The sequence below is a fragment of the Myodes glareolus genome, chromosome 25 (genome assembly GCF_982192425.1).
Source record: "Myodes glareolus chromosome 25, mMyoGla1.1, whole genome shotgun sequence".
NCBI lineage: Eukaryota > Metazoa > Chordata > Mammalia > Rodentia > Cricetidae > Myodes > Myodes glareolus.
In genome coordinates, this window is record NC_142050.1 from 6,574,960 (window position 1) to 6,701,173 (window position 126,214).

Genomic DNA, 126,214 nt, shown 5'->3' on the forward strand with positions numbered 1-126,214 from the left:
CTCTACTCTGCAGACTATGGAGGTTTTAACAGCTAAAAATGAACTTAGAAATCACTTTGTCTAACTCATTTACTGATGCAATAATTGTCTCTTAGATTAAAAAATCACATCATTTCCGTATATGCATCTTTATATTGAGTATCTTTGTATTTGCTACTCAGTACTTTCTGCAAAGGGGCCAAAATACAGTAGAAAATTGACATATTTGATGAAAAATACTGTTTCAAAATCATCAGTCAATCCATTTTTAATAATTATAGTTGTTGATAAAAACTATCATTTACAGTAATGTGCTACACTCTTTGCAAATATACTTCAGCTCAGCCCTTCAGCAGTTAAGAACTATGAGTTTCAGAAAGTGGAGAAGCGGAGTCAGTAATGAGAAACACATCTTCTCTCACACCATTATATATCAGCTTGAGTTATGGTGGAATTTTAAAACCACTTCAGATAACGTGAGGGCTTCCCATACTATATGATATGTGCTATTTATATCTGAAAAGATATATACATGTGCAGATAATATTGGCAAAAATAGACATAAACAGGCCACAAAGGGGCTGATGTGTTAGGGCTGAGCACCCGGCTGTCACTAGAGCCATCACGGTGGCTGATTAGAAGTCTGCCTTCACAGTGATGGGACAATAATATTGAGGTTGTATTTTGTTCCTGGATTCTTGGTTGTCAAGAGGCCAACAGTCCTGCTCTACGTTGCTTTCCTGCCACGATGCATTGACTCACTTCAGGCCCAGAAAACAGACCCAGCCTTCTTTGAAATGGAATCTCTGTAAGCAGGATCCAAAATAAATCATTCACCCCTTACATTTTTTTTTTGGTCAGGTCACTATTTCTCCATGGAAACAGGATATCTAAACAAAACACATTTTGCTGATTTAGCTATCATATTCTGGACCCTTAGGTTATTTCCACATTTCAGCTTTTATGAATACTGTTGCTGTGAACATTCATGTACAGACATATTATCTTGACCCCGCTTTTTCTTTTAAAAGCTTATCTCAAAAAAGAACTAGAGGATTGTATGACGCTGTGTTCTGAATGTTTCAGTCCCCAGCTGGCAATATTCTTTTAGCACGAAGTAGAAACTAAAAAGTAGATCCTCGCTGGAAGACGTACATCACTGGGCACAGTTCCCTTCTCGTCTCTGGGCCTGGTGCACCATGGTCTGAGCTCTCCACCAGGCCCTCCCCCTGTCAACTACGATGGGCTGAGTCCTCTGAAAACTTGAGCTGTAAGAACTGTTTCCTTCTTTAACGTGTTATTTCAGGTAACTTGTCACAGGAAACACAAAGGTAATGACATATTTGATAAATCCTGTGTTTAGCTTTTAGAGAATGCATTCATCTCCGTACTGCCTGCACACTGTATGCTCCTACTAGTGATATACAAGTGTTCCGACTTCTCTGCATCCTTGTTAAAACTTGGTATTTTCTGTAGTTTCCTCTTATAACTACTTGGTAAGTGGGAAGTAGTACCTCCCTTTTGTCTTTGATGTATGCCACATTATAATTTATAAAAGCACAGGAGAAAGTGCAATATCCCCCTCCTGTGCTTCTCATCCGTCTTTCTCCTTTGGAGAGTGGTCTGGTCTCGTCCCTTGCCCACTGTTTGCTCAGGCTGTTCATATTATAAATGTTGGGTTAAGTTTATCAGTGCTTTGGTGATGGTTTTCCCTTCATTATCCATAAAGGGCACTTGTATTTGTAATCTCTTTTTAGGCTTTATTAGAAGTTCATTGTGTTACATTAGGTTGAATTTTTGCTGGTCTACATTCTGTGGGTTTGGAGAAATGATATGTACTCCCTTTATAGAATCATAACGTTCTGCCCCCAAACCCCTATCTTCGACTTATTTATGCCACCTTCCTTTCAAACTTCCAGCAACTGTTGGTCACTTTGCATAGTTTTTCCTTTTCTAGAAAACCATCTGGTTGGAAGCATGTAGCTTTTTCAGATTTTTTTTCCTTAATATGCATGTAAGATTCCAGTGTATCTTTTAGTATCTTGACACCTTATTTTCTTATAGTGTGGAATAATATCTGTACTACTCACTTTTCTTCTTACTCTGACCAAGTGCCCAATAGGAAGAATCTAAAGAAGGAAACACAGGAGGCTCATGGCTCCAGAGAAATTTCAGTCTACTGTGTGTGTGTCGGGGGTTGGGGGGATGACAGAATGCATCTGTGGGAATGAGATTATATAGTGGGGACTTCTCACAAGGCCATAGATGATAAAACACAGAAAATGTAGAATGGTCAAAACCAGAGTGGCCATAACCTTCAAAGGCCCACCCCTTGGAATTTACTTGTATCAGTAGGCCCCAGCTCCTAATGGTTACACAGCTTTCAAAATAGCAATAGAAGCTGGAAACTGAGCGCTCAAATGCTTGCAGAGATATTTCAGATTTAATCATGAAGTATTTCATTGTCTAAATTCGATAGTTTATCCAGTATTATCTATTACTGCATTAATCCATTAGGTTATTGTAACAAAATATCAGGGACTAGGTGACTTATAGAGTTATAGAAGCCAGAGGTCCTGTTCAGTGTTCTCTGCCTGGTTTGTAGACAGTCACCTTCTTCTAATAGATGGGAGGGAGGAGGGACAAGGGGAGGGAGGGCCTAAGGATGGGAAGAAGAAGGAAGTAGTGGGGAGAGGCAGGGGAGAACACTGTCTCTTCATCTCTCCCTCTTCTTATAGTATCACCAGCTCTGTTAGACTGGATCCTTCCCCTAGGACCGTTCGGCCTTTGCTGCTTCCCCGCAGGCTCTCTGTCCAGCCACACTGGAAGTTAGGACTGTAGCGCATGGATTTGGGACGGGGCTGCTCATTCAGCTCACAGCACCGCAGTCAGGTTCAGACAGACTCTTGGATTTGAGAACCAAGTCTGTTTTACTCCTCCTGGAACCTGGCAAATGCTGTCAACATCAGCTGGATTGGCACCGCTTGAAGACTTTGACTCCTCGTGTGGTTGTAGCAGCATGGCCAGGCTGCGGCTTCACCACTGTTGCCTAAGACTCACGGCCACAGAGCTGTCCTGTGGAGGAGATCATGAGGAGGGATGGCAAAACCAGCAGGAAACATCCTTCACACTGTCAAGTGCCTGTTCCTTGTGTTAGTGCCTAGCTGGATGCTGTAAGTCTCAACGTCTTTCCATGGCTCTCACAAAATTGCTTTAACAGCTGCGGGGTTCTGATGTTCCTACAGGACAAGGACCTGAGCTCCCTCCTCTGCTGTTCGGCTGCCTTTGAGCTTCCAGGCTCTTCCCAAGCCTCCTGTTGCCCCTTAGACCAACGGTTTGGTTTCCACTTCTCGTTTCTCATGCATTAAGAATAACTACCTACACCTCACCTAAATGACGTGATTACATATATTTTCATTTTTATGAAAAATTTGTGTAACTTTTTTTTTACTTATTTATATTTTTGAGGGAGGATATTCAGGTATAATCCAGGCTGGTTTCCAATTCTCTGTCTTCCTGCTTTAGCCTTCCAACTGCTCTGAATACAAGTGGGAATCACTCACTGTGCCTGGCAAATACATGTGGGAGAGTGGAAAATTATCTAGTCACATTAATTTAACAAGAACAAACAAATTTTGAAATATATGCTTGCAAGAGAAATGCAAGTAAGAAGAAAGTCTTGTTTACAGACATGATTGTGGGACCCAACTTGTATGTAAGATTTAGAGAGGACGAGGAATGGGATGTTCCTTAACTGGAGGTAGAGAAGCCCTAAAAGATGCCTGCTGCGGGGCTGGGCAAATGGCTCTGTGGGTGAAAGTGCTTCCTGATGAGCAGGAGACATGGTGAAAGCAGAGAAAATTCTTGCAGGTTGTCCTCTGACGCCCACGTATGTGGCTTGACACATGCATATCACAGGTGCAATCAGATACACGTGATAAAAAGTTCCCTTCTTTATGAACTCCCTCTTTATATCTAAGAACACAAAAGAAAAATCATTTTCCCATGCTATACATTAAAATTTGTGAGACTATGTTTCAGTAGGAGTATGAATATTTATAAACGACCGACTCCTTCAGGGCTTCAAAACAAGCTTCAGCTATTCCGCTTACAACGCTCACCGCTTTTGGTGAGCCACCAGAGGAAGACTGTGATTCTCACACCAGGAAGTTAGAGAACACAGAGGAAAGTCCAGGAGCCTGACCCGATGAGCTGCAGACACTGTCGAGAGGACACCAGTTCCTGGTATAGCGTGGCAGCCTGTTTTCACGCTGATACATGAGTCATGCTGAGTCCACTTCCCTTGAGGTTAAAAGTATTTCCTAGACTTTCTTTATCTCCTGCCCTGCTCTGCTCTTCACGTTTCGCCCTTCCTCAGTCAGTCAGTTCAGAAAGTGCGCTAGTCTTCTTTTCCCAGTGTGCTTTTTATTGATTTTTTATTGAGCTCTACTTTTTTCTCTGCTCCCCTCCTTTCCCTCCCCTCCCCTTCAACCCTTCCCCAAGGTTCTGATGCTCCCAATTTACTCAGGAGATCTTGTCTTTTTCTACTTCCCATGTAGATTAGTTCTATGTATGTTTCTCTTAGGGTACTCATTGTTGTCTAGGCTCTCTGGGATTGTGAATTGTAGGCTAGTTTTCTTGTTTTATGTTTAAAGACCACCTATGAGTGAGTACATGTGGCAATTGTCTTTCTGTGTCTGGGTTATCTCACTCAAAAACATAGTTCTAATTTGCATGATGAAATCTCAGGCCCTCCCACTCCATTCGGGCAAGGACTAAGCCCGCAGTCTAGCACATCACAACTATGCACACCACTCACTCAGTACACACGTCACAGCTATCTCCTCTGCCGGCTCACCATCGCACACACTGCTCACACTCATGGAACCCTCTTCAGCTCACCATCGCACACTCTGCTCACGCTCATGGATCCCTCTTTTCATTATTTAATAGTGGCCTCACAGTGAGAGGATGGTGATGCTAACACTATGGCTGCAGCAAAGAGAAGCCAGAATGTGCTTTCTTTAAATGAAAGGCTTGAAAGTTCCTAATAAGAAAAGAGAATTATATACTGGGGTTTCTAAGGTACCACAGGATTGTAGAAGGGAGACAAGCTTTTTATAGTGTACTATTATAATTATTCTATTTTATTACCTATTATTTATCTACTACTGTGCCTACTTTATAAATTAAAATTTATCATAGCTATTTCTGTGTGGAAGAAATATAGGGCTTGGTACTGGGTGCCCCTTCTGTTAAGCACTGAAGGTTTTGAAACCTATTCCACATGGATAAAGGGGAGCAACTGCAGGACAGAGCCAGGGAGACCTGAGAATTGCAAGAGCAGTACTTGCACTGTGCATTAAGGTCCAGTTGACTCATTCTGATGCAGTAACTTCTTACCCAAGCTGAAACCCCACCACCTTAACCTTTTGTGTTTCGAAAGGAAATAGAAAATAGAACTCTGAGAAGGAAAACAGATTGAGTTAGAGTTTGGCCAGAGCCAGGGAAAGGAAAAGTTGGTAGATTCTCTCCACCTTTCCTGAGACAGCTCCAGTCGCAGACTCATGAACAGAAGCCAGGGCGCTGGCATCTACTTGTTCACCTCTGAGCTGTGCCCTCGGAGCCTCCGGAGGTCTCCCTGGAGGGAGGTTCTCTCTCTGGCACCAGAGCAAGCATGGGACTCTGGGGGAATGTGAACCATTCGGGTCCGTTGATTTCAGGTCCCTGGTCTATATTGTCACAGCACCACAGAACTGAGGACTCTGAGTGACCGCATCAGCTCTACTCCTGTGCATGACAGCCCTCCTCCCTGAAAGAGAAGAAAACATAGTCTACTACTTATTTTCTTGTTGTTTGCTGCAACTTCAGACCATTATTGGTTAAATGTTTGTTTGTGACAAGGAATATTTAAGCACCACTGTGCTGCAAAGAGGGGCAGACACAGAACCCAGTTACAAATTAATTCTTGAAAAGAAAAAGCAGCTAGTCATAATTATGTATTCTTTTTAAAGCACAATAAATTTTTAACAGGCTAATAAAATGAGATCTGTCACATAATAAGCTACCATCCTGCCACACAATTAAATTCAACCTGTTTGCTATGAATAATACCGATATTTTACAAACATATATGAATCAGTAAGTAAAATGTTTCCTCTTTAGGAAAAATTCACCATGATATTCATACACATAATATTTAATGATTATTTTTTAAAGCAAACTTCATCAATCTAACTTTAAAAAAAAGATTTATTTATTTCATATGTTTGTTTGCTTGTCTGTATGTGTAGCATATGCACTTGGTGCCTGGGGAGGCAGGAAGAACTGTAGTTACTGACAGTTGTGAACTGCCAGATGTGGGTGCTGGGAGTGCAGCTCTGGTCCTCTGGAAGAGCAGTATGTGAGGGCCTGCTCTTAACTGCTGAGCCATCTTTCCAGTCCTTCGTCACTGCATCCTAATGAGAAGAAGGCTGTTACTTTCCAGTTACACAGTCCCTTAAAATTTCATGAGCTGTCTCTCCACACGGACTGAGATTATTGTCCCCAGTGAAAAGCTAGGGAAATTGAGATTTAGAAGGGTTAGATTACTCGGGTAATCAGGCCTAGATTCTAAGCTTCAGGGACTGTGTATTCTATTTTCCATGCAATATACAGTCTATATTTAAGACTGTCAATATCAGATCTCATCGAGAATCTGTGAGAGCTATTCTATGACATATATTCTATTTTCAATTGATTTCAATGAGTTCTTTGTAAAAACTTTATACAACATTGATTTCAAAGTTCAATGTAGTGAGGGGCTGCGGGCAGGCCTGCTTTTCGCCTCACCCGGCTCCCGCACGGCTAGCTTAGTCCCAGAAATAACAACACACAAATTGTATTCATTAAAACACTGCCTGGCCCATCATCTCTAGAGAGTTAGTTACTGACTAACTCTCATATCTTGATATTAACTCATTTCTAATAATCTGTGTAGCACCACGAGGTGGTGGCTTACCGGAAAAGATTCAGCATGTCTGACCTGGTGGCTGGCTCCATGGCTTCTGCCTCATAGTCCTCTTCCCAGCATTCTGTTCTGTTTTCTCCGCCTACCTAATTTTCTGTCCTATCAAGGGGCCAAGGCAGTCTCTTTATTGACCAATGAAAATAACAAAATAGACAGATAACCCTCCTCCATCAGTTCAAAAATAATATCAGCACTGTATATAACTTATTACGTTATGGCAGATCATCCAACAGTCTATCATAGTCATTCAACAATTAGTCATCAAACAACAAATGATTACACTCTTGTTCATTGCCAGGATTGCTCTAGACTCTACTATACCCAGCTCTTATGTACCTATTGTTCTGTAACAAGTCATACCAATTTAGTGAGGTAAGACAATTATTTAAACAGGGATTATCCCAGCTTCGGTGGGGCAGAAATTGGGGAACAATTTAGTTGAGTGATTCTGGCTCAAAATCCCTTTGGTGGCTACAGTTAAGATGTTGGCTAGGAGTCAGGCAGTGGTGGCGCATGCCTTTAATCCCAGCACTTGGGAGGCAGAGGCAAATGGATCTCTGTGAATTGGGGAACAGCCTGATCTACAAGAGTTAGTTGTAGGACAGGCTATAAAGCTACAGAGAAACCTGGTCTCCAAAAACCACTAAAGAAAAAAAGATAGATGTTGGTTAGGAATCCATTCATCCAGTCTTGAAAAACCATGAAAGAAAGAAAGAGAGAGAGAGAGAAAGAAAGAAAGACAGATGTTGGCTAGGAATCCATCCTTTCAGCCATCTGAGGATTAACTGGGACTGGTGGATATGCTTTGAAGATTATTTGCATGGTGGTTGACTGGAAGCCTTAACTATTTAATTACTTATTGAAGTGTCCTCTCAGTAAAGTTGCCACCGAAGTTTTGAAACTATGATGCCATGCTGTGATAGTTTCTTTCCCCAGCAAGTGATTCAAGGAAGAGAACAAGAAGAAAGTTGGAATACATTTTACAAACTCTCAGAATAGTCAGCCATGTTATTTCAGCCTCTTTTTAGGCATCAACACAAGCCATTAAGTGCACCTGTGAAAGAAGCATTACAGAATTTGTGGGTGTATTTTACAGTTTCCATTTGAGTGGAGATAAGTAACTTGAAACATTAACTTAAATATTGTAAAATCATTTGTTAATCTATTTATCTGGGTTTTTTGTGATTTTTCTTTTTAGAGAAGGTCTTACTATGTAGATCAGTCTGGCCTCATATTCACAGAGATCCACCTGCCTTTGCCTCCTGAGTGCTGGGATTACGTGTGTGGGCTCTCATACCAGGCCAGGTTAGAGTATATCTAATAAAGCAAATCTGCAGAGAATGTCCTACTATTTATATATCTAATAAAGCAAATCTACAGAGAATGTCCTACTATTTATTGTTTGTCTGCATAGTATGTCTCTATTTTCATCTCACAACTCTGTGCTAAAGTCTCTATATAGTAATGAATGAATGATGACCTATCTTATTATATCAATTAGGAATTGCATTCAATGTTTATTAACACAAACCCAACTTACAAAATCTATAACAGGAGAGATTTGTTTTTCTTTGTGTAACAACAGTCTACAAGGATCCAGGCCAGACCTGGAAAGGTGACTCTCCAAAGCAAGCAGGAGCCCAGTACCTTCTTCCACGTCCCACACTAATCATAGTGTTTGCAGCTTTTATTAATACACGATCCAACTTTGCGTTGTCTGCAACACTTGCTTTTCTGGTCACCGTGACATAATACGTGGCATCAACAGCGTAAAGGAGGAAATACTGCTTTGGTTTACCACTTTAGAGAGTTCAGTCCAAGGTTGTGTGGCCTCATGTGCCTCACCACGATGCCCTAATAGTATGAGTCTATCAAGGGATCAGAACCATCAGTATCTAATGGCCTAAGGAAATGAGACCCAGGAGTGTGTTCAGTAATCTCCTAGGTGTTCTTTAATCCTGAGGTTTGTTTTATATTCAGAACACTTTGACTTCCAGGTGGATCTTTTCCGTTTATGACTAGTAAAATGCTCTTGTGGAAACTGTGTGAAGGGAGTGTTAGGGCTGAGCAGGAGGAAGAAAAGGGAGGGACCGTGCTAAAGATGTTTGGGAGAGAAGCTGGAAGAGCGTGGATCAGAGAAAGATTACTTCCCTGGATGTCAAGACACACACCCTGCCCTTCTCTTCTGGCCTGGGCCTATCTATCACTCTGCCCTCATTTTTTCATCTGAAAAAGAGACCTTTGGGTTAAAATCATTAACTGCTTCAAGTTTTAAACGTCCTTTGGAAGTTGTTGTTTTTTTTTTTTTTGTATTTTTTTTTTTGTATAGCAAATGGCACTAAAGCTGAATCCAAGTAAATTAGAGGCACATTAGCAGCAATAGCCAACATACTTATTCCTATCAAACACACTGTTCAGTAACCTCCAAAAATTACACAATGAATGGGCCATTAACTAGAACCCAGCCCGCTTTGGTTTGAATGTGGCTTCTCCTTTCCACGACAAAAGTTTAAATTTAATCCCCATTATTATATATTAGCAGGTGAGGCTAAGTAAACACGCGCTGATTAGGACTCTGCCCTGAGGAATGGTTCAGTCCACTCTTGTGACTAATGGATTAATGAATAAATGAGTTACCCAGAGATAGCCATAAAAGCCAGTTTGGCTAGGTCTCTTTTAAGCTCTCTGTTCCTGCCATGATATCCTGCTGCTTCCGTTCAGGACTTGACAAGTGAAAATGTCACCACGCGTGGCTCCTTGATCTTTGTCTACAAACAGCCAAAATATACCGGTCTTTATAACTTAGCATCGTTAGTATTAGAGGCAGAAAAAGGACTCAGATAAAGTTCAGTGTCTTATTTCAAAACCCTCAGTTTTATTAGCTCTGTCGTTGGTGTGCTCAGAACTGCCTAAATTGAGCATCTACCAAAACGGACATAACCTTTCCATTCCGGGGCCTGGCGTTGTCGGTATTGGGTCAGCAAAGTCGCTAGATCTTAACTTCCACGCCCCGCTGCCTCAACAGGTGGCAGCCCACTTCCTTTGTCGGAAAGATAGCTTCCTGGTTCACAGCACCTTGGTCAATGAAGGGCAGACGAGCTTTGCAAAGCTCTCTAAAGAACTTGCCCATTGCAGGGCAGATGTAAAGCGCCACACATGCGTTCTTTCAGGAGGCTTTTCCGTTACCATTATCGGGGATCTCTGCTCTTCTGGGGTATACGTCTGGTCACATAGCCCCCTCCTGCATACTTCCTTATGCCACACTTAGGACAGAGAGATACTGTGAGAGGACAAGGGAAAAAAGAATGAAGGGGCTGCTGGGTTAGAGGTCAGCGCGGCGTTAGGGTTTGTTCCGCAGATGACAGTTCCTAAGTCCCCTCTACTCGCAGTTCCTGCTAAAGTCGCGTCCCCTGAGAGAGGAAGCTAGGGCTGGACCCACCAACCAAGCTCCCCAGAATGGTGCCAAACCTAAACCCTCGCTGCTTGCAAGCCGGGACTTCCCAGCCCCCTCCGCACGAGGGCGGGGCGAGCGCCGGACAGCCAATCCCCGCGTCCTCACGTCGCCGTGTCCCCGCCCACGCCGCCAGGGCCCCGCCCTTCCCTGGGGCTGGTGCGGCGGCCGAGACGTCAGCCCTCGCAGACCCCTGGGTGGTGACTGCGCCGTGGGCGGGCCGTGGTCAGGCCGCGCGGCGGGGAGGGGCGGAGCGAACGGCGGGAGCGAGCGGCGGGAGCGCGCGCCGGGCCCGCCTCGGCCGCCGCCGCCGGGGGATGATCTGGGCGGCCGCGGGCGGCCCTGGCTAGCGGCCCGTGCCCGTGCTGCGGCCGGCCGGGGCAGCGAAGGTCGAGGGTCGCGTCGTCCTCCTCCCCGCCTCCGGGAGGGGCGAGAGGGAGCCGCGGCTGATGTCAGGTAGGGCGGGCGGAGGCGCCCGAGGGCTGCGGGTCCCGGGGCTCGGCTGCCCGCAGCGGGGCGACTGAGGGGGACGGGAGCGCGGCCAAACAGGTGTCTCGGCGGTGGGCGAGCGGCCGCCCTTGCGCTCTCCTCCGCCCGGCGGGTCCGGCGGGAGGTGCTCGGGGCGGGCCAGCGCCTAGCGGTCCTGCCCGCCGCCCCGCCCCGGCCTCCGCGCGCCCAGCGGCCGCCAGCCCTGCACTCAGGTGCGAGCACCTCCCGGCTGCTCGGGTCCCGAGTGCCAGCCTGTCTCCCGCCAGCCGGCCGGTCGGTCGGTCAGCTTTGTCTGGGGCTGCCTCATCACGGTTGGAAGTTTCCCTGCGGCTGACTGAGCAAACTAGCCAGGTGTGTTGGGGGCTTGCTGCGCGCACAAGGATTTAAATTTTTTTCCCCTCCCCTCTGGTAACAAAGTCTGATGGGATTTCTAGATGGTGGCTAGTTAAACAAACTGCTTTGAATTTGCATAGCCTCAAGCATGAGTTGACTGTAACTCGGGATTGAGAATTGGTTTTTTTTGTTTATTTTTTTTTTAAATTTTTATCTCCCTTCCACTCTTAGTGCTTAAAAAAACAAGCGGCGGGAATATTCCTTTAGGATATTTACATTCTGGAAAAAAATATTTTTCTAGTCCAGTTTTTTTGTATTCAAAAGGCCACGATACTGCCTTTTAGGTCATAACGACTAAAAACGTATTCTGAATTAAAAAGTTACGCAGTGAGAACTTTTATGCATCAAACTGAGTAATTAGGCATCGTGCAAGGAACAGAAATATGGTAATTTACTGGAAGTTGAGCGTAGACCATAGATAGCTCTGCCTGGATGCCAAGAAAAAGTGCTGTGCACGTTACAAGTTGTTTGGTTCTGGTTTAAGTTTGGAAGTGGAAATCTGAGTTTTTAGAGAGTATTTAGAGGACAGTTTTCCAGGCTCTTAGCAGATACATGTCAGATGAGCGTTACACACATGATTGTGCATCCTGAGCACGTATATCTTAACTTTTATTTTCTGCCACCTTGCTGTATATTTTTGTACAGTTTAAGTGAATGTAAACTTTCAAGTTACCAGACAGTTAACTTTATTCATGATATGTTAAGTAAAAGAGCAATTTAGGAAGGCAAGTATGAGTCACTTAAATTCAGGACTGGTAGAGAACTAGTCAGTGTCTCAGATTTACTTGAAATGTATGTTTTCCTGTTTCCCTTACTGAGGACTCAGCATTTTACAAATACTTTGTGGTTACTGGCCACTTAAAGTTTTTTTCCCCAATTATGTAGCCTATAATTGTGAATAAATTTAATATTAAGAAAACTTTAGAATTTTATAAGCAGTTTCTTTAAGAGTACATAGAATGAGTTAATGTTTAGTTGGTCGTCTGTAGAGGTGCTCCACTGCGCATATGTTAGCTGTGTACTGTTTCTATGTTGATGTTGCTGAAATAAAAATTGTGTTATACAGCTTGGCTTTATAATTCATGGTAATGTAAAGCCAGATCTTGTGAAATTATTGGTTGGAATTTTTTTGTGTGGATTTGTAAATAAAATGTAAATAGGAATTGCTACCTTAATGGCTACTATTTACCTATTACACTCTAAAGTTTTGGTTTTTCAGTACAATATTTTTAAAATATTGAGATTTTTAGTAAAACAGCTAGTTGAGAATCTTATCAAGGTTAAAAGAAAGATCGACGTTTTTAATGCTAAATCTGGTGGGAATAAGGTTTTTTAAAAATTAAAAATTTAGCCGGGCAGTGGTGGTGCATCCCTTTAGTTCCAGCACTTGGGAGGCAGAGATAGGCGGATCTCAGTGAGTTCAAGGCCGGCATGGTCTACAAAGCGAGTTTGAGGACAGGCAGGAAGGACTGTTACATAGAGAAACCCTATCTCAAAACCAAAAAAAAAAAAAAAGTTAACATGCAGGATGAGATCCATATACTTATGGATTATATATGTCATTGTACATTGCTTTTATTTTTTTAAATGAAGAAAGGAAAGACTTGCCCCATAAAATATAAAGTTAATATTTTATCTATGAATCTGGCAAGAAACAAATGTCAAAGTATACTTAAGTTTTGGCACCTAATTCAAATGCGTCCCCCGAAGGGCTAGGATACTAGACTCCATGCCAGTGTCTGTTATGTGTGAAAAAAGGAAGCTGTTCTTTATGAACCAGGGAATCCCATTAGAAGGTGGCAGTGGCAGAAGCCAAGGAGAAACTTGGAAGAAATTACTTGCACCTGCAGTGTGAAGTGCATTCAGGGCCTAGGGAGGCAATATTGGGAGAGTCTGAGTTTGGAAACCAGATTATTTTACAATGAAAGCTGAATACTGAATTGAAATTATATCCAGCTCCATGTAGCCATCTGCATTCTTGTTGCTGTAGTGTTCTGAGGCTACCAAAACAAAGCACCATACACTGGGCCATTTCAAATGTTTGCAAGGCTATTCTCTAGAGAATCTGCTGTGTTCCTCTAGGCTTCTGTGTCTTAGGTTGTCCTTGACGTTCTGCTATACCGCTCCAGCCTGTGCCTCTGTTACCACAGGGCATTGTCCCCATGTGGCTCTGCAACCTTGCTTATAGAAGTGGGGTGCCTAGGCTCATACCATCAAGTTCATAGGAACTCGTTCAAAAGGCAGATTTTCAAAGTTCACTGCAGATTTCTTGATTTGGAAACTTTAACTAGGCTTCCAGATCGGCTAACTGGTCAGATACCTTGTTTCTAGATATAAACAAGGTGAGTGAAAGACGCTGAAAGCTAAGATGTGCCCAGGGAAGACCCCTGAGAAGGACAGAGCTCAAGTAGCTGGAGAGTAAAGCAGGAGTGTCTGAGAGAGAGGGTGGTGTGCAGCGTGAAGACCCTGCAACACGTGGTTAAGGAACAAAGCAAGGACTCCAAGCTACAACACACTGGGGAAACAGTATTGGGCAGTATTGGATAAAGGTCATTTTAAGGTTTTGACTTTTTTTAAATGAAGTTAGGAAAGTGGTAGAGGCTTTTGAGGAATTGGGCGATGGAGTCTGATTTCATCTGATAGGATCACTGTGGCATGCAAGCAGAAATGGACTGAAGAAAGAAGGGAGGAAGAGAAGTATTGGCTAGAAAGCTGTTGGAATAATTGAAAGACAAAAGTTCAGCCCAGGGTGGAGGCAGTAGAGGCTGAAGCTAACCTGAAGAGGTATAAGACAGAGTGAATGTGAAGAGTAAGCTTTCCCCTCTTCTAGTTTCCTTAGTAACCCTGCTCCCTAAAGATGATCAGTGTTGCAATTAGTTTTGATATATTCTTTCTGAAGTGTTTTATGTATATATGAGAAGCCGCTCCAGCAGGTTAGTGCAGGGCCGTGTGAGTGCATACCTGTGCCAGTGTGGGTCACAGTCAGGGCTCTTTCTCAGTTGCTTTGCTCCAGATTTTTTGAGACAGGATCTCTCCCAGAACCTGGAGCTCACCAATTCTTTAAGAATAGCTGGTCAGCCAGTCCCTGTGGAGGGTGGAGATGGGGTGGCATTGCTTCCCCAGGCCTGGGTTTGCAGAGTCAGGTGCCGTTGCACCTTGCTTTTTTACATGGGCTCTGGAGGATTGAACCCAGGTTCTCACTGAGCCCTTGCGTCTTCCTAGTGGAGTGGTTCTTGATTGAAGCTGATTTATTGCTCAGGAGAAAGCTGGTTCTTGTGCAGATAGGCTTTTGGTTGTCACTACTAGTTGACATGCTATTGGCATCTAGTAAACAGAGGAGGGGAAGCTTCTGAACATCTGTGCATTAATAGGACAGCCCCCACAACAGCGCCACTAGCTGCCTCATGCTACTACTTAGTACCAGGATTCAGAAAATGTGACTTAATTTCGCTGAGGTGAGAATATAGGGAGTGGAAGGACGAGGGCATTTTAGTCAGGTAATCAGGTAACACGGGAGGAATAGTGGAGCTAGTGGGGTGGTTAAGAATCTGTTAACAGTCAAGCTCATTGAATGGTTTAGTGGAGAGATGAAGTGGAAATGTGGACAGAGGTTTAAGCGTCATGCTAATTAAAGATGGCTCGTTGCACACTTGTAGCTGTAGACGTCTGTGATGATTACTGGAGCGGCAGGGCCACTGTCTGAGTAAAGTAGGAGTGAGTTGCAGAGGAGTAGCACATATGGGGGGAGACAGGTTCATAGTGGCTTCCAAGTGAGAGCAGAGTGAAAGGAGACAGTGGGTAAACAGGAGAGGTGGGTGAGAAAAGCAAAGTTGGCAGCACTTGGTGCTTGGGTGTGGATGGGAGTAAGTGGAGCATTAAGAGTGTGCCTGTGGTGTCTCTGGTACAGTTGACTGCTCGGCATGTAAGGCCAGGGCTTGACACCCAACACCCCTGCATACACATAATTTCCCTCCCTAGCTTCTAGTTTCAGTAATCAGATTCTGAGTGAAAGAGGGATAGATTGCTGGGTAGCTAAGATAATTACCAGTATTTAAGGTAAGATGAACAGATTAAGTGATGAAGTTATCTGCTTTTAGTTTTTTGTTTGTTTGTTTTTTGGCTTTGGTCTTGTTGTCTGTCGTCAAGGTGGAAGTGCGTTTTTGAGTCCATATGATTGTGAATCTTAGAGAATTCTGAAAAGGATCAAGAGGTTTAATGGGCGATTAATACATTTTCATTTTCACTCTCTAGATAAACTATTCTATTAGGGTTTCTATTTCTTTGACGAATCACCATGACCAAAAAGCAAGTTGGGGAGGAAAGGGTTTATCTTGGACTACACTTGGGCATTGCTGTCCATCACTGAAGGAAGTCAGGTCAGGAGTTCAAATGGGGCAGGAGCTGATGTAGATGCATGGAGGGGAGCTGCTTACTGACATACTTCCCGTGGCTTTCTCAGTCCACTCTCTTGTAGAAGCCAGAACCAGCAGCCCATGGATAGCACCACCCACCATTGGCTGGGGGTGGAGGGAGTGCTCTACCATCGGTCACTAATTGTGAAAATTCCTTACAGCTGGATCTCATGGAGACTTTTCCTCAACTGAGGCTCCTTCCTCCCTGATGACTCTAACTTGTGTCAAGTTGACTCACAAAACCAGCCAGTACAACTACTTTTATTTATTTTTTGCCAGGAAAGTAAAATTTATTTTTTTTGTTTTACATATACAGAAATTGTATCTGTGTGTATGCATTAACTATTTTAAAAAATACAATGAAATTGTACTATGTTAGCTTCAGTACTTTGTTTAAAAAAATGTCTTTTCTACAGTTAAAATGAGGTTGTATTGAGGAAAATGCATGATAGTGATGAATTGGAGAGCAGTGAATTTCTTTACTGTAAATGTTAGTACTACTGTAGGGGTGACATTAAGGGACCAGGAGTTACAGGCGTTGTGTTGGTTTTGTCTTTTCTGAGACCAGGCCTTGTGGGGCTGGACAACCTTGAACTTCTGATCCTTCTACCTCTGCCTTCCAAATGCTGGGATTACAGGTGTGAACCAACATGCTGCTATTTTTGTGGGGGGTGGGAGAGATAATGGCGGGCAAGGTTTTATACAGACTTGGGGGGGGGGCTAGGTTAGAGTTAAAAATAAAACCTAATGCTCCCTCTGTCCTTTGAAAGGTCCCCCCCCTTTCATTCTCCTCTACTTTTACAAAATGTACTTTTACTAATGAAAATATTAGCCACAGGTGCAAATATTTTCCTCATCAACACATGTAGGTCATTGTTTTTAACGGTTGCGGAGTTTAATACTCTGTGAACCAACATCTGAGCATATGACTGTCACAAATATCTATAGAGGCTTTAAATTTCTGATCTTGAAGTGATTGTTCAAGGTATATTCAGTTAAGCATCTAAGATAATTACCTAGTATTCTTTGAAAAGACAGTAAAAGTGTGTGTAAGAGTATGTAGTTCCAGTTAGTAAATGCTGTATGTTAACAAACTGTAGAAGTTCTGGCAGTGTGCCAGCTTAGAAAGACCCTCTTCATTGTGACCTTTTTTCCTTAATCGTTGGTGAAATTGATAGCCTTGCTAACTGTATTTTCCTGAGTCTTTTGTACTTTTATGTTGTTAATCATCTGTCTTTATGTTGTGCACTCATTTTAAAGCATGCTATAAAGAAACAGCCCTTTGAGCCAGCCGCTTTGCCTCCAGGACTTGCCCACTGAGTAAACTGGTTTTCTATAGGCCCAGCTTCTGAGTTAAAGAAGCTCTTAGTTCATTGGATAACTGTGCAGAAAGATGTTTTCTCCCAGTCTGTTTTTAAAATATTGAAATCTTAGAAGCATTTGGAATCGTTAATTATTAGAAAAGGTCCTGGCTGGTTGCTTTTGTCTTTTCCAAAGAACTAATTATTTTCATACTATGCCTTGCATAAGCCACCCCTTCCTTGATGTCAGATGCTGTGTGGATTATGTATTCCATTTTGACGTGTATTTGTTTTGTTTTGTTTGCTTATTTTTCCACACCATTTCAACCTGATGAAATCCTTCTGATAAAGACTACCTGGATGTCTGTCTAGGGTGAACAAGAGGAGGTGATTCGTTAGCAGTCGCGAAGGAGTTGGTCCAGCTGCCAAAGAGCAGTTCTCACTGAGGAAGACCAGTGCTGTATGGGTAGGGTTTGGAGGAGGGTGGTGTTGAGGCAAAATTCTAGTGTCATGATGCTTAGTAATTTTAGAAACACATCGAGACTGGGTGTGGAAAAGGTTGGTAAACATCTGGCATGGTGTGTGGAGACCATGGAGGTAAGATAATTGTGGGATGTTCTGTGTGTACACCCTTCCCTGAAGCCCCACGTTGGAAATTGAGGTTGCTTCAGATGCAGAATCATCAGTCAGTCATGCACGAAGTGGAGGATCGGTCTCACTGATGGCATTTCAAGCGCTGTGGTTTCCGGCAGTCTGTAGAGTTGTATAGCAAATCTGTTGTTAATTGATATGCTTTTACAGACATGCCAGTCTCAACATCTAATTGTTAGTTCTTTCTCTTCATCTCTGGTTTGTTTACTTATGAGAAAGAACATATGCAGATGTGTGTTGGAGACAAGGTAGCCCAGAGTGGCCCTAGGCTGGCCTTTAAGTCCTACATCCCTTTGCCTTCATCTTCCAAGTGCCGAGATTATTTGTGTGTGCCACCATGCCTAAGTGTAAGCATATTTTAAAATGCAGTATGCATTGTGTGTTTTCTGCCACCCATTCCTTGGCTCGCCATGGTGCCACAGGTCTTTAATTCCAGCACTTGTGAGACAGACAGGCAGATCTCTGGGTTCCAGGACAGCCAGGGCTATGTAGTGATGTGATCTTAAAAATAAATACAGAAATAAATAAAAATTAAATATCTGTGCTCTCATTTCCCCAAAGTTTTACAATGTTTTGTAGAGTTCTTTAACTTTTAAAACTCTTTGTGTTTTGGCTAGATCCCATTTCATACACAGATTGATCTGTAGGAAACTGACATCTTTAGCATTTTTTATTGTGATAAAATACACCTAAAATGCTAATCCTTGTGGGACCCTGTCCTCCCTGATCCTTGAGACCAAAATACTGGATGCAAATAATGTTTATGCTAACCAGCTAAGCTTCCTGCTAGTTCCGTCCTTGGTTCTGCTACAGCCTGGTACATTAGCCTGAGGGATCTATTTTACTTTAAAATGGTAATTTCTCAACCTGCCTCAAAGAAGCTCAGGCACCAAGGCCCATCTAACCTGACATTGCCTTGAACCCTCGACCACCTGCCTGGGGAAAAACTCCCACAGAGGCCAGTTTCCCCAGCCCCCTCTGGGTGGGAGGAGTTTTCCTTTACTGGGGCCTTTATTCTCCTTCCTGCTTTTGTTGGGAGGAGGCCTTGCCCTTTTGATCCCGGTTGCCCACTGGTATAAATACCCGACTTGAGTTTGATAAAGTTGCCATTTACTCTTTTTTGTGTGTGTCTGTTTTAAACCCTCAGGCCAGTCGTCCATTCTTGTGGGCCCGAGTTTGGGAAGGCAAGGCACACGCCTGAATCGGGTGTGGGTATCCACTGGAAGGCGGGGTCTAACAATCCTAGTCATTTTTAATTGTACAATTCCACTGTTTGATTTACACTGCGACGAACCCATTATTGTTGTCCTACTCTAGAACTCTGCATTCTGTGAAGCTGAAACTCAGTACCATTTAAACCCTGAGTCCCATTCAACCCCCAAACCCTGGCAACCGAAGTTCTGCCCTGGGACTGAGTTTTACTGAAAGTACTAAGGAAAACCATACACTGTCTTATGATTGCTTTGTTTCACTTAACAGAATGTCCTCCTTTTATCTGTTTGTAACATTGGAATTCTCATTTTGTAAGATTGATCAGTAGTCCCTTGCATATTTACTAAATCCTTTATCAGTTAGTAGATAGTGTGAGTCACCCCCACCGCACGCCCCATTTTAGTTTGTGTGTGTGTGTGTGTGTGTGTGTGTGTGGTTTTTTGTTTGTTTGCTTGCTTGTTTGTTTTGTGTTTTTCGTGGCAGTTGTTTTTCTGTAACAGCCCTGGCTGTCCTGGAACTATCACTCGTAGACCAGGCTGGCCTTGAACTCACAGAGATCCACCTGCCTGTGCCTCACAAGTGCTGGGATTAAAGGTGTGCCGCTACCACCCAGCTTCATTTTAGTTATTTTTAATACTGCTGTGGGGAAAAAAATATCTCTGTGGGATTCTGCTTTGAAGGCCTTAGGGTATATATTCCAAAGTGGAATTATTGGATCATGTGATAATTACCCCCCTCCTTTTGGAGACAGAGTCTTAACTCTGTGAGTCAGGCTGGCTTGGAACTCACTGTGTAGACCAGACTGACCTGAGCTTTCAGAAATCTTCCTGCCTCTTCCTCCAGAGTGTTGGCAGTACGGTCAAGCACCACCACACCCAGTGATAATTAGCTTTAATTTTGAGGACCTGCTGTACTGAGCTGCTGCCCACAGCCGCAGTACTAGTTTACATTTCTGCTGCCATACACAGAGATTCCAATTTCTTTATTTGCTTGCCAACGCTTGTCCTCTGATTGTTGGTAGTCGCCTGCATTGTGAATATGAACTGGCATTTCATAAATGGTAGACATATAAGGGATTGTTTTACTTGCTTATTGATTGTGTATCTTTTGGAGAACTATTCAAGCCCCATGTTCATTTTGAGTTGAACTGATTTTGTTGTAGCTGAGTTTTAGTTCATCACATAACATAAGCCCCATAAATCTCAAATTATATATATGATTTGGGTTTTACTCATTTTATGCCTTGATTTTTTTTTAACTTGATAAAGTCTTTAGATGCAAAAGGTTTTATGTTGTTTGTTTTTGCTGCTAATAAGTTCATTATTGTTTTTACTTTTTAGGGCCTCTTGATTCCATATAAATTTTAATTTTTATAAATTATAGTTTTTCTATTTTGGAAAATATTGTTGGGATTTTATTAAAGATTTCATTGAATTTATAGAACATTTTGTTAATTATACTGACTGTACATCAACACTGTATTTTCACAGTGTTAAGTTTTATGATTCATGATCATGAAATATATTTGTACTTATTTTTTGCTTCATATGTTTTAGTGGTCTGTTATTAGACACACATAATTGACTTGTCTTCTGTCCTCTTGATTACTGTCTGTCTGTAGTGTCTCTTCTGTACTTTACTTTCAACTATGTGTCTTTGGATGGGAAGTGTATTGGATCATGTTTATCCATTCTGCCTATGTCTGTCTCTCGGTTAGAGCTTAATCCATTTTCATTAAAAGTAGTTACAAACCAGGAGGGACTCCCCAGTTGTTTCCTAGTCCCCCTTTACTGCATTACTATCTCATTTCCTTTGAGTATGTTGTTTAAGCTGTGTTCTTTGTGTATCAAGGGAACTCTGCTTTAGAGTCCATACCCATTTAACCTCAGTAGTCTTCAGAAATGTCTTTCTTTTAGAACTCCACACATCTTTATGCATTGTGTGTCAAAACTATCTTAATGCCTGCCTGTTAAATTATATGGGAACCAAGTGTAGAGCTAAAAATCTAAGTTATAATAGTAAGAGGTTTTCTGTTTCCCTGTGTTTAATTTTTAATTTTTATTTTTTATGGTCTACTGTACTTTTACAGGACTCTACATTTCCTGCAGAGCAGGTCTCTATTAATGAACAGCTTTTGGTGGTGTTTACACAAGAATGTCTTAAGTTCCCTTTCACTTTTAAGGGAAAATTTTGTCAGATGTAGGATTCGTGGTTGATTTTTTTTTTCTTCTTAACACTTTAAATATATCAGCCTACTACCTTCTGTCCTCCAAAGTTTCTGATGAGAAATATGATAATCTTCTGACAGTCACTTGTAGGCCATGAATCACTTCTTCGTGCTTTCAAAATTGTCTCTGGCCTAAGGTTTGATTTAAATGGATGTTGATTTAAATCTTTGCAATCATCCTCCCTGAAGTCTGACCAGCCTGTTGGGTGCTAATATTGAAATCTTATATTGAATCTGGGGCTTGTTAGTGGTTGTTTCTCTGAATAGTCTTTCCTGCTCAGAAATTCCACGGTGAGTCTGCTGGGCTCCTTCCTTCATGGTGTCCACAGACCTGTAAGCTCTTAGATTCCTCTTTGTTATTCTCCTTGAACTCTGGTGTTTCAATTGTTCTGTCCTCAGGCTTGCTCTTTGTTTCTTTTCCTGCCTGCTCAAATTTGTTCCTCCCTCCCTCCCTCCCTTTCTTTTCTTCTAGTAGATTTTTGAATTTAGTTAATAATGCTCAATGCTTTTAAGCTTCAGATTTTTTATTTGGTTTCCTTTTTAGGTTTTCTGTTTCTTCAGAATCATTATCTAGTAGATGACCTTCAGGTCTGTCTTAGCAACAGTTGTTGGGTTTCGCTTCCTCATTGCTATACATGAATCATATTTTCTCCCTTGTTTTCTTTGTGTTATTTGAAAAAAGAAAACTTGTTTCCAATTAATAATGTGATCATGAAATCAGATTGTCGCTTTTGCTGGTGTTTGGTGTTTTGGTTTTGTCTGCTAAGGATCAGTATAAACAAGGTATTTCTGAGGTTTTCCATTCTGGCTTTGTAATTGCCCTTGTGCATGCAGTTGCTCCTTTGGGTGTCTGGTGGAGGAGAAAAAAATAAAAAGGGATGGGGAAGGTATCATCAGCCTTTCAAATCCCCTAGAAGTCACTTTATCCAGAGGAGAGGGACTTCCAAGGGCAGATGAGGTGTGTCGGCAGTGACTGCCCGTCTGTGTCTAGATCTGTGATCAGAAGCAGCAGTCAGCAGTGCATAGGATTCCGAAGACAGATTTTTATTGCCCACCTTTATCCCCATAACCTTCTAACAACTGCCCCACAAATATGTACTCTACAAATAGCTACCTACCAAGCAGACTAGTAGAGGGAAAGATGATAGTTACTTCTAAGAGGTGAAATTAACTGAAATCGCTTACAATTTACCTTACTTTCCAAGTCTTTCACAGGACATTTTGAGCCATTGATAGTTTATCTTAGAGTTCTAAAATAGTTAACATAATACCATATAATGTCTGGATGGGAAAACTGTTTCCTAATACTAGCCTACCCTTTCCCCAGAATCTATTGATTGTTCATAGATCAAAAATGTGTCTTGCTTTCAATTCATTACCCTTGAGTGGAATTGTAGTTCCCTTTATGTGAATCGTGTGCTTTTAACATGATAGTTATTCTTTGTTACTTACAGCTTTTCTTGCTTTCTTTTACAATTATTTTCTGCATAATTACTTATAATCTGTATATAAAAGTGTGATTCACTTTACAAATAGCCACATTTAAATGACTTTTTAAAAGTGTTTCCAACTCTTCAGACGGTCAGATTATCATTTAACTGTTATTTTTTTGTCCAAATATATGTATACCTGTTATTTTTATTATTTACTTTTTTATACACTTGCACTGGTGTGTGCCTCTGGTGCAGTACTGTGGCATCAATAATGTTGGTAATAACTTACACCTTTATCTTAAACTAATATTTAATTTAGTAGGGGAACATATAAGGACACTGATGCGTTCATCATAATTAGTAAAGTTAACCTAGGCTCTCAAGTTTAGTGTCTCAGTTAGTAGATACTGTGACTGCAGAAAGGGAGGAAGTGTCCATAGATATGGCAATTTATTAGTCTCAGAAGGCAGATGTCTTGGTAATTAGTGCCAGTAAAGGGTGCTTTGTTCTCATGAAGATAGAGATAAGGAAAAAGAGAAACCATTCCAAAGTAATCTACTAAGTCTTCAAGGCCGTGCCCTGGATTGGGTTTCAGGCTGCTGGTGGCACAGAACTGATGGAGTTTAGAGAATATTAGCTATTCCTGGGAGGCTTCCAGTATGTTAAATCATGGCCAGTGCTTCCTGTTGGCTGAAATGGAAGAAGAGACTCTGCCACTTGTTCTTACTGATGTGATGTTTTGCTCAACTACACTGGGCCAAGCAAGTATGGACTGAATCTGTTGAAAGTGTAAATCAAAATAAAATTTTCCTCCTTTCTGCTGTTTATATGAAGCATTTTGCCACAGTGACCATAAAAATAACAAATATAGAATGCTCATAGTTTACTGGTAAGAGAGGTGCATAGCCTTCTGATAGTGCATGAATGTCGGAGAGGAACAGGGAAGGGCTGCATGGGAAAGTAGTTAATTTACTTAAGATGGTTGAGCCATGGGTGTCAGAATACCAAAGCTAATCTGTCCATAAGATAAAATGTGATAGGTTATTCAGGGTGGAAAAAAAAATGCAAGAGTCAGAGCCATCCTTATAAAAGTTCATGGCAAACTTTAAGAATGGGCTTAACGTGTTCAGGTTGATATCCCTGGGAGGCCTGCTCTTTTCTGACGAGACATGGAGGAGAAGTGGATCTGGAGGAGAAACCACACTCGGGATGTAATATGTGTGAGAGAGAAAAGGGGCTTTATGAACAGTACAGATAAGCTGGAAGGCAGATGCACTAGGGCTTGTCTGCCAGGGTTAGCAGTTTGGTTTTCTCCTGGGCATTGGGAGGGCTTAGCCGTCTCAGCCGTCTCGGGTTTGTGCCGCACATGCTGGTTTTCAGCTCCACTGTCATAGTATCCAGTGCTTGTGTTTAGCCAGCCTTTGTTTCTATTAAATACTGGCTCCAAACTGTTAGAATGGTAACAGGGCCGTGTGGCATGCTAAAGAGAAGCCACCATATGCTCATTAAAAGTGAAAATTTTCAATTTCAGTTGAGAAATGGAGTGGGAATTCCAGTCGTCCTGATGACATGGTAAAGTATAGAGCTGTGCAGTTAAAGCTAGAGGTGTGACGTGTGGATGAATAGGTTTGCCCCTTGTGGTCACCCGAGCCAGGCAGTGCTTCAGGATATTGAAGCACTGTAGTCTGCTTCCTTTTGGCTGAAATTGAAGAACAGACTTACTATTGTCCTGAGAAAAGGCTCATTGTCAACAACTGTGGCAGACAAGAGGCTTTATTTTGCTTTCTGGAAGTTTTTACTGACAGGAGACAATTCGCCAGGATTCTATCCCCATGTTAGAACACGTGGCCTTTAACTGTTTGTCTATACGATGATCTTATCACAATCTAACCCCACGGGGAGTCAGTGCACATCAGGATTCTGTTTAATGATAATACAGGAATTTAAGAAAATCCCTGTTGTGTATGATGTGTGGGTATGGGTATGTACTTTCTGCAGTACATGTGTGGAGGTCCAGAGGGCGTATTTCAGAAGTTAGTTCTCCCTTCCATTGTGAGTTCTAGGATCGATCTTGGGTGGTCTGGCTTATGCAGCAAGCACTTGCTCACTGAACTATCTCAGCATCAGAGTTTTAAATCATTCAATGTGTTTTTCAATTTTTTATGATGTATTTATCAGGTTATTAAATAAATTTTCTCAGTACTCAAATAGTTTTACCAGTGAGGTTTTTGGGCGATAACTCCATAATAAGTTGAGCATCTGTCTTAGGGTTTGCTAGTTTAGCATCTAGTTAACGCTTCTGATGCTGTGATACAACATGACCAAAAGCAGTTTGGGGAGGAAAGGGTTTGTGTCACTTCCCTTTGTATCACAGTTTATCGTTGAAGGCATTGAGGGCAGGAACTTGAACAGGGCAGGAACCTGGTGACAGGAGCTGATGCAGAGGCCGTGGAGGGCTGCTGCTTACTGGCTTGTTCTTACTGTGAACTATAGACTTGAGATTCGTTAGTTATGTAGTGCTTTTCCTGAAAGGTCTGATAATTCTTAGCTGACTTCATAACTCACAGTGGTGCTAAAAATTAATTGTAATCTCTTGACATGTTCCTCAATAGTAAATTGATCTAATGTGAGTGCATCATTGGGCAACCCTATTGGAACTTCACAGTTCTAACAACTAGTTAGTTTTTAACTTTCCCTACATCAAAATCATGGTAGCAGATGAAGCCAGGGCTCTCTCTTTCCAAAGGCTAGTCAAGGTCTCACTTTGTCCTGCTCCTGGTGCTCATTCTCAACATCTAGCTCCCCGGTCTCTGTGGAATGTGGCTGCCTTACTATGTCTGAAGCTGCATTGCCAGTGTACATGCTGTAGAAGTTGCTAGAACATCAAGCAAGGATCAACCAGTTCTGCCTTGACGGATTGAGTTAAATGGCCTCCTTGTGACCTCACTTGGGACCTTTTGTTTAGCTTCCTCCCTCGTCTGTCTTCCTTCAAAGTTTTTCCAGAGAATATTTTGGTTGGCTCTTAGGAGAAACTGGGGTCCAAAATGGTGAAGAGTTTGTTTGGGTTCTTCCAAGTAGCAAATAAGATGACACAGATTGAAATGTGTTCCTAAGGCGTAGAAATTTCAAACAAGTATTAAAGACAAAATCCCAGATAGAGGAATTGCATCAGCTTTTTGCCAGAAGTTTCATGCTCACGGAAAAGCAGTGTCTTGTAAGAGAAGGGATTGGGTAATTTAAAGAAAATAAATAGTACAGTTCTCATTAAAGGAGGAAAGAAGAGAAAGAAAGAAAATCTTGGGTAGGCCTGATCCCTGCCTGTAGTCTCAGCACTTGGAAAGTGGAGATAGGATTCTCTAAAACTACACTGCATACCAAGTTGCCCTGCTTAAGACCCTGTTCCAAGCAACAGGAATTCTTAAGAAAGGAAAAGAGATAGATGTGAGATAACCCTGGCGGGTCTCTGTAAGGGTTCCCTCAGATGCAGCTTTAGATCTCACCAGTTAAACTCACCAGTTAAATGGAGCACACTGGATAAGACCCAAGTTTATTTGGGGAACGTGTTTTTTGGATTTTCTTAAAGTTTATTTGGGTATAGGTTGATTAAACTTGGTCTCTCGTGTCCTCTTGACCAAGTATTTTGAAACCCCTCAGTAAGATAAAGTTGTATCTCTAATTTTAAATTTTCCATTCTTTTCAGTAAATTATTTTGACTCAAGTGTCTCATCTTAGAGTTTGTGTCTAGGCAGCGTAACTTAAGATAACTGGCATGCCCCACACTCTCTGACTTAAGATAACTGGTGTGCGCCACACTCTCTGTATCTTAAGATAACCGGTGTGCGCCATACTCTCTTTGCTACTGTGATATTTTGGAGGTTGAACTGTATTTTTCTGTACAGTATAGTTTAGGTTTTTTCCTATTAATAAATCATGATGTTAAACTCTTAAAGAAAGAATTTGCTATATGATTTTTCTAGAATGAATACTTAAATAGTATAGAAGACTTTTTGAGAAATCAAAATATTTTATTCAAAAATTGGTCCTTTTGGCATCTGACTCTGGCAATGTATTTTATTACTTTATGATATTTAGATTTTATATCCTGGGTCAATTGTGGTAATTGCCTCTTTAGATAAATATGTATTTCACTTTGGTTTCATATTTAACATTGTCTTAGGGATTTCTAATGCTGTGAAAAGATACCACGACCACAGCCACTCTTATAAGAAAAACATTTAATTGTGGTGGCTTACTTACAGTTTCAAAGGTTCAGTCCATTATCACGACATGACGGAGAGCATGGTGGCATGCAGGCAGATGTGGTACTGAAGTAGTTGAAAGTCCTATATCTTGTAGGAAACAGGAAGTCAACTGAAAGTCATATTGAGGGAAGCTTGAGTCCGAAGAGCCTTCAAAGCCTGCCCCACAGTGACACACTTCTTCAACAAGGCTACAAGTACTAATAATAGTGCCACACCCTTGAGTGGCTGTATTCTTTCAAACCACCACATTTCCATTCCCTGGACCGCAAAGACTTATAGCCGTATAATAATGCAAAAAAAAAAAAAATGCATTCAGTCTAACTTCAAAAGTCCCCATAGTCTATATCAGTCTCAAACTTGTTTCAAAGTCTCTTCTGAGACACATAGCAATCTCTTACCTGTAATCCCCCTGTAAAAATCAAAAGCAAAAAGCAAGATCACATACTTCCAACATATAATGGCACAGGATATATATTACCATCCCAAAACACAGGGAAGGGAACATAGAAAGAAAATACTGGACAAAAATAAGACCCAGACTCTGCAGCTCCTTGTCTGATGTCAGAACGCTCTTCGGATCTCCAACTCTGATCAGCTGTGTTGACTGCAGCACACTTCTTTCTCTTGGGCTGATGCCACTCCCTGTTAGCAGCTGTCCTCAGCAGGTACCCCACAGCTCTGGCATTTCTAACATCTTGGGTTTCCCAAGACAAACCAGGCTTCAACTTCACAGCTTCATCCAATGGCTTGTTTAGTCAGCCTTCATCCAGGGACACCCTGGCTTGCCTTCAGTGGCTTTCTTTAGGTACAGAGACAAATTCCATAATCCATATCTTCTATCCTTAACTCTAAAGCCAGAACCACGTGGCCAAAGCTGCCAAATTCTGCTGCTTACTGGGGTTGGGGCATGGCTTCCTCATTCAATCACATCTTTACCAGCTTTTTGTCCTTCACTGCCTGAGCTTGGCTGTCCTGAAACTTGCTGTGTATACCAAGCTGGCTGCAAACTCAGAGATCTGACCAACTTCTGCTTCCCAGTGCTGGGATTAAAGGTGTGCCCACCACACCTGGCTCTAAATTTTTCTTTAATTCCATTTCACAAATTGGAAACTTAGCTGGGTGGGACCTTGCCCTGAGGCCACTGCTCCCTTTGTTTCATTTCTCAATCCATATATCTCCTTGAACACAGGCTTTACCTTCATTCCACTTCCTGGTGCTCTTTTTCTCCTCAGAAGTTACTTCTTGTAATTTACCATGCACAATTTACTCCTTTTCATTATAAATCTTCATTAGAGTTACCACTAATATCCATACAAGAGAGTCTAAACTAGGCTGTTTTGAGATTTCTTCTGCCAATACAGTTAATCCAAAACTGTTCACTTTAGTCTCAAGTAGACTCTTCAGACAAGGACAAAAGGCAGCCACTTTCTTCACCAAAATATCAAAAGAAGAATCTCTCTAGGCAGCATACTAAAATTCTCCTCTGAAATCTTTTGAGTGAGCCCCCAACATTTCAAATAACGCTTAGCTCCTCTGTTTTCCATGCTCCTACTAGTATGTCCCATTAAACTGTACTTAAAGCACTCCAAAGTTTTGAGTTTGCTTTCCTAACCCAAAGTACCAAAGTCCAAGTTCCTCCAAACAAAAACACGGTCAGGCCTATCACAGCAATACTCCAGTCCTTGGCACCAACTTCTATATTAGTTAGGGTTTTTATTGTTGTGAAGAGACACCATGAATATGGTAACTCTTGCAAGGAAAACATTTAATTGGGGCGTCTTGTTTCAGAGGTTCAGTCCCTTATGATCACGCAGGGAGCATGGTGGCATGCAAGCAGAGACATGGTGCTGGAGCTGAGAGTGCTACATCTTGCAGGTCACAGGAAGTCAGCGGACTCACTGGGTGGTATCCTGAGCATAGGACACTTCAAAGTTTGCCCCCCACAGTGACACACTTCTTTCAACAAGGTTATGCCTACTCTAACAAAGCACACCTCATAATAGTGCGACTCCCTATGAGATTATGGGGCCAATTACATTCAAACTACCACAAATATTGTTATAGAAAATACCCTATTTTTTAAATTGTCCATGAATGCCAATACAGTTCTGATTTGAACAAATCTGTTGTAAAGAGACATTTATAAAGGGCTTGCGTGATGGCTCTATTGATAAAGTGCCTGTGTCAGCAGTTTGGATTCCTAGTTAAAAAGCCAGGCGTGATTTGCACCTGTGTCCTAGCACTGGGGAGGCAGAATTGAATCACTGGGCTCAATAACCAGGTAATCTTGTTGAATCAGTAAGCCTTAGGTTCGGTGAGAAAACCTGCATCACAATCTAGTATAGACACTGTAGCACAGCTAATAAAAACCCCGAGAAAGATATTGGAATTCAACTTGAAGGTTAGAAAAGCAAAGCAGCCAGCCACTGGCTCTTACCTCTGCCTCAGACTGAGACTGAAAGCGAGACCTGTCTGCACCTCTTTAGTGCTGGGGTTAAAGGTGTACACCACCACTACCAGGCCTCTGTGGCCAACTAGTGCAGCTGCTAGGATTAAAGGTGTGTGCCATCACTGCCTGGCCTATATGACTGGCCTAGTGTGACTGCTGCACTGATCTTCAGGCAAGCTTTCTTTATTAAAACACAGATAATATATGTTTTAAATTAAATATAAGAGACACCAGGCAGCAATCTCTGAAGTTCACACATGTGAATGTGTACACACATTTCCACTTGACCATACATACATGCATGCAGCCTACAACATTAGAGCTAGTCTAGACACCTTGATTGTAGAAGACAGCAAGGGGAATTTGATTGCTGACTGAGTCAGAGTGTTATTGTTAGCCTTGATGGACATTTGATGATGGCATTTTATCTTATAAGAGCATGTCTGTGTTTCCAGAGAGACGTGTAGAGAATTTGATATGCAGGATTTACATTAGCATTGAAATTCAATAAATGAAGTAGATGTCAGGTTTTTTTTTTGATTTATTTATTTATTATGTATACAACATTCCTTCCATGTATGCTTGCATGCCAGAAGAGGGCACCAGATCTCATTATAGATGGCTGTGAGCCACCATGTGGTTGCTGGGAATTGAACTCAGGACCTCTGGAAGAGCAGTCAGTGCTCCTAACCTCTGAGCCATCTCTCCAGCCCAGTTGTTATTTTTTTTTAATTATAATACAGTCTAGTAGGAAGTCGGGCTTAGTTTAGCTCACAGTTTCATGGCGGAGAAGGGTTGGCAGCTTGACTCCCATGGCGGAGGGAGCTTGTTACATATCCCCAGGTTAGGAAGCAGAGAGTTCTGGCCTGTTCTCAGCTATAACTCTTTAGCTACTTTTCTTAGTCGTATATCTGCCAGGTAGGCCACAAATCCAAATAAATTTTAACACAGAGCCTGTACCACCATCTAAGAGTCACCTCAATTTTAAAAGGAAAGTATGAGAGAAAAATGGAGATGTATAATCACTTTCATGTGGTATGAAGAGAGAAGTATATTATGAATATGTAAATGTACCTCACAAATATATTAATCTGGAGCAAAATTTCAAATGCTAAGGTGAAACCTTTGCAAGATGTGACATTAAAGTACTTGACGACCAAAAGACAGTAGGGTCTTAGGGACTTTGTTGTAGACTCCAGAGGAATTCTAAAAGCCTGACAGCTGGGTGAGGAATTCCTCCCTCACTCCTGGTGTATGTGTGGGGGGGTGCTGTGACCTGATGGGCCTGAAAACTCAGCACAGCAGGAGAGACACATGGATAAGCACACCGCAGAGATATTGTGAGTTCCATTTCAGACGTATGCAATAAAGTAAATATCACAACATAAAATGAATCAAAACATTTTTGGTTTCTCAGGATATGTTACATTTACATAGTACAATAATTGAACAGTAACATTGTCTTTTAAAAGTATATGCAGTGATTAAACATAAAACACGTTATTGCTAGAAGACGTCCACGTCTCCAAGAGTGAGTCACACTCGAGTGGAAGGACTCATGCTGACTGCTGGAGAGAGGGTGATGTGACCATTTCTGAAAGCAAAATGATGTGAAGGAAGTGTGACACTTCCTTCTGTCACGTGGAAGCTGTGGGATAGAAACTGGTGATTATTGGACTTCCCTCAGAGTTGTACTGAGTTCTCTCATACCTCTGCCATGCTTTCTCAGCTGTCTTTATGAATGTTCTGAATCCTGTGTGGTCATTTGAGCAGTCTTCACTGTCTTCAGGGTTGATTTCCGTCTCTGGAAACTACTCTACCCTTTTGTAAGAATTAACTCCTCAATTATTAAAGTTTCACGATGAAATTCTAATCAGTCACATATTCGGACTTCTACTTCTAGCATGAGATGTCAGCATTCTCTGTCCACATCTCTAGTTCTCTTGCTATCCCTACCATACCTACAGTTGTTGCCTCCACTAGTCTTGAATTCCTTGGAATTACCAGAGGGTTCAAATCAGTTTCTTGTAAGATGCCTTCCACAAATCGCAGATGTTCCAGTTCGCATCAAGACTGTCGAATCCCTAATCCTTTCCAAGTAGTTTTCAGTTTCCTTAGGCCACATCCATCTACTGTCTAAAGCAGATGCACTCTTAAATAACTTTTGAAGCTCCTCATTGATTCACAGGCTTCAGAGTGGATGCAGTGTTAGCAAGTGTGAAAACAGCATGTTTTCATTGGTGTGGGAAGTTCTTCTGTACATGTGTTGTTTTTATTGGTAAATGAATAAAGAAGCTGCTTTCGGCCAATGGCTTAACAGAATAGAGCCAGGCTGGAGATATCTATATCTATTTCTATATCTATCTACACACACACACACACACACACACAGAGAGAGAGGGGGGGGGAGTAGGCGGAGTCAGCGAGATGCCATGTAGCCACCAGAGGCAAAAGCCACCATCTGGGAACCTTCCCTTCCTGGTAGGCCATAAGACTCATGATAAAATATAAAATAGTGGAAATGGGTTAGCCAGAAATACACTTAAGTTATTGGCCAAACGGTATAGCAAATAATATAGTTTCTGTATGATTATTTTGGTTCTGGGCGGCCGGGAATGAACAAGCAGCCTCCTACTACAATATATCTTCATCAGGTCCTGGTGGCTGGCCGCAGTGGCAGTGGATGGTAGTCTTCTGAAAAGGAGCCTTTTTCCTGAGAAGCAGGTCTCAGTACTATCACCCAGGCTTTGTTACTTCAGTCACACAATGCAGGAAGAGTAAATTTGGTATAATCCTAAAGAGAATCTGTAACGCTTTGAAGCCAGCATTGTCATCTCCTCTCTATCTGTGAAAGTCTCTTGTGACATCCTTTTTCAGTATAAGGCTGTTTCATCTACACTGAAAATGTTATGTAATGTAGCCCCCTTCGGCAGCCTCCACAGCTGGATCATCTGGATGACTTGCTGGAGTTTCTCCATCAGTATTTTCTGCTTCACCGTGCTTCTGTCTCTAGACCTGGGTCTAAACGCTGATCTTCATGATTTTGCAGCAAAGGGCTCTACTGTTAAACTGTTTCTCAAGGTTGACTTTTTAAATTTTGTTTTCTTGTCTGTAAAAAGAACATTGTGAGAATGAAAACTGAAATTATGTGTGGAGTACTTAGCATATGGTAAATGCTTGGCATTTTTAATTTTTTTTTCTTGGAAAATGGGAAATTCTATACTTAAGGCTACCCTCATTGGTTATTAACAAACTGTTGCAGTTACTTGGTTGTGAAGTAGTTTAGTGAGTATTCTTTGAGCCCCTGATGTTCTAGGCACTGTGCTAACTGGTGACATTCAGATGCTATGCAGGACTGTGTGAGCCAGTGTGTTCGCAGTGAGAGCTGAGCAGTCAGAGTCGGCATCCAGCAGTGCTGTGAAACAAGGATTTGGAGCAGGAGCATCAAACTTCTGTTCAGGGCTACGAAAAGCTTTGTTGGTGCCTGTTGCTTCTGTTGCAACTATCAACTCTGCTTGGAGTGGACGAATGGACATGAATGCAATTAGATACAACTTCATTCCGGAAGCAAGAGCCTGTGTCCCAGAACTTTGCTGTCTCTAACTCTAGCCCTTCCCTCGTCATTCCAGGCTGGGTGACTTTTACACCTTTTTAACTGCTGATAATCTATTATCTGTCAGTAGCACACAGACCAAGTATTAATTCCTCAGAGTTATGTTCTGTAGAAGTGGGCAATGACAGAGGCCATCCTATGGAGAACCGCATGCATTTAATTATCCTAATGTTTTAGATTTCTCATCTTACTTGTTTCTGCAAATGTTCGCTCTCCTTCATGGTGCTTGATCTCATCTTCGTGGTGTTTCTTCAAGACCACCAGTAGTTGTCCAGTCTTCTTCCAGAAGTGCTGCTGGTCCCTTCAGCCTTCTCTCCCCAAAGGCCGCCCTGGCTTCTCAGAGGGAGCAGGCTCTCCAACTCAGGAGACCTGGCTCTTCAGTTTTTTAAAGAACAAGATGAAAGAGACAGTATGTAGCTCACAAAGTGAAGGCGCTAGACTTGACAGTCGAGCGTGAAAGCTTGGCTCATGGCGGATCGGGTGAGAGGGCAATCCCAGGCTCTGTCCCAACAGCTTACAGTTGTTCACACAGGACTGTTAAAGCCACACACAGAGTCATAGATATCAACTGCCCATGAAAACTAAACCTCAGGATTTTTTTTTCTTGATAATGTACATCGCTTTATAATTTTATAACAGGATGCTAATTTTTAAATATTATTTCTTATTATTGTTATTATTCTTTTACAGAAATACACTCTCGGGAAATGGCCTCTAAATCTTGGCTGAATTTTTTAGTCTTCCTCTGTGGATCAGCAATAGGATTTTTTTTATGTTCTCAACTATTCAGTATTTTGTTGGGAGACCAGGGTGACACCCAGCCTAGTATGCTTCATAATGATCCTCATGCTAGACACTTAGATGACAGTGGACACAGTCACCTCAAGGGACAAGTGGACTTCAATGCAGACTCTAACCAACATAAAGGTAAAGTATGTATTGTAAGAAGTATTTGACTATTGAATGTACTGGGAAGTTACATAAATCTCATTGTATTGCTCTACAACTGTTGGTTGAAATGAACCTTATGTGTCAGATATTAAGGTGATTTTTGATTTATTTGTCTTGGGAGAAAAACCTAAGATTTATTTAAGAAGTTAATTATTTTAAATAGAAATGGTTCATAAACCATGATATAGAGAAAGATATGAGTTTTGGGAAATTTGTTTTAGGGTAGTTTTCTTATGGTTTATATAAACTGGGGTTTGTTACCCTAGAGAAACACATAAGATGTATATATTTTACACTTCTATCAGTGGTTAACTAATCATTTTTCTTTTTGAGGGTCAAAGAGGTATGAAGTAAGGATAGTAAGTAGATGTTACAGTGCCTTCATTTATCCTGGTTCTTATGCCTGGAACCAGACTTTCCTCAGAGGGGTCTTCTGTGGGGCCTTCTGTGTCTCTGTCCTTCAGCTCTGTCTGTCGGATGTCACCAGTTCTGCTGTTTCTTTACGGAGTTTATCTTCAGCCTCTCAAAAATGTATAAATTGAATTGTTAGTCCTCCCCACTCCCAGAATGGTATTCCCATGTTTTCTCCTTTATCTGGCACTGTTGGTGCAAGCTGGGAACTGTGAGACTGTGGAACAGTTCTTATTTTTTCATCTCAGTTGGTTTCAGCTATTACTGATTTCTAGCAATTCTACATTGCCATTTTCCAAAATCTCTTGCTCTTAGTCCAAGTAAGTTTTCTCCAAGACAGACTTCCAGCTACCTGAACACACCTATATTTGATTAAATTTCCCTCTGCCTCTTCTTGTCCTTTCTCTTAGTGAGCTCTTCCTGAAGACCCACGTTCTGCATTGTCTGTTCTGGAGCCACTTCATTTCTCCCTGTTTTGCCCACATGCTTAGATTCCTGCTCTCATTTAATAGTCCCCACACTTTCTTTTCTCTCAGCACTCATCTGTCCAACTGGATAGAGAGATGGCTCAGTGGTTAAGAGTACTGGTTGTTTTTTCCATAGGATCTGGATTTGATTTCCAGCACCCAAACTGGGGCCTACAATGGGGGCCCTCCATTTCCAGAAGGATCAGATTACCCTCTTCTGGCCTCCTTGGGCACTTCATGCCAGGTGGTTACAGATATGCATACAGGCAAAAATACCCATACTCTTAAATATATATTATTTAAAAAAAAGTCTTTCTACCACTGCATTTTTTACTATGCAACAATTACTGGTTTGCTTGTGAAGTTCCCTGCTAAGCTGTGAATTCTGTTCTGGCAAGAAATGTTTGTTATTCATATTTCCACTTCTGTTCTAGGATATAGTTGTTGTGTACAAAGAAACTAATAAATGAAGGAGTGAAAGGGTCTGCCAGATCCCAGTTGTGGGGATAAATCTCGTCCTCTATGCACCATTTTTGTTGTCCATTTTGGTGTATCTGTGTGACTAAGAGATTGATTTCTTAGTTCCATGAGCAGTGGAAGCTTTCTAACTACAGATTGCAGTCGCCTGCTCCTCTGGATTGAGTTCCAGTATTCCATGGCACGAGAATTCTTTCATGGCCACCTCACCTTTCCTTCTGTTCTCTTCTAGTCAGTTAACTAACAGTACCTCATTGTTAATCTTCTACAGGACCAAGGCTTCAACAGTGAATTGACCTGTACCCTTAAAAATGTTGAGATTTCTTAGGATTAACTGACATGTTCTTATCGAGTGTGACTTATAGATGCATACTGGTCTGTAACTAAACAAGTGTTGAAATCAGGAGTAAAGCAGGGATTCGTGAACTGATTTTGTCTAGATCTAAAAATAGGGGTGCAGGGCTTGCCCTGTACATATTCCAAAGCAGGGAGTTTTCTAATGATTAATTTTACCATGTTTATAGGCCTCTAACAATTGGAAATAAAGATTGCTACTTTACCACATCTCATTTTAAAAGCCCTGGTCTATGGCCACACACTTATGTACATATGCATGATACTAATTAAACTTGAGTTATTAATAATAATAAAAATACAAAGAGGACATGAAGTTGGGGGAAGAAGGGATGAGACACTGGAGATTTGGAAGGACATAGTGGTGGGTGACCAATATACACTGTATAAATGTATGCAACTTTCAAAGAAGAAAAATATATTTTGAAGGAGCCCTAGTCTAGATTTTCTAATTGAACCCTTCCTCTAGACCAGTGATGCTCATATTGTGGGCTGACAGATTGAGAATTGTTTACACCTAGGTTATGGATCAGTTTAAGTTTCTAAGCGCACTACTGTGTGCAGTAGGTATTTTTATCAAATCTCATTTGATGGTTATGATATTCTGCTATATATTCTGATGTGAGCCACCTATGTCTTTGCAAATGGTAGCTTACAGAGACATTGCTCTAGATAATTTCAGAACTCTAACCTCTGCCCATTGCTCTATTCTGTTTCCAACTGCTGAGTTTGCATTTTGGAATGAAGCGCACTTAGTATTACCTGAGCAATCTCAACCCTACATTAACTCCTATGCTTTCAGCTGATGTTATCATGAAAGTCTTCAAGAACACCTAGGGGACTTGTTGACATTTGTAACAATTGACTCATAACCTTCAAATGAACTGACTTCAGCTGCATGTTTGTTTTTTTTATTCTGTCTTTTAGAAACCCATTCACAGCAATGAGAAATTCCCAGAAATGTTCTGTTACTTTCTTTGTAGTGTTAAGTAGCGAGAGTATGTGAGATGGTCTTTGAATATAGATTGCTGGGTTTGCAATGGAGTATGCTACACTACTGCACTTCCAACCAACTTCCCAGAGGGTGTATTTTAGGTTGTATTTTCTCAAGGTCATTAATAACAGATGGGTAAATAGAGCCTTGGAAATAATTTTTGAAAAGTTTCTTGGGTATGATTTATTAGGATTTTATATCTGTAAAAATGTAACTCTTAAAAATGTTTGTTTGATAGATGAGAACACGGACATTGCTGAGAACCTCTATCAGAAAGTTAGAATTCTTTGTTGGGTTATGACAAGCCCTCAAAATCTAGAGAAAAAGGCCAAACATGTCAAAGCTACATGGGCCCAGCGTTGTAATAAAGTATTATTTATGAGTTCAGAAGAAAATCAAGACTTCCCTACTGTGGGATTGAAAACCAAAGAAGGCAGAGAGCAGCTCTACTGGAAAACAATTAAAGCTTTTCAGTATGTGTATGACCATTATTTAGAAGATGCTGATTGGTTTATGAAAGCAGATGATGACACATATGTCATACTGGACAATCTGAGATGGCTTCTATCAAAGTATAACCCTGAACAACCCATTTACTTTGGGAGAAGGTTTAAGCCCTATGTGAAGCAGGGATACATGAGTGGAGGAGCAGGATATGTACTAAGCAAAGAAGCCTTGAGAAGATTTGTAGATGCATTTAAAACAGAGAAATGTACACATAGTTCCTCCATTGAAGACTTAGCCCTGGGAAGGTGCATGGAAATTATAAATGTAGAAGCTGGAGATTCCAGAGACACCACTGGAAAAGAAACTTTCCACCCATTTGTACCAGAACACCACTTAATCAAAGGTTATCTACCGAAAACATTTTGGTACTGGAATTACAACTATTATCCTCCTGTAGAGGTAAGTCTAGAAATTATTATTACTTGTTTTAATGTATACACTGACAGTATAGCAAAGCAAATGAGAGTGGAGGGCCTAGCCAGTCATTTAGTAGACATCTGTTGATACCTTTGTATGCCAGCCACTAGATTATAGAAGTCAATACATGAAGTTCCAGTTTTCTTACATTCTACCCAAAGAGCTACAGAATCAGTACACACACTTAGAAAGATGTGACTTTAGATGATGGCAGGTGGTTCTCAACCTGTGGATGGTGACCCCTTTGGCAAGCCTCTGTCTTCTAGAATATTTACATTGTATTCATAACAGCAGGACAATTTAGTTATGAAGTAGCACTGAAAATAATTTTATGGTTGGGGTCACTACAACACGGAGAACTGGAGAACCACAGCAGTGAAGCTAATCAAGGACACAGTGTGACCTGGAATGGGCTGGGCAGCCATATGGAGGTGACCTGGAACCAAACTTGGGTAAGGCTGGCAAGCCGTGTAAAAATCTAAATAAGGAGCCATATAGTGATCAGGGTGAAAATTAAGGTTCAGAAAGGCCGGGTTCAAATCCTTTTCTTTCACTTCATTGTTGAATGATCTTGATGTACAAAATTTGGCTAATCTTTGGGCCTCAGTTTTTTCATTTGTAAAATGGTGTGATCTGTCTGTCATTAACCTGTAATTACAGTGTATTATAGCCTATGACAGTTTTTAATGATAAGTATGGCTCTAGTTTGTATCTTAATGTGCATTTCTAACAGTTGTGCCTGAATGACGTTGTCTTTTTTGAACTATCTCAATGTATACATCTGACTTTACCAAGTAGAAATCTTGTTGCCACACTTGTCTCAGATATTTTCATCACAACAGTCTTATAGACAGTTGAGGCCAGTGCACCCTTCCAGTCTAGTTCTCTTATCTCTTTCCCTAAGCTACACACTGCCAAGAATGAAATGTTAGTCATTATCATGTGAGCACTCATATTTCCATACATGTTGGTACATGCATCAATAAGTCAGCATTGTTTTGTAGATTTAAAATCAAATTATAGCACTTACATCTTCTTACAAATTTCCACTTTTACACATGATATATATTAACATTAAATTGATATATCTTTCTTCATCTGAGTTCTTTGTGACAATTTAATATATTAATATGCTATGATTAACTTTGCTGCTGATAGGAGAAACCCTATATGCCTATTATAAGCACCAGTACAGTGAATTACTTAATGAATCTAGGATTATAAAACCTTGCTTTTCAGACTCTGTTATTGATTAGTAATGCCTTGAAGCAAGTCAGTAATTCATTATGCTTCCTTTTCTGGCCCTAACATATTAATAGTACACTTCAGTGTACCACTCCAAGCCAGTATTTCCAAATGGTATACAACATTTTCTGTTTGCTATAAGGAAATTTGATATTTTATCTTAGGTTCTGAACCTCTTCCCATATAAAAATATACTCAAATTCACTATTAGAATCATGTAACAGATATACCCAGATACATACAGTATTTCATTAAGAGTGTCAGATATTCCATGCATGTATAGCAGCAGCAAAAGGACACAATGCCTGTCATATTGTAATAGAATATCCTTCCTTCTTTCTAAGAGTAAAAAGAGGGCCCTTTTAACAGTGTGTGCTTTATAGGAACAAAATAAAGTGTCTTCTACTTGAATCATAGTAGCTTTTAAATGGCAAAATGTTGTCTTTATAAAAATGTATTCTATTAGGTTGAAGATTCTAAGACAAAATGCAAGTATTGAAATTGTATAAATCTTATAAAATTTATCAGAAGGTTCTAAAACACACAGAATGGAACCAAATGTTTTAATAATTTTCCCTTTGCAGTGTGAATTACTGTTTTTAAAGAGTTTCTTAATATATATATTTTTCTCTGTAAAAATCACTAAGAATGCAAATTTTGTTGCTGTGTTAGAATTTTGGTTTGTTTTCCTTTGGTCTTTATTCTTTCTTGTGAGAAAGGAGGCCGGCCTTGAACTTGCAGTGGTCCTCAGATCCTGAGTGCTGTGGTTTCAGAGCTGTGCCACTGCACCTGCCTACAAAGTTGTTTAGGTAGCAACTTAAGATGTAAGATAGGTTGGTCAGAATTATGTAGTTCAGAAATGACAAAATGTAGTTTACTATCTATTTCAGGTATTTCTTCTTTTACATTAACTTTATTCTGTCTGAAACAGTGCACAGTTGAGATGGAGAGCTCCGAATTTCTCCGAATTGCTATAGGATCATTTCTTGGACTCTTCTAGTGCAGCTTCATCGTCTGCCATAGCATGGCAGACGGGTCGGGATCTGATTGTAGTGCTGTTGCCTTTTTGGGGATTTGACCCATATTGGTTTGAACCTTTTACCTTTAAGAAGTTTTTAAACCATTAAATGTGTATTACTCTCCCTCTCTTTGCTTCTGAAAGTGTTTTGGCAACTGTGATGTCCCTTTCTTTGCAGATAACTCATTAATTTAATGAAAATGCCCAAGAAGTTTTTAAGAGTCCTTGGTTAAATTTATAGTTTTCCTCAGATTGTTGTAGCTTGTGTTTGTTTTAGATTTACTTTATTTTATGTGTGACTATTTTGCATGTGTGTGTTCCCTGTACCCCAGCAGGTCAGAAGACGGTATTGAATCCCAGAAGTGAAGTTATGGGTGATAGTGAACTACCATGTGTGTAGGTGCTGGGAACTGACCCTGGGTCCTCTGCAAGAGCAACAAGTGCTCTTAACACTAAATATTCTCTCCATCTCCATGTGGCTACATCTTAAATATTCTCCCACATAGTTAGTATATTTGGAACTATCTTATTGGACTTTTTAACTAGCATATATGAAAATGTAGACAGTTTGTTTTCAGTGCTACTGGGCTCGTTCTCTACTGCAGTGTTATATCCTTAGCCCTTTGAGAACTTTTTAAAACCGCTTTGAATCTGCCTGTTGTAACATTGTTATATCTGATGATTTTGCTCCCTTGAAAGTCATACAATCTTCAAGTAACTTGTAGTTACCCACAAGGGGCTACTTTGTTTTCTCTTCAGTAAGTAGATTTTCATTTTTGCTTGTAACATGAGGGCCGGCTTGTTGGGGTTTCTGTCCCACCCAGCATACCCCAAGGAAAATCACACACAGGACTCCATAAGATTATAAACTGATTGGTCAATTAGGTCAGGCTTCTTATTTGTCCTTGTAACTTATATTAATCCATTATCATTATCTATGTTAGCCACACAGCTCAGTACCTTTCTCAGTGTGACAGCTCACATGTTGCCTCTTCGGTGGTCTGGGCAGGAATGGCGGAGGGAGGTTCCTCCTTCCTAGCCTTCTCCTATTCTCATTGCCCCGCCTCTACTTCCTGCCTGGTTGACCCACCTATACTTCCTGCCTGGCCAATCAGCGTTTTATTAAAAATACATGATTGACAGAATACAGACAATTCTCCCGCACCATTTGCTTACTTATTTTATTTGTAATGCTTAAGAACAGTATTTGAGCCATTCACTAAAAACGTCAGACAAATAAAGCCTTATTCTTTATACAACTCCCCCTTTAATTTGAAGAAATCAATAATTTTAAATGGTTAAGCACGAAAAATAAGAAAACACAGTTTTAGTTGAAAGTGTTGTGATGATTCCAGGTTTATTTGGTTTTAAATTCTTGGGAAGGGAGAGAGCTGTTGGCATCTTATACTGTCTGATGGGTTGGGCATCCCTGCCTTCTCTCTCAAGCTTTGATGTTTCAGATTGTAACTGGTGTGAATGTGTGGGATGCGCTACTGTGTCCTTACTAACACTGTCTGCTTCTGGTGTTTTAGGGTCCTGGTTGCTGTTCTGATATTGCAGTTTCTTTTCACTATGTTGATTCGACAACTATGTATGAATTAGAATACCTCGTTTACCATCTTCGTCCATATGGCTACTTATACAGATATCAACCTGCCTTACCTGAGGATATACTAAAAGAAATTAATCAAGCAAACAAAAATGAAGATACAAAAGTAAAATTAAGCAACCCTTGAAAGAAGACCATGAGTGGACTGAGGTCAAATAGTCTACATTGCACTGAAGGACTTCTTCCTTTCTGACAGAATCCTGAAATCCCAGTGAGGAACTGATCGGAAGTGAATATTCCATATAGAATTTTTTTTCCAATGGATGACTATAATCTGAAGCATTTAAAGAGCTGTGAAGTCTGTTAAAATGTGTTTTGATACAGTAATATATAAATATAAATATATATGAAGAATTTGTGTTTTAAATGGTAACAGAAGAGCTAGGAAGGCTCTGTCCTCTGTTCCTGACATGTGTGTTGTTGTCACTAGAGCTGGAGAGGTTCCGTTTGTGATCACTTGCTACACCACACCGTGAGAACACAATGCTGAACAGATCTGCCTTAAAACTAGAAAGAAATACTGTTGCTCAGTATACACTCTGCTCACGTGTATGAGACAAACCAGCCTCCCAATTGCCAAATGAAAACTTTCCTGTGATTGTGACTTATAATTGGCAGTGTTTCCTCAAGAAGAAATAGAGTAAGAATGCCCCCCTAAAGTTCACTAATAAACCACATTTTCCAATTATTCTGGGCCTTGACTACAGTATATACTTAGTTCTATATATAGTCAACCTTGTACCAAGTCCCCATTGTCTCCTTTTTAAATGTCTGACTCTTGAATACCATTTTCACTATTAATGCTTATTTACTCAAAGCATTGACAGCATTCTATAAAACATGCATTTAATAATATTCTGTTCCAAAATTCACCCATTATTGTGAGTAACTTAATTAAATTTAATGCTGTTTGGACAAGCTTTTCTTGTATTGGTACCACTCTCGGGAATTATTAATAACATTGTAAATTGATTATTTTGAAGTCTTTCCAACTATATAATTATTGTTTCTTTTATTTTCATCCTGTGGAGATAGAATTTGTTGTGCCTTTCATAACTTGCTTAAAGCACTTTTAAAGTTAATTTTATGTCTGATGTGCCTGTTAACACTGGCAAAAATTTTTGAATGTAGCTTTTGGTCAGAATTAATTAAAAACACTAGCAAGTAAAGAACACAGACAAACTAAACTGTCATCTATTTTATTTGTAAATACCAACTTCTGTCACGCTAAATTCTCACTTGGAGATGATTGTCGTGCTGTGGTCCTAACAGCAGAGCCCCATTCGAAACTGTGTCAGAAGCAGTGTGGACCGTCCTAGATCCAGGCTGCTAAAGCGCTTCTGAGGGATAGAGAACTTCTCTTTTTGTCGTTAGCAATACTGAGTGTAGAACAGAATATTTTACAGATTTTCTACTAGATTATTTTTAAATTTGAATGACTTACATTTCTTATGATGCTCATTTTGCATGATTATTGTACCACTGACTCTGTAATCTGGGTAAATAATAAATATAAATAATTTATATTTATTATGCCAAAACCATAACCTCTATAGATGATATATTTGAAGGGGTGGCTATTTCCTTGGCTAGTTATGGATCACTCTGTCCACATGATGAAAATCAAACCAACTACAAATTAATTTGGTTTGGGCTGTTGGCACAGTAGTGCCATCAGCCGATACCCTAGGCCCTCTGCTGTGTCCTTGAGCAGCTCTTTACCTGTGTTCCATGTGTGTCACTCTTCCCTTAACATTTGCTCATGAGAAGTGAATGCTTGGTGGATCCTGAGCTGCAGAGTTAAGAAGCCTGGCTTTTAAGTTCCTCCTCCATCACTGTTTGTGTAACCTTGAACAATTTACTTAATCTCTCTGTGCCTCAATTTCCTCATCTAAAAATTAGGGATAATGATACTACCTACCTCACAGGATATTAATGAGAATTATAGAAATGAATAGATATAAGGTTATTAGAACATTATCTGGCCCAGAATAGGGCATGGTTTTAAGAATAAGCTTTTACTCTGTTATCTTGGAGTATAAATAATTCGATTTAGGTAAATGAGATGATCAAATCAGATTTGAAGGAAATATTTACGCATTTCTTAAAATAACATATAGTATCCATCTAGTGCCTGCTGTGTGCCAGGTACTGCACTATTCTGTGCATTTATGTTAACTTCAAGATGGGTGTTAGGCCCTGTTGTAGATGAGGAAACTAAGGCTCAAAGAATTCAGATGTTTCGACTCTCACAGTGATAGTAAGAAGGCTGGGATTTATGATCCAGACCTGTGTGTGGTTTGTATCAGCTCTAGGCTTAGTTTTATATATATAAACATACATGTTCATATATGTACATATACATATGTGTATATGCATATGCATACATATACATACGTGTATGTATGTAATGAGATGTGTATACACACAGACATATATGAATACTACATAACATCTGGTACTTTTAGCCAATAATAGTCCAAGTAGTCAGACAACATAATTGGTATAGTGATTCTTAAATTGTGATTCTCACACCATTACCTGGAGTTTGAGATGGAGATCTCAAGTGTTGATTTTGAGCATGAGGCCCTGGAGTATGCGTTCATAACCAGATCCCTTCTAATGAGAGTTACTAAATTAGCGCTGCTGGTAGCATGTTGTGGCTCTTCACCCTGCCCAGAGCGCTTAAGTTATAAACTCCAGGATAGGGGGTAGCAGTTCCATTTAACTCCTCAAATTAGTCTTACTAATCCTGTGTTGGGAACCATTACCTGTTTACCTACATGATTTTGGTGCAAATAGTCTTTGAAACACACTCAGGATTTCTGCCCAGGACAGAGGCATTTTTCAAAGACTAAAACATGTCTAAATCAGTGTAGTTCAGGACCATACTATATTAAAGGTAAAATGCTAGAGAGTTTAAAGGGCCCATGCATCATTGGTTTCGGCAAAATTCCTAATTTTCCTATAGTGACTCTTATCAGGACCCTCAAAAGCTGTAATTCTCCCAAGTTTAGTCATTTTGCACTAAGCAGAAAGGGTTCAATAAGTACTAATATGTACATAGGGATTCATTAAAACATATGTAAATGAATATCATGAGAAATGTCCACTAGTTGCTAAAAAATTTCAGTAGAAATAGAAAATGCTACTTTATAATATGCCAAGAATTTTCTGCTAATATACCATCAGCTTAAGTTTTGTCACTTTCAAAAATCGTTTGCAAAATTTTTCTCCCAAGTATATGGTAGAGCACATTAAACAAGATTTTAGGGAATAATGATTTATTTGCCATCTTTTAGATTAAGGTCTCTGTCATGTGAAAAATTGATTGCAGTGTGGTTTCAAGGCATAAGATTTAATAAAGTCTTATGTTCTCTTAGTAATATGTTTGTTTTTCTAGTGGGAATTCATAGACACAAAGCAGGTTTTTATCCCACTTGAACTCTTGAACATTGACTGTTGAACATATCTAAATTTCAGAGGTCAGTTTGCTACTACAAAGGATGACAAAATAAATCACAGACCAGTTCATCCTGTTTTGAGTTGTGGTGATTGGGTCTGAGCATTAAGTTTGCTGACTGGTTATTTTCATAGTTGTTTCTTGAGTTTGAATTGTTTTACTCTCTCATCCTGTCAGACTGCATTGCTGCAGCAAGGCCCTGTTGTACTTGAAAGACATCCTCACTTGGTTTGTCAGCTCCTACCTATCTGTTTCCTTGCACTCTCGGTTCATGAGGTCATTTTTCTGTATTTGATATTTCCTTTATGCTTAACCTCTGCTTTAGCTCCTTTTAATGCTGTCTCCTTGTGGTTGATTTGGGTGACCAGAACGCCTATCATACATTAAGGTTTCCCATGGGACTAAAAATACAACAGTAGTCTGTTGGCTCTCAGGCTACTTGCCCTAATTGACCGTGTACAACCTCAAACAATTCTACATCAGTAATTAAAGGAAGCAAAGTTATTTACCCCTCCTGAAAGAAAAGAATAAGAAATACATTGACTTCATTTCACTTGAGTTGTATTAGGCCTGCTAGAAACATACACGGGAAATGTGGTAGACAAGCTGTGTGGTATATTTCACACTAACCTCTGTTGATTAAAGATGACTTACGGTTATATATCAAGTTGTATTGAAATCTTAACAGCGACTGAAACGAGAACTTCATAGAGTCTCTTTAGAGAAACAGCATTAGAGTTGAATGTGCTTCGTTTAAACTCCCTTACCTCCTAAGTTTTCGGTTACATTTGTTAAGTGTGAGGAACTTTGCAGGGCGCTATTAGATGAGTGATCTACGTGAAGTGTAGTATTGGAGGGGAACTAACCTCACTGCTGAGCAGTGTGTTGTACTATACATTGAATGTTTGTGTTCTGGAATTTAAAAATTATTTAAAGTAATAGTGTCAATGAAGGGTTTAAAAATGTCTGGTGACTTGCTTATTTTAAGTAATCACCATTAGTCAGAAAAATGTATTTTTAAATGTTTTTTAAAGTGCCTTTTGAGAATTTTTAAACAATGGATTCAAACAACTGCATAAAATAAATGACCATGTTCAAATTCGCTCCATCTATGTGTGTTTAACTGATAGGAGGGGTGATATTATTTATGGATAGTTTTGGAGATTCTTCTATCAAAGCTTTCCTGTGTGTATAAGCTTTCACAGTTCTAGAATATATATTATGTAAAGCAACAAAGTGTTCCACATGTGGCTTAGAATAACGGACCTTTAAAATTAGAATATCTACTTTCTACATTCCTGGAGAGAAGGAAAGTGGGGAGGGAGGAAGGGGAGAGCTGAGAGCCAGCAGGACAGGAGAGGACAAAGATCACTTTCCTGTTTGTTAATTATTTTTATCTTTCATGTACACTGGGGAATTCATTTATTCAGTAAATATTTACACCAAGCTTCAGCTAGAAATACAGTGGCAAGCAGAACACACAGGTTCCTGTTCTTCAGTTCTCATTCTTGAGCTAGGAAAAAAGTCAGTAGAGGAAAATGGTATTAGGAGAACAAAGACAGATTTAAAAAAAGCAGTTTCTGAATGGTGTCTCAAAGAGCTCTGAGGAAGTAACTCCAACAGGAATGACAGACACTTTGTGAGTTTCTCAGTTGCCTATGACGTTCGTTGTTCTTGGTATATAAAAATTGGCTGCCGTCTTTGAGCATGCTTTGGACACATGTGCAAGCTCACTGAGGTGTGAGGGTACGCCAGAATACTTGGTGTTTGTTGTCTGAATTAATCTGGTACTCGGGTCTACTAATACGCAGTTGGTCTGCAATATTTAGGATACAAATCAAGATTGACTTAGTACTCTTTCTAGGCAAGTGGTCCAGATGTTCATGGGGCCCTTGAGTCTAACCAGTGTGACCCAGTTATTACAACCTGCTCCCCATATGCTCATTATTAGCATCCATACCGGCATATGTGGCAGCAGCTTTGGAAAGGTAAAGAGAGATACATGCTACCTCATACTGTGTTTATAACGATTTACTCAGATGCCAAAATGTTGTGTTGGAGAAGGTGTGGAGTAAAGGGAACACTCCATTGGGAGTGCAAACTTGTACAACTACTTCGGAAATCAATATGGCAGTTTCTCAGAAAATTCGAAATCAATCTACATCAAGATCCAACTATACCAATCTTGGGCATATACCCAAAGGATGTTCAGTTATACCACAAGAACACTTGCTCAACTATATTCATAGCAGCATTATTCTTAATAGCCAGACTCTGCAAACAGCCTAGATGCCCTTCAGCCAAAGCATGGATAAGGAAAATGTGGTCCATTACATAATAGAGTATTACTTAGCTCTAAAAACAATGACCTCATGAAATTTGCAGGCAAGTGAACTAGAAAAAAATTCTGAGGTAAACCAGACCCAGAAAGACAAACATGGTATGTACTCACTTATAGGTGGATATTAGGAGTAAAGTATAGAATAACCAACCTACAATCCACAGCCTCAGAGAGACTAGATAACAAGGAGGGCCCAAAGAGGGATGTGTGGATTTCCCTGGGAAGGGAAAATAGAAGAGATCTCCTGGGTAAACTGGGGAGAGGGAGGATGGAGGCATGGAAATGTGAGGGAGGAGATGTGTTGGGGTAGAATGGAGGAGGAAAGTAACAAAAGAGACATTGATGGGGGAGCCATTTCAGAGTTAGGGAGAAATCTGGTACCAATGAAACCCCCAGGAATCCACAAGGATGACCCCTGATAAAACTAGCAATCGTGCAGAGGGTGCCTGAAGTGGCCTTCTACTGTAGTCAGATTGGTGATGTCTCTAATTGTCACCAGAGGTAGTCTATCAAGTAACTTATGGAAGCAGATACAGATATCTGAGTACTGGGCTGAGCTCCTGGAGAAAGGGTTGTGGGGCAGTTGTGTCTCATGGTCTCCTTGCAAGGCTCCTAGCAGTGAGATCAGGGCCTGTCCCTGATGCTTAGCTGGCTAATGGAAACCTCTTCCCCATGCTGGATTACCTTGCCTGGCCTTGATACAAGGGGAGGAGCTCTGTTCTGCTTCAGCAGTATGTGCCGTTGTTGTTCAAGCCCGAGGAAGGCCTGCCCCTGTCTGAATGGAGATGGAGGAGTGGAAGGGAAGGGGCATAGATGGGAAGCAGGGTAGGGAGCCAGGAAGAGCAGAGGGAGGGGAAACTGCAGTCAGTGTGTAAAATAAATGGGAAAATGTTATTTAAATGAAATAAAAATATGATGCTAATTTTGTCATTTTAAGGATTTATATGAATACATACAGATTTTCTGTTAAACTTCCCAGAAGTAGAACCTTATAGTACTAGAAAAAATACAAAACTACTGAATATATCTTACTGAAAATTACTGAGTAATTTTCCTATTGCTGTGGCCAAGGCAACCTATAAAGAAAGTATGTAATTGGGCTTGTAGTCTCAGCGGGTTAGAGTCCTAGATGGTGGAACAAAGGCATGGTAGCAGGAACCCCTGAGTCCTCGCATCTTAAGGAAGCAGAGAGCACACTAGGAATATAGACATCTTTTGAAACCTCAAAGCCCAACCCCATGACATATCTCTGCCAACAAGACCATACCTCCTAGTCCCTCCCAAACAGTTTCACTAACTGGGGCCCAAATATTGAGACATGAGCCAATGGGGGGTCATGCTTGTCAAACTTCTCCAGCTGGTTAAAGAGTGCATGATGGCAGAGCAAAAACATGGTGACAGGAACAGTTGAAAACTCACATCTTCATCCACAACAATGAGCAGAGAGAATGAGCTCTAGGAATCTTACAGGAGTCTTGACATCTCAGAACCCACCTCCAGTTACACACCTCCTCCAACAAGGCCACACCTTCCTAATCCTTCTCTAGCAGTTCCGCCAACTGGGAACCAAGTATTTGAACATAGGAGCTATGAAGGTCATTCTCATTCAAGCCACTGCAAGTATGGTTATGGCTGTTTTAGTAATTCCATTTCTCTTTAAAATAATAAAATTCTAGCTTCTTTCCCCCTGAGTTTAAACAGCTTTCTCAGTGAGGTGAAAGTATGTGTTTAGAATAATGGACCAGAGATGACTTCTGACTTACAGAGTAACTTTTAGAAACTTGTTTGTCTAGTTGAATTTCCCTGCCCTTTGCCTTTTGATTTCTGCTTCTTCAAACCTCTCCCCCTGTCCCCATCTCCACTGGTACCCCAGATGTCTTCTCATTGCTAGCATTATAACTTCTTCCCATTTCTTATCAGCAGGATTATTTTGAAAATTAGTTTTGAAATTATATCTTATTAGGTAGTTAAATGAGAAATGTAATTAAGCAACTTTGCTATCTGTCACTGAAATAAGACTGAGGATACATGCTAACATGATCTAGAGACTTTTTCTTACCTACAGAAATGTTTCTAAAACCCACTTAGTGAATATATGTACATATGTATACTTAAGTTCTTACTACACAGTAAGATCAACTTCATTCAAAACTACAGTTGATACCATTTTCTTTGGCCAAACGGGCACTTGAGATGTTGACTGGCACTGTTTAAAGGAGCTCTAAGGAACACATCAGACATGCTTGCCCACTTGTTTGAAACAATGAGGCAGAATATTCTCTGGTTTGCTGGAGGTGACGTTCACATCACAGTGGAAATAGTGATTGGTGTCGTGTAACAGATGTCTCGGGAGGATGACACTCCTTGTCATTGCCAACAGTCTTTGACATCCAAAAATTCAAATCCTGTTAGTTTGAGAAGCAGCTGTTTCCCAGCTGAATGGAAGCAGGGCTAGCTCCTTCAGACAGGGTGGGAGGGTAGCAAGAAGCCCACAGTTGTCTCCTGGTTCTTACAGAGGGCCTTGTACCTGATTTAGTCTAAGGCAGACTGAAGAGTATAGACAGGTGGCATTGGGAAGAAATGTGTGCAATGTCTCAAAAAAAAAAAGCAGATTTGAAATCCAGTTCACCTTATAGTCAGTGGTTTCAAGGACCTGTATATTGGTTTCATTGGTTCAGATACATTTCTTTTAATTAGCACATTGCCATCTTTCTGAAATGCCTGGACCTCTGACATCATGGAGCAAGTTAAGTTTAATCTTAAAGATTTGTGGAAATTGTCAAATAATAACTAAAAAAGGAGAGAATATTTGTTTCCCAAACTGAAACGTCTCTTGGTATAAAGAAAAAAAACTACACATGCACTGTAATCTACCTCGGTTGGGAGAGAAACACCTTTGTAGACAAGTACGGTATTCATCTCTAATATTAAAATAATCCTCTCTCTCACAACTTCATTGCTGTATTATCTCATGTTTTTGCAGTAGAGATTGAACCTTGGACCTGCCACCTGTAGTTCTGCCATTGAACAATATCCCCAAACCATCTCTTTAAAATATGAGATGGGGGTCTCCCTAAGTTGACCAGGATGTATGTGTGTGTGTGTGTGTAATGTATGTATATTATAAATATTATATGAATATCCATTATATAATCTATATTTTTAAATATCCACACTGTAGTCTTGACAGAGTTTAAATTTGTGCTCATCCTGCCTCTGTCTCCTGATAGCTGGAATTACAAGTTTGTGGCACCAGGCCCAGATCCATTGCCACCTCTTGAATCACAGAGTACTTGAGAATGTTGTGATCCTCCACAGTCTGATTCTACCGTGTCATTCCCTTACTGTTTATTGATACTTATATTATTTACTAGTATGGGAGGTCCTTCTGTCTCTGTGTTGCTTTTATTGGCTAATGAATAAAGAAACTGCCTTGTCCTGTTGATAGGGCAGAACTTAGGTAGGCAAAAAAAAAAAAAGAAAAGAAAACTAAACTGAATGCTGGGAAGAAGAAGAGCAGAGTCAGAGGGAGCCATCATGGAGTCACCACTGGGGATAGACACGCTGAAACTTTGCTGGTAGGCCACAGCCTCATGGTGATGCACAGATTAATGGAGATGGGTTAAATTAAGATGTAAGAGTTAGCCAGTAAGAAGCTAGAGCTAATGGGCCAGGCAGTGATTTAATTAATACAGTTTCTGTGTGATTATTTCAGGTCTAAGCTAGCCGGGTGGCCAGGACGAACATGCGGGCCCTCCTCCTTACAACAGTTTACTGATACCCAAATATTTAACTCTGCACACAAGTTCAGCCCCTAATCAAACATTTTAACCAATATTTGAGTACATACTTCAAGTAAAGCATCAAACTGTATAACAGACAAATGATTTCTTTTGTTGTTGGTCTCAGAGAACTCATTTTCTATGAGGTATAAAATAAAAAAAAATGTAAAGGTAGTTATATGCATTAGGATTATGCATCCAGGCAGCGAGTATTGTTAGCTACTTTACACTGTAGTATTCTACTGGATGATACTTTTTAATCATAATCCTAGTAGCAGATATAAACTGTTTGTAGATGAAGTAATTTATCCAAGACTGTATGGATGAGAAGTAGCAGGATCAACATTTCAACATGTCAATGAAATAGGTCATTAATCACTACTATATACTGTAAGGTTTAATAAAGGAACAGCAGAAAAAGAGCTACTGGTCAGTTGGGTGTTTTGTTTTATTTTTTCCTGGTAAGTTCTATTCAATGAATGTCCACCTATATTATCTGGATTTTCTTTAATGGATCTGATCTCTTCCATAAAGTCATCCTAGACCAACACAGAAATAATTTTTCCTTCTCAGCCATATTCTATAGTACTGCTCTTCAAATGGTCCAGTGGTGGATGGAAATAATTTTGTCCATTTTTATTTCATTGTACTTTATGTATGTGCATATTTATGGTTACATAGGTTTTGATATAATATTGATACATTAGTACTTAGAAAGTCAAGATACATGATCAAAAACACTTTACTAATAAAGTATCTCATCAAAATTTCAGTCTTGCCAAAACTAGAGTCATCTCCTGGTACAGCATTTGTCCTGGTGGGCTAGAGTTCTCAGAGAGGATCTTCTGGTCTGGATGTACTGACAGGAGCAGCCATTGCCTGTCTTAGTGCTCAGGGCAGAAATGTGCCTTACTTCACACATTAGAGGATTGGTACCTACTTAATCATATTCCAAATCCTTTAAAAGTGAAAGAAATTCACTCTTAGTTCTGTCAAGCTTAGTTGTATTGTCAATATTGTCCCTCACAAATGATCTTACTGAATAGTTTATAAGTCCTTCTGAGGTGATCTCTTTAAAGTAAATCCTTTCAAGATGACCACAGAATGCAGAAGAGAAAGTTTGTATAACTATTACAAACAACTGAGCAGAAACCCACAAGCTAAGTAACCTAAGAAAGAGCAGGGAGTCATAGAATCTTTGGGTTCTTCATCCATTGATAGTGGAGCATCTTGAAAATTCACTGAGAGACCAGGACTTTTCTCTATTGGATGCCTCAGTTGAGGATGATACTTAAGACTCTCGGGGACCAGAAAGCACTTGAGAAAGGAGAACAGAAAGAACAGATGCGGCACAAGAGAAGACAGAGCCAGTGTAAGAAAGACGCCTTGAGCAGCATCCGCAGAGTACCCCTGCCCAGATCCAGCCGTAAGTGTGAAGACTCAGTGTGGTACTCGCCTGTTCATACCATAGCCACACACTGCCAAGAAAGCTTTAGGCTTATGAAGCCCCCAGAATCTACATGCCTGGAAAGGGGGTTCTACTCCTCTCCATAAACCCATCAGCCCATACCAGCTGTCAAGAGCAAGAAGCGATGTCTGTCAAAGAAATCCTTTCTTTTAAAATGTTTAAAATTCTTTCCTGTTTTTTTGTTATTTTTCCAAAAACACAGAAAAGTACAAATCAGGAAATTCACTACCACCCAAAAATAAACTGTTACCCTTTACATATTCCCTGGGAACTTTTTGGGGGGGGACGAGGGGAAGCAGTAAATCCACTTAGTAAGAGATGAGATCAACTACTTATCAAAAATTAAACATTAAGGGTCAAGGATTAAAATTCAAGAAACAGAACTCTAAATTCTACTGTCTGAAACCAGTTTCAGAGTCTACTGTGCATATGTAACAATAGACCAGCAGCCTAAAAGTGTAGTTAACACTATTTTAATATTATGCATATATTTAAAATAGAGTTCTTGAGAATCTGCAGATCGACCTAGCGTGAGGGTGGCCTGGGATCTAAGTTACAACAAAGTCATCACTTCTGTGGCAGGAAGGGGTAGAAGGAGAACTAGCAGACCAACTTTAGGGCTCTCTGTAACAATGCCCAGTGCTAAAACAAAACCTACCCCATTTTCATGGTGCCTGGGCAAAGTCAAACTGGATCCTAAATTTAAAGGCAAGTGAGAAAAGTCAGGGAATACGGCTATGAAAACTGGTGGCACCTCTTAAAAGCAGAGGAGTAGACAAAGACTAGAAGGGTGTGTCCTGGTTATCCCATTATTTCAATACAAAATTAAGATAACAGAATGTGGTGATACACCTTGGTTTCTAAAAATCAAAAACAAAACTTACAAGTGAGAAAATGGAAAATGGAAGGGGAATTCCACTGAGCTTTCAAAAGTCAGAAATTTTGTGAAATGCATCCCTCAAGAAATAGGAACAGAATATGCCAAATATGGTCATAACATTACCAAAATAACTAGAAATATAGCCTGTTAACTATTAAAATGCAAATGCGAAGATAACACAGGTCATGGAACAAAAGAGAATTTAGGATGGAAAGTTAGGACAACGGAAGCACAAGACATGCCCAAATGCGTCCGCGCACCCTTCCACGTGCATAGGATAGCATTAGGACTGGAAGGGGACTCGTCATGCTATGGTTTGAATTTTTTTCAAAAATCTTGCACATGTCTTTGATAGTAGAGATTGTCTACGGGAGGAAAGGAGCTCCTGCCCCTCAGTCATGGGTGCTGTAGCTGCCAGTGGTGAAGGAGAACCACAAGACACCCTCGAGCAGCATCTCAGGTACCCAGGAAGAGGAGAGCTCTCAGCGCTGTCAGAGGTTCCTTGTTTGTCCTGCTGTGAGGCTAGGAAGATGACAGTGGGCTGGGGAGATAAGGGTCACCATGAAGCCAGCGATGGTCAGATCATCCAGTGACCAAGAGCCTTCTCCTGTCATCCTTCCTTCCATCTGCCCTGAGGACAAAGGTGCTTGGAGCTGCTGTTAATTCTCTAAGCCTTGGAGCCCTGGATTATTCTCATATCTTGAATCACATCTGCTCTGGCTTAGTTCTTCCTTTGTCTTTCACTGAGATAGAAGACAATGAATGAGCCCTTCTCCGTATTAAAAACAAAAACAATCAAAATCCCTGCTATTATCTATAGATTAAAGATGTACAAACTACTTATTTTGAAAATCCAGAAACAGTCCCAGAGACACTAAGCTTATCAAGATAGCAATTCATGCCACATATGGCAACAGCGTATTCAGGTCAGTGGTCTTTACACTGAATGGCATTTTCATTTTTCCTGAACAACCTGACCTGTACATATAACTAAGAGATAAAATCCAAATATATTTAGTCTGCATTTTCCTTCCACTTGTAAACATATTGCAGGTACCAGAATCGTTTCCAAACACTGTTTTGACTGAGAATTTACGTTTTTTTCTCTGTAATCATCAGACTGTATAGTTCAGGAACTAATTGATCCATTTGGCTAGTAACAAAATTGAAGCTGAAATAATCTGGGCTTTAACTCTGTTGTGATTCAATAGTGTTCTTATTTGGAAATAATTTCACTGAGATAATTAGCTAAGAATCTTAAGATGAGCTAATTTTGATGTCCTTCAAGAGATAGGAGAAGGTCATCTGGGCAGAGAGTCAAGACTGAAGATGAGATCCCACAAGCTAAGGAATGCGAGGAGCCACTGATGCCAGAAGAGACGGGAATTCTATCTAGAGCTTTTGGAGAGAATGTGGCCATGCCAACACATTAATTTCATGTCTGCAAATTCCAGAACTGTGAGCAAATAAGTTCCTGTCATTTTAAGTCTCTAGAGTTTGCAGTAATGTTTTCACAGCAGCCCAAAATAAACAGTGCTTATTGCAAAAGCACTGGAAAGCAGTCCTTGAGGGTTCCGTTTGAGGCATCTGACTCCCAAGCCCTTGGGAGTTACAAAGAACAAGCTGTGCGGCGACTGCCCTTTCTGGCTGCCTCTGTTCAGCCTGGAAACCCGACTTGCCGATTCTCAGACACGTGTCCTGTCAGAAGTTCTGTTCAATCGCCATTCGGCACACTGCACTGGGTCTACTGTGAACTTCCCTTGCTAGCACTGATAGAAAAACAACCAAGTGACTAGTTTTTACATTACATAGAGGGTTTGCTGTGCCTAGTGTGAACAGGATTTTGTGTGATAAATAATACAGATTATATTTTTTGAGCATAGAAATAGATGATGAGAGACCCTGTCACTCTAAGAAAAGTTTTGAAGCTGGTGTATAGTCCCTACTTTATTCTCTGCCACATTTATGGAACCACCTAGTACAAACACTTTTCTTATAGGTGCAATGACCCCTCAAACAGGTTTTCTACTCCAGAAAATGTGGATTGAACTTCCACATACCACACCACCAGACAAAAATCCTTGCAATTATGTTAAGAGAATATAGACCAGAAGAGGGAAAGAAGGTAAGACCCTGTATCTGAGGACCCCACACACTCTAGACATTTGGAGGAAACCTCCTTCCTGAGGATTAACTCCCATAGCAACAGAGGGTGCTATCCAAGCTGCCAAGGCAAAAAAAAAAAAAAAAATCAATCAATAGTCCTACCCAGCTTTTAAGTCCACGATCCACAACAATGACCAGCCATGCAAGATATCCCCAGTGCTGCTTATTTATTGAGGGTAATGAACATTTGTCTAATGGGATTTAGAGCCACTCAACTGAGGGAATTTGTATCTGGCACTGCAAACCTAGATAACTACCCAAGGCTGAAGAACTCATGGGCCCTAGAGGAGAAACTACTGGTATTTTTCTAAATCAATGTAACTTCTGACTGTATCATAATCACACCCACAGGTAAGTGCTGTCCGCACCCCTCATCAGAGAGGCTTCTTTTTGCAGCAGTTGAAACCGCTGCAGAGAGTCTCAGCTAGCCAGAATGCAAAGAACAAGTGGGCATAAGCTGCCCATCCCCAGCTAGTACATCTACAATACATCCGTAGGGGATGTATGTAGATGTAGGGCCTAAGGCTCAGGGAAAATGGCAAAGGGTGGTGGGGTGGGCAGAGAGATCATAAGAACCAGAAGACCCGAAGCCTGCGGCAGCATAGTGCCTTCTAGACCCAACAGAGAAGTTGCACCCATGACCCTCAACAAAATGGCTGCCTAAATGAGACCCGAGCACTGATAATCTCAGTCAATGTTCCAACAGGGATGGCAGAAGCTTCACAAGGCCCCACTCCCAGATTGGCATGAGCCATATGGTGACCATCGCTGTTTGACAAAGTTCATGTATTTCGACATGGCGGACCACACTTCTCCAGCACCTTGTTCCTTTCATTTTTATTGATTCTCGCTATTAATGCCTTTCCCTTTGGGAAATTTTTTGCAGGCCTTGGTAAAGGATAAAAATGTGTACAATGGTAAACCTCTAAACAAAATAATTCTTTGGAAAAAAAAAACCATACCGCCTTGGAACTAGGAATTCCATTGTGCCCGCCTAATTACACCAAGAACAGGAATGTTGGAGATTTACTAGACACACCTGATTCCAAGGATGAAATGCCTACAGTCCAGATCCAGAGCCTGAGGCCATTAAAGGTAAGAGTTCAGTTAACAAATCAGAATGGTCCAGTATAATGGGAAAAGAGTAAGACATCAGGACCTTCCCTTGTGGGAGCATAAGAGGGGAACAGGCACATAAGTAAACCAAAAAACTTCTCCCCAGAAGTCCTTTTCCCAGGGTCATTTGGATAAGGGTGTCCATTCCCTGGGAGCTTGAGAAAAGTTCCTTGCTTGGTAAAGCAGCCATTCTTTCATCTCCAGTTAGAGGAACTTGTGGCCCTTCATTAACTGGTGCCTACTGTCAAGGTCAATGCTATTCATCAATTTCTGATCTCAAATTACACCCAGCTCACACACCCCTTGTCTCCTATTTAATCCTCTGTGCAACTTTACAGTATAAAAGGTCTAATCTTTTCTCAGTTAAATGATTTTGGCTGTCAACATGATTCTCCCTCAGATCCTGTGTCTTCTCCTTCTCCCCACCCCTTCACCCTGGCTTACTCTACATGTCCTCTTTGGACCTGAACAATCTGCTGAAGCCGGTCTCTGCCTGAAGATGAAGAACTATGGGCAATCAGGAAATGCTAAAAGAGGGAGAGTCAGTTCTCTCTAGGGATGAGCCCCCTTATAGGTTTGCTAATTTCAAGTGGTCAGCCCTAAATACATGTACATTGGAGCAGCACAAGATCGACTCTAGGTTGTACACATCTTTTGATGTGGGATTCCCCTCTGTATGCTGTGAATACCATTGTGGGGTGGGACAATTCTGTATTCTGTCAATTATGTTTTAAATAAATGCTGATTGGCAAGTAGCCAGGCAGGAAGTAGAGGTGGGACAACTAGACAGGAAGTAGATGTGGGGCAATGAGAACAGGAGTATTCTGGGAAGAAGGAAACTCTTTCTGCAGTCCTATGCAGACACCAAAGAAGCAGAATGTGACCTGCCCCACTGAAAAAGGTACTGAGTCATGTGGCTAACATAGAGAAGAATAATGGGTTAATATAAGTTATAAGAGCTAACAAGAAGCCTGAGCTAGTGGGCCAGTCAGTTTTATAACTTATGGAAACCTCTCTGTGTGATTTTCTCTGGGACTATATGGCTAGGGGACCAGGCGGGACAAAAAACTCAACAAGCAGGCCCTAATGTTACACCATTGGCTAATAAAGAAATTGCCTTGATCCCATGAAAGGGTAGAATACAGCTAGGAGGGGAAAACTAAGCTGGGAGAAAGGAGGCAGAGTCAGAGAGAAGCCATGTAGCCCCACCAGAGACAGATGCTGGAACTTTACCTGGTAAGCCACAGCCACGTGGCAATTCACAGATTAATAGAAATGGGTTAAATTAATATGTAAGAGTTAGCCAATAAGAAGCTAGAGCTAATGGGCCAAGCAGTGATTTAATTAATACTGTTTCTATGTGGTTATTTCGGGGTTGAGCAGCCGGTAACAAACAAGCAGGAGTCTGGGCAGCCGGGAACAAGGAACAAACGAACAAGTGGCCTCATGCAACAATACGTAAAAATAATTGTTAGAGGAAAAACAGATCGTGAACCTTGGGTGGTTGTGAACCTTGGGCAGTGGAAAAGGAAGGGAGACAGGTGGAACTCACATAAATTCAGTGAATTTATGCATGAGATTTTCAAAAACATTTTTATGTCTTTCTCCATTATAAGTAGGCATTTGATTTTGGGTATTTATATGTTCCCCTCTCCTCTAAATTTATTTACTTACATGGAGTAAAATAGGAAAAGATTTTTAAAAATGGCTACTCAAAAAACTATACTACTCAGTTTTTCAAAATGCATTTTAAAACACTAATATCATATATGACATTTATCTTTTAAGCACATATGAGAACTGTATTCTGCTGTTTCCCTGCCCATCTCATCTGTAATACCACATTGTTTTCAGACTCTTAACAATTCTCAAAAAAAATTGTAAGATAATATACTCTATGCCACATACATAACATTCCCCTTAAGTTTCTCCAGAATCATCACTGAAAGAAGCACCCTTCAGGTGTTGACCTGAGCGAGTTCCAGCGCCATATGGGCCCAGACAGAGGGTGCCTTCTCACCTAGCTCTCAGGCTGTCCTCCCAGGGACAGCTACACAGAAGGCATGCCATCTTCTGTGGGTGTCTTCATCTTATACCTTGCTTGGCTCTGGGGAAAAACCATCTTTGTCCCATGTTGTGTGATATTTTGTTTGTGTCCTGACAAATGAAGTTTGACTGGCGATCAGAGGGTGGAGCTAGCCACTAGTTAACCATAGAGGCCAGACAGTGGTGACACACACCTTTAATCCCAGCATTTGGGAGGAGGAAGCAGGAAGATCAGGAGTCCAAGGCCACCCTCGGCTATATGAAATTGAACCAGTCTAAAAGAGAAACAAAGCCAGGGAGAGGTAGCTCACACCTTTGATCCCAGAGGTTGGGATCTCAGGCATTTGATCCCAGTACTTGGGAGACTCACACCTTTAATCCCAGCACTAGGGAGGTGGAGACAGAAATATAAGGTAGGTAGTGATAGGATCTTGCTCCCATTCAGTCTGAGGATTCATAGCGACATGATCTCCCCATTTCAGTCTGAGGATTGGCAGAGCCAGGACCTACCTCCCTGTACCCCACCTTCAGTCTGAGGATTTGCAGGGACAGGATCTCACCTATTTGGTCTGAGATTGTACAGAGGTAAGAAGTCTCTGGTGGCTGGGTCTTCTGCTTCTCTGTTCTTTCAGCTTTCGCCCTAATATTCGACTCTGGGCTTTTATTGCTAAATAGATACACGTTTCAGTCCCTTTCCACCTCAGGATAGCTACAAGTTCCCAACAGTTCCAGTGAGTGAAAAAAACGAGTCCAGAGACTCCCTTACGAGAGTCATCAAGCATCCTGCACCAGGCAGGCTATTGGCTTTCCTTGCCAGCTATTTCTAGGGCACCAGAAGTGGCTTTACTGTCTCACTACGGAAACAGCTGAGGCACCACATCTTCAGATCCTGGGTTAATTGACCTCTGAGAGCACGACAAGATGTCCTCTTATTCCAGCCTCCAGATCGCTAGCTACACCCTCCTTCCTGCTGAAGATCTGAGCTCACCCTGGGACATCAACAGTGAAAATATTTGCTATTTCAGAAAACTGTGGTCTGCAGTTTGGATTTATGTTCCTTATGGGGAAAAGTCTCCGAACGAACCAATAGTATTAAAGTGTGAGGCCACAGCCAGACGTAGATGAGACCATGTCAAGCTCTGCCCCGTTTCCTCTTTGCTTTCACTGAACTGAGAGTTTCAAACATCTTGGGATCAAACCTCTACTATGTCAGTCAGTCTTGATCTCACTTACATTGTGTGTGTGTGTGTGTGTGTGTGTGTGTGTGTGTGTGTGTGTGGTTTTTTTTTAATATTAAACTTCTAGGAGATGGATAGCTTTTGGGAGATAGTTCAGTCAGTAAAGGTGTTATTATTTTGCTGACCTTCCCTGACACCTGGATACCCTGTCCCTTTAAGAGACAAGCTCCACCCACTCCCAACCTCCCTTCCTTCTGCCAAGGCAGGTGGATCCCTGCCTGCCTCCTCTCCAGCCTGCTCTCTCTCTTCCTGTCCCTCCTTTTTTTTTGTATTTTTTTTCAAAGTTTATTAAATTATGAAAGTTTCCATTTCCGCCCCTCCTCCCAACACCCTCCCACTCCCCCTCTCCCCCTCCTCCTCCCTCTCCATCCCTAAGATCAGTCAGGGCTTCCAGCCCTGTGGGAAGTTCAAGTTCCTCCCCACTCCTTCTAGGTCCCGGAAGGTGAGTATCCGAACAGACTGGATCCCAAAAATCCAGTATATGCAGAGGAAACAAGTCCCAGTGTCATTGTCAGTGGCTTTTCAGAAAGGCTCCGGGCCAGCCACATTCAGAGAATCCGGCCACATTCAGAAAATCTGGTTGGATCACATGCTCATTCAGTCCCAGTCCAACTGGCCTTGGTGAACTCTCATTAGATCAGTCCCCTCTTCTGAAGAGGTAACTACTACTTCCCTTCCTTCTTCCTCCCCTCCCCTTTCTCCCCTTCTCCTCTTCCCTTCTTCCCCCTTCCCTTTCCCCTCCATAACCCACTAAATAAACTCTATACCCAAACTCTCTCTCTCTGCATGGCCTATCTGTCTTTCTCACCTGCCAAGAGAGCCCGTTGAGGCCTCAGAGGACCCATCAAGGCCTAGGGTGACCCGCTGCTGCCCCTTGTGGGAAGGAAACCATGTGTTTATAAAGAATAGCAAAAGGTTTGTCTTACAAGTATAAGGATTTGATTCTGACTCTCAGAACTTACTGAAAACACTGGGTGTGGTGGGGATGTTTGTAATTTCAGTGCTGAGGAGGTAGCTAGTCAGTCTACCTCTCATTTGTGTGCCGCAAGTCAATGAGAGACAGACAGACAGACAGACGACAGACAAGAGGTGGAGAATGTTCTCGAGGATGATACCTGAGGTGGTTCTCTGGCCTCTATATGCACATGATCCCGTGTGTGTGTGCGCCCAGACACACTCACATGCACATGTGTGTGTGCACATACACACACACACACACACACACACACCAATTAAGAAGTGGAAGGAGAAAATCAGTTGCCAAGAGAAATGAAATTACCCTTTGAAAGTGAGTGTAAGCAGACACGTGGCAGCCGCTTCCTTGCTAAGTGGTGGTTTCTGCGTGGAAATCACCGTTTTACCAGACTAGCCCTTATGCTTAGACCCAGAGAGCTTGCCTGGACAAATCCTCCCACAAACCCGCCTCATAGAAAGATGGCAGCCAGATGCTGAGTGACTCGGGAGAATGAAGTCAAGAAATTTAACCTGAGCGTGAGGTTTCACAACATTGAAATCCAGTCTTTCTAGTGTTGGGAAGTATGTAAATAAAGACAGGGAGTGGGACATGAAGACTGCTGTGATCTTACATTTCAGTGTACAATCACAAAGGACATCACACATAGTTGGCTCACAGTAATGCAAATTAGTGGTTTATTATGTAAATTCTGCTCTGTGGTAAGCAGTAGAAATTGGTTTACTTGGATTCTCATTCATTCCATAGTCTACGAATCCCAGGCTCTGAAGATTTTCTAAATGTGTTTTCTAATTCCTCCAGGTCCCTGCTTGGAACTGTTTGAAAATCATGTGTCAGTTTGCTCTCTTCTTTCTTTGCATTTAAAACTCTTGATGCCGAATTACTCAGCTCCCCTGTTTCTGCTGAAATGAAAGGAGGTAAAGGCAAGGACAGAGGAACCTGCAGAAACTGTTAGCAGGGACTTCGCCCAGCGGCGCTGTTGGGAGGCTATCATTTTTTAATGAAGTTTTTTTTTTTTTAAAAAAGTAGGAGCTTCCTTTGAAGTGACACAGCTTTTCCCCAGCCTCTATAGTACGTGGCAGGATGCTAATCATTTTCTTTTTAAAGAACTAAAGATGAACTCCACCCCTGGTCTGGCATGTCGATGTCACAGGGCATTATTGCTACTTTCTCTTTAGACTTTCAACAGGAATTTGACCCAAGATTCACCCAAACTATCCAAATACCACAGTTCAGCAAGTATTTGTTTTATCTTGCCAGCTTTAATATAGGTCTAAATCACACCCAGGAGGCTGGAGTACAGAGTATATATACATCAAATCCCCTAGTACCTTAAAAGCCAAGCTAGGTCAACACTGTTTTTTGTGGAAAGCACACAAGGGCCACTGTGATGAATTCCAGTCACTTCAAGAGCTGACCCTGTGTTTAGTTAACTCTCTTTTCCCCAACAGAATATTTTTATTAATTATTTTCAAAAAGAAAAATATACCATCTAATTTGTGTTACCCGTATACTCACTGGAGCATGGTCAAACTCACAGTGGCCAGACCCTTAAAGAAAACCGAGTCTTCACCTCCTCCCCAACCCCTCCCCAAGGCCACTAACAGAAGCCATCAACTGTGAAGAACTACACTTCAGCATCTTTATCACAATTTTAATGACTCTCTTCAATAGCTTCCTGTCTGGACTGTTTCTTTGGGAGGGGGGTGTTCACAGAAGACTTCATTGTCTCATTCTCAGCCATGAGTCTGCAGTGGTTAATATCACTTCTAAGGAAGCTTCCTTGTCAGTGGAAGCCAGTAGCAACCCAGGCCGTGACTTCCACATAGTTTCGGTGGCAGCTCTGATGTCGTCATTCTGTCTCTAGTTCCCCTTCTCTGCTGCATGCACCTTTCCATTCCACCGTATATTCTTCCCAATTCCATGAAACCAACTTTAAAAGCATCTTCCCACAAGACTTGCCTTTCTTGGGTTGTTCCAGAGCCATTGTGCGCTCTGCTCACTCCTCTTCCACCGCCGGTTGCCTGGAAACAGGCTCCGGACTGTTGTTAACTCTTAGAGACTTCCGACATTTCAGAGCTACCGTTCAGCAATGTGACCCCAGTGAAACAGGGTGGATACCATTCTCAGACCTCACTTTTCACTTAGGTCAACAGCGTGGATGAAAAACGGAGTTCTATCACCAGGAAGTACCACATCGATGCCCCCCATTTTCTACCACATTCTGCCACACGTGACTAGGCCAGCATGTTGACTCACCATTCTCTTCTCTCATTTATTTTCTGATTATTACCCTGTTTTAGCCTTGGTTCTAGCCTTGAATCAAGGTAGGCAAAGGTAGCATCTTTGAACTGTATGTGATGCCCAGTTTCCTTGCCCACGGAGAACATTTGACTGTGTGAACATTTGAGCTGGCTGTGAACACACTTGAAACTGGAGAAAGTGTTACCAATAGAGAAGTGAAAAAGACTATAGTGGAGTCTTTTGTGAAATTATTTTGATTATATTGATATTCGTTATTATTCCCTTGGAGAATAAACAGTATCAGTCAGTAACAAGAGGAGGGGCTCCCAGAAGAACTAGATAGACTGACTAGAGAGGAGATGATACAGAGAAGCAGGCAGGAGGAACCCCTTGGGGCAAGACGGGATTCGAACGCTGCTCAACTCATGTACGTAGAGTTGCTCCCTTAACATCCTTCTTGTCAATCCTTTTGCTCAGCTTCCCTCTCTTCTTCAGTTGTAATTCTTAAATGGCCGTCCCCTTCCTTTGGAATTTTGTTCCTCCTGGTGTTGAATAGAGAAAGAAAGAAGTTTTCAGTCCCAGGAGCTCCTTACCCAGAGATGATTCCCCCAAGTCAAGGAGACAATTCAAATATACCACGCCAGCCTGAACACTTAGAGCCAGGTTTAGAAGTAAAGAGCAATTCAAAGATGGAAAACCCTCATTTCCCTAGGGAAGGTCATGCAGTCACTTGGCATGGAGTTTTCCTGGCAATGTTTGTCTATGGTTAAACCCATTTTGAGTTATTGATTTTGTTTTTCAAATTTTGAAGTATAACCAGGCAGTGGTGGCGCACACCTTTAATCCCAGCACTCAGGAGGCAGAAGCAGGCGGATCTCTGTGAGTTTGAGGCCAGCCTGGGCTACAAGAGTTAGTTCCAGGATAGGCTCCAAAGCTACAGAGAAACCCTGTCTCAAAAAGTCATCATCATCATCATCAACATAATTTTGAAGCATAGAAATACCATTTGGGTACCTTAAAAAATATGTTCTGGTCTCTGCCAATGTTCTCCATGTTAATTTTTATTTCCTTAAAAATGTTAAGCACAATCATAGAATACATGTAAATGACGCCATTATCTGGATCTTTTATTGCTGCAATCTGTGGTCTGCTAGTTCTTTGGCTACTCTTTTGCATTTTTCTCTTATTGTGGGTTGAGTGCTACCTTTGTACTTCTCAGAAGCCCGTTGACTGGGAAACATGAACCAGTGGCCTACCTTAGCAAGACCATAATATGTACTTCCCAACGACTGTGGCCATGGTGTGATATGATTGACCTCTGTTTACCAATTCTGTCCTGGAATCACAGGGAACCCAGCACAGAATTGCCCTTGGGGAAGCAGATGAAGTGAAGCAAGGCCGTATCCTCACCCCTGCAAAGTGGAGAACACTCACTTCCCTTGGTCAGTATTCAATCCAGGAACGTCTCCCTCACATTTTAGACAAGCAGGGGTGAGCTGAACTCTGTGGTGTAAGAGGGAGGCTAAGCCTACACGCAATCCCTCAGCAGTTCTACTTCGCTGGACTCCAGAATTAAATTGAGAGCGCAGGAGCTGCGGAAGGATAATACCCTTCACTCCTTGCCCTAGCTGTGTCCTCAGAGAGCTATAGCTGCGTACTTAACTGACCTCAATTCACTAAAAGCCACAGAGGAGAGAAACTGCAGCTTCTCCCTTGATAATAAAGACAAAGAGTTGAACCTAGTATACTCCCAGATAAAGCCCGTCTTGACATCTGGACTAGACAGCAGGACTCAGCTTGACTCTTAAGGCTGTATAGCAGAGAAGGCCTTGCAACAGTTAATGTACCAGGACAACTTCATGGAAATAAATCATCAGAGCATGGGATGCTACATGTGGAACACAAGCGTAAACGGTGTAAATGTATCCATTTCAATTTGTGTATTAAAGCCACATGCCTGATGTGCTTTCAGCTTTGATGTCAAAGTGGGCTACACCATTCCTGTTCACTATCCAACACCCTGGTCTTAGGTTTAGAGCCTGGAAATGAATTTACAACAAAAATAAAATTACTAGTTGGAATTTTACGAGCATTGCATTAAATGGCATCCAGGAGGCAATCTTCATGATTAAGGACACAGAGACCCAACATGTCCCAGGACTAGCATTGAGACTATCTTTTCAAGTTACAATCCTGTCCTCCCCCACTGACCATCCAGAGTGTCTTGATGCATTTTGGAGAAAGAGTCCCTTGAATGATTGTTTCAAAGATGGTGAAACATTGTTACTAATTTGAGTTTTGAAATGACTCCCCCCATTATTCAATACATTCCATAGCTGGTATCCCTCCATATGATTGACAGCACACCCTCCTCTCACCTGCACCCCAATCATGGTATGTCTGACGCATCACTGGAGAAAATGGGGCTGATGTCTGTATGACCTCTGGTAAATTTTTTACTTTCCATCAGTTCTTTTTGGATATCTCCTGGGAAGGAAACTGAAGTCCGTGCTGGGGATTTCCCAATCTTCCCTCTCCAAGTATCTCTCCTACATCTTAAACTACTGGGTCATTTCTCCCCTTTACTCTCAAATTCACTCAAAAGCACACGTGTCTTTAAGACAAAGGCACAACGACTGTGAAGGTATCTGTCACCCAATCTATCCTCAAGGTTGGTGAGACTGTCAGGATCTGTTGCCAGCCAGAGAGGAAAACCCACACAGGTTGGGGTTGGTACTCTAGGGGTTCGTGCCTCTAGAAAGGTCAATGGAGCAGGATTGGCAGAGGGGTTGGGTTGTGAAGAAGCCAAGGCCTGAGCTGATACTCAAAGATAGGATGTAGCATGAACAGTTGTTAATTTTTGTTCTGTTGGAGGCATGGCTGTCTGTTCTTGTCTTAACATTTAGCAGTCATTGGAAAGTGGACCAAGACCTTGGGCAAAGTGCCTCTGTTTGGCTAAGACTAATTCCCTTCTGAGTACTCAGCAAGGGCCACCAACTGCAACACCTCTGGGAGCTGACAAATGCTGAGTGTCTCAAGTTTGAGCAGAGACTGGGCCACGTACTATTGTGGAATTACAGTAAGAAAGTGGTTATGATGGCTGGAGATATATCCCAGGGGCAGAGTGCCTCCCTAGCACATGTGAAGCCCTAGGTTCAAGTCCCAGCACACACACAAACACACATACACACACACCACATGCGATGAATATTCACCTGTCAGTTCTGCATCAAACCTATAATTTCATGACTTTTTTGTCTTCTCAAGTTTTTAAAAACCATTTATTCATTTATTGGGGTGCAGTGATATGTATGGCATAGCATGCTTTTGGAAATCTGAGGACAGCTTGCCGGACTCTGCTCTTCCCTTCCCCCACCAGGGTCCTAGAATCAAACTCAGGTGGTCAGCAGGTTTGGCGAGAAGCACCTTTACTGCGCCATCTTGTTGACCCTGATTGGTTTGTCAAGATTACTACTTTAGATTTTCCTAGCACTACAAGCATACTTTATGTTTTTTATTCTAATCCCTAAGCTGTTTTCCAGTGTGGTGATTAAAAAGCAGGAAAAGCAATGCCTGCCGAAGCACTCTGGAAAAGCTGCTCTGGGCAGCTGTAAGATATATATGCTTTGACATCATCCTTACCCTGGTGTTTGCTTAATAGGGTATATGAATTATCCTGACATGGATCTGCAATAAAAGACTTGGTAGGTCGGATGTGTCACCGAAGGACTACAGCATCCGTGAGAGCCTCTGGGGAACCGATACTCAACAGGAGAAAAGATGTGGAGTTATAACAGGGAGGGCATCCAAAATCAACCCCAGAGAAGTCTTTATTCTACTCTGAAGAACCTTTGAGCATGAAAACACCTAGCGCTTCTGTGATCCTGCTAGATAATAAAGCGCAGGCAACCTTAGGGTGAAGATAGCTTCCCGGCTTAGTCACATGAGCACAGAGTAACCGCGTGAGCTTTAAAACTAGAGAACTTTTGCTAGTTTCCTCCAGGGCGGCAGCCTGCCTCTGTCATCAAGGCAGTGACATCACCTTCTGTCCCCAGGGGCCTTCCACAGTCAGCTGTGTGACCTGTGACCCTTAAAAGTGCACACCAGGCACAGCTAGCTCCTTTTGCCTTTTCTCCCCTCTCTTGACTCTTGCTCCTCCTTTGTCTCTCTTCTTCCTCTTCTTTCTTCCCTGTGTCTCTCTCTGTCTGTCTGCATCTCTCATGTCCCCCCCACCACATGGCCTTTGGCTCTTTCACTCCCCCATTCACCCCTCCCCCAACAAACCTCTTGCACTAACTTTTTTTTTTCTCATGGAGTGTTTACTTAGTGTTCTACCTTGGCAACACCCACAGAAAGGTACCTAGTTTCTTTTTCTTCTTCTTCTTCTTCTTCTTCTTCTTCTTCTTCTTCTTCTTCTTCTTCTTCTTCTTCTTCTTCTTCTTCTTCTTCTTCTCCTTCTCCTTCTCCTTCTCCTTCTCCTTCTCCTTCTCCTTCTCCTTCTCCTTCTCCTCCTCCTCCTCCTCCTCCTCCTCCTCCTCCTCCTCCTCCTCCTCCTCCTCCTCCTCCTCCTCTTCTTCTTCTTTTTATCTTTACATTGATACCGTGACTCCGATAGGCTCTCCTGGTGTTTGGTCTGACCACACTAGAATCCTACCTGCCAGCTCCACCCACAACAGATGAGGTGCTTTGTCTTTCTCATTCACTGACAGCAGTATCTGGGGCTCTAACCCTCGGGAAAGTATGAATGGATCGTTTGTCTCTGAGTGAATCTAATTCCAAATTTTAGAGTCTGGTTCTTCCTGCGTTACTTTGCACGTGGACACAAGTCTGCCTGGTCTGGCTCCTGCAGCCCCTGCACCCACGTGGACCTCTCTGCTGCTTTCTCCCATCTCCCAGCAGCCACAACTGAAGCTCTAGTGCACTGTCTTCTCCACATGGCTCCGGGTCTTACAGTCAGACCGCACCCCCTCCACACTGCCTCTGAGTTCCTGCCTGTAATCTTTGCCTCTCAACTTCCCCGGGATTTATAGAAACGCCCTCGCAGTGTTCCACTGCGCGACCCCCTCTCTCTTCCATCACCGACTCAGATTTTATTACAACTGCCTGGCCTCAGTACAATCAAAGGCCCAAGTCAGGAAACTTGTTTTCCAAATTCTCATAAATTGCTTACAACTGGTACTGCCGCAGAGGGTTCCCAAATACTTAGACCCAAACTTGCTCTGATAAACTTCCAAAGTCCCTTACCTGTAAGGCTCTACCTCCCCAATCCTAAGAATTGTTTATACCTATGATTTCTTTGCACTCTGCTTTCACAAAATATACTACTTGATGCTGGGCGGTGGTGGCACACACTTTAATCCCAGCACTCCGGAGACAGACGCAGGTGGACCCCGGTGAGTTCAAGGCCAGCCTGGTTTACAAGAGCTAGTTCCAGGATGGCTAGGGCTGTAACACAGAGAAATCCTGTCTTGAAAAAGAAAAATACTATTTAAGATTTTATTTTTTTTAATATTCTAAGATTATACTTTAAACTCTCATTTCAGGATTTGTAAATTCCTCGTTGGATATTGGAAACTCTTATCTCAGGATTAGTAAAGACATAATTAAAATTCTATAATGGCTGTATAGATATTTAATATATAACATTAATTAATATAATAAATATTTAATAATATAATTTATATATGTGATTCAACTCCTGTTAAGATGTGTGTGTGTGTGTGTGTGTGTGTGTGTGTGTATGTGTGTGTGTGAGTATACATATGTAACTTGGATTTAACTCTATATATGTATAACTGTAACCTGGATTCAACTCTGCATGTATATGTATGTAACTTGGATTCAACTCTGAATATATGTGAACGTAACTTAGACTCAGCCATTGTTTAGGAAAACATGTTTTAAATATCAGCCAAATGTCTCTCCTCCATCTTGGCTAGTGACCTCATTAGGATGTAGGAGGCTACATGGCTAGCAACCATCTTTACTGAGGTTAAAAAGTATATATCATGTGACATTTCTTAGTCCTAATGAGTTCTCTGTTTATTGTATCTCTTTTTAGACTAAGAAAACAAGAAGTTTCAAATATTTTAGATTTGTATGGATGTCTGTATGATGATAGAAATGTAAGGTTATATTTATTACAATATACTGTATATATGATTCGACTCTGGTTTAAATATACTCTATATGGTAATAAAAATTTTTAAGTTACAAAGATCTACTTGGATTAATAAAAACTGACTTTAGAGATTTGTACCTAAGTACTTATGTCTCTGCCAATTGTGCCACACCAAACTTCTACAGAATTTAAATAAATGGCAATATATGTTTGATAAATAAGGTTTTTGATAAATAAGATATATCTTCTATAATGGAATGTCTGGTCCCCCCAGAGGGTTCTTTTCCCATGGCTGGGCATTTGGGTCGCTTTTCCTTGCCTTCTCAGGAGACAGCCTTAGTTTGGAACAAACTTGTTCCCCTTCACCCATGGAACGACTATTTTGGTTTCTTTCCTGAATGTATTGTCTATGATTTAAAAGCTTTATTTTGATAGTGGAAGAACTTTGATTAAAACTTTGTTATTTTTTAAGGCTAAACCTAACAGGGATAGAAAACGAAATGTAAAGTTCTATTCTTATAAAAGCTACTAACTTACTAGAAACTGTTATGGATAGTTAAAGGCACGTTAATGGTTAGTCACCTTAAACAGGGATGGACCATAAAATCCTACTCTTATAAAAGTTGTTTATGTATTGTAGACTGTTAAGGACACAGGGTAACAGTCAGTCCTCTTTTTTTTTAAAAAAAATCTTTATTTATTTATTATATATACAGTGTTCTGTCTGCATATATGCCTGCAGGTCAGAAGAGGGTGCCAGATCTCATTACAGATGGTTGTGAGCCACCATGTGATTGCTGGGAATTGGGCTCAGGACCTCGAGAAGAACAGTCAGTGCTCTTAACCTCTGAGCCATCTCTTCAGCCCAACAGTCAGTCATCTTACAAATGATCAAATTATTTAATTGCAGTCAGGCTAAGTACTAATATAATTAATTGCAGTGATAAGGCTTATTTAGTCCCTGTAGATGTTTTCAAAGTTAAGTCTAAAATAAGTAACTTGAAACAAGCAAAGTTTGTCTAATCAGATACAATTCATAGATGAATGTTCCTTAAATGTTTCAGAGATCTTCAGACTATGGCATTTAAAGTGACTTCATGGTAGAAACCACTTCAAAGCTTTTCATGGTATAGAGACATGCCAGCTTCTGGCAGCGTGTGCATCTCCTTCAAAGATATGTATGGGCACAGAAGAACCTCTACCTGTGTAGGCAGAGACTGTACATTCATTTCCGAGTCTCCCAGGCCTAATTAATCACACAGAAACTATATTAATTACAACACTGTTTGGCTACCGACTCAGGTATATTTATACCTAGCTCTTACATTTTAAATTAACCCATTTCTATTAATCTATGCATTGCCATGAGGCTGTGGCTTACCCAAAAGTTTCTAGTGTCTTTCTCCTTTGGAAGCTTCATAGTGTCTCTTTGACTCTGCCTACTCTTTCTATATATCTCTGTTTGGATTTCCCAGCTGGCTTTACTTTGCTAAGCCATTGACTGAAAAAGTTTTATTCATTATCCAATAAAAGCAACACATATACAGAAGGTCATCCCATATCATCTCCACTTTTCTGTCTAAATAAAAGGACAGTATTCACTTTAACATGGTGAATACTTTAACATGGTAAAACTACATATACAAAAGAATTATCAAGCTTTGCTCAGACAAGATAGGTTGGTCCTCCCCCACCCTTCAAGTTAGTACTCCACAGGAAAGTCTGTTGGATCTTCTAGGCCTTGTAGTTGAAGACTGATATGACCCTGAGACCTTTGCCCCCAACAACCACTGAGGACCTTGGAGTAGCTGTTTAGCTAGCCAGTAAATCTCTGTCATTTTCATTAGATTTGGGAACTGCTAGGTCTACACTTCTACTTACTCAGGTAAAATTTACCTTCTCAGACTTTCAATAGTGTTGGACAACTAGGCTAAAGATAGCTTTGTCAGTTTAACAGCAGCAACCACGGCATCAGCTGCCTTCTGGGTTCCCTTTTTATGTAAAATTCAGGCCACAGGCCTCAATTTTCTAGAGCTCAATTAGGTCTAGACAGATTGTCTTGTTAGCAGACTCAGAAAAGAGATTATTTCACAGGACGAATTTCAATGTAAACTTTTACTGCTCTGATGGCTCTCAAACACCTGCATCTGCTGGCAAATGATTAGACAGAAAAGGTTATAGAGTTTAAAGTTTAAGAGGTAAAGATCCAAGAGAACATTTTAGCGTCTAAGGTGTTTTAAGGTGTATAAATAGAGGTTATAAAGGTCTAAGGAAGTGAAATCTTAAATTGTGACTTAGAGTGTATAAATGCAAGTAGTGGTCACAAAGAAAAAGTGATTTAAGGTATATAAAAATAACAAAAAATGTTTCAGATTTCTTTTCCTCGCTGTTCTACTGTTGTTTTAAGACTCCAAAAGTTCAGACCATTGATCAGTGGAATCCTGATAAGCTATTAACCTAGAAGTGAAAGAGTATCATTACTATTATCATAGTCACAGCTCAAGATTGAAAATTCCTTTTGGTTGTTTTCTAAGCATAGACTTAACAGTACTTCTCATTGTGCAAAAAGTTTAATTTATATATATCCAGTCTTCTTAATAGAGGAGAGAATATTAATGCTTTTAACCAGAATCATTTTTGGGTCCCTTGTGGCTCAAAGGTGTGAGTATACTGCCTTTTCTACAATGTGGACTTCAGTACAAATTACAAACAGGAGGATTGCTAATGTGTCTAAAACTTATCCCTTTTGTAAACTCAAAAAAAAAATTGTAAGCTCTAGGAAGTTGACTTAGATTCACCTTGAAAAAGTCGTCAAATGGACTCCAAATCAACAGCCTGTTTTCTCATCTACTGCCTGTTCCTAAGGGTTAGATCTCCTCCATCTTCCCTTGGTTTGGGGACTCTCCTCCCTCAATTACCAGGATCTAAACAAAAATTCCCCCCTAAACTTCTTAACTTTATCTTCTGCACTCCGATCATCCTGCCAGTTCCCCTCAAACTCTGTATCCCAGACCGCTTGAAAATGGCTATCCCCAAGTGGTCCAGTCTCACAGACTGCTTCAACTAGGCGCGCACTTTGCTAGTACCTGAAAATCTCACAGAGCCTGGACAGCAAGTGAAACAGTTAACTATCCCAGGACTTGGTCAGCATCTCAGCTTTCTCAAATTCCTCCAAAGTGTTATGATTTAAATAAAATGCTGCAGTTCCCTGAGGGGCACAGCAACAGGCCAGGAAGGCCAGCAGGTCCCAGGCAGAGAGGGTGAGAGACAGAGACAGATAGTCATGCCGTGTGGAGGGAAGTTGGATATTTACTTAGTGGGTTATGGAAGGGAAGAGAAAAGGGGAGGGGGAGGGAAAATGGGGATGAGGAGGGAGAAACAGAGAGGGGGTTCGGGAGAGGAGAGGAGCCACACAGCAGCAGCTACCTCTGTGGGAGAGAGACAGAAAGGAAGGAGGTTAGACACCACATGTTAAAAGAACTGCGACAGTGGATTCTCAAGGCTGCTTCCTGCTTATTTGTGGTTGTTGTCTTTCGGGAGGAAACCAGAGAAAGCTAGGTTCTGGTCACATCCTAGGTTAGCTGATGTCTTTGCTCCTGTCTGGCGTTTGTGGTATGGAAATGTCTGGTGTCTCTTACACCCATTTAAGGTATTGGCAGAACAAAGGACAAAGTTAAGTTTAGGAAAAAAAAAATTAGGATCAGGGAATTGATACGGCGTGTCTGACCTGTTTAAGGTGAATCCTTCAATTCAAGTCCATGGAACTTAGAAGAAATTTTTAAGTTTGTGAAAACATAAGTTTTAAACAGTAGCAGAATGACTTTGACAGATGTTTTTGCTCAATGAAAGTATTTTTAAGACAGTCAAAGGCAGTGTGAGAGAGATTTGATAGTGTGCATTTGTACACCCTTTATCCAAAAAGTCTAGAATGTTTGGTCAGAAACATCGTCTCAGCCCCTAACATCCCTTTATACAAAATGTCTGGATTGTTTGGCATAAGCCCCTCCCCTAAGAGTTGCCTCAGTCCATACTCCACCTCCAAAAAAGCCTGCCAAACGGTGACCCCTCTCCAGGGAGAGTAAAGACCACTCCCACGGGCTATTTAAACTGCCCCCAGAGAATGAACACAAGGTTTCTGGGTTTCGTGAGGTCTCCTCTTCTCTCTCTTTCCATCTCCATGTTTTCCCCGGGCCATCTGGGAGCACTCCATTAAACATGGGCATCTTTAATTCGGTCTGATTCAGTCTGATTGGGATTATTTATGTCGGTGGAGAGGCTCGTCTAAGAGAAAATATTTAACAAACAGGAAGCAGTCTAGCGAACACAGTGCTCCATTTCCACCTGACCTGCTACCCCTTCCTGTTTCCTCACCTTTTTATAATAAACAAAAGAGAGGAATGTTAGTTTCCTCCTGGGCAGCAGCCTGCCTCTGCCACCAAAGCAGTGACATCACCTCCTGTCCCCAGGGGCCTTCCACAGTCAGCTGTGTGACCTGTGACCCTTAAAAGTGCACACTAGGCACAGCTAGCTCCTTTTGCCTTTTCTTCCCTCTCTTGCCTCTTGCTCCTCCTTACCTCTCTTCTTCCTTTTGTTTCCTCTCTCTCTCTCTCTCTCTCTCTCTCTCTCTCTCTCTCTCTCTCTCTCTCTCTGCCTCTCTCATGTCCCCACTCCTACATGGCCTTTGGCTCTTTCACTCCCCCCTTCGCCCCTCCTCCAACAAACCTCTTGCACTAACTCTATTGCATGTGGAGTGTTTGCTTACTTGCCAGGGCCTGCTTAAAGGTACCCACTTCATCTTTCTTTTTATTTATCATTACAGCTTTTCCAGTTGGGAGCATTAAAGGAAGTCAAAAAGAGTTACAACTTCAACTGGACTTGGAACACTGCTGTGCCTTTGAAGACAGAGGAGACCGTGGGAGAAGCCTCTAGGACCAGGGAGAAGGTCCCAGGTTATCTCCAACACAAGCCCTGTGCGCCTGAGCATAAACACCAGCCCAGCCACCTGAACTCTAACCTAGGGAGCTGTGAGCTAATGAGTTTGTGTTTTCAGCTGCCAGACGTGTAGCTGGTTTGCTCCTACAGCAGTGGGAAAGTAGCAGTATTGCTACTGCAAACAAACACACTCTCAGATTCAGTAGCAGCATAGCTTTGGAAGGAACCAGCGCCTGTTGCTATAATCATCTGGCATAAGAGAAAGTGGATTAAGAGTCAAAAGCTTTTCGCCTAGTATGTGCTGTCTTGAACTTCGACAATATATTCACACTTGTCTGCTGGAACAGTGTTATAATCCTAGTAACGTTCCCATGGGCTTCTAGCAGGTGTTAAGACAAATGGACTCATTGTAATTGTGTAAAGTGAGGGCAGGGCTGCTCCATGGTGTATGGTTGAAGAGAAGAGAGAAGGTCTTTTTCTTTTGAAGTTGTAGCTATGAAGAGTTCCGGCAGGGAGAGAAAGTGGTACACTGACCATGGCCAGTGAACTGAACTGGGCCATGGAAATGGTGGTGGTAGGTGGAGTAGGAATGGGGACCAAGAGAGGGGCACACGGCCAAAATGGCATGGTTATGTAGGAATGAGAAGCCGGGGAAAAGGTAGCCCGCGAGATGGAGAAGGTGTGGGCAGAGGACAGGGTGAGAGGAGCCTAGAGGAGCCGGGATGCTAGCATGAATTCTGTAACATGCTGGTGATGCAGAGAGCACCTGGAAGCCCCACCCCCCAAAAAAACCAGCCCACTGTGGGCTTTGGTGTGCTAACAGGCTCCACAGTTAGCCTTTTGTCCTAGGCCTCTTTTGGACCTGACACTGAGGAGTTTTCATACCTGAGTCACCCACCTAAGAAAAAAGTTAAAAAATATTACTTAATTAAAAATCAGTATGCTTACTTTCAGCCTAAATCAATGATATCCAGGCATCTGGAACTTTCAAAGGATCCTTGGATGATTGTGTATAACCTGATGATGTGTATCGTCCATCAGTGTCCCTCAGCACTGGCACAAGGCCTGTTATTTCCCTAGTCCTTCACTGGCCACGTCTTTACTTGGGCTGTGTAGCTATTTCCTTGGAACTGAAGTCTTCCCTGCTGGAGGGAAGGAAGGGAGCTCCTGAAATTCACCGGAAAGTTATAAGTACCATAAGGCTGCTCCCTGAGGTTACCTGAGATTACTCTGTTGTTGAATGGGGGAGGGACTCTTTAGTGTTGCTGCCTGCAGCTTCGGGGAGTCACCAACCATGGTAGTTGGGCTTTTCAAGAGCGCAGCTGCCCAAGTCTCGCATGTTCCTAAGACACTCATGGATTCACGGTGCTGGTTTGGGTTATGTCAGTGCCTGTCTAGGGAGAAAACACTGTGTATGTCTTCCCAGTTTAAGCATGTCAGTCAGCCACCTTAGAGGAGATTAGCTCTCCTAACAAGGGTGCACCACCACTCAGGGCCTGACTGAAAAGTAAAATCAGTGGGAGAAGCAAGAATTCACCTGATGTCTTGTCTCACTTCTTCATCTGGGACATCTTTCCATCTCTTCTGGCTCTTGGCCTTTGCTTCACACAATCTGTACCCCTGGTTCTGAGGTCTTTGCATTAAATTACTGCAGCAGCTTTCCCAGGCCCCCAGCTCCTAGACTGCAGATTGCAGGACTCTGTACAAATGTATGATGAAATCCTCATCCTCCACTGTTGGGGGCTGAGGGCATAACTGGATGACAGTCTGTTTGTTTAGTCCCAGCACCGTCACATATGCGCAAACCTCTCCTCTTTCTCTCTCTCTTCCTTCTCCCTCTCTCTCTATATATACATATATATATAAAAATACATATATGTATATAAACATATATGTGTGTATATGTGTGCATGTTGTAGAATATTATTTTAAGATGTGTTGCATTTGTTTATGCTGTGGAACATTTGTTTAATGATGCAAAGATGTGTTTGTTTCATTTGTTTAACACTGTGAAGTGTGTTACTTTGCCTGTGAAATAAAGGGCTGAACAGCCATTAGCTAGGCAGAAGAAAAGATAGGCAGGACTTGTAGGCAGAGAGAATAAACAGAAGGAGAAAAACAGAGATCAAGGAACAGGATAAGGAAGAGGATTCCAGGGGTCAGCCACCCAGTTACACTGCAGATATAAAATAAGAAGGAAAAATCAATATACAGAAATAGAAAAAGGTAAAAGCCCACAGGCAAAAGGTAGATGGAATAATTTAGGTTAAGAATAGCTGGCTAGAAATAAGCCAGTGAAGGGAGGACATTCGTAAGTAAGACTAAGCTTACACGTGTGTGTGAGATTTATTTGGGAGCTGGGTGGCGGATTCCCCCAAAGAGTAAAAAGCAAAAATGTGACCTGATGCTACAAATCGAAAATCGCCCATCCAGCCTTCTGAGATGAGTCATGGAAGACAACAGAAAACAGTTCACTGTGTCCCCAGGTGACCACTGACATTAGCTTACAGTAGACCAGACATGTCTGACTGTTCTACAGTCAAATACCGTGCATCTCCTGTCATTTTACAATCCTGCAGATCACGAACAGCAGAATGGCTTCGTGGTTACTCTCCGTTAGCATACACAGCTGCAAGTTCACTGGATCTGAAGAATGCTCAAAGGCATGACTGCTAGGTGGGGGGGGGGGAGGAAGCTTGATCACATGACTGAGGCTGCTGCTCAGCCTCACCAGAGAGTATCACACAGCATTCCTAGAACTCCACTAGCTAAAAGATGAAGATTGGTTTCTACTGGGACTGGCAAGATTGCTCAGTGGGTTAAGACGCTTTCCACCACATCCGATGACCCGAGCTTAAGGCCCAGGAGCTACCTGGTAAAAGAAGAGAACTAGGTACAAGGTAAAAGACTCCAACAAGGTGTCTTGGCCTCCGCACACATGTGTGGGCACACAAACATAAATAAATAGAGTAATAATTTAAAAACATACCATCTTTTGCTAACATTAACACCAAAAGAATCTTAAATTGAAAACTGTGAGCTGGATTGTTTCTGTATAAACCCGTTTTACTGCATCTGTTTCCCTGGAGAATCCTTCCCTTCTCCTTGAACCACTGATACAGATCTGGCCAAAACCATGAAAGGGGGCTACCACAAGTAGGAAGTTTCTGGAAAAGATTTTCCATTATTAGAAACAGGAAGTAGGATCAGTGAGGTTCAATGAGGGCTTGTTGCTTTTCCAAAGTCCTGATTCAGTTCCCAGAATCAAAGTCAAAAAGTTCCCAACCACCTGTAACTCTACCTCTGCGGGACCTTGTGTCCTCTTCTGACCTCATGCCCACAAGCACGCATGTATATATACCCATTCTTAGACACACACACACTCATAATTAAACAATAAACTGTATCTTTTAAAAAGGTAAGTGGAAGACGTGTAAGAGCACTGGCAGTTCCATCCCCCAAACATGGGAGAGAGAGGATGCGCTGGGGGAGCAGACATCATCCGTGGTCATTGGTGAGATGTCTCCAGATAAAGAGCTAGCAGATGCTGAAAAGGTAGGACCAGAAGACAGGAAGACCAGAAGACAGGAAGGACCCAGACAACCAAGCTATCACTGAGTTTCATCATCAGGAGATGCGTCACAGGCAATAACGGAGTTCTTATTGGGAGTTTTGTTTCTTACAGCTGAAGAAATTTCTAAGTACAAAAGGACTAAACTCAAGTGATAAAAAGAGTGTCTATTAGTGGTGCTGGGTTTCTTGGTTTCCATCAACCAGTTTCCTATATGAAGCCTAAATACTGCTGTTATCAGAAAACAAAGGCACTCCTAATCTACAGCGCTATGAAGCAAACCAATGGCAAGGCATCTGCATGGCCCTGTGTAATGATGGTTTTACCACAAAACTACATGATATACCAGAAAACCACATGTACACAGTCTGGAGAAAACATGCCTGGAAGCTTCCTTCTCATGGAGGGAATTTTTTCTCATAGTTTTACTCATATTTGTGAATAAATTGGAGAATATGAGTACTGAAGAAGGATGAGAGAAGAATCAGGCAAGATACAGTCACTCGCTGCTCATAACAACTGAAAAGGAGCAGCTGATCACAGGAGAGAGGTTCTTGGGGTATTGTATGTATCACACTTATCAGAATATATTTTAGTAAGTTAGATATTATAATAATATTACCACTTTGCCAAAACCCCCTCTATTTCCCATTTCAAGGGTCTATTGTCATCCAAACCCTGGTGTCAGTTCTGATAACTCATTTGGAAGTGGCCCCGGGTCCGTCCACCCACTGCCCTGCTCATAGCCTGCAGCACTACTGACATCAGCTGTGGGACCCCAGGTCATCTCGGCCGTCATTTACACCCTGGGAACCTCTTCTGTTGGAACACGAAATAGTTTCCCATTTCATTCCCTCAGAATGAACCCAAACCAATGAACAGTCAAGTGCATTTCAACAGGCTCAGGGTCCAACAGTTCTCCAACCCTAACCCCATACTTGTTCTGTCAGGTTTGGTTCCTAGGAGCTGGATACATTCTTCTTCAAAATCTTCCCAAATTTACTCTGTGGAGATTAAACAAGACACACACGCATTTCACCCTCAACCAATAACATCCTGCTGCTATTTTAAAGAAAGAACCTATTGGTTCCTTTACAAAATCAGAATCCACATATGTCCAGTGGACAGTTTAACACACAGTTTATAGCATAGTCAGTATAGAGAGAATAAGTCTGCATTTGCTGCCATGATAGTCAGAGCACAATTTCTGACCTTCTTGTCTTTCCCCCCCACTTTCTTCAGATCCCAATTTGATAATTCTGCAACAAAACCCAGCAGTCCATTAAATGTATGAAGAAATAAAAATCTGTTTTGCTCTGACTCATCTTACCTTTGGACAAGCCTTTTCAACTGGAAGCCAGCTAATAAACACACCAACTGACTTCCATTTCCTGGAACTGCTCGGATCTCACAAGGGGCTGACTTTTCACCTGTGAGGAAAAGCACTGTATCGCAATGAACATAAATTCTCTCAAATCTGACTGGGCCTCTACCCAACAGTAAAAGCGGCACATTTCTGCTAGGTAGATCAAGTCATATTTAGAGAAATTTGTGGGATTAGTAACCCAATACTCCATTATACCACTTCCAGTTTGTTTGTTTGTTTTTGTATTCCTATAGAGGGCAATGGGTCTCAGATCACTGCTGATTTCTTTGCTCCCTGGTGGAAGGAACTAGCCCTGTGTCTCATGCCGGCCTAGCTGACAGCCTCCTTTCCCCCTGTGACTGGGGTAGATTTCTAGAACCTTTGAGGACTATCTGTTTTTACTGTGACTTCCACAGCTCCTGTGTCCATTGTCCAAGGCCCCCGTTTCTCAGGCTCAATTCCCATACCTCCAGGAAAACTTATCCCTCGTTTCTGAACATTCTATGGTGCTTGTGTTCCAAGTGTTTAGAACAAATAGAACAAAACTTTTCTTCTCTCCAGAAGAAATCTTCTATCTTAATACATAAATTGGAATTCTCAGAAGTCAGGGAGAAAGTCTGAGGTATTTTCATGAGTCCTACAGTATCCAGGACAGGTGATAGAATCCAAGATGGAGGCAGTAACTCCTCCCTATGGGAGGGAGTTCTTTTCAGGCAGACCCAGTGGTCTGCCTGAAATGCAGGAAATGCAGCCTGCTCTCTCTGTGTTTCTCTGTTTGCCTTTCGTTCCTGCACGTAATTGCAATGAAGGACCCCAACTAGTTTTAACCATAGTTATACCGTTTTGCAAAGGTTCACAGATAACTAGTTCAGGACCTCCGGAATGCTGAGCAAATAACAGGCTTAATTAAGGGCCTCCAGAATTCAGGGCCTCCGGAATGCTGAGCAAAGATACCTGAGATTAGAGCAAGGACAGCCTTATCTGGCTGCAAGACAGGAGATTTATGGATTGGTCATAGAAACAAAGAAAGAGAGGATTGCGAGGCTTGAGTCACATATAAAGCGGGGCTCGTCACGAGTCAGAGGCTGTGCAATCAGACATCTGGTCGCCAGCCAGGAAGGAGGGGCAGGATAAGAGGAACAGTAAACCGCTGAGTAGTCCCCTCATTGTTATTTAGGTTAAGAATTTACCACCCTGCATCTTGCTTCTGTAAACCTCGCTTTTTGCTCTCCTATAAAAACCCCTCACCCCCAACCTGCAGGCGCGCAAGTCCTCCGAGAGACTTGGTCGCCCCAGGTACCTGTGTATCCAATAAACCTCTTGCAGTTTGCATCCGGCTGCGTGTTTTCGACTGATCTTTGGGCATGGGGTCTCTCCTGAGGGAAGACGCCCACGGGAGTCTTTCAGCATCCATGCTAAACTGTTCCGCAGGTGTCCCCCCCACCGCCTCCCACCATGGCTAAGCTGTTTGTGGTGAAATCTGTCTCTCTTTCATTCACGGAACCCTGTTTGTGCCACCGCTGCACTGCGGACATACAATCCAACGACTTGGGGATCCTGGATCTGGACCTGCTGCCACCCACTTCCAACTCTCTGTCTGTCTGCAGGACAATTGGTAAGATTCCCTTCTCCTGGCCAGCTTTCCCTGAGAAGCACCTCCGCCACTTCCCACAAGCAAGGTTCTCATGCTCTGCACTAACAAGGCACTCACCGAGTGGTGCATTTATTTCTCAGGTCCAGGGTCCCCCATATCTACAGATCCTTTTAGGGATAGGCTTCTCCTCTTGGCCTAGTGCCTCTTGGACGACTGCCCTTTCTTGGCCCCCTTTATTTTGTGAACGAATGGATTAACAGCCTGAGCCAATTATTTATTTTTCTGCCTCACCTGTGGGAAACAGGCTGACAAAACACATACATTTCTAACTTCTACCAGCGGCAGGTTCAATATAAAGAGCTACAGCACGTGGACAACCACGACCGCTGCCAGTTTGTTTGAGTTTAATAAAGGGAGGAGCCGCAGACTAGTGAGGTTCCGCCCCTAGCCAAAGGGCTCAGGCATCAGATTCCCTACATGACCTGCTGTAAGCTTTTAAAAACTACCTTTATGTCCTGTTACATTTGGTGTGTTTGATGATGGTTCACCTTGGCAGGGCCTGCCGAGCCATCCATTACAGGAAAGCTCTGTTCATTGTATCTCATTCCAGACTAAAAAAGCATGTGTACTTTTAAATGTCTCACAACATACTGTATATGTGATCCAGCCCTGCTTGAAAATATATTAAGCTGTTCTCCACTATTGCCAGTTTTACTGTTCAGCTCCTATTGCAAACAGTTTTCCCTTCTTTGTCTTTCACAAGAATAAATCTTACCTGTTAAGTTAAAAGCCAGTGCAGTCAAGCTTGGACCCAGCTCTCCAGGCAGATCCTATGCTGTAGTTATAACTTATCTATACCTGATAAATAGCCCTCAAGTGCTCAGAGATCTGGGGAATAGGGCATTTAAATGTTTAATTATTAAAAGACTTTTCATAACAGACAGGTTGGCTCCTAGCAGCAACACCCTATTTCCTCCAAAGAAGACAGAAGACAGATGGGCACAAAACAACATCCACCCACAATTAACTTCATCAAGTGAAAGCGCTAACCATTTGGAAAAACTGCCTTTCATCTAAACTCCTAAAGATCTCCAGACAGTGGAAAGAATTGACTGGAATCGATGGCCTAGCTGCTCAGGGCAAGGTAGGCTTGTCTTCCTACAGATTTCCTAACCCACCGGATCTTCTAAAGCTTTCAAGCCCTGCGTTAGCAGAAGACAAGTAAGGCCCTCGACGACCATGGAGGACCCTGAGGAGTGGCTCTAGATAGCCAATAGAGTAAGTTCTCTGTCATTTTGTAAGTCAATAACTCAATTTAAAATTTTATCCTTCTCAAAGATCTCTGATGCAATTTGACAACTGAGAGAGGTTTTGCCAGTTTAAAAAACACTAAACGAATCTCAGCATAACTTTTTACTATGTTCTAAATAAAAGGTATTTTAAGGTTTACAAATACAAGTTATTAAGGTTTATACCTGCAAGTTATAAAGGTCTGAAGACAAATGCAGGTTATCAGATTTCTCTCTCATTATGCTGACATTCAGAGTCTTAACATTGTCAATAAAATGCTGATAGCTATCACTCTAATTCTGTCAGAGTACTATACTGCAAGACTAAGATTTGGAATTCTTTTTGGTTGTTTTCAAAAGATACTTTTCATTGTGCAAAAACATCTGTCACAGTCATTCTGGCATAAATATGTTGTTGTTAATACAATGTGTGTGTCTAAAATTTATGTTTTACAAACTCAAAGAACTCTTGTGAGTTCCAGGGAGTTGAATTGAAGGATTCACCTTAAACAGGTCAGATACACCCCTTCCTCAATTCCCTGGTCCTGATATCCTTCTCCTAAATTACCAGGACCTAAAGAAAAATTTTTTCTTCCTAAACTTAACCTTGTCCTCTGCCCTACCAACACCTTGCTAGGTCCAAGAAACACTGAACAGTTCCACACCACAAGTCCTGGACAGGAGTGAAACAACCAGCTACGCCAGGGTGTGACCAGCACCCAAGTTTCTCAGGCCCCTCAAGACTCTGACATCCCCAAACCAAGAGAAAGCAGTCTTGAGAACTTGATGGCCCTGTCCCCTTAACCTGCCATGTCTAACTCCTCACCCTTTTTATTACAAGAGAAAGATGGAAATGTCATACTTCTGCTGCCTTCCCTGTCACCTGGGTACCCTGTCCCTTTAAGAAACAAACTCTGCCCACCCTAATTTCCCCCTTCTCACTGAGGCAAGCTGATAGGCACCTCTCCTCCCCTCTCCTCTCCTCTCCTCTCCTCTCCTCTCCTCTCCTCTCCTCTCCTCTCCTCTCCTCTCCTCTCCTCTCCTCTCCTCTCTTCCCTCCATAATCCCCTTACCCTTATATCCTTCCCAACACCCACCGAATAAACTTTATACCCAAGCTCTCTCCACATGGTGTATCTGTCTGTCTTCCACTGGCCAGTGTCTCCCACCCACCAAGGGACCTGCCAGAGTCACACTGCCGTAAATCTTTCAGTAGGTTTGTTTGACATAGGGTTAGTTTGGTGAAAAACATGCTGGCTATGAAGCTCAGTAAAAGGCAGGCTATAAAACACAGTATATTTGCATAGGTATTATGGGGTTGGTAAATTCCTTTGCAGTTATATTTATGTTTAAAATATAAACTTGGCACATAATGAGTTTTTTTGTGTAGGAAGTATTTATGGAGTAGAACGTTGTCACCATGAAAATCTCTCTAGAAACACCAACAGCGATCTGAAAAGGGCCAACCAGTTGACAAAACAGACCTAAAAGGAAGATTTGCTGAGCGTTATAGTATCAAGTTTAATAGATAGTTCCTTTTCTACTACAAATTTTACTTAGTATTTAAACAAATGTTTAGACCTGTCCATCAAAATCAAACACCACTGTTATAAGAACTCTTATTTAGAATTCTATGAGCTTTCTGTATTTCTGTATTTCTTAAGCCATGCCTTATGAAGTCTCAAGTTACTCTGTAATCCTGTCTTGTGTGTGCCTGGGGCATTTCTCCTAACTTGTCATCAGTGTTGATCCAGGCCTAGTTAGAGTGTGTCCTACAGACCACACGCAGAAACAGGAAGGAAATCTGTTTAACCTGCTGCCGGATCCATGTAACCTTACTCTTCTGTTTAGACATTCCTAATTCACTGTGCCCTGCAGACTCTGGTGGCGAGCTCTGCCTGTGTGCTGGGCCACGATCATAGCAAATGTTTTCGGCTCACATGTTTAGCAACCGGGACTTCACTTATTGGAAATAAAGGGAGAGGTCAAATGAGTGAGGCCCAACGTCAGCCGTTCTCCACGACACTGGTCCTTTAAGAAGGGGCACTGGTGAGAAGCACACGGCCTGAGGAATTCAGAGTTGTCAGGTATCAGCAGCTTGGCTGCTCAAGATTAAATTAAGACAATCACTGGCAGAACATAAGGTGACGATAGGCAGCTGTATGGCTTGATATCTGAGGGGCAGAGGCACCGTTTCCGTGAGTGAGGCAAGAAGAAGGTTCTGAGGCAGAACTCCAGCATCCCAGAGGTTCACGACGGACCATGGTTCACGCTTACCTTGGGTTGTCACTTACAAGGTTCAGGGGCCACCAGTAAGGGTGGACACAAACCAAACCCCTAGTCATCACATGGAGTCATCAGGGGCCGGAGCGAGGTGCTTTAAGCTTGGTAGGGAAGTACTGGGTCTTTTTACCTGGGGGAACCACTGCTGAATGATTGCACGTTTATGGAGGCATGGCCAGATGTGTGGGAGGAAACTACCGTTCCATGTTGGACATAAAATTACAGCGATTTTGAGTTGAAAAAGTGACCATATAGAAGAGTTGAAGGTTACAGGATCCCTAGCAGTCCTCAGCTGCAAGGGAGAGCCTGCCGAAGTCATAGAATCAATGAAAGGTTTATGGTGGCATGACCCTGGCAGGTCCCCTGATGGGTGCGAGAGCGCAGTGGGTGGGAGACGGACAGATATGCCTTATGGAGAGAACTTGGGTATAGAGTTTATTTAGTGGGTATTAGAAAGGATATAAAGGTAAGGGGGGGATATGGAGGGAAGGTGGGGAGGTCTCAGATCAGCTTTCCTTGGCAGGAAGGGGAGGAGATTGGGGTGGGCGGAGCTTGTTTCTTAAAGGGACAGGGTACCCAGGTGCCAGGGAAGGCAAGCAGAATTATAATACCTACCATTGTCATTTTTCTAATAGCAGGCACTATATTCACGGCACAGAATTTCTGTATCACATTTTGGTAATTCTGCAATTCTTTTTTTGCCTTTTTAAAAATCATTACTAAATTGGTGACGGCAATCTTTGATCGTTACATTTGGTGTAACCATTTGTGACTGTTATGAACCAGTAGCTGTCAGGAAACAACAGGGGAGAGGAAGCCATACTGTGGCTCACAATTTGAAGAACCCGAGTCTATCCTGATATGGAAGGTAAAGGAGCTTGCAGCTGTGGCAGTAAGAGGACGAGGCTGCTGGATTAAGCCTCTGCTGACAAGAAAAGGGGAATGTCGGTGCATATCTGGCCGTCTCCTTTATTCATCTAGGACCACAGCCCACAGCACCGTGCTATCCACACCCAGGATAAGTCTTCATTTCCCTCTTTTTTTTTTCTGTAAATGTCTTTGTAGATATTGTCATAACACACACACATAGGAAACCACTTGGTAAAAGTTAATCACAACTACCCCACTGATCAGAGGGGTTTTTTTGTTAGGTACCTTTCCATTTTTGTGACCAACTATCTGAAAAGAAAGAAGAGGAGTGTGTTACATCTCAGTTTGCAGAGGCACAGTCCATGTGGTTGGGAAGTCACGGCAGCCAGAGTGGTTTATAGTGGCTGCAGGAGCAAGGCTGCTAGACTGCCTCTCAGCAGACCAGAAAACAGATGAAGAAGGATAGCATCCTTGACTTAATTCTCCCTTTGGACTCAGCACAGGATCGCAGTATGGAGGATGAAGTCACCCACATTCAGGTGAGTCTGTCTTCCTCAGCTGATTGTCTCTAGAGACGCCGTCAGAGACCAGCACAAGCATGTCAGCCATGCTGACAAGAAAGGCTAACTGTGAAACATGCTCATAGAAAGGGAAACTTTATTCATGAAGACACTGTCTGCTCAGTTGCAGGATGTGAAAGAATCGAGCTGTAACTGGGCTGGAAGCTTCCTCCCTGGTAGCTGGCTCCCACGGTGTTGGAAGATGCCGGCTATGCAGGCTGTGAGCAGAAGTGTCACTAACACTTGCTCAGCCATGGGCTCTGCCTGCTGTGTCACTGACTTTCCAGTCAAGATGTGTATGCTGGTGCAACAGTCGCAAGACTGTCATGGGGTTAACTATATATCTGTTTCATGATAGTATTTGGGAGCCTTTCTACAGGAGAAAATATATGTCTGGGGCTATACACCTGACCAAAAGACACTGTAGGTTCTATTGGTATAGCTAATGGTTTTTGTTAATGTTGTTTGTTTTGCCAGATGGGCATGATGTGCCCATTAAATTGCCTTCTAAATATTTTTGTTTATGCGATTTCTGTTGGCTTTGTTATTCTGAAACATTTCTTTCTTTCTTTCTTTTTATAGCATACCAACAGTCTCTGCAGAGACTCATAACTGTCACAGCGCTAAGAATAAGAGACTGGTGAGTTGCTCATCCCTAAGTAGGGCAGCTGTACCAAAGTCTCAAGGACTATCACAGAAGAAGGAGTAAAAAGACTGTGCAAGCAGGGTGGGGTGGTGTGCTGCGGAACCCTGGTTCCAGCCAGGCAGTCATGACATGGCCATTGCTCTCTGGAACTCCCTGGAACTCCATCATGCTTACCTGTGTAAGACCTGCATGAGAGTGGGAATTTTAACATTTCATCAAGAGGGAGGTGCTGATGAGGTTACCGCTCCTAGAGATCTTATAAGCAGTTAATGGATGCTAGGGAGAGATGTTTTCCTCAGTGATATTACCAATAGGTAAATTGTCTGTGCTTTTACAAATAGCCCCTCACCCACGGTCCTCTAAGAAACCCTAATTAATCTCACTGGTTGAATAGAGAGAGAGAAAGAAAAGAAAGTAGAAAAAAAAGCTAATAATGAAATTGAAACACCAGAAGATAATGATATAATAGAGGAATATGATAAAATTATATAATTTGTGTATATTAAAATGGCATAATGAAAAAACATTTGTATAATTAATATATGCTAATACTTTAATGACAAAGTTTATCTGTAAATGTCATGTGTTTTCTAGGTACTCCAGACTAGCTCACCATCTCCCTTTCCTTGGGCCCCTCTCTCCCTAGCCATGGGAAGCATCAGGTCCAGTAATAGCCTCTAAGTGTACAAAGGAAAGAAGAACCACGCATGTCTCCCTTTAAACCTATGTGTAACGAGGAGGGCATGCCAAAGGATGAGATGAGCTCCTCTTGAGCCAAACAGCCGAGTTATAAATATAAGGAAAGAGTCTCGAAGGAAATTCAAAGTGCTACTCCAGAGAACAGCCAAATGATAAGAAAACAAAACAGTTTTACTGCCAATATGAAAAATTTTAACAATCTGGAGCGAAAAATCAAACCAGCTACAGGCTATTCCAGAGCAAAGTCTTAAGTTTTAATCCTATGAAGACTGGACGGTGTAGAAGCTACAGAAATACAGTCAGAACCTAAAAGATATTTGTCCACGAGGCTGAAGAGGGAAAAGCCATTTGTGGTGTGGAATCATCCAGTTTGAAGCAAAACCACTATGCTGACGAGCAATCCAGGAGCTGCGGCTAAGGTCGTCGGGGAAGGGGGCCATGCAAACAAGAGGTTTCCACTGCCTGTCATCAACCTTGTGTTGAAAAAGGATACCATGTTGGACTTTCATAGCTGGAGAGACTCCAACCCACGCCTGGCACCAACGCATCAAAAGAGCCCGACTCTCCCTAGAGGACAATGCAGCTGGCTGTCTTGGCCTGGAGCCAGCGCTTGTTTGTCACCCCAAAGTTCCTATGGACAGTACGAGTTCCACTGGCTCTGTCTCTCCGGGCTGTGCTGGAGCTCATGTCTTTATAGCACGGCTTACTGAGCAGTTCAAGTGTGCTGTTGAGAGCTTCTGCTCAAGGAAAAATTGCTTTCGAAATATTATATTTGCTGTTTACCCAAGAGCTTAGAAGGAGGGGTGTGGTAAGGCCAGTGTGATTTCTAGACATGATAACACAAAATCCATTCTGCAGATTGAGGAATAATTCCATATTTAAGAAACACTGTTCAAAAGGCCACCATTACCACAGGAGAACTGAGACAAGTTGAGTGAAAACTTAGAAAGGGTTTTCTAGAGACCAATCAGAGATCACTCTAGAGACCATTAAAAAACTTGGTGACTCACAAATAGCTCGAAATGTTCCAGTTCCCATGCATGACTTTGAGAGGATCTAGATTTCAGTGGAAGAGGTGGTAGAGAGAGCCTGAGAACTGGACATGACTGAATTCTGCAGTCCTGTAACAAACTTTAATAAAGAAGTGATTGCTTTGTATAGATGAGTACAAGCGTGGGTTCCCAGCCTGGTAAAGGCGCCAGCAAAGACTTAGGGTGTTATAATACTGAGTTTGCAGGCAGCGGCACAAACTTCTGCTTTGAATGAAGTTCTGCTGTGGGTAAAATGCTTCCAGCAGACTGTCAGTAACAAAACGATTTGATGTGACATTCTGGACTTGTCTTGTTTGCAGTAAGATGATCCAGCCTGCGGCAATCACTACCCCCACCACTGAGCAGCCACTACGTGGACGCAAGGTCTCTGTCAGCTACAAGAATATAACCCGCTGGAGCCTCAGATGATTCTGAGTAGATCTTAATTAACAACATCGTATTTGAGAGTAAGGTAAATATACATTGGGTTTAGACATGCATATTGTGTAGACTGTACACTTAGCAGACAACAGTAAAGCATAGACATAAATCTCATATACACAGGGAAAGCCCAAAGAAACACGTGACTCACTTCACTGCGATTGCTGTCTCATTGCAGGCTGGAAAGCTAACTGTATCCACAGGCTCGCGTGTTTGAATGCTTTAGATCTTTAGAGGGAAGTCACGCTTTGAGGGACCGTGAATCCTTTGCAGCGATGGCTTAGTTAGCAAAAGTGGGTGGTTTGGGGCAGTTCTTAAAAGCGACGTCTATTTTTGTGTTGTTCCCACTGCCCACAACTGAGCTGTGGCACTGTGCCATCCCTCTGTGATGGACTGACATGCCCTGAAACGGAAGCCAGAACAAACCCTTCCTCCACGAATTTGGTTCTACTCTTTATGAGTGTATACACTCTTTATTCGGAGTGGTCTGGAATGGAACACTCATTGTGTCGGATGTACACTGATATTCCAATTCAAAGATAGAATTTGGATAATAAAATGTGACAGAGGTTTTACTGATACGATGTGATAGGCATCATGTTCTAACATGCTCTTCTTAATCTGTTTGCTTTGTGGTGAGTTAATGCGGTTGTATGGTACAGCATGTGACAGGAGGAGAGGACACAGTAAAGAAAGGCACATGCCTTGCTTCCGTGCTTTAAAACATGATGCAGGACTGACAGGCGTGGGACAGAGGACACTACACGCTACTGCAGCTAAACAAGCAATCCACAGCTGGGAAAGAAAGAAAACGGCAGACACCAGAACTCAGTCTTCAGAGAGAATAAAAGTTGCTAATAGATTCTGAAGGCATCTCAGTGCTCAGTGCTAAATGCCAGGTATCTGACCTAAATTCATAGTGAACCCTCACAGTGCCTCTGTAGGGAAGTGTAACACCTGCGTTACTAAGTTACTCTTGGTCCAGTTCGTGTGCAACTGTACCGTTCACGAGCCAGGCAGGGGCCTGGAGATTGAAAAAACACACAAGAGACCTGGGTCATTCCTGAGGAGATAATGCTGAATGCCTTTTATTCAAGTTTAGGAAAAACCTTATATCCCTAGCTGCTGCACAATGGAATTCGCCACAGGCAGGTGGGAAATTACCACACCCAAGGTGGAGTCAACAATGCCCTATAGCTAATCACAGGGTGGGGGTGGGGTAAAGGGAGCACAGGAACAAACAGGGATTTAGCTAGAAAATGCAACAAAATGTCTGGCCAGAAACTGTCCGCAAGATGAGTCCTGAGAGGAGAGGCAGACCCGTGGGCTCTATAGGGAAGGCTTCATTATCTTACTTTACAGGCGAGTTTCCTTCAGGGCGAGTCCTAGCTGTACCGCTTACCAGCTGGGCAGTCTCAAGTACATTTATTCTATAATAATAATAATATTGATCTTCACTTTCCAAGCCCACAAAACCGATACAAGTGATGCTGTGGTTGTGTGTGCGAGTCACTTCACACAGGGTCTGAAACCATCTTAGAGAGTTAGCTCTAAGATGTTGGTTGTTGTTGCTTTTATCAGTGAGATCACGCCTGGGAAACAACACCTTCGGAAGGTGGCGGCACACCCATATGCAAGAGGTCTCACTCTAGGGAAGCCACCTCAGCTCGCATTCTATGGTAGAGATGTAATTTCTCAGAGAGGAAAATGGGGCCCCAAAATCTCATTTTCTAATATAGTAATGGCCATTAACCTTTTGCTCAACCTAAATGAACTCTGATCAAGTTACAAAGACATCTATTCATATGAATTTTTTAAAGGAAGAAAAAAATTAAGAGGCCACTTTTCTGTTTCCAACCTGATGCTCTGTGTGGCTCAGTATTGCATGACACCACGGAATATTAATGGTAAGAGAGTGCCTGCTGCAGGGCAGTGCATGGCATTTCCATCCAATAAATGTCATTTTGTGACAACTTAGACACAGGGGGAAGAGCTCTTTCTAGATGTTTGCAAAACCAGATTAACGGGAAGGTCAATGAGGCAGAAAGCAAAGGCACAGTTGCAGGGCTGCCAAAGCGCTTCTGAAAGCAGAAGATTAAGACAAATGCTCACCAGATCCCCCAGGGAGATCTGTATGTGTGTAGGGAATATTTTGGCAGAGTCTGGGAGGTAAGAGATACGCCCTCCGGATGCATCACGGAGTAATGTTCTCCGTAAAGTTCTGAGCTGCCAGGTGTTGGTTTAGTTTTCTGAGCATTTGCCATCTTGCTTTGGAGAGAATGGAGGCCTGAAAGGGGTTTTGCTATACTTATAGAAGTAATAAAAAAAATGGGGTAAAATTTGATGAATAAGTACTGAGATGTGTAAGGTCACAAAATATTTCAGAATATTGCCTCAGATGGTGCTCCTAGAATTCAGTTACATCTAGACCTTGGGTGTTACCTACAATCTTCTGTATTACTTACTGGAGCTGATGCTTTCTCTGAGGGGGAGACATGGTTGATTTTAGTAACAGGAAAGTAAATTTAAGGCTGAAGGTATTGAAAGATCTTGATAAATCCAGATCCCCCTAGCAGGAAAACATAGAGCCAAAAATCTAAGCAGGGAGGGAAGAATCAGAAATCTAGGATTAGCCGGTTCAGTTTCAGGAACTAGCTGAAGATAAAGTTGGATTGTAATCTTGAGAATAATCTTGAGAAACAGGGAGTTGCCCCCTCGTGATCATCACTGGACCTCCCTACCCCTTTTGGATTACTGGGCTGTGGTTTCTTCCCTTAAAGACCCCTTCTCCCAGCTACTCGGGGTCGAACTCTTCCCCTGCGTGGGTTATGAGTCTCGGCCCCAGTGCACTGGTTCCCGTCTTCCCGTCGATTAAACCTCATGTGATTGCAGCAAGGACGGTCTCTCGTGAGTTACTGGGGAGGTCGTGTTATCCCGAGACTTGAGTGAGAGTCTCCCCATATCGGGGGTCTTTCAGTATGACTACATGGTAGAGAACTTGCCTGGCACATGCAAAACCCTGAGTTCAATTCCCAGCACCACTGAAAAATGGAAAAGGTAATGAACACAGATCTAATCCCTATGACAGGACTCTTGGGCCTCCTATCTTCTGAGTGCCCAGTTCAGCAGAGCCAACACTGAGTCAAGTGCTATCAATTTATATGTGTGAATATGTGTTGTGGGATCATCTTTTTGTATGCTTTTTGTCACTCTGACTGGTATAACACAAAGCTAAGTAGTCGATAGGTAGGATTTTTGAAGCACAGAGAATACTGGGAAGAAGGGCAGAGTCACCAGTGGAAGCAGAGGGAACAGACATGCAGGAAAAGAGGCAAAAGGCACAAGTCATGTAGCAATACATAGAGGAATAAAAATGAGTAAATTTAAATTATCAGAGTTAGTTGTAAACAAGACTAAGCTATTGGTTGGACTTTCATAATTAATAAGATGTCTTTGTGTAGTTTCTTTGGGAGCTGGCTGACGGGACAGAGAAAGACTAGCAACACACATACGCACAAATACCACTCACAGTGTGTGTGGTGGCAGTGGCTGATCTGTTGTGGCTGTGCTGATCTTGCCATATAAGAAGACAATTATGTGATACATGTGTAGGTGATAATATATTAGTAGTCTGGATAGGTTTGCTTTATTAATTATGTTGATTTTATTCAATAGTAAGATTCCATACCTTTGTTAATTTTTTTGTGCCAGAAAGACATAAACAAACACAGAAATTTCACCCACGTTCTTTTGTACATTAGACAGAGATGGACCTTCCCAATAGCAAAATCACCTATGTACCTTGTTTTCTCAGATAGTGAAACTCTAAAAATATTTTTTATATCCGAGGAGATGTACTGGTTATGCATATAATAGGGAGGGACTTGATCGCAACAAACCCCGAGGACATACCTTGGGAGATTCTGGCTTTAAAAAATGTGACAGAATCAAAGAGAAAATAACCTCATTTGAAGAACAATGTGAAAGTATTAGAAACGCTTCAAAAAGTTGTGTTGAGAATAAATGAAGGAAGGAAGCTCCAGTGTGTCTCTTTATCTAATGACGAGATCTGTTTAAGGAGATATGTGAAAAGCCAGAATCTCTGGGTAGTGCACTGGAGACCATAACCCCACATCCTCCTTATAGGGCTCAGCCTGATGAACCACACCACATGAGTGTCTGGAGCTAACTGTGGGAGAGAGAGTAGATGAATCCTTTGTGAACTGTTTCAGTTAACTGTGAAGGAAGTCATCACAATCTCATCTTAAATTGCCCTTGAAGCACAAGGTACCATGGGCTATGTGTGGCTCAGTTTGTACGAATGATCCCCTGTTGCCTTTGGTAAAGACAAGCTCCATTGCCTCTATTCTTTTTCTTTTCTTTTCTTTCTTTTCTTTTTTTAAAGGAATAGCTATTTGTGTACTGCAGTCTAATGAAGTTGCTACCAGAACAAAACAAAAATCCCAAGAAAATAAAATCTTTACCTCCTTCTGTGATTTTTATAAAGGAATTGGAAACTGCCCGAAATCCATCTTCATATAGAGATGCAGGAACTTCCTGGAGCAACACATATTGCAACAGTCATGAGCATTAGTAGAGTGCATGTCCTTTTTGCCTGTTTAAGAGAATATCCTTCCTCTACCCGCCCCGATGCTTACATGCTGAGGTGTACGTTAGTATTTACAGTAAGAAAGCACACCCAAACCGCATTATGTAGCTCTAGCACATCAAACAGCGATGTGCAGAAAGAAGCAGAAAGCTTGAGCTCAAGCTATTGTATTGGGAGTGAGGTTCCAAAATATTCTTCACTGATCTTTTAATGCAACACTGCCCCAGTCCTGAGGTCCAGCTCATGTCCAGCTGCAAGGACAGCTGGAGTGTGTCAGAAGCCACAATGCCACCAAAAAGAAAACTCATCTCCACTCCTACCAAGGCAAGACAGGCTGGGGGAGGGGGACCAGAAAAGGCTGCTACCAAGTTACTGTCTGTCCTCAGGTGTTGTCCACCCTGCTGCAACCCATCCCTAGAGAGACAGACTTAAAGACTTTTCCTCCCTAAATCTCTGTTTGGAACTCTGGGAGGGATCACCTGGAAGACTATTCTGCACCAGCTTGAAAAGAAACCATGTGATAGCGTAGTGCAGAAGGTGAGTAGGAGGTTGTGGTTCCTACAGTGGCCTCAGGTTCCCTGCGGTGTGGTTGCTGATCGGCAGTCACTAGGCTGTAGTGGGAAGTGTCGCTATTAGGGTTGCTGTAATAGTTGTGTGGTACCAAGTGGAGACGGTGATAGGGCTGGCCACCAGGCCTCTGAATTAAATCAGTCAAGAAGAGACAAGACAGAATGTCCACAAAGCGATAAGATGACGGCATCCAGATTCCCCTCTGCATGCTGTGAATACCATTGGTTAATAAAGACACTGTTTGGGGCCTGTGATAGGGAAAAAAAAGTAGAGCTGGGGGGGGGAACTAAACTGAATGCTGGGAAAAAGGAGGCAGAGTCAGGAGAAGCCATGTAGCCCCGCCAGAGACAGACACTGGAACTTTACCTGGTAAGCCACAGCCTCGTGGCGATACACAGATTAATGGAAATAGGTTAAATTAAGATATGAGTTAGCCAGAAACACGCTTAAGCTGTTGGCCAAACAGTATTAAAGTAATATGGTTTCTGTGTGATTATTTTGAGGTTGAGCAGCTAGAAATGAACAAGGGGCTTCTAACTATATGTTGTCACTACATAAACACTGTAGAACAGTGCTCAGTACCCTAATTATTCCTATTACAACAGAGAAGGAAGTCTAGAAAAATATGAAAGAGGTTAAACTTAGATGCAGAACCAAGGAAACTCTACACACATGGGTTATACAATCTACAACAGCCATGAATTGGAGGCACATGTACCAGCCACATAGACTGTGTCCTCTACTTTCAAAGGTCCCCAAGACCATATCCCTAACCTAGCCAAGGCAGTCTCTCTAACCCAGGAATCATGAAAACCACAATAATCTTCCATCACCAAAAAAGTCAAGGGGTTGGATAGATGGCTCAGTTGCTAAGACAGCGTGCTACTCTTACAGAGGACCCGATTCTGTTCCCAGAGCCCAGAGAGAAGCTCACCACCATCTTTAACTCCAGTTCCAGAGGGTCTGAAATTTTCTTCTGACCTCTGTGAGCGCTGGGCCTTCACACAGTATACAGACAAACATGCAGACAAAACACTTTGTATACATAAAAGAAAGATAAACAAATTTTAAAAAGTTTAAAGACGAGTTTGGAAAAGTACAAGATAAATAAAGAAGAGTTGGGCTGTGATGGCACACACCTTTAATTCCAACTTCCTTAGGCAGAGGCAGGCGGATCTCTGTAAATTCAAGGCCAGCCTGGTCTACAAAGTGAGTTCCCGGACATCCAAGGCTACACAGAAACCCTGTCTTGAAAAACAGAAAACAAACAAACAAAAAGAAGTAAAGCAGGAGGGTTGTCGAGGTGGTCCAGCAGGTAAAAGCGCTCACCACAGACGCCTCACGACTGGGTCAGACTCCCAGAACCTAAGGCAGAAGGACAGGACCAGTTTCTGAAAGTTGTTCTCTGCCCTATGCACAAGTGCATATACACAGACAGATAGATACACACATACACACACACACACACACAACACATACATACACACAGATAGACAGACACACAGATAGACACACAAACACTCATTCACACACAGACAAACAGACACACACACACATACACATACATACACAGACAGACAGACAGACAGACACACATACACACACACTCACACAGACAGACACACATACACACACACACAGACAGACACACACACACACTCACACAGACAGACACACACACATACACACACACTCACACAGACAGACAGATACACACACCCGCACCCCCCATGGCATATACATGGCTGTGTGTGCACACATGGTCTTCACACACCAATAATAAATTTAAAAAATATGGAGTTGGGCGTGGTGGCACACGCCTTTAATCACAGCTCAGAAGGCAGAGGCAGGAGGCTCTCTGTGAGTCTGGGGCCAGATTGATCTACCTAGTGAGTTCTAGAACTACATGAAGAGTGCCTCAAAGGAGGCAGAGGAGGAAGAGGAGGAGGAGAGGAGGAGGAGAGGAGAAGAAAAAGAAGAGAAAAAAGAAATGTGGAAGATTGTCTGTGTGTGCTGAACATCATCTGGGGGTTATTTCATTTGATTACTTTATTAGTTTAAATTAAGATTTTTATCCAGACTGGGCTAAAAGTCTCTTTTTTCTCTCCTACTACTAGATATCAGGGGTAAAGTCAAAATGTTTATAGATTAAAGACTAAAGAAATACGTGTTGGTTACGGTTTAAGTTTGGTTAGAAAAGTTATGTGAAATACAAGTCTGCCTGTTTACAATCACAATAATGTCAAGGTTGAGTTTTAAATGTAAAGCTTATTCTTTGTCTGCTTATGCTATGAAAACAAACCTGGTTAATTGAAGAATTCATATAATAGATCATGGGTGGCCAGAAAGAAAGTTATTTGCTATTGCAAGGGCATTTTAGTTAAGATAGAGCATACTGACAGAATTTTCTTTCTCTGACGGTGGCTTCAAGGCATGACGTACACACTAAAACAGTTCCATTATGGTCCTTGACCAGGCAGTCTACACAATTAGTGAGTGACAGGTTCTGCTTAGAGAAATGAGTTCTAGAGTAAAAGATGAAGACTCAGCATGTTGACCTTCATGTACACACACATGCACACAGACATGCACACATTCCTGTACACACACACACACACACACACACACACACACACACGATTAGGAAAGGACAACATGAAATATTTTCTGGGTATGTTTTTGTCTAATAAGAGAATTTAGGATTAGGACCGTCTCTTGTCAATCGTACTTAAGAAAAGAATATATGTATATTTAGGCAGAAGGAGGCATAGCAAGTTCTCTACCCACAGGGGATTGATTCTAGGGCACCTAGACAAAAATAGAAAGTCTCCAGATGTTGGAATCCATGATGCAGAGAGCCTGACTTTGAACTTTACATATCCTCCTGCTGTACTTCCTTCCATCACAGCATAAATATGTAAATAGGTAAGTCATTGTTATACAGCATTATTTAGGAATTAGTAGCAAAAGGAAAGGCCTGTGATGTTCTGTAGAGGTAGAATTATTTTCTTGATTCTGAAGGTTGTTGGATTCCACAGAAGCAGAACCTGCAGAAGGGCTGATTAACTAGAAAATAACACAAGGAAGTGGAGGCAACTTAGTGCCTGAGAACCAACGCCGGTGGAGTATACGGATGGAGAAGGGACTGGGTGCTGAGAAGCTGGGGGCTACGAGGTGGAAGTCAATGTCCTCAGTAACAATTAGAAAAACATTTGGAACAAATACAGCTAAATGTTTATTGAGTCCTTCTTTCCCATTGTTCTTAACTAACAAAATTCACATTTTTTTTCCCCCTAGGTCACACATATCAACAGTTCCAAAGTTGAACTTCCCAGACCCCTTTCACCTGAGTGTGTGATATGATGCCCCTGAGACATGGGCATGCATCCCAGAGATGGTTCATCCTTCCCACTAAGGGACAAAGCCTGAGAAGAGAAGGATGTTTTCCCCTGAGCACTCTCCTGCCTTGTGAGTGAGTGGTCCTGATGCTGGTGATGCAACTCTCTTAGATCTGTAAAGAAGAAAACTATGGCTAAAAAAGACCAAGGATGGAAGGAACCAAAGGATGAAAGATAATCTGAGGGAAGCTTGAGCCATGGCATCTCCTGTTATTTGAAGCAGAATACCTTTCTAACAGATAGAATAAAGTCCATCTTGATGGGAAAAAAAAATACGACTAAGAATACATCCTAACACGTCTTCCTCATTGCTTCTCAGCTTTTTGGCCAAGACGAGCAAAGCATGCTTTCCTCAAATAGTTCTTCGGGCGACTTCAGGAAGCTAGTTGTCCTTGGGGAGGATGCACTGCGCTGCAGGCCGCTAGGACATTGAGTCCTAGTGTCACACACATCCCAGCAAACACAGTCTTACCGGCACTGACTTCACCTGAGCTTGTAGAAAGTAGATATGACCTCTTGGAAACCAAATTACCAGCTGGATGAGGGGATAACTAATATCCCCAGCACTGCTGGTCACCATGCAGGCTCCTTAACAAACACGTTAATTCTAAGGCTGCGCACCCGGAGTAAATTATAGAGACTTAATTACAGATTCCCGAGGCGCGGATGGCAGCTGGGGGGTTCTGATCCCTGAATCATGCTATTTTATGGATGTGAACTACTTTATCACTGTCAGTATGTTAAGTGTGAGCACAAGACAGATTTCCAAGTGATTTCTGTAGGAGACTTGGTGTGCATTTGTTGACATCAATATGGAATGAAGAGAATATTCTTTCTCAGGTTCAAACAAGTAGAAAAAGGTGGTGTTTCTATTTCTTAAATAAAAGGCAAATTCATTGAAAGTACACATGCCATCCACGCGTGAATAACTAACAAAGACTTATCAGGAACCAGAACAACCAGCCCCATTTCTGGTGCCTGTTTTAGCACTGAATCAGCTATTGTTTGTAACATTGCTGCCTCTTTTCTCAGCTTAGGTAAACAATACAGGTGGGCTGTCAGTTCTTAAGGAAGTCATTTCCATCCATTTCTTGGCTGACATTTCAGGAAGAAAATGGACTCAGTGGGGCTATGCCCACAAGCAGAGATAAGCACGTTCCACATGGCAGTGTGACTCCAAGGAGAGTCACAGGGTCTTTATTTCAAGGATCGGTTCAATATTTCATTACAGAGAAAACGTGTTTGATCAGGCAAGACCTTCGAATCCAGGCTACTGTGTGGTCAGGGGAATGTTAATGACTGCCTGGCAGCTTGTCACAGACATCGGATTGGCCCCCACGGTTTTCCTTCTTTTTGGTGGCTATGGCAGTGCAGACTGCCAGAGAGAAGTCTGCTTCCAAGCAAGCTTTCATCTCTATTTGATATCTCCAGCCCAGGCCTATCCAGAATTCACAGTCACACTAATGTAGTTTTGATTCACATCCATTTGTGTCCCTGTACATGACTCCTTTATCTGCTTTATGAATCTGTGTCTGATCTCCCCAGGAGATGAAAGCGCCTGAAGAATTTGAATTTCTTCAACACGGTGAAGTTACCCCGAGACTGTCTGTGCCTTTGATTAGACAGCCCTTCAGGACACTGTCTCCACCCACACTCCCTTGCAGATGCTCCCCACCCCCACCCCCCGTGTCCTAAATTACTGAATGAAGAAGAAGCTGGGGAAGCTTCCCCTTGTGGGTCTTATCTCTTACATGACCAACAGAAAGTTCCTCACCAATGGTAATAACTTCTACTTTTTAGTAAATTATCTTTCAAGCAAAGACTGATGGTTCTTATGCTACTAAATGACGCCAAAACAGTAGCCATAGTAAATGGAGATGGCGAAAAAGTATTTCACAAATGGCCCAGCTTAGACTTCAGCCTTAAGTTGGTTCTAATCAACCAGACTATGACTCCAGACTAAGCATAGGAGTCAGGGCTGTGGTTTCTGCTTCTCCATCCTTCCTGTGTGACTGCTCCCACAACCGGGTCAGATCCAGAGTTCTGAAAGGCAGGCTATCCACATGAACACAAGCCCTGGAGGACTAAACGGTGTGTTTGTGGAGTGTGGCAGACAGGCGTCTTCCCCGATGGAGCTGGCAGGCAAAGGATGGCACAGGAAGAGAGGTGGACATGACTGCTTCTCAGCACGGGCACAGTGGTAGATCCATGGGTAGTGACGTGCAGGGAGACCTCCCCTGGTTAGATGCAATGCAGAAACTAGGGTGCATACGTCAGTGCTTGGAACTGGCATACCAGAGCAGGAGCCTGTTGCCAGTGTGTGCAAAGCAGAGGCTACAGTTGATCTGAAATACAAGGTGGGACATAACCTCAAGCACCATGCAGCAGATGAGGTCTACAAACATCCCATTGTTAGGTTTCTATTGCAGGCAAGAAGTGAGCCAGTGGGAGTACGGGAGTCAGGTCAGAGTGGCTGAGGCTGGGTTGGGTAGAAAGTTGAGAATTAGTGTCTTCTGTCGTGTACGGTAAAGGGGGAGCACGTGGACTGGAGGTCAGTGACACACAGCCCAGTCCAGTATTAGATACGTGAGTCGGGGAGCACCGGGACAAATGGGCCCCTGCCACTGGGCTACCATCCCCTGTCCTAGCCCAGTCAGAATGTGAGGTGCTTTTCTGTTACCATACTCCAGCTCTTTGGAAGCCTGCTGCATGGCAGCAGGTAAATGTCAAATCTTCATTGAAAATGTGATTAATTAAACTGGCTAGGATTCCATCTCACTTTAATTATAGGACAGACAAAGAGTCAGTCAGCCTTTGAAAATCTATTCCAGGTTTAGAAGTAATTAAAAGCCACGTGTCCAGGTAAAAGAGAATTCGTATGTCCTTCAACTCTCCCCATACCCAGTATCATTGTTCCCTTCCCTTCATCGGCAAGGTATCTGTTCTGTTCATGTTGAATCGCAACAGCAACAAAGCAAGCCTCCCCAAGCCTCCTCAACTGAATATTATAGTTGGTTACTGCTCTGCTGTTCATGCAGGAACTTTCTTAGCCACTCCAATTGGTCGTAGTCTGAGAGAGCACTTTCTCAGCCCAGATAAAGTCTGGTAAGATAAAGGAGAGGGGGTGGAGACTTCCCGGGTTTCATTCATTGCTGCAGCATGAACCAGACGTCCTGGCCTAATGCCTAGGTGGCCTGCATGGCGCTACTCAGCAAAACTTCAGAAGGGCACAGAAAGCCATTCCACAAGAGCACTTCCTTTTCCCAGGGCAAACATGCCCTCACAACAGTATCGAGACATTTAGAGTTCTCTACTATACCCTCGCAACAGTATCGAGACATTTAGAATTCTCTACTATACCCTTGCAACAGTATCGAGACATTTAGAATTCTCTACTACACTTGCTTAGGTTTCCTTTTTTCAATTTAGGTATGGGACCCTTAGCTTCTCCCCCACAAACAAAACCCTTTTTGAAGTTCAGCCATGATAAGTAAGATTTCCCCTTAGACAGCTTTACCCAAAATAATAAAAATTAGGAAATGTGGAGAATCTGAAGCACATGTGGTTTTGGTTTCTTGAGGTCTCTTCAGTTACATGGAATTCTTTAAAGATGTAGAAATATTTTTACAATATCACCATCAGGATCTTATTCAGTCCCTAACATCCACCCAATTATAATGTATCTGAGCAGGGCTTCTCCCTGCAAGGCCCAGACTTCATCCTGAGCTTAATATGTGAACTTAGTTAGAGCCCCCAGTGGGTGCTCATCAGATAAATGAAAGGACCTCAGCCAATGAGGCAGGAGAAATTTGGATATAAGAATTCTTATTTTCTCAACCAAAGAAAAACAGGCCAATAAGCCAAGGTGTAACGTTGACAGAATCAGGGCATTCTCTTGATTTCTTTGGAAATCGGCTACCTCATGCCTACCATACAAGGAGAATGGCAAGAATGCAGTTAAATGCTTTTGTATGTCATATGCTCAACCAATTTGATGCTCTTTTGTGTTTCCCCATAGCCTTCATGGAGCCTATTAATATAAAGAGATGTAAAGAAAGCATGGAACTAGGTTAGCTTGTGGGGGCTGTAGGGAAGGGGGATTTCCTTCTGAATGACTGTTTCTGATTTGTATTGCTGCTCTCTCCCACGCGTCTATCTCTTCTATCTACCTTCTGTGACAGGAAGAACTCAGAACAAGGAATGAATGGACAATTCCGAAAAGGCTGCACCCTGTGGAAGGAAAGATGCAGGTAGATGCTGCACTCTCACTTTTTAATGAGGATCTGTCTCTTCGGTACTTCCACTTGGTAACATCCCACTATTTTTTTAAAATTGTGGCTGAAAACTTGCCCCTAATTATACAATCCTGGCTGTTGAAGCTGCTGCTTATGCCTGGACACCCACTCAGAATATCACTGTAATTACACATCTGCCACTCTGGGTTCTGCGGAGACAGGAACATGCCGTAATTGGAGAGTGTCACCAAAGTGTTTACTGCTGAAATGAAGGTGGGCTAGCATCTGCTGCCGTTCCCTAAAGCTCTGGGTTTTAGCTGAAGTGAAGGTGGGCTAGCATCTGCTGCCATTCCCTGTAGCTTTATGCTTTAAGATGGTCTTTATTTTAACAACAATACCTTGAATTTGTAAAGTTCTTAATCCTTGTCGTGTATATGTCCCCCCGCCCCACGAGGTATGTGATGTAAGATTGGTGGTTGCCATTATATACAACTTTCTGATGGTCAGAGATGATTTGTCCTGCTCTGCGTCCTCTGTGCTATGATCTGTGGGAGCACTCACCCCACTGTGCTCGTGCTATGATCTGTGGGAGCACTCACCTCACTGTGCTCGTGCTATGATCTGTGGGAGCACTCACCCCACTGTGCTCGTGCTATGATCTGTGGGAGCACTCACCTCACTGTGCTCGTGCTATGATCTCTGGGAGCACTCACCCCACTGTGCTCGTGCTATGATCTGTGGGAGCACTCACCTCACTGTGCTCATGCTATGATCTGTGGGAGCACTCACCTCACTGTGCTCGTGCTATGATCTGTGGGAGCACTCACCCCACTGTGCTCATGCTATGATCTGTGGGAGCACTCACCCCACTGTGCTCGTGCTATGATCTGTGGGAGCACTCACCCCACTGTGCTCGTATATGTGGAAAGAGCACTGGCAAACCATCACCGTATTCTCTCCCTGTTTGTAGAGCTTCAGCCCCACCTATCCTCTCTGGTGCTGTCCATCAGTGATCCCCAAGTTCCTTGAAATGATGAAGTAAGCCCTGCACTCAGCATCTTCACTCTGAACTTGTCCGTCGTTTTGTCTGGTGGATGCTCTACTACCTAGTCACTGAGACCAGAGTTCTGACCTTCAGCCTTCTGTCCCCATTCTTCTCCTTAATAACCTTGTCTGCAAGGGTCCTCTTTCTCTTTCTGACACTGCATAGTCCATTCCTTATAACTGCTTTCATGCATGGCTTAGTGAGACAACATCCTGGTTGATTTTGCTGCTTCTAGCCCAGGCTGGTCCACTATGTGCAGCTGGCAGCAGCTTTTGTGACTGTACATCTGATAAACTCTGCTAATTAAAGGTTTTAAAAAGCTTCCCATACATTTTTTTTCAGATAGCTTATATGGTCTGATGCTCTTCATTTTTGGAGCCCTCATTTCCCTACACTTTCCAGAGCTCTCACTAAGAGCAGATACGTTTTTCTTCCTATCTAATATTTGCCCATGGCAAGATAAAATTCAATTTATTTAATATTCTTAAAACGACTGAATTCCAGACATGGGTAACAGGTTAGCTTTCCGTTTAATTCTCCCAGGGTAAAGGAGGAATGAAGGCAGGAGGAAATGTGACAGCTATGATATAGAGAACGTGGTCCCGGTGACCTCGGATGTGGCCTGAACCTTGATATCATTGACATGAGGTACTCAACTGTGACACTGTATGGTGGTTTTAGGCAAGAGCAGGTCACAGTGGCTGCTGGTGAGCCGCAGAGAACACATAATCTCTCCCCTGTTGTGATAGGTCTTAAGGCTGTACGTTAGTCTACTACTATCCCAGAATGTAATATTTAGTGAAAAAGTATCTTTAAAAAATTATACACACACACACACACACACACACACACACATATATATATATATATGTATATATGTAGACTATATAAACCCATGTAAGCACCATATCTGAGACCAAGTCCTTTATGAACAAAGATTAAATTCTCACAGCTTTGGAGTTAAAAATTCAAGGTTGAGACATCAGCAGGTTTAGTGTATGGCAAGGTCCCCATCTCCAAGGCAGCGTCCTGTTGTTGCTTGCATTAAAGGGGTGCAATGTTTCTGCATGGCACAGTAAAAAGAGTGCCTGCCTAGCTCCCTGGAGCCCTTTAATAAGGTTGCTTTTGCACTGAAAAGGCCCCATCTGTTTTATGCTAATTTGTTCTTTGAGATTTCACACTTGCATTCATGTAGTGCATTCTGTCACACTCACCCCTCTCAGCTCTCTGTTCTTTTCCTCCCAAGTGTCCATCCCATGTTCATGTCTTAGGACTGCTTTTGTTTTTCTTTGGTGACCCATTAGGTTTAATCATGGCCGCTCATATGAGCATGGGTATAAAGCTATCTACTGGAGTATGAGTAACTTGTCAATGACTACATTCCTGAACAAAATGACTTCCTCTCTTCCAACAGTTCCCAACTGCTCTAGTTTCCCTGGGTAGAGCAGGGTGCCCCGAGTTCCTCGCCATCCAGCGGTGACTATCTAGTGGCTCAGTCTTGTGTGGACAAGCACGGGTGATGCAACTTCATGAGTGCAATGGCCATGTGAGGCCATTAGACATCAGCTCACAGTCCTCCTTCGTACATGTCTGCTCTTTCAGTCTTCCTCCTCTCCCGCCACAGGGTGATGGTTCCTACAGGGTCTCAGACACAATCTAAGCACAGAGACAAAGTACCTGATGGGCCCAAGACACATCACAGAAGAGACAAGGGAAAGAATTCAACAGCCAGAGGATGGGGAGGAATGTCTCAAAATGCTGACACTACCATTGCACCGATGGAAACCTGAAGATACACTGACTGGTAGTGAGCTTCTTTTGGGACTAGAAGGATGCTGAAAGAGGAGGAATCATTTTCTTTAATGGTGTAGCCACTGGGAGTTTAGGTAGGAAGAAAAAAGGCTTAGAGGGATAGAAGGGGATACCAGAGAGTAACGATGATAAAAATTACCATAATATTGTGCATGTGTATGATCATGTCAAAAATTTAGGAGTTAAGATAACAGTATGATCCTTCCTCTCCCAAAACAATCTCACAGAATGTTGTGAGGCTTCCTTCCATGGGGGAGATGTAAATGAATGTCTACCCCTTCCTTATATGGTCCTTACAGCAAAGCAAAGTGTAATTCCACCAAAGTCAAATGTAGCGAACCGATGAGTTTGTTGGACTTACTTACAGAGCACATGAAAAGTTACTTCCAGGGTTAGGAGTGATTTCAGCCACAGCACTGGGAAGTCTCACCCTAGCACATATGGTGACTTAGTCATAGTTGTGTAGATAAAGCCCCCTCATTTAATATGCATGGCCCTTACGCTCTAGCACCTCTGGAGGACAGCATTCTACTGCACACATGATGTTATGTTAGAGTTGTTTGCTTTTACCTAGTAATTATTTTTATTGTATATAGTTTTACCACGTTAGAGCTATAATCGTTCCTTGTAAGTAGGGGGAAATGTTGTGGGATAATCTTTTTTGTACACTGTAAATATGCATCTCTGCCTTCTGATTGGTTTAATAAAGAGCTGAATGCCCAGTAACTAGGCAGGAGAGCATAGATGAGACTTCCAACCAGAGAGAAACTCAGGGTTAGAATCTAGGCATGCAAAGATGCCAAAGAGACAGAGAGCAAGTCGGACATATGGTACAGAAGAGAGAAAACCGAGCCGCCAAGCAGAATGTAGATCAGTAGAAACAGGTTAATTTGAATTATAAGAACTAGTTTGGGAAAAGATTGAACTAAAGGCCAAGCTTTAATAATTAAAAAAGGAATTGTTTGCTTTTTAAAAGTGTTGTTTGTGATGCTGACTTGAGTTTTATTTTTATTTTTAAAAATAATTAAATAAAAATTAATTTTTATTTGGAATCAAGATAGAATTTTTAATAATGTCTGAAATAGTACCATTTCTGCTATGTATTAATGCAAAGTGGCTTTCTCAACATCAATAGTTATAAAATCAAAATATCAATCAGCTCTCAGGATGCTGAAGATATTCTATACCCTGCAGCAGAAAAAATTGGGGCAGTTTAGCTCTTTATGGGAAAACAAACAAGCTCATTCACCCCTTTTGTCTGCGAATTTGATCAAATTTTTAGTAGGTGCTAGCTAAGATTATGTGTGTGAAAACCTGTACTGAAAATGGTTTTAAAATGTATTTCCTTAAGAGTTATCATCAGTAAATGCTTGTTTTGTATAACTATGTCTATGGATAGACTAAATTAAGAACAGAACTTTTAAAAATGGCATTATAAGTGATTCTCAAATACCAAAGTATGCTTGAGAAAGAATAAAGTGAGGACAAACTACTTGCTTTCAAACTATATACCAAAACTATAGCAGTCAAAGCTGTGTGGTGTTAGCAGAAACGGACACATCGATCAGTAGAACAGAGAGCCAGAAGTAAATCTACACACATGGTCAGCTAATGTTGACAACGGCAGCAGGAACTCACAATGGAATCAGAACAGTCTGTGTGGTAAACAACGCTGGAAGATGAATAACCACACATAAGAGAGTCTGTACATTGATCTTACACCACACGCAGAAGTCAACTTGAAATGAGCTAAGATCTTTAATGCAAGAGCAAAGCTAAACACCCCACACAAGAAAGCGGGTAGAAAGGCAGCACAGAAAACAGGAGAATGTGTAAACTGGTATCTGCTAGTAGAAAAAAATCCAAAAGTACAAGAACATATAATTCAATAGCAAGTCAATGAGAAGCCAAGTAAGTAATTGAGAAAAGACTAAAATCAACATTTTTCAAAGCTGCCATATAAACAGCCAACAATGAAAAGTGTTTATTTTTATTAAATCTACAGAGGAAGAGAAGTTAGGAAACAAGGTATATCATCTCATGCATACAAGGGTAGTTACCTCAAATCAAGAAATAAATATGGGCAAAAATGTAGAGAAAACAGAAGATTGTACACTATTGGTGCAAATGAAGATTAGTACAGACATCACTAAAGAAAATAGTATGAAGTCCCTTCTTCTTCTAAAGTAACTAAAAGTCAAACTACTGCATAATTCAAAACTCTTACTTCCACACAAATATTCAAAGGGCTGAAACCAGTTAACCAGAGATGCCTGTGTTCCTAGGTTCTCTTGCATCAGTATTCACAGATAGTAAATATGAAATGACCTAATACACTTGGGTGGCTGGGTGAGTCAAGACTGTGATAGACACTCACAGGAAGGACTATTGTTCTATCCTGACGGCAGGCAGTAGCTCATTCACAACAGACACTTATAACTAGAGGATGCTATGGAACTCAGATCAACCCAACAAAAGAACGGGCATGATCTCACTTAGATCAAAACCCCAAACTTTCCTGAAAAAGGTGAGCTCAGAAACATTGCAGAGCAGCAGTCGTGGGTTGTTGGAGAATATGTGGATACTGAGCAAAAGGAAGAAACATTTAGACAGAGTTCTGGAGAGCAAGATGGTAGCTACAGTTTCTAATAATATACTTTATGCTTGAAATTTGCTGAGAGATCTTAAGAATTCTCACCAGAAAAAAGAGCAAAGTAACTATGAGTTGTCATAAATATGTTAGCTTGATTATGGAAATAATTTCATAACATGTTTGCATTTAAAACAAGATGTAGATCTTAAGTACAAAGTGTTTAGTTGTCAACCATACCTCAATAAAAGTGAGGAAAAATACAGATATTTATATTTAAGAAAATATATTACAAAAATTCTATAGAAAACTATGTTCTTTCTGGCAAGCCTGACCTGCATTAGCTTCTAACTTTTAGTTTTGTAATTATTTATTTTGTTTTTTTCAATTACAATATAATTACAGCATTTCCCTCTTCCTTTTCCTCTGGGCAAACTCTCCTGTATTTCTCTTTGCTTTCTTCCAAATTCAAGGCCTCCTTTTATTAATCATTGTTACATACATATATGTATTCACACATATATTTCTAAACACATAAATACAGCCTGATCAGTCTACGTAATGTTACTCGTATGTATATTTTCAGGCCTGACTATTTGGTATTGGGTAACCAATTGGTATGCTCTGGGTGAGACAATTTTCCCTGTTCTCAGCAATCAATCCTCACTTGTCTGTAGTTCTTTGTGTAGGGTTGAAGCCTTGGTCTCTTCCCCATCCACCCTGCCATGTCTGCTGTCCTTGTTCAGCGCCTTTGAAGTGACTGCTCCCTAAGGGGTTGTTACAAACCACAGGTTGCTTAGGAGCTCAGCTGTTGAATGTTTTATGCAGTAAGTTTAAGTCCTTCAGCATAGACAGCGTGATATGTAAATATGCGTTTACGTTCACGTTAGACTCAAGGAGAAGCTTAACACCTGAAGTACTATAATCACACATTCACACTTGACAGATGACTGACAAGTGAGACGAACCTTGTTCAGGATGGCATTTCTGCAAGACCTTCAAACACATCTAAATCTGTGATTATGGAGTTTCGAAGGGAGAATTTTAAGGCCAGTTTCAATGGCAAATGAAGGATATGTTCCCAAGCTTGATGGAACCACCCTTTGCCATGCTGGAGAAGGTCAACGGCCATTGCTCAGGAAAGAGCAAAGTATAACTATAACTCAGAACCCGTACTCTATGTTTCCTCCGGGAGTGTTCTTTTCTTTGTTCAGTTACAAAAGTAGCTGATTTTTCAATAATATTTTTTCATTTTCCTGAGAACTAACCTAGTTGTCATATTTGTCCACACCTTGGTGTAAGATACAGACGCATGACAGGTTGTGGGAAGAGCTCTGACTCTGGGATTTCACACCCCGGAGGGGCCCAGGTCACATGACCATCTAGTCTGGATTACTAAAAATACCTTTTCACTCCAAATACTGTACAAGTTTGGATGATAAACTCTATGCTTACTCCTTTTTTGTCATTTGTTTTTGGGGTGGAAGGATCCAACCAAGGTCATCACACCTGCTAAACAAGTGCTCTGTCCTGAGCTCCCAGAAGCCCTCTTTTGTAGTATTTTAAAATCCATTCATCATTTTTTTTTTCTCGCTCTTCTTCCCCTTAGGAACCAGAAGCTAGTTTCCTATCCTTCAAGTATGTGCTAAATCTGGAGGCAGGTATTTGCGATAGAGTAAGAGGAAAATGACAGTGGATTGATGCGGGAGAATTGTCTGTATTCTGTCAATCATATTTTAATAAAACGCTGATTGGCCAGGCAGGCAGTATAGGTGGGAAAACCAGACAGGAAGTAGAGGTGATGCAATGAGAACAGGAGAATTCTGGGAAGCAGGGAGGTTCCTCTGCCATTCCTGCACAGATCACTGAAGAGGCAACATGTAAGCTGACAGCTGAAAAAGGTACCAAGCCATATGGCTAACATAGATCAGAATAATGGGTTAAGATAAGTCATAAGAACTAATAAGTAGCCTGACCTAAGGCGCCAATCAGTTTATAACCTAATGTAGACTATGTGTGATTTTCTTTGGGGTTTGCCGGTTGTGGGGTACTGGGCAGGACAGAAACCCCAACAAGCTGGCCCCCTCATGTTACAGTGGATGACCTGGTCTATGTCATAAAACACACTCCGGCTCTATTTTGGAACTCTTACTCTCAGAGGAACCAGCTACCGCGTTGAGAAGGCACCCAAATATCCCCTCAGAAGAAGCCACATAGCAAGAAACTCCAGTCTCTCGCCAAGTGTCCAGGAGACAGCCCGTTTTAGGAGTACATCTAGTATCAGTACCACAACTGCAGAGACACAGCCCCACTGATGGCTTCACTACAGCCTACAAGAATCCTTGAACCAGACCCACCAGCTAAGCGCCCCCTCCCCCCTCAGCTTCCTAAGCTAGATCCACCAACTGGGCCACTGCCTCTTGTCTGGGGACGTTATGGTGACCCTTCTCAATATAGCAGAAGATGGATAACACTGCTAACCATAACTTTTATCAGGTTCTCATTTTTAAACTTCATTAAGCACTGGAGAGTTAACTCAGCAGTTAAGGGCATGTGTTGCTCTTCCAGAGGACCAGAGTTCAATTCTCAGCAACCATGTGGTTCCGTGTGTGTAAAATAATATTAATAGACTTTATTGATATTCACCAGAGAGATCTAAGGAAAAATGATCAAACTGATTTTGGACTGATTGAACTCAGATCCTCTCAGTATGTTTGGATTCAGCATGGTGCAGCAGAAATCACACAGTAAATTACCTTTAAAGGTAGTAAGTCTCTCCAGGCGTTCAGTCTCTAACAGAAAAGGACACCTTGTGGGATTGTCTGGTGTTTTCAGGGTTAAGTTCTGTGGAAGGCTGCTAGCTGATGATGGGCAGCCAAAGAGCCAGCCAGGCAGTGTGGAGGTGGCTCTCACCTAAGCCTCTCTGCCTCCAAAGCCCATTCTCCACCACTCTGGACCCTCTGCCACTCCACAAAACTGAAATCTCAGGAAAGGCCCTTATACAGACACAGACGGACCTTGCCTGGATGAGAAAGTAAGTATAAGGCTTTATATCTTGCTCTTAAGTCATTTTTCTTATGGAGTAGTTGATCCATTCTCACAGCTCAAGAGACAATTCTGTGAAATCTCTAATTGCTCTCCTCAAGCACCTGGTGCCGCTTCCTGTTATTTCCACATCTTTACGGAGCTATTTTATTCATGTTCAGGACCAAGCATACATGTGGCCTCCACCTCCACCACTTTTTTCCGTGACTGGAAGCATAGGGTACCGTTGGCAGCGCCAGTCTTCCCTGGGGATGAATGTTAAAGGGCCAGAGTGTCCTCGCATCATTGCTTCCTGGACACCTGCACCACCTGCTAGTGGACTGTGTGCTGTTTTATGGAATAAGTACCCTAATACATGGTTTATTCATTTTTTAAATTCTCTTCTATTGTAGCAAAATGTTGCCATGAATGAATGACCTTGTCTGTTGTAAGGAGACCACTTGTTTGTTTTCCAGCCGCCTGGCAGCTCAGACCCAAAATAATCACACAGAAACTAGATTATTTAAATCATTGCTTGGCCCATTAGCTCTAACTTCTTATTGGCTAACTCTTATATTTTAATTCAACCCATTTCAAGTAATCTGTGTATCCCCACAAGGCTGTGGCTTACCAGGTAAAATTCCAGCGTCTGTGTCTGGCGGGGCTACATGGCTTTTCCCTTGACTCTGCCTCCTTTCTCTCAGCATTCAGTTTAGTTTTTCCTCCCTAGCTCTGTTCTACCCTATCAGGCCAAGCCAGTCTTCTTTATTCAATAACCAATGGTATTCACAGCACACAGAGGGAATTTCACATTACTTATCTTCATCATTTCTGGATAAAACGGTGCAGAGTGATAACCAACCCCACCTTGCTGATCTGCATTCTGAAACCCAGGGCACTGTGGATTACTATTATTATTAATTACTGGCTCAAAATCAAAGTCTATGAGACTCTCCTAGGATATTTAATGATATTCTTTCCTTCTAAGCATCTGTCCACGCTGTTGGCAGAAGGAGAAAAATAAGATTAAATCAACAGTCAAACCTTAAAAACTAGTCAGGTTCCTTATTAGACCCCGTTTTTGTGTCATTTCTACTTTAGCCTTGAGCTTAGGCTAGTTTACCTTTCTTCCATGGGATGTGACAGGAAGTAGAGGGGGAGGGAGCACTAGATTTGGGATTACAGGGTGAGCAACATGTGGGGTATATTGTAAACCACACAGGCAGGAGGGTGGAGAGCCTAGGTTCAAATAATTATGTTAGGTCTCCAAATAGATGTCAAGGTAGCAAATATATCAAACAAACTCATGATGATACCGAAACCCCTGGTCTCCTTTTCTACCACTCTGGGGGTGAAGTGAGCGCAAAGGAGCACAGCCATGTCTTTTCTTTCTTTTCTTAAATAAGTCGGTCGATTTTTACCTTAACCCACTTTACCATAAAATAGCCAATGACCTGATTTGTAGCTGGCAGGCTTATTCCTTTTGGTATTCATCAAATTCTCATTTGTACAATCAAGGAAGAAATGGCTACTTTTTGATAAACAGATTTTTCTCAAGCTTGTTCCATCCTCTCTGGTCTTTGTACCCACTGCTTCCTCTTTGCTGTTGGATACCTAAACTGACTGACCACTCTTGAAAGATGGAGTTTACCCTGCTCCTTGCCCCCCTCCTGCATTGTAGTTAACGGTCAAAAGAGCCAGAAGTGGTCTCAGATACTCATTTTGGTTGCCAGGACAAGGGGGGAGGCAGAAGCTAAGCTAAGACAGAACGCGATACTCAGAGCAGCTGCTCAAGGGGCCGAGTCTCTTCCTCCCACATGTGCCCTAGCTTACTCAGCTTCCCATGGGTGTAGGGTTTCTATTTGCTTGACTGCTGGCTTTCCTAGACAAGTTCTGTAAACATCCTCCTCCCAGTATATAAAAAGGAAGGGTACCAAGGGCATGGTTTCCTCCACTGGAACACAGACCCCACTCTACACATCCAGCAGGGAACCCTGTCGCAGTTATATCTCTGTGGGGAGACAGAGAGCAGAGATCTCTTGAAATCTCTCCCTCAACGGCCCAGTCTGGTGTTTTGGTTTTGTTTTGTTTGTTTGTTTTTACCTTTCCATTAATAAATTTTCTTTCTAAACCTCTCCTGTAGTATGTGAAAGAATTTGTCCTGACCCTAATATAAGTGGTAACCATAAAGACACCCATCTTCCATGACAGGTGGCAATCTCCTATCTTACTTCATCATGTAAGAACATTTTAGTGAAGGATGGACTTTGTGGGAAAATGGAGTTATTGTCTGACTTCCCCTCATATCTGCACTGGGAATTCATTCCAGACCAGCTCGGGAAGACATCTAAGACAAGGTCTGTGAACTTTCAGATCATCACCACAAGCTAAAAAGTCCGGTCTAGCTGACAGCTACAGAGCAAAGGAGACAGAGTTACAGCCACAGCCATAAACTGTAGTATGAGGGCCGGCTTGTTGGGGTTTCTGTCCCGCCCAGTACCCCACAACCGGCAAGTCCCAATGAAAAATCACACACAGGACTCCATAAGGTTATAAACTGATTGGCCCATTAGGTCAGGCTACTTATTAGCTCTTATAACTTATGTTACCCCATTATCCTTATCTACGTTAGCACATGGCTCAGTACCTTTTCCAGTGGGGCAGCTTACATCTTTCCTCTCCGGTGGTCTGAGCAGAACTGCAAGCTTCCTGCTTCCCAGAATACTCCCAGTCTCTTTGCTCCACCCCTACTTCCTGTCTGGCTTTCCCGCCTATACTGCCTGCCTGGCCAATCAGCGTTTTATTAAAATATGATTGACAGAATACAGACAATTCTCCCACATCAATAAACCACCTGCCTGGCCTCGAGGAGACCAACATGCACAATGGCACTCTCAGATAGGACCCCATTGCCCCACAACAGCATCCTCACAACGTCTCCGTGGAAACAGAGCATCCAAGGCAAGAAGCACTGCCCTGTACCAAATAAACCTGTCCGCCCAACAGATCTCCATAATTCTAGGAACCAGTCAAAGAAATCAAAAGGTGTTTCAGGCTGAGTGCCAGATGAGACTTCTTCACTGTAACATGCGTTTCCACCCAGGCTTCCGAGGTGGACAAAAAAGAAGGATGAAGCTCGATTCCTGCATGTGCAATCAGCAAGGCTGGCATGTCGCGTCTGCTCCATATTCTGTGAACATTTGCTGAGGGAACAAAACAGATGTCACTGACTGGCTTGATAAGGCACAGGTCTCCAGAACATCAGCTGTCCCCACTTCAAGGTCACTTGGTATTTTAGACAGAGAAGCTGAGCTCCAGGTGGGTACCGTCAGTGGTGTGAAAGGACGTGGTTTCACGTGGGCCTGAGTCTGGAAAGAATTTGCATCTTAAGTTGCCAGTAAAACCTTTCTCAATGTGAATTCTCAAATTAATGAGGAGCCTAAGTCATTCAGAGAGGCATTAAGTCTTGATCTTGGGTTCACAGTATCTGCCAACAGTTTATAGAAGGCCTTCTAGTCGGCTAGGGAAATCTCTTAAAGGGGAACTTTGAGGATGATTTGTCAAGCATGACCCTCTGCCACCTGACAGAAAGAAGAAGACAAACCCTCCTCTTTCACACTGCTGACACAGAGCAGCAGATCGGTGGTGAATAGGAAGAACAGTCTGACTGCACTACTGCTTGGAGGAAGTGTTGTAGGATAACCAGAGAAGACGGCTCGGACTTGGGTTTAAGCCAATAGAAATGCTTTATCAGCCAGTCGCTCCACTGGGTGTTTGGGGTACCAGTGCAGCCCCTAGTCTTTCTCATACTGAGCTTTGAAGCACAAAACTATGTTCTGGGAGGACACTTCAGTGAACAGTTAGCCAGAGTGGAACTCCAGAAGCCAAAAAAAAAAAAAAAAAAAAAAAAAAAAAAAAGTTAGTACATTTAGAGACTTTTCCAAAAACATGGACTTTGATAGATTAGGCCTTTGTTTTAGTTTTGGCAGGTGGTGCTGTCTACTTGCTAAGTTTTACAGTCTGGACGGTACTTCCACCATGAAATCAGCTGTGCTAAGGTCCAGGGGCCTGATAAAATTTGGGCCTGTTATGGGAAGAGCATGAAAAGTCCACTTTTTACAATGTTATTTCTTACAGAAGGTACACTGAAAGTCAATTCTTTTGCAAAATTAGTATACTCTTATTTGATTTGTTCCTAATAGGAACCCTGAAAATTATAACTTTAGCCTACCTTCTAAAAATAGCCCAGAGAGGGAAAAAAAAGTGGCATTCTTTTGTTTTCGGCTTTCTCTAATCTGAAGGCTGCAGTTAGTGCCGACTTTGGAAGATCCAGAAGCAAGTCTACTAGCGTCGTTCCTTGGGGGCAGTCAAAACCCACAGAAAGCACATTGTTCAGAAGGAAGTAGGGATTCCTCTTCTACTCTTTGGCTTCAAGGAACACAAACAGGGTGTATGTTAGGTCTGTAATTAAAGCATGCTATTACATTTTTCTTACACTGCTTTAGAGTGTTTCCATTACTGCAGTTAGGGCCCCACACTAAGTGAGTATCAGTTGTGCCAGGCTCTATGCAAATGTAAGGCTACAAGTTTCACACTTCAAAGTTCTGAGTGTAAGAAGTTACTTCCCACTTCCTGCTGTTTGCACGGGGTTAGCTTTCTTTTTCTTCACAGTATTTGGAAGGAAACCCAGAACCCTGGGATGACTTTATCAGTGAGCTGTGCAGTCTGGCCTTGAACTCACTCCACAGTCCTGGCAGGCCACAGCTGCCGGAGTGGCTGTGGTTTTAACCTGGTTCCACTGGGCCCAGACGAGCTCTTTACAATGCTCATGGGACTTTTGCATATAGGTTTTTATTCAGTCACCATAGACTGTGCATGTGGTGGGTCAAAGCCTCTTTGTACATATCCAGATGTGTAGACCCTCTGTGCCTTTTTCAGGGGAAGCTGCAGTCTGCAACGGCAAGAAAAGTAAATTCACTGTGCATGGGTTCTCAAACCAATCATAAGGGACCCCAGGTTCTCCTTACTCGTTCTTTCCCCTCTGTACATCCACTGGAGCTTTTTTTTTTTTTTAAAATAACTTCTTTATTTGCTCTTTGGGAGTTTCACATCATGCACCCCAATTCCATTCACCTCCCATCCCCCATATCCTCCCCTCATCCCTGCCACGCCCCCCACATAAGGAAACAAATCAAAGTAAGCAAGCAAACAAACAAAAAAACCCCCAAAAAGTAAAACAAAACCCACAACAGGCAATGGAGGCCTCTCTGTCCCTTCAGTTTTACTGGCAAATGTCTATTGCAGAGTCGCTGGTCTGGTTCAAGGCCTCTGGTTTCTGGTCCACCATCATCACTGGATCCTAACTGGAACTCCTCTGGGAGAGCCTGTGGCCGCTGAGAGTCTTGGAGATCTTCCGGGTGTCGTCCTAGATGGGGTAGATGCTAGCGTGGATCTACTCAAGACCTGACTGTGAGCCTGGATGGTAGTGAAGCTAGTCAGTCTGGGCCACCCACCTCAGGCAAGAGGGTGGAGTCAGCTCCCCTACAAGCTTGTCCTCGGGGTGGGTTTATCATGGCCTGTGGTGAGGGATGGGGGGGGCATCTCTCCAGCTTGCAGGGGCCAGTTTTCTTGCTGCAGTTTCCGGTGAGAGGCAAGGCCAGCTTTCCCAGAGCCGGCGAAGGGTGTGGCCGACTCAGCCTGGCCCTCTGATTTTATCTTGCATGGTTCCTAGGGCTTCCTGAGGTGACACAGGCCACAGACACCAACTTGTTCCCAGCTGTTGCTAGGCCACGAATTTAGACATGGCCTTCAGCAGCCGCTTGAACCTAGCCGACATCCTGGCTCTGGGTAGAGGGAGTGGCCACTTGGGTGGCAACGGTTGTGGTCCTAACCTTAGGCCTCTGTGTGATCTTTGGTGTCAATTAAGGACCTGGACTTAAGCACAGACCCCAGTCATGGTAGAACCATGGACCCCAACATAGTCCGCGACAGTGGCTGGGTCTGGATGTCACCACTGCCCCAGCGGCAGTATGGCCCTGATACCAACATGTCCCTTGATCTCTGTTGTCTATACTGGCTTCGATGGTAACAGGTACATGGGACCTCACACAGACCGTGACTGCAGTAGGGTCACGGACCCTGACATGGGCCTCAGCTGCAGCTCTGGCCCGGAGGACATCATGACATTGAGTAGCTGGCCACTCAGATCACGATGCATCCTGGCCCTCAGACTTCTACCTGGACTCAGGCGGCTGGGCGTCCTCATGGCCCTTAGTGGGTGACAGGAGCCCCATCCACTGGACTGTTAGTGGGTATATTTTTAAATTATATAGGCTCTTAACTAGTCTGTGTCATTTAGTATAATGGATTATATCTGCCCTCCACCTTGTGTGTGTGTGTGTGTGTGCGTGTGCGTGTGCGTGGGTGGGTGTGTGTGTGTATGTGTAAGTAGAGGCAAAAGGTGTCTTTCTCAAACATTCACCTTTTTGGGAGGAGGGGGAAGACTCTCTCTTTGATCCTTGGGCTCACCAGTTTGGGCAGACTGGTGGTCAACTCCAGGGATCCTCTTGTCTCGGTTTCCCAGCACTAGTCTGGCAGATGTGTACCAATTTGTGCCAGTGTGTACCAATGTGTACCAGTGTGTGTGCCAGTGTGTACCAATGTGTACCAATGTGTGTCAATGTGTGCCAATGTGTACCAATGTGAACACTAGGTACCTGAACTCAAGTTCTCATGTTTGTGTGGCAAGTGCTTCACCCACTGAGCTGTCTCCACAGCCCCACACTGGGGTGAAAACCTCCAGAACCCTACAACTCTTACATTCCAGTGTCCATAAAAACAGCACCTGGAACGGCACCAGGTGCTTGTGCCTGCTCGCACCGCAGCTGCAGTGGCTTCTGCATGCTCAGGCAGCCGACAGCCAAGCCTGGAAAACGCTTCCCTGGGCGGCCTTGTGAGGGCCACAGGGACCTGCAAAGGCCTCTCTAATCTCTGCAGTTTACCAAAGACACCTTCCTTATTGTGCAAATTCCTTGGCTTCCTTTAGTAGCACAAATTTCTCCTACAGTAAAAGCCTCTGTTGCTTTAAATGAGTGCCCTTTATGGCCAGATTATATATTTTTTTACATATTCATGTTCCATGTTTTACTCCAAATCCTAACTGTAAGTCAGCGACAGGATGTTGGAGCCCACAACAGTGAATGTGCAGATGAGAGAACAGCATTTTAGGCCGGGAGAGAGGAAAACTTCCTGTGGCCGCCAACCAAAGGCTGCCAACAATAACCATCGTACTCCGCTCTGTTGTGTTGTCTTGAAATCTGCTCTGCCGAATTAGTTAATCCATTACTTTAAAATTCAGCCTCACTCAAACTTTCGAGACCTTGGCAAAATGTAGACAAAGTCTTTGGTGGAATGTAATGTGAACGGCCTCCAGTCTAATTCCTAGTGCAGCCCTTGCTGCCATCTGAAGCCCCACACATAGTATTGTCCACATCTCCTGCACCACTGTTCCGAGTTTCCACCTGACTCATCCACTGAGTTCTGTTCAGCGGTCTAGGACTTCTGCTCCACACTGCAGACTATTCTGAAGTCTCCGGCAAGCCAGTTCCAATATGCGAAGAACCATATGGTTGGTCGCATTTAGTCACAGCAACAATGCCATTTCTCTGGCACCAACTTTTTTGTTAGTCATCTTTTGTCAGTATCATCAAAATACCTGACAGAAACAAGGGAGGAATGATCTTCAGCCCATGAATGGTGTTGTCAGAAACTGTTGACTTCTCAGTGTAGACCAGGTATATCCTACAAAGATCTGCCCCTAGTAACAGACTTCAGCCCCACCTCTTAAAGGTACCACATGGTCCCCAACAGCACCCCCCCCCCCCCGCCACACACACACAGGAGAGCAAGCGCTCAAAACAGAGGCCTGTCGGAGACATTCAGATTCAAATCAAGCCTCCTGGGTGAGATAAAATCTACATGTGTACATCACATGGTCTCCTAGATTCCAGTTCATTCTGTACAATGTCCTCAGTGGATTCACTGCAGTGTAGATGTGGTCTCAATGTTGTTTCAACTCCCCAGTTGCTTCCTTGACCCTTCAAAAAGAATCTTCCCCAGCTGTAACTAGAGAGAATACTAACAATTTCTCTAAATGCCCAAGGCACTCCCCATTAAAATCCAACTTCTGGGGTAACTGTTCTCTTTAAAGTGGTTATAAAGCTCTGTTTTTTCATCACAGGGATATTGTTTGATATAGAAAACATCTAGAAACATGAATGACTACATCTGCTTTTTAATATTTTGGCCTATGCACCTCTGGAATTGGAAAACTAGTTCCATTATTGTTTGCTTACCTTTGCTGTTTTATGGAACACAATGATATGAAGCTGGTAATATATTTGTATTTTTGCCTCTGGCTTGTCAGATGAAATATTTTCACATAAGTACCCTCCTACATTAATATAAAATCTTTGTAAGCTTTTAGCAACTGATACCGAACTTTTTGCCCTTTAAGGCAGTACTGCCAATTTCTGTTTTTTAAACATCTGATCCCACATAAAGAAGGCTGGAAACAAAAAGTGCCTAGTCCTGGCGACCTCCTTCATTTCCTGCCCAACTAGAAATTCGAGTCCCAGAGTTATTTTTTTCTTCTGGACACTTCAAATCCCTCAGTTGTTAAAACTACTTTTCAATGCAGTTCTGAGTATTAAATAAGATACTTGGCAGCAAATCCCTTCATATTTGGGCAGATGAGCAGCTCTCCCATGAGGTAAGCATCCTTCCCTTCACCAGGACTCCTACACAGCCAAGCAAGAGCCAGCCTGTCCCAGGGAAGCCGATCAGTGGGGGAAGTAAGGGCTGCTCAGGTAAGCCCTTGCTCAACTGCCTGGCTTAGCAGAGTGACAGAAGTAGGGGCCTCTTCTCCAGCCTCCAAATGGCGTTTCTTCTCTAACCTGCTATTTAAATTTACACTAACATGGATTTTTCAATCACTCCAGCTTTCACAGTTGAGAGCCTTATAAGAGAACTTTTAATAAGCACCTATGGGATCAGTCCTGAAATGGTGAATTATTTTCTACTTACACAAAACTCCTCTTCAGAGACAGAAAGTAAGGAACAGGTGAGAGTGGAATAGAAAGAGGCCCAAGAAAAAAAGCCTCCTGTGCTATCCAGTCGACCCATCCCACTTCTGTTTAGGGCTGTGTAATTGTAGCGGGCAAACTATGATCTATTCTATACCTGCTTGGCAGAGACTGGGTCAGAGGATCCAAGGGAAGTCTTTGCATAAGTCATTCTGTGTTGTACGGAGGCTGCTTGTTCGTTTCCCAGCCACTCAGACTCCCAAAGTAATCACACAGAAACCATACTAATTGAAATACTGTTTGGCCAATAGCTTAAGCGTATTTCTGGCTAACTCATATCCTAAACTAACACATCTCCATTAATCTGTATATCGTCATGTGGTTTACTAGTGTAAAGTTCTGTCTGGCGTCTGTCTCCGGCAGGGTCTACATGGCTTCTCCTTGACTCTGCCTTCTTTCTCCCAGCATTCGATTTAGTTTTCCCTGCCTAGCTCTGTTCTACCCTATCACAGGCCCAAAACAGCTTTTTTTTTTTTTTAGATATTTATGATTTTATTTATTTACTTTTCTATTTAATTTTTTTTTGCAGTTTTTGTGGTTTTATTTAAACACAAATAAAACACGCATGCAAGCCATCTCCTCATTCTCTTCCCTGCGTAGCCTGGCGTTGGGACTGGTGACGCTGAAGGCCAGCTGTGCTGCTCTTTCTATGATGGCTTCTCGGTTCTTGGAGGAAACATTGTGAGCAATCTCAGCACAGTAAGATTTGTTGCACATCAGCAGCACCTCCAGCTCCTTGACGTTGTGGACCAGAAACTTCCGGAAGCCACTAGGCAGCATGTGTTTGGTTTTCTTGTTGCTCCAGTAACCAATGTTGGGCATCAGGATCTGGCCCTTGAATCTTCTCCCCACCCTGTTGCCAATACCTCTGGGTTTCCGCCAGTTTCGCTTAATCTTGACATATCGATCTGACTGGTGCCGAATGAACTTCTTGGTCCTCTTTTTGACGATCTTCAGCTTCACCAGAGGTCAGAGGGCAGCCATGATGCCGCAAAGGAGATGGCAGCCACCTCGCAGGTAGCGCCTAGGAAGAAGGAAGCTTCTATTTAATTTTTTAAAAATTATTAGTTCTTTGAGAATTTCATTCAATGTGTTTTGATCGTTTCCACCCTTCAACTCCTCCTATATCCACACCCCTTCCCTACCCAACCAAATCTGTATCATTCTTTTTATTATTTATTTATTTATTAAAAATTTCCACCTCCTCCCCGCTTCCTTCTCCCTCCCCCTCCTCCCCTCCTCCTCCCTCTCTAGTCCTAAGCAGTCAGGATTCCCTGCCCCGCGGGAAGTCCAGGGTCCTCCCTTCTCCATCCAGGTCTACAAAGGTGAGCATCCAAACAAAACCAGGCTCCCACAAAGTCAGTCCATGTGGTAGAATCAAAACCCAGTGCCTTTGTCCTTGGCTTCTCAGTCAGCGCCCATTGATAGCCACATTCAGAGGGTCCAGTTTGATCACATGCTCCATCACTCCCAGTCCAGCTGGCCTTGGTGAGCTCCCATTAGATCAGTCCCACCGTCTCAGTGGGTGGATGCACCCCTCATGGTCCTGACTTCCTTACTCATGTTTTCCCTCCTTCTGCTCTTCATTTGGACTTTGGGAGCTCAGCCCAGTACTCCAGTGTGGGTCTCTGTCTCTATCTCCATCCATCACCAGATGAAGGTTCTATGGAGATATGCAAGGTATTCATCAGTGTGGCTATGGGACAAGGCCAGTTCAGGCACCCTCTCCTCCACTGCCCAAGAAACAATCTGGGGATCTCTCCTTGGACCTAGGAACCCCTCTAGAGTCAAGACAGCTTCTTTATTAAACAATGGTATTCACAGCACACAGAGGGGAACCCCACATCAATTCTGTCTTTTTTCCAGGCCTCGAGTTAGCTTCCCTTTTACCTGGTTGCAAGGCTGATAGAATCCAGGGTAGTCAGCTGATCCTGCCTACCTAAGACTTGGCCAGATTCCCTATGTCATACTAACACTGCAGCTTTTCCACCCACTGTGCCTCCTGGACACACTTGGGCATGCTCCTGCTGGCCTGTGAGTCACGATAGCGCTTTCAGAGAGGTGCTGACTGCAAGCTGCACTCTGGCTTTATTTGAGATCCCGGAAGTCAAGGAGGTATAGCACACACAATGGCCACGCTAAGAGGCAGAACCTTGGGCCAGAACTACTGCTTCTCTTGGGACCGCCATTTCCTCAACTCTAAAGACTGTCCCTGGACTCTTATTAAAGCAGTTATCCTTAAGAACGGAGCAGGATGTGGCAAGAAAGTTTAGGGCCACTGTCAGAACCATCTTCACGTCTTAGGGGGTTCCAGTTCCTTCTCTAGCTGCTCTGGTCTGTCTCCTCCCTTTCTTAGCTTCCATCTTGCACCTTGTATGTAGCCCTGCTTGTTTATGGGCTCATCACATCACTCTCCTGGGAACCCCTAACCACTGCAGCCCCGCATATGCTTCTTGTTTGAATTCCAAAGAAAAAAACAGTGTTGGGGATTGAACTGTGTCCCTCAAAAAACACATGCTCAATTTCTAACCCCTGGGGATAATAAGCCAGACATATCTGGAAATCAGATCGTTGTAGATGTGATCAAATGATGATGAGGTCATACTACATTAGCGTGGGTGCTCAATCTAATATGACCAGTGTCCTTACAAGAAGAAATCACATTCTATCACAGAAAAAAGACACACAAGGAGAAAGCCATGCAACAGGAGAGGCAAAGGCTGAAATTCAGCGCCCACAAGCTCAAGGGCATGAGGGATTTGGGGCCATTGCCAGATGCTAAAAGAAACAAGACCATTTCTAGTGTGTCTGGAGGCATCAGATCCTGCAGACACCTTGATCTTGGATTTCAGAATAAATTCTGGTTGCTCTAAATCACCTAATGGCACTTTGCTGCAACTGTCCTGGAAAATTAATCTATGCAACTTATCTTACGATGCCAAGCCAGCCCATCTGTAAGCAGCTTGGTTCACTGTTCTACCCAGTCAGACATGGCCTAGAGTTGGGCAATGTGATCCAGTTGCAGTCCCTTAGGCAGTGAGGCTAGATACAGAGCAATATCCTTATAGAGAAGCAGGAGCCAGGGAGGTATCTTCTGGAAGTCCCATCACCAATGAAGTGATTTTAAATTTGCTTCCTTCCTGAAAACACACACTACCTAGGGACCCCTGGCAAATCTGGCCATATTCCACTCCAAGCAATATTTTTGTTATTGTTTTGTTTGTCAAAGCATTCTTTTTATTGTAAATAATTTTACCGTCCACAGTTTCCTAGAAATTGTTCCATTAAATAAGAAGCATGTTGGTTACTGTGTGGACATACCCCTGTTCTCAGACAGATGCAGCAACGGTGCGTCTGGGCAGGCAGCCACAGGAAGGAAAATGCATCTGGATTGACCTTGAACACAAATTCACCTCACACATCCAGAGGCAAAAGATCTTAAGGGGGACTAATGATCTCACTCAGAGAGTTAAATAGAGCTAGCATTCATGCCAAGGGATGTAAGGAAAGAAAAATGACGCATGGCCTGCGGCCCTGTAGGCTGGATGGACACAGGCGGCAAAATACGAAAGAACACAGTATAAAGTCAAGACCATAAATGATGAGTGTGTGCAAGAATCTCTCTCATGTCCCATGGCATGGGATTCCAGGTTAAAACAGTTTTTGTTTTTCAGCATGTGATAGGCAGCTTATGACTCTATTCCATAGATATTTTTATATGTGGAATTAACTTTTTTTATTACAGTTATTCTTTGTGTGTATGTGTGTATACATGCCACATACAACACACATGTGGAAGTCAGAGAACAACTTGAGGGCATTGATTCTTTATTTCTTTCCACTATGTGGGTCTCAGGGATTGAATTTAGGCTGTCAGGCTTGGTGGCAAGTGCCTTAACCTCTTGAGTTATATTTAACTTTTCATAATGGGGACACCATTTCTTGATATGTTACATTGTGATAACAGCAATGAGTATTAACTATTGAGATAATAATAGAACCAAGCACTGTGAGTTACTGACAGGCTTGCTGGAGTGTAACCTGCCACCTATTGGGACAGAACTTTCCTTGTGCACTTTAAAGCTCTTGTTTCCAGTCATATGATAGAGCACCTTTACTCTAGCAAGATGGGGGACTCGTTGAGGTTTACGTCAGGTCTGATGCCAACAGTGGCTGAGGTCTGGATCTTTCAGTTAGATCCCCTGTAGGGATCCGAGCTCTCACCTCTGTGGGCACCTTTGCAGGGGAAGTTGTGGTTGTCTTTTTTTTTTTAACTCTTTAGGGGCTCAGCTCCTGGCTCCCAAATAAATACGCAGAGACTTATTCTTACTTATGAGTGCCTGGCTTTAGCTTAACTTCTTTCCAGCCAACCTTTCTAATTTATATTATCTCATTTCTCTTTAGCTACATTTTGCCTCTGGGTTTTTTTTCTTTTTAATTCTATATGCCTTTTTTTCCTTCTTACTCTGTGACTGGTTATATGGCTGGGTGGCTAACCCCTGGCATCCTCTCCCCCCTTTCTCTCTTCTCTCTCCCTCTTTCTCTCTCTATTTTCCCTCTTATTCTCTCTGCCTGGCAGCCCCACCTATCCCTCTCTCCTGCCTAGCTATTGGCTGTTCAGCTCTTTATTAGACCAATAAGGTATTTTAGACAAAGTAACACAGATTCTCAAAGTTAAGCAAATGTAACATAAAAGGATGCAACACTTCTTTGCATCATTAAACAAATGTACCATAGCATAAACGAGTGTAACGCATCTTAAACTAATATTATACCACAGAGGGTTGCTTACCTTGGCTTTTCTACTTGGACAACATTTTGCAGGATGTCAAATGTTGCCCATGCACAGACAGCTCAACTCTCTGGTACTCCAAGGATAGCTGGTGTGGAGTCATCCTAAGAGGCAGGCAAGGGCAGGAAACACTAGCGCCAATCAGACAGTAAACTGAGGACTTGCAGAGTACATTAAGAGAATCCATTCCGAAAGGATTGGTCCTGACTGGGGGGCGCTGTCCTGGTGAGAGGGAGGACATAAGCAGAGGGTAAGACGAAGGCAGAGAGGCATGGGCAGGATGAGGGATGTCCCATGTTGTGAGTGATGACATCACCATTAGCTCAACAGCACCAGGAAACAAAGCAACACGATACCCATAGATCCAGATCTGCTCTAATTCCAACAGAGTACAAAAATCATAGTGTTGTAAGAAATCAATCAAGGACGGAACAGTTCATGGTAAAAAGCTCAAGGAACTGGTTTTTGGACCTTAAGAAAAGGGTGAAATACAAAAATTTTTCATATGTACTGATAATTAGCAACTATATAGATCCTTACCCATTATTCTAAATTTTCTTTGACAGAGAGAGAGATACCCATCTCACATGGGTCCATGATTTAGGGACATATTTTAAATTAATTTTGTACACGTGCAGAATACCTTGGAAAACACTAGTCTACGGTGTCCTAATCCTCTCTTGATCCACCATGGGAAAAGGTGAAACATGTACTTTCTTTCTTTAAAGATTAATTTATGTAATGTGTCTATGTGTGCCCAGGTGTACAAGGTGCATCAGGTGCTCGCAGATGTCCACAGAGGTCAGAAGAGGGCACCAGATGCTCTGGAACTGGAATTATAGTTGAAATTGCAACAGGAGTTCCCAGAGCTGAGCCCGTGTCCTCCGCAAGAGCAGTGAATGAGCTTTGCTGCTGAGCCATCCCGCCCACCCTGTTGGACATCTGCTTCCTAAGAAAAAGTCCTTGGCTCAGGACCTTGCTCTCTTGCCTCCTTCATTCATCTCCCATGCGTCATATCGTCCTTTCTGTTGCTTCTGTTCCTTCTCTACGCACTCCAGTTTTTCTCTTTTCTAGACCCTACTGTCCTACTGACTCACCCATGAGTCACACCCCCTTCCCCATCACTCTTGGAAAGAATACTTCCCAGTTTCTGCATATGTCTGTACAAAGCTTTTGTAATTCTTCTATCGTACCTGGTTTCCCCCACTTTTGTCCTGTCCCTCCTTGGGTCCTGTCTGTGAGCTGCTTTATTTACTCTTAAGGCAGCCTCGACCTGTTTTGGGAACACATTCTGAACATAAGTCTTTCCACATACCCATAAAACATCTCTTCCTTTCTGATCTCAAACCCAAATCTACCACTGTACTCCACAGCGTATGAGTCCTGTCCTCTGCACTCACTGGACTCTTCAATTGGATGGCTGAGGATGAGGACATGGCGCGAGAAGAAGTTCCACCTCCTCCCTACTGAGATCCACATAGCCTGCCTCTAAAAAGTCTAGAGAGTTCTCTCTTGCTCATTCGCAGCCAATCCACAGTCCCATCTGTTCCCTGTCTCCATCATCTTGCCTTTTCTAGAACGTTTAGGCAAATAGGACCACTCACAATATGTAGTTGTCAAGTCTGGTGTCTTTTACTTAGCATATTGTTTTGGGATTGATCCATGTTATGGCAAATATTAGTATCTTGTTCCTTTTATAACAGAGCAGCATTCCACAGAGACCCTGCACAGTTTCTTTCTCCATTTGCCTTATGCTGGGACGTTTGATTACTTCTAACTCAGGGCTACCGTGAGCGACATCATGAACTTTGCTGTGCACACCTAGTGAAGGTGTGCTGTAACATCCCAGCCTGGGCGTGAGTTGCAGATGCTATGCTCAGTCTATGCTTCACTTAAAAAATTATTAGTATGTTTTTCTGAAGTGGCTACAATACTTTACATCCTAACATTTGTTCCAATTCAGTCACATTCCAATCCAGTTTCTCCATATCCTTGCCAACAGCTGGTACTGAAATTCATTTTCATTATGGCAAGTCCCATGAATATGAGGCCGATTCTTGTGATTCTGAATTGCACTTTCTGTTGGATAATGATATCAACTATATTTTTACACAAGTAGATACCTTCTGTAATGAAATGTAATTTTCTCATGTTTAAAACTATATTGTTTGCTAGTCTTACAGAAACACAACCAATTTTTATAAATTGATCTGCTATTCTACAATAATGACAAACTTCACGGGAATGGATTTTCTGGATTCCTTAGGATGTTCTCTACCAACGATCATGATAATCTTTCCATTTCCTTTCCCACCGCAGTCTTTACATTGCTTTTCTTCTCTTTTGTCCCAGTTATAGCTCCAGGAAAAGCTGCTGCAGCCTTGTCCCTGCCCTTTCAGGAGGCTCACCCCGCCTCTCATAGTCACTGGCTGCCACCTGCAGCTGTCCTGTCTGTACTCCCTCTCAGAGTAAGGCATCACCTTCTATTCTTAGTGTGCTCACGCTTAATCAAGAATAGAGCTCCAATTTCATGTTGTTGCTGGGA

General features: G+C 42.4%; 1 protein-coding gene, 1 long non-coding RNA gene, 1 other non-coding gene and 1 pseudogene across 5 annotated transcripts; 3 read left to right on the forward strand and 1 right to left on the reverse strand.

Annotated features, from left to right (window-relative positions):
• The first annotated feature begins 10,737 nt into the window (after window positions 1–10,737).
• C1galt1 (core 1 synthase, glycoprotein-N-acetylgalactosamine 3-beta-galactosyltransferase 1) lies at window positions 10,738–45,896 on the forward strand. 2 transcript variants are annotated; one of them, XM_085683835.2, is made up of 4 exons: window positions 10,738–10,895; window positions 33,572–33,808; window positions 36,774–37,441; window positions 41,255–45,896. In XM_085683835.2, exons 1-4 carry the CDS (start codon window positions 10,889–10,891, stop codon window positions 41,456–41,458), a joined length of 1,116 nt encoding a protein of 371 aa, XP_085539961.1. In that variant the 5' UTR covers window positions 10,738–10,888; the 3' UTR covers window positions 41,459–45,896. The 2 variants fall into 2 exon arrangements, with proteins under 2 accessions (XP_085539961.1, XP_048293154.1); XM_048437197.3 differs by lacking the exon at window positions 10,738–10,895 and adding an exon at window positions 11,122–11,279.
• A 5,798-nt stretch (window positions 45,897–51,694) lies between these two features.
• Window positions 51,695–51,825, forward strand: LOC125402583 (small nucleolar RNA SNORA3/SNORA45 family). Its single transcript, XR_007232676.3, has one exon. It is a non-coding gene; the product is annotated as a small nucleolar RNA SNORA3/SNORA45 family (small nucleolar RNA).
• Window positions 51,826–80,471: 28,646 nt separating this feature from the next.
• On the forward strand, window positions 80,472–97,987 carry LOC125402436 (uncharacterized). 2 transcript variants are annotated; one of them, XR_015736661.1, is made up of 6 exons: window positions 80,472–80,653; window positions 81,573–81,910; window positions 85,356–85,613; window positions 86,217–86,274; window positions 86,875–88,482; window positions 96,928–97,987. It is a non-coding gene; the product is annotated as an uncharacterized LOC125402436 (long non-coding RNA). The 2 variants fall into 2 exon arrangements; XR_015736660.1 differs by lacking the exon at window positions 96,928–97,987 and having other exon boundaries at window positions 86,875–91,346.
• Window positions 97,988–119,364: 21,377 nt separating this feature from the next.
• Window positions 119,365–119,989, reverse strand: LOC148117811 (large ribosomal subunit protein eL32 pseudogene; annotated as a pseudogene).
• Between the last annotated feature and the right edge of the window lie 6,225 nt (window positions 119,990–126,214).

What these genes read in the sequence shown, in the direction of transcription:
- C1galt1 (XM_085683835.2), top strand. An exon ending in AGACTCTAACCAACATAAAG is followed by an intron (nt 33,809 to 36,773) that starts GTAAAGTATGTA and finishes TTTGTTTGATAG; the next exon opens with ATGAGAACACGGACATTGCT. An exon ending in ACTATTATCCTCCTGTAGAG is followed by an intron (nt 37,442 to 41,254) that starts GTAAGTCTAGAA and finishes CTGGTGTTTTAG; the next exon opens with GGTCCTGGTTGCTGTTCTGA.